The sequence below is a fragment of the Medicago truncatula genome, chromosome 3 (genome assembly GCF_003473485.1).
Source record: "Medicago truncatula cultivar Jemalong A17 chromosome 3, MtrunA17r5.0-ANR, whole genome shotgun sequence".
NCBI lineage: Eukaryota > Viridiplantae > Streptophyta > Magnoliopsida > Fabales > Fabaceae > Medicago > Medicago truncatula.
Window position 1 is genome coordinate 33,530,636 of NC_053044.1, and position 144,179 is coordinate 33,674,814.

General features: G+C 33.7%; 8 protein-coding genes and 2 pseudogenes across 11 annotated transcripts in view; all 10 read right to left on the reverse strand.

Annotated features, from left to right (window-relative positions):
* Positions 1 to 16,822: 16,822 nt before the first annotated feature.
* On the reverse strand, positions 16,823 to 17,776 carry LOC11408186 (albumin-1). The gene is made up of 2 exons (XM_003600702.4): positions 17,616 to 17,776; positions 16,823 to 17,444 (listed from the first exon to the last, which is right to left on the reverse strand). Exons 1-2 carry the CDS (start codon positions 17,665 to 17,667, stop codon positions 17,074 to 17,076), a joined length of 423 nt encoding a protein of 140 aa, XP_003600750.2. The 5' UTR covers positions 17,668 to 17,776; the 3' UTR covers positions 16,823 to 17,073.
* Positions 17,777 to 23,132: 5,356 nt separating this feature from the next.
* LOC25489250 (albumin-1) lies at positions 23,133 to 114,609 on the reverse strand. Of its 2 annotated transcripts, none has more exons than XM_039831394.1 (2): positions 114,450 to 114,609; positions 23,133 to 23,870 (listed from the first exon to the last, which is right to left on the reverse strand). In XM_039831394.1, the coding sequence occupies exons 1-2, from the start codon at positions 114,499 to 114,501 to the stop codon at positions 23,533 to 23,535; spliced, it is 390 nt and encodes a 129-aa protein (XP_039687328.1). In that variant the 5' UTR covers positions 114,502 to 114,609; the 3' UTR covers positions 23,133 to 23,532. The 2 variants fall into 2 exon arrangements, with proteins under 2 accessions (XP_039687328.1, XP_013460612.1); XM_013605158.3 differs by lacking the exon at positions 114,450 to 114,609 and adding an exon at positions 24,087 to 24,335.
* Positions 45,952 to 51,176, reverse strand: LOC25489251 (albumin-1). 3 transcript variants are annotated; one of them, XM_039831391.1, is made up of 2 exons: positions 51,070 to 51,176; positions 45,952 to 47,541 (listed from the first exon to the last, which is right to left on the reverse strand). In XM_039831391.1, the coding sequence occupies exons 1-2, from the start codon at positions 51,119 to 51,121 to the stop codon at positions 46,256 to 46,258; spliced, it is 1,338 nt and encodes a 445-aa protein (XP_039687325.1). In that variant the 5' UTR covers positions 51,122 to 51,176; the 3' UTR covers positions 45,952 to 46,255. The 3 variants fall into 3 exon arrangements, with proteins under 3 accessions (XP_039687325.1, XP_039687326.1, XP_013460613.1); XM_039831392.1 differs by lacking the exon at positions 51,070 to 51,176 and adding an exon at positions 49,606 to 50,603; XM_013605159.3 differs by lacking the exon at positions 45,952 to 47,541 and adding an exon at positions 48,888 to 50,901.
* Positions 54,045 to 54,816, reverse strand: LOC112419828 (albumin-1-like; annotated as a pseudogene).
* LOC25489256 (albumin-1-like) lies at positions 59,499 to 62,147 on the reverse strand (annotated as a pseudogene).
* LOC25489257 (albumin-1) lies at positions 65,867 to 66,944 on the reverse strand. Its single transcript, XM_013605165.3, has 2 exons — positions 66,812 to 66,944; positions 65,867 to 66,454 (listed from the first exon to the last, which is right to left on the reverse strand). The coding sequence occupies exons 1-2, from the start codon at positions 66,861 to 66,863 to the stop codon at positions 66,114 to 66,116; spliced, it is 393 nt and encodes a 130-aa protein (XP_013460619.1). The 5' UTR covers positions 66,864 to 66,944; the 3' UTR covers positions 65,867 to 66,113.
* Positions 102,643 to 104,497, reverse strand: LOC25489261 (albumin-1). The gene is made up of 2 exons (XM_013605170.3): positions 104,380 to 104,497; positions 102,643 to 103,287 (listed from the first exon to the last, which is right to left on the reverse strand). Exons 1-2 carry the CDS (start codon positions 104,429 to 104,431, stop codon positions 102,929 to 102,931), a joined length of 411 nt encoding a protein of 136 aa, XP_013460624.1. The 5' UTR covers positions 104,432 to 104,497; the 3' UTR covers positions 102,643 to 102,928.
* Positions 106,058 to 107,950, reverse strand: LOC25489262 (albumin-1). Its single transcript, XM_013605171.3, has 2 exons — positions 107,801 to 107,950; positions 106,058 to 106,587 (listed from the first exon to the last, which is right to left on the reverse strand). Exons 1-2 carry the CDS (start codon positions 107,850 to 107,852, stop codon positions 106,217 to 106,219), a joined length of 423 nt encoding a protein of 140 aa, XP_013460625.1. The 5' UTR covers positions 107,853 to 107,950; the 3' UTR covers positions 106,058 to 106,216.
* Positions 114,610 to 132,798: 18,189 nt separating the features above from the next.
* LOC25489267 (albumin-1) lies at positions 132,799 to 133,989 on the reverse strand. Its single transcript, XM_013605178.3, has 2 exons — positions 133,832 to 133,989; positions 132,799 to 133,399 (listed from the first exon to the last, which is right to left on the reverse strand). Exons 1-2 carry the CDS (start codon positions 133,905 to 133,907, stop codon positions 133,041 to 133,043), a joined length of 435 nt encoding a protein of 144 aa, XP_013460632.1. The 5' UTR covers positions 133,908 to 133,989; the 3' UTR covers positions 132,799 to 133,040.
* An 8,177-nt stretch (positions 133,990 to 142,166) lies between these two features.
* LOC25489268 (protein C2-DOMAIN ABA-RELATED 4) overlaps positions 142,167 to 144,179 on the reverse strand; it is a 2,468-nt gene continuing 455 nt past the window's right edge. Inside the window, exons 2-3 of the mRNA XM_013605179.3 lie at positions 143,314 to 143,409; positions 142,167 to 142,751 (exon numbers count right to left, since the gene is read on the reverse strand). Of these exons, the coding sequence (XP_013460633.1) occupies positions 142,461 to 142,751; positions 143,314 to 143,409 (387 nt within the window). The 3' untranslated portion in view covers positions 142,167 to 142,460. The remainder of the gene's footprint in view (positions 142,752 to 143,313; positions 143,410 to 144,179) is intronic.

The following is a 144,179-nucleotide window of genomic DNA, read 5'->3' on the forward strand; positions in this document are numbered from 1 at the left end:
AAATATGTCGCAAAAAGAATGATCAATTCGTAAATTTTGGATATTTATGCTAAAATAATAATAATTAAAGAATATATTATATTAAAATATTTATAATGCCAAGAATATTCAAAATCGTAAAATTTAGATCAATTATATTTGGCATTAGAATAAAAAAATTTAGCATTCTATAAATTCAGAATAGTAACATTTTAATTGATCAGATAGTTAGTGTTACTAATATAAGATTGAATTTTCAAAATAGTTTAGGCTCAAATATTGAGAATATATGATTTGAAAGAGATTATTCTCAATTTAGTTTATATATAATCTTTTCAAGATTTGACAAAATTTTAAAACCCATAAATCATGAATATATATATATATATAGGGGTTTGCTAGAATACACCCACTAGTTTTTATTAAGGTGTGTTTTAGCAAAGATATAATTAAAAAGTTGTTAAATATACCTTAAGGTAAATGTTGCTAAAACACACCTTCTAAAAAATAAGTTGGTGTATGTTAGCAACTCCTATAGGCATTTGTTAGCAACATTCACCTTAAGGTATATTTAACAACTTTTTAATTATATCTTTGCTAAAACACACCTTAATAAAAACTAGTGGGTGTATTCTAGCAAACCCATATATATATATATATATATATATATATATATATATATATAATGTTGCTAAAACACACCTTCTAAAAAATAAGTTGGTGTATGTTAGCAACTCCTATAGGCATTTGTTAGCAACATTCACCTTAAGGTGTATTTAACAACTTTTTTATTATATATTTGCTAAAACACACCTTAATAAAAACTAATGGATGTATCCTAACAAACCCCATATATATATATATATATATATATATATATATATAGTATAATAGTCAAGTTATTCTTGACATGACATATAATTTTGAGGGTATCAATAAATCTCAAAATATAAGTTTGAGTCTAAGAATTTTCACAATAACACTTTACCTAAGTGTTACTACAGTAAAATTATTTTCATATAGAATATTTTAGACTGGGAAAATGATGTTTAGTACGGAAAACAGCGTACGAAATTTGAAGAATGACGTAGCAAAGCTTTTGAATTAGTCTGCTCTTAACTAAAATCCAAATTGTAAAAAAAAAAAAACTAAAATCCAAATATAAATATACAGTACACCATATCCTCCTACCCCCTTTCTACACTGGTATTTCACCAATCACCGCCTCACCAGTAACTATCCATGGTGCCACGGTCATAAGAAATTTGGATCCAGAACCTCCTCTTTAACCTGTGTCTGCAGATGTTTTGTTTTGATGGAGGTACTTTCAAATAGACTTCGACTTGCAGAAAATTCAATTCATGACCTTCACAATCACAACCACCTCCATTGTTGGAGGAAGAGTAACTATTAGGAGCAAATTTATCTAATTATTTGGAACAAAGTTCTGAATTTAATTTAGGCATCAAGCTTCTCTCGAATTTTAATTAGATACCTCCTATCAATATTTTCACGTTAATTAACAAATGAAAATAAGAAGTATTTCATACATCAAACACAATGCATTTAGAGTCCATCGTCTTATCTCATTGAGTAATTAAAAGAATGTTTGAGATGGAAATGGTGGAAGGTCTGTGAAGATGATAATGGTTTAGTTGTGATTTTTACTGTACACGGGTTGTATTATTCTTTGATATATTGATTTGACTAAAATATGGTTTTGGTCCTTGTAAATATGCCTCGTTTTGGTTTTAATCCTTGTAAAAAAAAATTGTTGTTTTTGGTCCCTGCAAAATATTTTGTTTTTGGAAATAGTCCCTGCTGGGATTATTTTCAAAAACAAAATATTTTGCAGGGACCTTTTTCAAAATCAAAAGATTTTGCAGGGACTATTTCTCTGATAAATTGGTTCAGTCATCATGTGCCACGTGTGCAAATCATCACAAAAGTGGAGACAAGGACCAAAATCAAAATGAGGCATATTTACAGGGACCAAAAACAACAAATTTTTTTTACAGGGACTAAAACCAAAACGAGACATATTTGCAAGGAGCAAAACCATATTTTAGCCTATTGATTTTTAATAAAAAACCAGCATGTGGGAGAGGGAGATAAGTTTTTGCACGTGCATTCGTTGAAATCCGGCACATAAAACTTCCATACCAAATAGCATCACTCTTTAGACTGAAATTTAGAGATTATATAATTTAAAGGGTTAATAGGGTTTTACCCCCCTGCCATTTGGGCGACATTTGGTTTACCCCCCTGCAAAAAAAAAAATTGTAGATTCCCACTTGTAATATGAAGATTCCTTGGTTTACCCCCCCAAAGCCAATAGTCAGCGTCTGACTGGATAAAAATGGTGACGTGGCGTGCTGAGTAGGTATTTTTTTTTTTATTATTTTTTTAAATTTACACCTAGATTATTAAAATTTAATTTCCCCCAAAAGTGAAAAAATCCAAAAGTCCAAACATTTTGTTTATTGGTATACCCCCCTCTCATTTCCCCCAAAACTTAAAACCTAATTTCTCCATCGCAGCTGCACTCTTCTTCTTCTTCTTCCCCTCTTCCTCCTTCCTCCATCGTAATTTCTCCATCTTTTCTTCCTTCCTCCATCGTTCTTCTTCCTCGTCTCATATTTTCATATCCAGGTTCTTCTTCGTCTTCTGCATCTTCTACTCTCATATGTAATTGGAGAAATTAGGGTTTATAATGGGTGGAAGCAGAACTTCGTCAATTAGTAACAATGTTGGAAATCGACCCCCAATATGCGGTTGTGAGAAGGTTATGAAGATGTGGATTTCAAACACAGATGAAAATCCCAAGAGAAAGTTTTGGAGATGCCGATTTTCTGGAGTAAGTGAATTTTTTATTTTTATGTAAATTTTTTGTTTCAAATTTTTCTTACGTATGTAGTTTTGAAATAGTTGCTAATTTGTAAGCCGAAAATTATTGCAGGCTGAGTATAGTTGTGAGCTGTTCATTTGGGATGACGAACTCGATGAACTTCCTAAAAAATGTGGAAATTACTGTGAACCAGGTTGTTCTTCTATTTTAAAGTATGAAGCTGGTTGCAGCAATTGTGCAATGACAATGGAGTTTTTGACACAATTTGGCAAAGACTTTGGGAAAGAGTTTGGCAAAGAACATGGAACTCACTTAAGTGCAAAGAAGCATGAGAAACTCAAAATGAAGCTTGATGCTGAGAAGAAGAAAAATTTTGGCGTCATTGTTGCGCTAGCTGTGTCTTGGATTGTGTTCTCAGTTGTTTTCAAGTTAATGTAATTGTTCTCTAAGTCATTGTAATGTTCTGATTATGTAGTAAGACTTATGTTAACATTTCTGCTTTTGTTTATCTCAGTAATTCCTCAGCAACTAATGTAACTCCTTTAGATATTAATGAAAAATGTTTGAAGTAATTTTTCATCATTCTAAACATGCCATAACATAAGCAATAAAGCACTTAAAGTGCATAAGTCATTACATCAATCAAAAGCACTTAAAGTGCATAAGTCATTACATTAACCAAAAGTACTTAAAGTGCATAAAGTGCATAATTCATCAACCAAAAGCACTTAAAGTGCATAAGTCATTACATTAACCAAAAGCACTTAAAGTGCATAAAGTGCATAATCAGATTCATCAATCAAAAGCACTTAAAGTGCATAAGTCATTACATGAACCAAAAGCACTTAAAGTGCATAAAGTGCATAATCAGATTCATCAATCAAAAGCACTTAAAGTGCATAAGTCATTACATCAACCAAAAGCACTTTATAAGTCATTACATTAACCAAAAGCACTTAAAGTGCATAAAGTGCATAATCAGATTCATCAATCAAAAGCACTTAAAGTGCATAAGTCATTACATCAAAAAACTTAAACAAAAACATGAACAAGCAGGAACCTAACAGTGGCCTAGAATGAATATGTGCTTCTTCAATTAGGCTTGGAGGATCTCATAACCAATTTTGGTAAGCCTCTTAGCACAGACAAACATGTCCCACTCTTAATCAGACCATGATCCTCCTGAGTCAAAGTGCCCTCTTCAGACTCATCAAGGACCATAGGTTGACCCATACTGGAGCCAACACCTTTGATTGCCTTGGTCTTCAATTTCATCAACCTGGAACTCTTCCTACCAGCTTTTACAGATTTCTTCAACCCCAATGTTTTCTTTTTCTGGTCATTCCTACTCTTCACAACATTCACAACATTCAATTCTTTTTCTGCTGCTTCAAACATTTGATCAGTGATGGCTGCCAATACACTGTCATCCCGGTCATCAAACACATCTGGCCCAAGGCCAGTTTCAAGTTGTGATTCAGGAAGGGCTTTCATAAAATTCTGTAACAATTTTTTCTGGTAAAGCATTTGCAGCTTCAGAGGTGACTACTTTTTGTATCTTGAAAGGAGCTTCAGAGTTTTTCACTTTTACAATTTTTGTGGTGTGCCTTGGTGGACCTTGAGTAGATGCAGTGTGCATTGGTTGTGTACCAGCTTCAACTTCAGGCTGCATTGGTTCAGTACCAGCTGCAACTTCAGTGTGCATTGGGTCGGTCTGAATTGGTTCAGTCTGCATTGGTTCAGTAGCAGTTGTAGCTGCAATTGACTTCTAGGTGTTTTCCTCTACAACATTAACAAACATAAAAAGGCATAAGTTAGGATTTTGTACATAATCAGAGAGTATAATTAATCACATTTTGTACATAATCATCATACCTTCCTTTTTGCAGCCTCTGGATTCTGAACATCACTCTTGCATCTCCTTTGATTGTGTCCAAATTGATCACATTTTGTGCATCTATATGCCACCCCTTGCCTCCTCATTCTAGATCCATTTTCATCAAACTCTCTAATCCTAAGCTTTCTAGGCCTTCCTGGTCCATTCTTGTAGTTTGGAGGTAGAAGTTCAGGAGCTTCTACCTCAGGCCACATATCCATACCATTAATAGGACTAATTGCAAAACTATAACACAAGGCATACTTACTCCTAGAGTAGTAATCATCAACAAACATTTCAGGCCTTTGCTTCCTTTTTCCAAGTGCAGAAACAACATGTCTGCAAGGTATTCCCACTATCTCCCAAAAGTTACAGCTGCAGCTCCTTTTTGCAATGTCAACAATAAATTGCTGACGGTTATATGTATGCATAACCTGAAATTGTTCACCTATTCCAGACCAAGTTGATTTCCAATGAGCAGCTAATGTTATCTCTTTATCTAATCTTTTCCTAGGCATAGGCATCACATTATGTTGCCACTTTTGAAGTTTAGTGGCAGATGTTGTCATCCTTCTCATTAGATAATGTCTAATCCACTCAGCCATACTAATAATAGGTTGATCTCTAGCAGATAATATTGTGACATTAAAGGATTCAGATATGTTATTCATCAATACATCACACTTAGAATAAAAGGTAAAAGCATGCTTACACCATTTTTTTGGTTCTACAGCCATTAACCATTCCCAAGCTCCCAAATCTATCTTCTTCAGTTCATTCATCTTTTCCAACCATCCTTGATTGTAAGTGGCCTTTGTAGCTCCCATCATCAAATCTCTTATTTGACTGCCTCCTCCAAACTTCTTCTTGAAATTAGCATACAAATGTCTAAGGCACAATCTATGATCAATACTATCAAACATCTCATCAAAAACTGACAGCAAGCCCTGCATAATAGTAAATCAATATAGATCTCATCAGATCTGAAACATTGAATAGATCTAAACATACCTTTTGTTGATCTGATATGAACACATATCTCTTATCTTCACCTATATCTTCCATCAGCAACTGCGTGAACCATTTCCAAGTTTCCTTGCACTCAGTTTCAACTACCCCAAAAGCTAGTGGAAAATACTGGTCATTTGGGTCTCTTCCTACAGCAATCAACAGTTGACCCCCGTATCTTGTTTTCAAGTGGCAGCCATCCACTCCAACAAAGGGTCTGCAAGCAGATATGAACCCTTTCTTACACCCATCAAAACAGAAATAAAAAGACCCAAACCTTAGTTGAATAGTTACAGAAGGACCAGCAACATTTATCTTGACATTATTGTCCCTACACACTCTCTTTAACTCAGCTGCATACCTCCTTATCATTGCATACTGCTTATCTGCATCACCCTCAATTATGCTCTTTGCAATCTTCCTTGCTCTCCATGCTCTGTCCATGGTAATACCCACACCATAATTAACAGCCATTTCATTAAAGACCTCTTGTACACTCATCTTTTTGGTAACTTGCATTTTTGGCACAGCTTTCTTAGCAACCCATCTTGAATTGGCACTTTTATTTTCCAACACTGGTGCACAAGTGTGGGGCCCCTCTAATGTCTTTATCTGAAAAGTCCTTCTGTCACCCACCTTTGAACATAAAACCTTATATCCACATTGGTCCCTACACTCCACCCTTACCCTGTAACTTTCATTTTTTAGCACTTTAATTTGGTAACCATTTAATACGTTCCACTCAATAATTGCTTCTTTAAACTCTACCAGAGTATTAAATTCCATACCTATCTTGAACTTAAAATCCTTATTTAATTGTGGCATCCTAAACTGGTCATATTTAATTGTGTCATCATTTGAGTCATCAGGGTCTGAGCTACCCAACTCTTCACTAAGGTAATCTCCATCTATTTCTTCATCTACAACATACTTCCCTTTCCCATTCTTCAAAAGAGACACTGGTGCAATCACATTCATCCTGCCACTATTGTTTTTCTTAGGAGATTTTTTCTTAGGTGTTTTGGAACCACACTTCTTGATCCTTAATGTTTTGTTGTTAACTGTGACTCTGTTGTTACCATTAGCAGGTGCTTCAACTTCAACATCTTCAAACCCATCTTCAAGTGCAGTGGTACTTTCATCCTCACTATCATCAAACCCAACAAATTTACCACTATCATCATCAGTGCTAACCATAACATCTTCCTCATCATACCCTACATCCAAATCAAAAAAACTAGGTACATCTACTTTGACACTTATATCCAACACATTGTGCTCAACAAAGATATGTGCATCTACTTTATTAGCAACTGAATACCCAGAAACCTCCTCAGCAATATGGTCCTCATTGATTTGAAAAAAATCTTCAAAAATCACTTCAATTTGACTCCACACCCTAAACTTATTCTTCTCATATCCCGAAGAAGCCACAGTATTCTGAATATCACACACACCCCAGTTGTTACTTTCAAGACCAGACACAACAGTTTGTACACCACCTCTATAAAAAATACGTTTATCCATAACAAACTCCCCACCATGATGGAAAACAGCATCAAACAAAACCATTTTCTGTGGTAAAAAAAAAAACAATTTTTTAATCAAAATCAGATTGACACGTGTCTGCAGCCCATTGGTTTAAACCAGGTTAATATCAACAACTCAGACAAAACAAAAAGCTTCAATAAATAATCCCTAAAAATGGAACTTTTGCACATGGAAAACAGACAATAATGGAATCTAGGATCAGACTTTTGGGACCACAACATACAATTTTCCCTTTCTTTACCATCTACAAATACTAACAACAAAGAGACACGCATGCATAAAGAGAAAGAGAGAATCAGTAAACTTACCACAAGCTTCGTCTCCAACCTTCCCGTTCACTTCGCTTACTCTTTCTCCGTTCGTGTCCAGACTCGCAGAAACGTAAATCGAAACCCTCTTTCTTCAAAATCGCAGCTTCCTAGATTCGCAGTATTCTTGCTTCAAAATCGCTAAAACGCAGAAACCTTGCTTCGAATCGCAGAAATCTTGCTTCGATTGTGAACCCTAAACCCAGTTGTTACTCTTCGATTCTGAATCCGTCCCTTTGTTCTTCGTCCGTTTCTCTTCTTCGTCTGTTTCTTCTTCTCAATTGGAGAAATTAGGTTTTAAGTTTTGGGGGAAATGAGAGGGGGGTATACCAATAAACAAAATGTTTGGACTTTTGGATTTTTTCACTTTTGGGGGAAATTAAATTTTAATAATCTAGGTGTAAATTAAAAAAAAAATAAAAAAAAAAAACCTACTCAGCACGCCACGTCACCATTTTTATCCAGTCAGACGCTGACTATTGGCTTTGGGGGGGTAAACCAAGGAATTCATATTACAAGTGGGAATCTACAAAATTTTTTTTTGCAGGGGGGTAAACCAAATGTCGCCCAAATGGCAGGGGGTAAAGCCCTATTAACCCTTATTTAAAAGTGTATATGATACTCATATCAATTTGCATCAAATATTTAGAGATTTCAAAAGTAGTTTAAATCCCAAATTTTAAGGGTGTGAAATAAATCAAATCTTCCGAATATTTTGGGTACAAGATAAATTATATTTATATTCCAAATCCAAAATAATATACTCCCTCCGTCTCTATATACAAGACCCTTTTGCCAAAATCACGGGAATTAAGATAGTGGATATTTGTATTAAAGTTGTTTGTAATCACTATTGTTTTTACAATTTTATCCTTTAAGAAAGAAGGTTAGTTTATGTTTTCAACATGTTATTTATTGTTGATTGAAGAAAAAGATGTATAATAAATAGGGGCATGTATGTAAATAAATAATTAATGTAGTTGAAAATAACAAAATGGTCTTATAAAAAGGGACAAAAAAAATTCTCAAAAGAGTCTTATAATTAGGAACGGAGGGAGTAATATATATTAGTTAATTAGGGATGTAAAATTCCTCATTGACACATCAATCTTAAATTTGAGAGGGTGGAATTTCTCATAAATGTCAATCAAGAGTAAGGAATATTCATATAATTTTCACACAACAAAATGTGAGAATATAATTTAATTATCCCTAAATAATAACATATAAAATACTTCCTCAGGTCCTTTTTATAAGAAAAAAAATAAAAAATCATCAAAACCAAGACAATCATTAGTGGTTGTAATTTTTTGAATGTTTTTATAAATATACCCTCATAAAGATTTGTGAAGTATTAAATATAACCACTAATATTAAAAAGACAAACATTAATTAAGGGTTAGAAAAGTCTTTTAAACAATAAATATACCTTAAAGTTGTCACTTTTTCTAATATATTGGACCAAAAAAATTTTTGAAAATTTTCTTATAATGTCAAATAAATGTGCCAAAATTATAAGAATAGTAAACAACATTTATTTGGCATTTAAAGCAAATAAAGTTTGGAACTTTAGAAAATGGCACGCGCTAACACACATCTGGGTTTTCCAAGTTTAATTTTTATTTTTTAGTGCGCGCGTGTTACCACGCGCCGGGCTTTCTTCTGCGCCCGTTTGGGCTGAATTCGGGTCGAAACGACCCGCAAATTGACTCGTCCTATGCTTGCTCAATATTCAACGAAATTCATCAATCTTTAAAAGCACATATACATCTTTTTTTTTCATTTTTTTATTAAAAAAAATAAATAATTTTATTTTTTAAAATATCTTTTTATTAAAAATGAAACAAATCCAGAAATATGATGAAGATGTTCATCATCTTCATTGAATCAAAAAAATTGCTACACAAATATATCTTCAAATATGATGAATTAATATTATATTCACCTCAAATCTTCTTTTAAACACAAAAATCAAATCCCTATAGAGAAAGAGATTTAGTTCCATCACAAAAAAAAAATTAGTTATATAAATTGTCACGCTGTATATTATTATTATTATTATTATTATTATTATTATTATTATTATTATTATTATTATTATTTTCTAACTCAATATTCAAGCCCGACATAAAAATAACCCTAAAATTGATAGCAGCTTTGCACATCAATTTTGTTGTTTCCAGAACAGTCTTAACTTTCGTAAAGCCCAACCCTTCCGGCAGTGACTAAGCCTCCGCCTTGCAACATTTGTGAAATTAAGGTTTTGATTTTTGTGTTTAAAATAAGATTTGAGGTGAATATAACATTAATTCACGATATTTGAAGATATATTTTAGTAGAATTTTTTTTTATTTAAAGAAGATAATGAAGATTCAAAGGAAGAAGATGAAGATGATGAACATCTTCATCATATTTTTGGATTTTTTTTTCAGTTTTAATAAAAATATATTTTTAAAAATAAAATTATGTATTTTTTAATAAAAAAAATGTGAAAAAAGATGTATATGTGCTTTTAAAAGAGATAAAGGACCTAAACGGAAAAAAATAAAGACAAAGGACCAAAGAGTTACAAATAAATAAGATAAAGGACACATAATGTAATATTGCCTTAATTATATTTAGGTGTTCAATCTTAATTAATTTACACTACATGACTGACTTAGAACAATTAAAATTTCACATCAAATTTCTTTCATCTGAATGTCCTTAAATTTATCAGTTATATTCATAAAATTTATTCCTCCCATTTTGATTGTTCAATTTTGTCGTTCCCAACTGCCGCATTTGTCAATTTTCGTGAGAATCGTCATGATTTCAAATATCGTGAGAATTGCCGTTATTTTCAGTACAACGTCAGGTATGATGACTTGATTTTTCTTTTTGATTTGATTTTTCTTGGTTGTGAGGTAGTTAATTATAAAAATTGAGTAAATCATCCGTTGTGCTTTGAGGGCTGCTAGCAGGTGTTGCCGCTGTGATGTTGTGGGAGTTTGCTAGCATTTTTTTGGTTGTTGCTGAAATGGTTATGTGAAGAGGCTTTTGTTCTTTTATTTGGACTTAAAGGTTTTTGCTGATAGTGAGGCAGGTCTATGCGTGTTAACAGATTTTATTAGATTGGCTGCTTAAATTAAAAAAAAGTCACGATACCTGACGCAGTTCTAGAAACAACTACAATTCTCACGATAATTGGAAATTGCGGCAATTTGGAACGAAAAAAATTGAACAATCAAAATGGGAAGAAGAATGAAAAAGAAACAAAAATTGATCAATATGGAAGAATAAAGAAGAAGAAATTTGAAAGAAGATGTTTTTGTTCTCATGTTCAGGGTTCTGGAATGGAAGAAATTTCATGAATGTAAATGATGAATTTAAGGACATCCAGATGAAAGAAATTTGATGTAAAATTTTATTTGTTATAAGTCTTGTAGTGTAAATTAATTAAGATTGAACACCTTAATATAAAAAAAAAATTAAATCATTTGTTGTTTTAAAAAAAAATTAAATAAAAATTAAAAGTATTAAAAGTTACCTTATGATTAAGATTAACTCTCCTTTAAAAAAAAAAAATTAAGATTAACTCTTTATTTTTAGAAAAAATCTACTCATTTATTTGACATTTAATGTTACCTATGTATATTACATTTTGATTGGTTGATATCATGAGAGGGTAAATTACCCTCTAAACAAGAGAGGGTAATGTAGGCCTCACCGAGAAGGTGTGTTTGATCTGCTAAAAAATAGGACAAAACATGACAACGTCAGTTTTACGGTGTTTGATTTGTAAAATTGTTTCTGGGATAGAACATATAGGAGGCAAGAGAAGACAAAAATGTAATTTTGTATCCCTCACTAAACCACAACTAACATAACTTCTTGTCTCACAAGTTATCTAAAATACAAAATTAATTTTTTGTCCATCGAAAATTGTATAAGATAAAAATTATTATTTGCCTCTGTCTCTGAAGCAGAAAACGTAATCAAGATGATTCTTTTGGGGTGGGTGTGAGGGTTCTAACAAAATTGTCTGGATTAATTGGGATTCTGTTTGTTTACCTTTGAGTCGTGGTGGTTTAGGGGTTCAGAAGTTAGGGGATTTTAATCTGTCGTTATTAGGTAAATGGTGTTGGAGGTTGTTGGTGGATAAGAATGGTTTGTGGTACAGAGTTTTAAAGGCTCGGTATGGGGAAGTTGGGGGTCGGATTAAGGAGGGAGGTCGACATTCCTCTAGGTGGTGGAGAATGATTTGTAGGGTGAGGGATGGTAATGGGTTATTGGTAGGAAGTTGGTTTGAAGATAACATTAGACGGGTGGTAGGTAATGGTCGTGACACTTTTTTTTGGTATGATAATTGGTTGGGTGATGTTCCGTTAAAAATTCAGTTTAGTCGTCTTTTTGATTTAGCTGTTAATAAGGAGTGTTCGGTGGAGGATATGGCGAGAGCGGGGTGGGACGCTGGTGGAGGTGGTTGGGAGTGGAGGCGCCGTTTATTTGCTTGGGAGGAGGAAGGCGTGAGGGATTGTGTCAATTTGTTACATAACATTGTTTTGCAGGATAATATTCAGGACCAGTGGAGGTGGTTACTTGATCCTATTCATGGTTATACGGTTAAGGGGACTTATTGTTTCTTAACCAATATGGAGGTTCAGGTGACTGTTGTTGCAGGTCTTGATGTGTGGCATAAATGTGTTCCTTCCAAGGTGTCTGTGTTTGCTTGGTGTCTTCTTCAAGATAGAGTTGCTACTCGCGCAAATTTGGTGCGTCGTCGTGTGTTACAAGCGGTTGATAATTTGTGTGTTGGTGGTTGTGGCTATCCTGAGACGGCGGATCATCTTTTTATTCAGTGTACTTCATTTGGGCAGGTCTGGTATCTTGTGTGTCAGTGGCTTGGTATCCCTTGCGTTTTTCAGGGCTCGGTAAAACAACACTTTCTTCAGTTTAGTCAGATGGCAGGGATGACGCGTCCTTCTCATGATTTTATGAAGGTTATTTGGTTGGCCTGTGTTTGGGCAATCTGGAAGGAGAGAAATAACTGTGTCTTCAATATGTTGGTTACCAATCCTCTTAACATTTTTGAAAGAGTGAAGTTGTTGTCTTTTGTTTGGCTTTCGTCCAACGTGGCTAGTATAACGTTTGGTTTTCATGATTGGTGGCGATATCCACGGTTTTGTTTGGGTATCATGTAATCTCTTGTAACTTTCATCTTTTTTTTTTGGCATCAGCTTTAGGTGCTTTTGTTTGTAACAGACTTTAGGTGTTTCTTCACTTTTGCACACCTTGTGCAGGGTGATTCACCTTTCTTTTGAGCAATATATCCCATTTTGATTTGTTCAAAAAAAAGATGACATCTAGCTCAAAATTCAAAAATGACTTCCTGAAGGTTATAATTTACATTATCGATATATAAAGATTGGCGACGTGGCATCAGCATCTTAATATGTAATGCAATAGTCGGCACACAACTTATTTTCAAGGGAAGTGAGAACTCATATATAAAAGTCTATACCAAAGGAAATGAATCCCTATTTTTCAAGTGATTTCCACAAGATTGTTACACCATCCGTTTCAAAATACATATTGTATTTAATTAATGTACATTATTCATAAAACTTACTTTGACTATATAAAAACAAATATTAGCATAAAGGATGTTGTTGGATTTGTTTCGATCAATATTTTCATAATATCAAATTAATTATGGATAATTAAAGATATTAATGATTAAAGTTGTGTCTTGACTTGATTGCCTATTTTCTAAGTTTGTAGTTTATTAACCAAGTTGCTTGGGCTCAAGTGGCAATGAGCTCCTTTTAAGAACGTACATGGGGAATACCGGGTTCGATTCCTAGGGGGAACAACGCTTGGCCAGTGCGCATGTCTCTACGCACGAGTCTGATTAGTCGTCCACCTTTGATGGGTCGTAAACTAGTGCGAAAGCAAAAAAAAAAGTTTTTAGTTTATTATTATTAGTTTAATTTATAATTTAAAATCCTTTCAAATAAGATATTATTATTATTAGTTATTGACATGTGAAATGAAACAAATCAAAAGAAACTTGTCTACAAGTGGGTTTGGTTTATTGGTCAATGATAGTAATATTGTTGTGTTGACCCGAAATAAAAAAAGAGGAGGCCACTTGAAAGGGAAAAAGAAACGGGACAGAACACGATATAAGGAGAAAGCACAAAACACCAGGCATGACGTTTTGGATAGAAAATGGATCACCGATTTGGTTAACATAGGAGAGCAGAGGAGGAAACGTTCTACCCGAGACATCTCTTTTTTTATATGGTGGTCAGGTTTGAATCCCGAACTTTGCATATTTTTATGCATTGTCCATACACCAACTGAGCTAAGCTCACGAGGAGTCTACCCGAGACATCTGTTGAAATATGCCTTGAATTAATGTTGGGAAAATGTCTCATATCGGATAATATGAAAAAAAATATGCAAAGACTTGACCATATAAATAAAAGCTTTGTGTGTTAGTATTTCTTGTACAATAGTTAGTCGGTTTTGCTATAGCTAGCGTTACCTCTACTATTCAATATATGCAATTATCGATTACATTGAATTCTTTTCAGTGGCTCTACCCGTGGATTAGTCGACAAGTTCACTGGAAGGAATAATTTTAGTTTGTGGTAAATCAAGATCCGGGCGTTGATTAAACAACAGGGTCTATGGAGACCTTTGTTAAAGCCTGCACCAAACCCTCTACCAGCTAATATCGCTGCCGGTATGTGGTGTAAGCAAGAGAGTCTATACATGACGAAGAGCTTCACCAACAAGTTGCTTTTGAAGCAACGTTTGTTCAGTTTGCGTATGCAGGAAGGTATGTCCCTAAGAGAACATCTAGATAAATAGAATTCAATATTATTAGATCTGTGTAATATTGATAATGAGGCTGCTATCTTGATTCTATTAGTTTCTTTACCATTGTCATATGAGAACTTTAGGGAGTCTTTCATTAGTGATAAATATTCATTGTTTGTGGCAGAAGTTAGGTATGCCTTCGTAGTAGAGAACTGCGACATAACTGTAACGACATTGTTTCTGATGGTCAGGTTGTTGGGCTAGTAGCAAACGGATATGGTAAATCAGATAAAAATAAGTTATCTAAGAAACCAACCAGTAGGGGTCTGAAACCGACTGATATTTGCAATTACTGTAAAGAGAAGGGACATTGGAAGTATGATTGTCCCAAGAAGACGCCAATGCAACACTAGAAGGCATCAGGTACTGTCGATGTTGCCGCACATTCCGAAGAGGATATCACCTTAGTTGTTGATGGTCACACACATTATACCGATATGTGGGTTCTAGATTCCGGAGCGTCTTATCATATTTGTCCTAGGAGATAATGGTTTTCATCCTATGAGCAGTTGGATGGTGGAAATATTGATATGGCCCATAGTTCTGTCTGCAAGGTGGTTGGGATGTGATCTATGAAGATTAGGACTCATGATGGTAAATTTTGTACACTGAAAGAAGTTAGACATGTTCCACACATGACGAAGAATCAGATATCTCTGAGTCTTTTGGACAAGAAGAGGTTTAGTTTCAAAGGTGAAGGTGGAGTTATATATGCTTGCAAGGGTTCAAGTGTGATTTTGAAAGTTGTGAAGCGAGGTACTCTATACTTTCTGATTATGTTGTTGTTGCTTCCTCCGAGATTGACTAAGAAGAAATGAAGAAGTTGTGGCATATGAGGCTTGGACATATGAGTGAGTAGGGGATGCAAATTCTAGCTAAAGATGATCTTATTTGTGGGCACAAAATAAATGATCTTGGGTTCTGTGAAAACTGTGTTTTTGGGAAACTACATCGAAATAAGTTTCCAAAAGCGAATCATAGAACAAAGGGCACACTAGATTACATCCTCGCCGATTGTTGGGGGCCTTCGACGTGTGGATTCTTTGGGGGGGTCACAAGTACTTTCTGTCTCTGATATATTAATGATTATTCAAGGATGACCTGGATATTCATAATGAAACATAGGAGTGATGCTTCCAAGAACTTCAAGCAGTTGAACGCATTACTAGAGAATCAATTTGGGAAGAAGGTCAAGAGACTACAAATTGATAATGGTTTGGAATTCTGTTGGTCTGAGTTTAATGAGTTTTGCAAGACTGAAGGGATTTCCAGGCATCATATGGTTAGAAATACACCTCAACAGAATAGTGTAGCAAAACGTATGAATCAAACACTTCTGGAAAGAGCTCGGTGTATGCTCTCGAATGCTGGGTTAACAAGAACGTTTTGGGGGGAAACAGTTAACACAACATGCTATCTGATAAATCGTGGACCTCACACAGCTATAAATCTGAAAACTTGTTATGAATTGTGGCCTAGGAAATCTACTGATTACTCTAATTTGAGGGGTTTGGTTGCACTGTCTACTATCGTGTCAATGAGGGAAAGTTGGAGTCAAGAGCGAAGAAAAGAGTATTTGTAGGCTATGGGGATGGTGTGAAAGAATATAGGATTTGGTCCCCATCTGAGAATAGGGTTATTCTAAGTAGGAATGTTGTCTTTGATGAAATTGTCATGTTTAACCCAATTGTGAAGTTCAATATTCCAGAAAATTGTGGCATTGAGAAGCAGGTGGAGCACAGAGAATCTGAGGCTATTTGTGAAGCAGAGAAGGGCTCTCCTCAGTCACATTCAGAGGCAGAAACATCAGTTGTTCCATTATCACCAAGGGGAACATCACAGTATAGCTCTTAATCTCCCTAATAGAGCTAATTAGTGTATGTTTGCGGATATATAAATAAATACGAATTTGGTGTAATTATTTGTTTGCCGATATGAACTTTCATAGGCATAGAAAGTAACAAAGCTATGCTTTATTTCAACAAACCCCACAATGATAATGTTCATAATCCCCAAAAATTAACAAATTTTTGCTATAAGGTAATGTATGTATGGTTTAAGATGTGTTATGTCGTATACACATCAAATTTCTGGCAATTGAAATGTTTTATCATAATTTAGTTCTTGTATTAGGATTTTTTCTTCTTCTATGAAACTGGTATTAGAAATAGTTATACCGGAAAACATTGTAACGAAATTGTTCTTGTAGTGAGTTGTTTTGTACCAAATTTCTATAATGTGAAGATATATTGTACTCTTCTTTTAAATTATAATGAGATGGTAATAAGATTCAATTGTTCAGATTTTGATTCATCAATTACCTCATTGTCTAATTGTGCATAACACATACTGATGAAAGGCGCAGCCAAAAATACAAAGTCATGAAAGCAAAAATAGAAATCTCCAACTATATATTATATATTTGAAAATTGAAAAACGAGTAATGGCATACATTACTTGCAAATCAACACCATATCTTAAATAGCCACAACCATGCATATACATCATTATTGAAATTTGGATGGATATTAAGAAACCCAATTATTTAGACGGAAACAAAGACTACTATTTAAAGTAGTACATAGATGCATAATATATATCTAGCATCGTAGGCTTTTTTTCACATATCGATATTAAGCAGGAAGAGACATCTTCAAGAAGTCTTTCTTGAATTTCAAGCTAGAGGCTATCTTGTATGCGTCTTGTGCTTCAGAGACAGAGGCAAAACAGTAGCCATATTTGAGATTAGAATTTGGAAAGTGAGCACAATAATTCCCACTACCCTTTTTTGTGCATTCATCATGAGACATACATAACTTAGGATGTTCCTCAACCTTCCTGTGAAAATTTCCACTTACCACATTGTCATTTTCGCAAAAGCCCACACAAACACCGTACGTACAATCAACGGGTACGCATTCACAATCGTTACGACAACCTGGCAAAAAGGTACCGCAACTTTGTTGACATCCTGCTCCTTCTACTTTTTTCATCGGAAACATTACTGTAAATGACAAAGCTAATTAAAGTTTGAACAACATACAAATACCATTATTATAATAGTAATAAAATTAGTTGAGAGTTGATTCTGATAAATTTCTCATGATTTATTAAACATAAATAGAAATGCATGAATGGTATATATATTGGTGAGAAAGATGATTGAAATATATACCGAATGCAGCAAGCAAGAAGACAGCAAAAGAAGCAAGCTTAACATAAGCCATTGATTGATTGATCAAAAGAAAGAACCAGCTGCTACAATATACTATTGTTTGTTAATTATGAACTCAACTTTGTATTGCATTTCTTCATTTCCTGCATGCATCAATTTATAGACAAAATTAATGTTTTTGCCTTATCCATGGATCTTCAAATTGTTTTATTAAATTCAACAGCGAGGGACACGAGGTTAATTTAATAAGCATTCCCACTAAAATACACAAGCTGAGGTTTCTATATGCTTATCTATAACTGAGGGTAAACAAACACAAACTCTGTAATCTCAATAATTGTTTTCAAAGTAATCTCATCGGACACTAGTATTTTTTTTGTGGTGGCCGGAGTTTGAACCGCGAATCTTGCATATATTATGCATTGTCCATACTAACTGAGTCAAGCTCACGAGGATCGGACACTAGAATTCTGCACGTTGGATTGTGCTTAAATTATGCATTCAATAATTATTTTTTATTAGTAATCCCAATAATGAAGAGACTGATACTCAATTGAGATTGAGACATGCCACTATTCAACTCTTAATCACTTGGTAGAATGTATCTTGTTTGTATCTTAGGCCTAGCAAAGGAATCTTTATAAGCACTGAGGTTGGTGTTTAATTATTATTTTTTGAAAGGATGTTTAATTATATATATTCAATTTTTAAATTATTCAGCATTTGGAACTTTATCAACATCCAAAGGAATCTCGTGGAGTTGTTGTACTCGAACGAGGAGGAAATGAAATGACAAACAGAAGAGTTAAACAAAATAAACACGTATTTAGAACGAGTAAAATTAGAATTATTGTATTAATAATAAACATAAAAATTTTACACAATTATATTTAGAGAAGGATACAAGAGCCGGTTTGACAAAAACTATATTATGTTTTCCATCCAATCTATATCACTTTTCTTTTTAGATTTCTCCCGTCGCTCTTTATTTAGTGTCTTGGATAAGGTGTACAAATATCACAATCTAAAATGGAAAAGGGGCTTATGTTGAAAATTTAGGTCTTAATAAAAACAGATTTCATAAAACATGTTCAACAATTATGAATCAATAGCGGAAGCAAACAAAATATTGAACATGATTATAATCAGATCTACGACATGTTTGATTTATCAAGGATATTAAGAATTAGGGTATTAGGAATACCTGGATAAAGCTTTCATTACAGCCCTCTAATCGACAACAATAACCAAAGAGAGGAGATGATCTGAAACACACAATAGAGTTAGCGACGGCTGATTTGATTCTTCCTCAACCGGTACCTTTATGCCTCAAGTTCTCTTCAGATGGGCAGAAGAGAGAGTTTGCCGTGTACGGTATATTGGGGACCATAGCCTCTTTTATATTGGATGGCCATTAGGGTTTCCATTATTCCGTTAATGGGCCATCCGGACATCCACTCGTTAAGTCCATATCAACTAATTAAATATTTAATTAATTATCCAATTAGAAATCTAATAACCTTATTACTTAATTTGATCACTAATCAACTAAGGCTCACAATTGATAAATAGCTAATATAATTATTGTTACGATATTTGCCCACATAATGATATTGGAATATAATAAATAATAAAATATTCCAACAGCTTATGCTATAACGGAAGGGAAACAATCAAACTTTGTTTTGTTGGAAGAAAAATAAGTTTTGCACATAAAAGGTGTCTGTTTATAAGAGAAATGTTATCAAGTATCCTTATGATACTTGATAAAAAGTTTAAAGGAAAAATTTTATTTCGTGAGTTGTGTATTTTACACATCGACTCATTAAAAAGTAATTTTTTCAACATAAAATTTATCGATTATTTCTTTTTTCTGAATTTTTATAACAAAGTACCATAATAACACTTGTTAGCAAGATCCTGTAACTTGTGATTTAATTTCATAAAAAAAAAAAAAACTGAATGAATTTTTTTTTTGAAAAAAAAAAGCTGAATGAATATAAATATAAGAATTACAAACATACATATATTGGCGTGGCATGATTTAATTTCATATATTGGCGTGGCATAATAATATTGTTAATAAAATCGAGAACATCAAAATAAATTGTAGCACTAATTGACAAAGTGGTCTTGCCTGCAAAAACATGAGCAATCATATTAACTTGTTGCCGACTAAACTTTAGCCTATAATTTGTAAATGTGAATAGAAGAGAATCTGACATGCTGCAATGACGTGGCATGAATATCTTAAAATGTAAAGTAGTATATAGTCATTTGAAATTTCACCATCTCCTACCGGTTAATTTAAAATATAATATAAATAATCAAGTGGTTGAGATGTGGCTAATGAGCTTTATTAAATGAGGAAAGATGGAACAATTATTAATCATGTTTTTTTTACCTCTCAACCAAACTAGAGTCATATCCTCTAGTTATGGGATTCTTAACAAATCCTTCCTCAACATTTAATTTATCAGCGGGTAGTTATTATGGATCCTATGGTGACCTATACCGCAGTGGCAGCCATTCGGTTTACAATGACTCTGCTTGGTGGTCTGCTACAATTGAGATAATGATAGGAGAGTGAAATAAGGAACCATTGCAATCTCGGATTTGGCCACCACAAGTTGTACTTCTCAAGTTGGAGAAGAAAGAATCATGTTCATTTAATTTGAAACATCCTATAGGAAGTGAATTTCAGGCTACATAAATGAAGGTAGCATGGATTTAAACCTTATTTTATAATATCATGGTATTCTTCTGAAAGAGTAGACTTTGTTATGTCTGCTCTAAAGAAGACCTGTGTTGATGCTCAAGATGAAGCTCAACTAAAATTTCAGAATTGGCTCAAAGGAATTGATCAGGATCTGAAGAATGTTAAGGTTTTAAGAACCTGTGTGCAGTCTCTTCCATGTTTAAGAGGAAGAAATCCAACTGATTTCATTTCAACAGGAGTGCATCCAAGGGAATTGGATTTAACCTTTCTACAGAAGATACTCCTCAAGTCTGCTTCTACTGAACTGGAACTTTTGCAAAGGAATGCATAACTTGAGAGGGAGAACAAGCTATTGAGAAAGGAAGTGTTAGATCAGAAGCTACTCTTGCTTAAGTATCAGATGTCAACAGATGCTAAGTTAGAAGAAGCAAGGGTCAGAGAAGAAAATCTGCTGAAGATTAATGAAGATTTCAGACAAGAAATGAATAGAAAAGCAGAAAGACAAGAAAAGATGATGCAACAAATGATGGAGATGATCCAAAAACAAGCCCAACCTTAGCTGCACACCTAGTTTAAGCTTGCTTAGATTTATTTCTTTAAGTTGTTTTTGCACTTTTCATGTTTTTTTCTTTTTACTCTGAATATGTATTAATACTTCTGAACTTCTATATTTGCTCTGATAATCTTACATGTCTACTACTTCTGAAGTAATTCATTCACCATGATATTTACACTTGTTCTATATTGCTTCTGAATGAAGTTATTTACATAATTTCTCACTTATTTTCTCATCTCTTTCTTTTTGTCTTTATTTTACACTTTTTGTTGATGACAAAAGGAGGAGTAGATGTATCGTATTTATAGGCTCTAAGTTCCATTAATTTAATTCTAATCAAGTTAAATTAATAGGATCTTCTTCTTAACTCTTAGTCTTTTTGATGTGAGATTATTCTGAGTGTTATTTCGAATTTAATGATGAATTTAATTAACATGGATAGAACTCAGGGGGAGCTTACAAACCTCACCTTAAAAGTACTATTGGACTAAGGGGGAGCTTACAAACCTCATACCCTAATGGTCAACGTGTTAATTAGATTAACAACAATTGAACATTTTAAATACTATTGTTTGTCATCATCAAAAAGGGGGAGATTGTTGGAACAAAATGTGTTTAGCAATAATAATCCTTAAGATTTTGATTATAACAAAGTATTAAAAATTGTCAATTGGATATGCTAATATTTGTTCAAGTGTACAAGACTATAGACAAATATTTGATATCTTAAATTAGTCTTGAAAGAACAAATAAAGAGCAAGTAAATCAACAAAAAGGGTCTGAAGTGCTCCTGAAGACAAAGTGCTCATGAAGTGATGACGTCATCAGAAGCAAGTTCATCAGAAGCTGTGAATCACCAGAAACTTCAGTTCATCAGGAGATGCAATTCAAAGCTTCAAAAGCTGTTTCAAGAATTCAAACTCGCCTAAAATTGCAGAAGACTTGAAAAGTATAGCAACGACTACTTTGAAAGGCATTGGGTGCTTATTCAACAAAAGAGCGTTGACATAGTACGTTTGTACGAAATGTACAACCACTAACTCCACTACTCTGTTTTTGTCTCTGCTACAAGACAAAGATAACAGCTCTGCCTGCAACAATGTTTACTCACATTGGGAACGCATTTGAATTTATTCCTTCATAGGACAATAACCATATCAGGCAAAGGATCATTGGTGATTGATCAAAAGCTTCAAACGACTCTATTTTGAATGTGCTGGCAATTCAACGTCTCTTTCACAAGAACAATATTACGCATCAGCTAAACCAAAATTCTGTTGAAATTGTTCTCTACTTCAAAGTCACTTAGAATTTCTTAACAAAGCTTATATCTTAGGAATTCTAGAGTCTTTAGAGTCTGTTTCTGATTTGTATTGTGAACACCACTGATTGTATATCAAGTGTTCAACTTCAAACAATTTTCTTTGTAATTTTGTTTGAAGTAAGAAGTCTCTTGCAGTTGTGCTTGAGCAATAGAAGTCTCTTAATTGTGTTCAGGAGCATAGAAAGTCTTTTGCAGTTGTGCTTGAGCAATTTGAAGTCTCTTACTAAGTTTAGTGTGAGCATTTGTAATCAGATATTACATAGTGAACTCTCCTTGGAAGTGCAAGGGGGACATGACTGACTTCCGGTTTGTGGAAGGAACCTGTGTAAATTGCTCGTGTCTTTCTTCTCTCTCTCTGTTTTATCCGCTGCATTTAGTTCTGAACATCTCTTCAGAAGTAGAACTCTATCTGCTTCTGAACTGCATTTTTCAGTTAGGAGAAAAAGAAAAAAAAACTAACACAATTCAACCCCCCTTTTTGTGTTTTTTTCTCACCTTCAAGAATCATGTTTTGGAAAATTTTACCATCTTTCTAAACAATGTAACTCTCTTCTGCTAAGCAGTTTTGTCTACTAGGTTGCACCCTCGTAACTATAACCTCGTTTGGGAGACCTGTCAACCGCATCTTTACTGCTTCAAAAAATGGGCCGATGTCAAACTCAGCATCCCCCATTTTGTCGTCCTAGCTGAACGTGTCCTTATCATACACATACTACATTGCAAGGTCATGTTTAGAATATTTTGTCTCAAATTATTTCTCATTTTTTAATATTGAGATAGTATTAATTATCGGTTTTCAACAAGATTCGTATTTATTTATTTCTCAGCAAACATACACTAATTAGTCCTCCCACCAAATTCATATTACAATAAGGACAATTTAATAAAAAAAAAAAAAAGATTTACAAAAGAAATGAATGAGAGTAAATTATTTTCTTAAGATTGTGTATTTTACCTTAATTAACAGCAGATGTGAGACAGAGGGAGTAATAAATTAAACTAATCCTAACTTTCATGATCTTCCATAGGCATACAGAGTAACAAAGCTATGCTTTATTCCAACAAACCCCACAATTGATAATGTTCATAATCCCCAAAAACATATATTAATTAAACAACAGGCCTAACAAAAGCATAAGACATGCTGATGAAAAGCAAACCATGCATATACACATCATTATTGAAATTTGTATGGATATTAAGAAACCCAATTATTTAGTCGGAAACAAAGACTACTAATTTAAAGTACGTAGATGCATACTATCTACCATGGTAGGCTTTTTTTGACATATCGATATTAAGCAGCAACGGACATCTTCTATAAGTCATTCTTGAATTCAGAGGTAGAGGCTATCTTGAATGCGTTTTCTGCTTCAGAGATAGAGGCAAAACACCAGCCATATTTGATATCAGAATTAGCAAAACGAGCACAAAAATTCCCACTACCCTTCTTTGTGCATTCAGTATGAGTTTCGCAGTAGTTAGGATGTTCTTCAACCTTCTTTTTAATAGAAGAATATGAGACGCACACGCCAGCCCAAGTAACAGGATCGATGGGATCGCAAACACAGCCACTGGGACAAGAATCATTAATATAAAAAATGCAACCCCTAGATTCACATGATTCTCCTTCTATTTTCTTCATCGGGAACATTACTGTAAATGACAAAGCTAATTAAAGTTTGAACAACATACACATACCACCATTATTATGAGAATCAAATTAGTTACCAATTTTAGAAAGAAAAATATTGGGAATATAATAATTCAGTAGACTACCACTATAGTTGAGAGTTTAATTTCTCATGATTTCGAAAATATAAATAGAAATGCATGGTATATATTGGTCAGAAAGATGATTGAAATACGCACAGAATGCAGCAAGCAAGAAGACAGCAAAAGGAGCGAGCTTAACATTAGCCATTGTTTCAACAGAAAGAACCAGCTACAATATATATTTTTTGATTATGAGCTCAGCTTTGTATTGCATTAGTTCATTTCTTGCATGCATCAATTTATAGACAAAATAATGTTTTTGCCTTATCCATGGATCCTGAAATTGTCCTATTAAATTCAAAAGTGAGGGACACGAAGTTAATTTAATACACAAGCTGAGGTAATTGTTAAAGGCTTCTGTATGGTATCCCTCTTAAAAGAATAAACTTCTATATGCTTATCTATAACAGAGGGTAAACAAACACACACTATGTACAAGGATCGACTACTACTATAATAACTGAGAGATTTAAATTAATAAAAAATAAGCTGAAAAATAAATAAATAAACATTATCGACATATAAAGATTGGCGACGTGGCATCAACATCTTAATTTGTAATGCAATAGTCGGCACACAAGTTATTTTCAAAGGGAAATAAGAACTCATAAAAGTCTTTACCGAAGGAAATGAAAATCCCTATTTTCCAAGCGATTTCCAAAAGGTTGATACTGGTATAATAAAGTATTAAACTCAAGTTATTGGGCATTTATATTCATAAGTTAGAGTCCATTAGATTTTGTTATATATTCTCTTATAATCTTTTGTAATGTTAAGCTATTGATGTTCTCTGAAATCCTAGTCGTCTTTGTTGTTCATATTCTCTTGTTCTCTATTTTGTATTTGTATATTTTTTTTTGACAAGTGTTTGTATTGTTAACAGATACTCCCCCCATTTCAAAATACATGTAGTATTTTGACAACGTTCATTATTCACATAACATACTTTAACCATATTTTTTAACTAATATATAAAAGCAAATGTTAGCATATAAGATGATGTTCGATTTGTCTCGGTCAATATTTTAAAAATATCAAATTAATGGTCAAAGTTATGTTTTGACATATGTGAATTGATCGATTACGACATATATTTTGGAACTGAGGAAGTAGTACTTTGGCGTGCAAGGCATCTACTCTCATCGGCGTTTCACCATTCTACCAAATGACCCTGCCATGTAAATTATGTTTCCATGTCTCCAGCGCGCAGTTAAATAATCTTTCTCAAAGATTAAAATCGATGTTTTATCACCTTTAACATAAGCACTAGTGCAAATTAGGGATACAAGACCTGTTTTTTTAGAGATTTAAGACCACTTTTAAACAAAAGCAGGTCTGAAATCTCTAAAAAAATAGGATTGTATCCCTAATTTGCACTAATGAAGGTTGAAGTAGTTGACTCAACGAAATGTTGCAGACGTTGTTTAGGGCTTGTGCCAAAGTTTTTTTAGTTGTGCACGATGTTTTGAAATAGGTTTAGAGACTATTGTTTGTGGTTGAAACATATAAATTCGAGACATGACCATTTAATGATGTCAATAATTTATTTTATTTTTGAATAGGCAAAAAGAAGCTTTTATAAAATCAAAATGCACCAAATAACACAAGATATGCTAACCTAATGCTAAAAACATGGAAAGAACAAAGTCTGTGAATAACAAATGCCCTTGAGAACACCTCAAACAGTAACAAAGAAATTAGGAAACTAAAAAAAGAAAAACTTCTACTTGATGGATGTACTCGCAAAGAGTACATTAGTAGTGATCCTCCCCTCTATCATGATGGGAGATGCTTAGGTTAAGGTTAAAGGCAATTTAGAGGGGTGATTTAGATGGGAAAAATATAGATATACATCCTTTTTTCATACCAATCTTATACACACCCTATGTGGGAGGGTATTTTGGTAATGTGTAACAAAGGATATGTAGTTATTTTGGACCCACATTGCCACATGCTGCATTTATGTGTGGGGGTTTAAGGGGTGTATGCGACCTATGTGTGTCTATGTATAAGCACTCATTTAGACAAGAGCTCGACAGGATTTCCCCTGGTCTTACATATCCATAAGGATCTTAGGGAATTAGAGCTATGTAGTTCTGTATTAATTGGGACGTAGGTTTATAGGTCTAGCAAACAAGGTCATCCTATGAAATTGGAGGCCCAACTCTCATAGTAAATATATGTCCCTAGAAGAAAAAAAAACACAATTTTTTTAGAAGGTGTAAAATGTTTATTGTGTTTGTTTTTTTTTAGAGAATAATTATAATGTTTATTATTAGAGCTTTGCTATTTTATACGATAAATATGGGCCAAAAATGTCCACGTGAGCAGACATCAGTTGGCATGGACAATGCATTGTAATATGCAGGACGAGCTTCAAACCCCCGGAGACCCACTTATTAACCTTATAAGGTGAATTCTAGCCACTAGGCTACTTGACTAGTTCACCCTTTTTTTCTTCTAAAGATTCACAAATTCACCTTAGAAAATTGTTCAAAAGGGAGAGTAGATTGAAGCTTGGGGTAAGGTAAGAAGAAAGTTTATATTCACCATTTAGTGATTAAGAGTGATATATAGTGGTTATGGGTTATGTTTAATTATGTGACTTTCATGATATTTGTGTTATGTTAAGTTGATTTTCGTTCTAATTGATTATGCTAATTATGGGTATGATGAACTTTGTGAATTTAAGTTGTTTTTGTGCTTAAACTCATACTTGATGAATAAGTTGTACTTGAGATTTTGACTTAAATGTGTGAAAATCATGATGTTGTTGTTGAACGTTGTTGGATTCATGATAAATGTTCTTGATAAATGGTTGGCTATATGTGGGTGCTGTTTGTATGGAAATTAAGTGATAAGTTGATGGATTAAAAGTGATTTTTGAGTTTTGAAAAATTGAGTGAAGAATCATGAATTTAGAGATGTAATTTGTGCTTTGATGTGTTTTAAATGTTCCTTTTAATTGTATTAACCTTGGGTGATGTTTATACAACGATTTTGGGACAAATGCGATCAAAAATTGGTTTTTGGGGAAGTTTTGGGAGGGTTTCCCGAGAGAAAGCCCATTTTCTGGGTTCCTAGGAGCAGGGAGCTCGCTGGGCGAACAGATGTCTCGCCGTGGCGAGATATGCAGAACAACACATGCAGTTTTGTGCATTATGTTTCCGGACATCCCTAAGTGTTCATTATGTGATATTTTGATGTTGTTTTGATGAATTAGGGTATGCAACCATTCTTGCTTGAGAATGAATGAGTTATGTGATTTTGAGACGAACTTTGACCATAACATGAACATGAACTTGAAATAGAATGGAGTAAGTTTTTTCTCAAATGAAATGTTGATGTTATGATTGAACTACTGTGATAATTAATATAGAAGAAACATGTAGGGTTGACAACGATATTTATGATTGTGTAATTTGGTTTTTGTTGAAATATGTGAAAATAGACGAACTTTGGAAAAATAGTTGGACTTTGGCGAAATGATAAATTATGGCATGATAACTTGCAAATGACTTTATGTTCTTGATAATATGATTAATAATGATTGAATTAGTGATTGATATGCATATGTTGAATTGATTAACTAAGTGAAAATGCTTAATCTTCTTTAAATGCAAATTATGTTAAATGAATGATTGTTGTTTCTTGATGTGATAAATGCTTGATGATGATTTTGGTAAAGAAGATTTATTTATGATAATAAATTCATTATGGTGTATGTATATATGTATAAATGATGATTAAATACATGTATATAAAGTGGTGATGTTGATTATATGAAGATGATTGTTTTGATGATGAATATACATATATAAAGTGTTGATGGAAGATGTTGATGATGACCAGTGACGATGAAAATATATATATATATATATATATATATATATATGTATAAAGTGTTGATGAGTGTTGATGATTTGTGTTATAGTGTGTGAATATATGCGGTGTTGAGTCATATATGTTCATGCAAACATGGTAAAGTCCAGTGATGAAAAGTGTTGATGAGTGCTGATGGGATCAATCGGTAAAATAACTCCAACATCCAAAATGATATCACGTGCATTTAGAGTCGTGTCTAGAACATTGAATGCATATGAGTCTATGTGAATGTTTGTGGAGATTTGTACATGATTATATTTGTCCTTTGGTGATACTTGTAAACTTGTGATGATGGTGATGAAATGAAAATGATGGGAACATATCTTGGTGATTTCATTTAATGATGATTATTTTGGTGAGGATGGTAAAATATGAATTATATGTACTTGACTTAGTGATTCCTTTAACGATGATGACTTTCTTATCTTTACTCTTGAAATGATGAATTGTAATTGTTTGAGATAATTAGGTAAGAATATATGTGAATATTGTATGTTTGTGATGAACATGTATAATTGAAGATGTAAAATGTGATGATATGTTATTTGAAGAAAAAAGATGCGATGGTGTAATTATGTGGTAATATGTCCTCAACAACATATATATTCCTCTCCCAACCATGTCATATGTTTAGATCTTAGTTAAATTATTTTCAAAGTAATCTCATCGGACACGTCGATTTGTGTTTAATTATGCATTCAATAATTATTTTATATTAGTAATCACAATAATGAAGAGAATGATGATCATCAATTTAGATTGAAACATGCCATTATTTAACTCTTAATCACTTGGTAGAATGCATCTTGTTTGTATGATTTGCAGCCGTCTCAAATTATTAAGTGATAGCTACCTTAGAGGCCTATAGAAATTTGTTCAATAAATAAGTGATTAATTTCTTGATCAGTCATATATAGCATATAAATATGCAATTGATGTGCTTAGGTTGCACGTAAAGGTAAAACACTGTCAGCAGGATTTGGATCTTTATCAACAACCAAAGAAATCTTGTGGAGTTTTATTTGAATGAGCATGATATGAACCGACAAACAGAAGATTTGAAAAATTAGATTTATTCTATAATTTATAGGTTAATTAAGTTTTTAATCCCTATAAATATTCACAATTTTGTTTTTAGTCCCTACAAAATTAAAATCACACTTTTTAGTATCTGTTACATTTTCCTTAAGCATTTTAGGGACCAAAAATATTGATGGAAATTTTTGACAGGGACTAAAAATGCTGATGGAAAAATTTTATAGCGATCAAAAAAATGTGATTTTATTTTATAGAGACTAAAACAAAATTCTGAATATTTACGAGACCATTTACTTAATTAACCCTAAATTATATACATAGGGTTTTTTACACAATTATCTTTAAAGTGGAATACAGGAGCTGATTTTCCATCCAATCTACACCTCTCTTTTTTTATTTTATTTCTCCTCTCTCTCCTTATTTTGTGTCTTAGACATAAAAGTTGATTATGCAATAAATAAAACTGAATAAATATAAATACAAATACAAATATTCCAGTCTTATAACTGGACACACCAAAATAAATAGTGGTACTTGCTGACAAAATGATTTTGCTTGCAAGAATATGTACAACCAAATTTGTTTGTCACAGACTAAACTCCGTCTTAAAGTTTGTAAAATTTGAAGTGATTCTGACATGCTGTAAAAACGTGGTATGGATATCTTAAAATCTAATGTAGTATCTAATCATTTGAAAATTCACCATCTCCTACTAGTTAATTTAAAATATAGTATAAATAATCATTAATAAAAATAAGTTGAACATTAATTCTTTTTGATTAATTGCAATCATTTTTATGTTCTTTTTGAAAGGAAGAGTAGTGGCCGTTGTTGGTTACGAAAACAACACAAAGGTTCTAAAGTGTGGAGTCTATTTTGCATGTCATGTGGTTTTTGTGTGTATGGAATAATTTGGAAACAGAAGAACAACAAAATTTTCCACCATAAGGAGGAATCAATTCAACAACTTTTGAACCAAATAAAATCTACTCTCTTTTAGGTGGCTAAAGGCAAAACATGTAAATATTATTTTTGTTTATCATAACCGGTGGTTAAGCCCTCTCTCTTATTTGGGTATTGTTTAATGGCTCTCTTTATGTGCTTCGACGTTGTATAATTGTGCAATTTCCTTGATTACTTGAAAAAATATATATTAGTTAAACAACAAGCCTATCAAAAGCATAAGACATGCTGATGAAAGGTAAACCATGCACATACATCATTACTCAATTTTGGATGAAAATTAAGAAGCCTAGTTATTTAAAGTAGTTTATAGATGCATAATATATATTGTGCTCGTGATTTTCGGATATCAAACCATTAATTGATTTGAATTGTCAATCTTTGAACTCTCGATTTTTATTCGTGGGAAGGAAAAAATGAGTAAAAACCCTTATCGAGACTTTGGATTCGGGGGTTGGTTACGCGAAGGGAAGGTGCTAGCACCCTAAGCGTCTACGGTATTCCGTAGGAACCTCTTACCTAATTTATCTTGTGCTAAATTCATTGCTTATTTGAAAATTATTACCTAAAAAATCTAAGTGAAAGAATGGAGGGAGAAGAAGTATGTTTTTGGTTATTTTTATTTGATTTGGAAGGATAAAAATCCCATGCCTACATACCCTTAAAGAAAAGGGATCAAAACCAATGTAGTTCACCTAAAAAGTTTCTTTTTGGTGGGTTAGGTTGATTTTAAGATATTTTTGAAAATGGGTTTTTAGAAGGGAAAGAGGCCTCAAGGCATGAGATAAAATAAGGTGAGGTTGGTCAAATTTTAATTACAAGAAATCAAATCTATTATGAATGTTAATTCAATTAAGCATTTGATTAAGAAAATAAAAGGAAAACACTTGGGTTACAAACCAAGGTTTATTAAAAAATATTTTTGGAGTTTTGCATATTTGATTTTTTTGTGGTTTTTGAATATTGGACTAAAATTAAACTAACGGAGCATAAAAATAAAACGTAGGTACTTCATGGTGATGTTGGATCACCATAAAGACCTTTAACCTAAATTATAAAGCATAAAGAGAGGCATACACACGCACGCACACATGCACCTACGACTATTACATAAAAGCCTATGATACATTCTAAAGTTTGCGGAAAATAAATGACAAGAAAAATAAATTATTTACATTAAGCCTAGTTTACATTCTAACATAAATGACATAGATAAATAAAACATGCATGAGAGACTATAAAATAATGATTACGATGCTAAAAAAAAAACAAAACAAAATAAAAGGCATGAAAGAAATAATAAAAAAAAAATGAGGTTCAATCACAAGGTGGGGGGGGGGGGGGGGGGGGGGGGGGGGTGCAGCAGTGTAACACCCCGTTTTCCCAACGTGAAAATTTCATTTATTTAATCAGAGTAATTCACCTAAACGGAATGTCACATTCTTTTCTTAAAATCATAAACTGAATAAATAACTATTTATCCTTTTAAAATTCGATAACAAAATCTTTAATACTTTGCAGCGGACATTATTCAGTGATCAAAACAGTCTTTGGCACAAGGCCTCATCATTAATATCTCATACAAATCCGATCAATATCTTATTCATGAAAATTCTTTAAGCAATACGTATGGAAAAGAAAGACAACATTAAAATTCCCATCCCTTTATGTATCAGAGCACCTAAGACACTTGAGCCACCACTCCTACTAATCATTAATACCTGCAAGTTACTCATACGAAGAGCAACATTTTCAAGCAGAAGGGGTGAGATTTCACAAAACAATAATATCAAGCATATAATTCAATAATTATATTTAACAACACAAATAACTTCATCTATTAGCAATAATACTTCTTAATGTATAATTCTTAATAATCCAACCAACCTCTAATTATCATTTACTTTATATTCATTACATTATAAATATCATCATATAACACATATTAACCAAAACATAACAAACATAGATCATCACATCATAGTCATAGTTCATATATAGCATAACAACATCTTAATCCTAATTCATATACAACATAACAACATCATTAATTCATAATAATAATTATTCGTCAAACATCTCATTATTAATTCATGAATAAAAGACAACTTATCAACTTTAACATAACCATCATCAAGTACACTTAACAACTCATAGATAACATCATGTAATCATCATCACTAATAACTTAAACTACAATATAATATAATCATCTCTTATTAATAGTAGTAATTATCTACATCATAACATAAACATCTTCTTATAATAATATAACAACAACGTAACATGATATTCACTTAATAATAATAATTATTATATATACATCATCTCTTCATAATATAATAATATAACAACAACATATTCATGATATTCACTTAATAATAATAATAATTATATATATACATCATCTCTTCATAATATAATAATATAACAACAACATATTCATCTTCTTGTATTAATATAACAACAACGTATTCATCATCTTATGAAAATATAATCAACACATACTAACACCAAAATCAACATCATAAATCTTCAACATAAACATCTTAAACAATATCATCTTAAACATCATAGCATCTTTGATAAACAATTACCAAGTAATCACAACATTCGATCATCATCAATAACATAACATAATATTCACTTAATAATAATTAATCATATATAGAACAACATAATCATCACTTATTAGTAACAATTATATGCAACATCATAACAACTTAACAATATCATAATCAACATGTTAAACAACATAACAATATCATAATCAATATCTTAAACAACATAGCAACGTAACAATATCATAATCAACATGTTAAACAACATAACAATATCATAATCAATATAGCAACGTAACAATATCATAATCAACATGTTAAACAACATAGCAATATAACAATATCATAATCAATCTGTTAAACAACATAGCAATATAACAATATCATAATCAATATCTTAAACGACATAGCAACGTAACAATACCATAATCAATATCTTAAACGACATAGCAACGTATGAATATCATAATCAACATGTTAAACAACATAGCAATATTTTAGTCAACATCATATAATTCACATCGTATAATCTTCGTAGGTACTTCTTTAACAACACATGGGTAGAACACCACTCGACAAACTCATGGATGATAATTCATCGACAACGACCTTGACTCGACAAATGCGACAATGCAACTTAGACACTTTATATGCATGTGGTACCAATCGTCATCATAAGTATTAATATACTTTTATCGTGCGGAGGACAAAACTCCTAAAACGTGCGGAGGACAAAGCTCCTAATCGTGGTGAGGACAAAGCTCAATGAAATGCTATGCATGGACTCTTAACAACAAGACACCGTAATCATCGTAATCAACATATCATCATGCATCCAATAATTTGGAGCTAAACGTCATCATTTCATCATATATATAGACATCATGTACTTATTTAAATAACAACAGTAGCACAGTCAAGTCACACAATAACAGAGAGATATCAATATATCAATTTCAATTCACAACATAACAATATTAATGTGAAGCATCAACAACTTAAACATCAAACATCTTCCACATAAGGCATATAAATATTTCACATAATCAACAACAGCAGCATAGGCGACACATAAACATCTCAGGATATAACAATATCAAATGATAATCAACAACAACTCATGCAACTTAGTTAAATAACAATAGCAGCATAATCAGATCATATCAACAGCTTAATATCAATTCATTTTCAACAACTTCCTAATCATTCAATAATAATTCAAGTAATGCAATCAATCAATAAATCACATTATAAACACTTAGCATTTCAATATAGCTTCACAAATAACAGTTAACATCTTAGATAGGTCTCATTAGTACCTAAAGTTCCATTCCTAATCCATTCAAACGACTCAGGTCTCAAATTCCTCAAAAGCACTCAATTCTGGATGTGCTCGCGAGGCGAGAGTTCTTACTCGCCATGGCGAGTACCACTCATCTCCCAAACTAGTGTTGTTCTGGGTTCAATCTGATCCTACATTCAATCCTAATCAATACTAGGTATGTTCAGGCACTCTAAGGCATCCAAGGTCCAACTAAAAAGGTCGAAACACGAAATCTAACATACACTCTGCCTTAGCTCGCTATGGCGAGTAAGGTGGCTCGCAGTGGCGAGCTGCATCACACAACTCGCGAGGCGAAGGGGATTGCTCGCCATGGCGAGTTGAACTAAACAACTCGCGAGGCGAAGGGAAGGGCTCGCGTGGCGAGCGATGAAGTTCATCCCTCGCGAGGCGAGGATCATCCCTCGCCAAGGCGAGCGATGAACAGAAGCTCGGGCAGACTAGGGTTTTTCTCAAAAATCCATCATTCAACATGTTTCAAAGCTTGGTTTTGATTCCAGAATTCATCCTAAACATATTCTAAGGTTAAAGGACAGTTCTTTCATCAATCTAAACAAGTTTTACCGTTTGATCATCAATCTTTAGGGTTTTGACCTAATTCCAAAACTTTTCTAAATCAATCCTAACTTTGTCAATTAATCATCAAAATTACAGCAATCAACGTTATTGAATTATGAGTCTTACCCTTACCTTAATACACAAAATCGCAGCCCTCCTCTTGGTGTTTCCTCTTCTCTTGACTTTTTCTCCCTTTTTCCAAAACTGGTCGTACGTACGTTATGTTTTTCTAAACTAGGTCTCTCCTATTTATATAAATCTTTAACCTACTTATTTTTCTCTTAAATCCAAATATTAATATTCTATTCTAATATATACATATATATAAAATATTTCTAGAACAATAATAAATAACAAATATATTTCTATAACATATATATATTTTCATAACAAATCATTTATATTTCCATAACGAATCATATATATTTCTGAACCAAATAACATATATTATATTTCTAAATCAAATAACATATATATATATATATTTCTAAATCAAATAACATATATATATATTTCTAAATCAAATAACATATATATTATATTAATAAATATATAACATATATCATAACAAAATATCACTCATTAAAATAAATCATATAAATCATACAAATCATATAAATGTATTCTAAACTCATTAAAAATATTCAAATAATTAGAGAGGGCGTTACAACCAGTATTATGGGGTGTGCAGTATATAAAGAGGAATTGAAACTGGGCCTTTGGAAAACAGATGGAGCGTTGGGCTTAAAGGGAACCGGTTTTAGGTCCGGTCCGGTTCAAGCGCTGAACCGGTTCGGCCTAATAGTATATATAGGCTGTGGACTGGTTTTTTCATTTTAAACATGGATTTCTCTCTCTACTCCCTAAAACCTAAACAAAGCTCTCTTCTCTTTTCTTTCTTCTCCGGTAGAGAGATGGGCGGCCGGAGGTGGCTCCGACGCGGCGGTTGGCCGTCATCGACGGCGGCGCCGCCGCTCCCAAAACAGTTTTGTTTAATTTTTTTGTTGTTCCTACTCGGTTTTTTTACCTCTGTCCGTTTTTAACACTAAAAAAAATCAAATACCTACCCAACAGTCCTAGATCTAAAAGACACGAAATTATACCTTTCCTTTCTCTTCGATCTGCGACGAGGTGGTTATGATTCTGGTCCGTTTGTCCCTGATAGGTTCGACGCGATGGTTACTCGGAAACAGTCCTATGGTGTTCGGTTTGAGCTCGTCGACGGTGTTGCTGGGTCCGATTTGTCTCGTATTTTTTTGTCTGATCGGTTGTGTTGTGTGTGGTTAAGGGTTTCGAGGAAGGGTTTTGGTTGATTGAGTTTCGTATTGAAATTGGTGGTTTATGGTGTTGGCTTGTGTGGGAAATTGTTTATGCAGGTTTCTGATTTTTTCGTCTACAGGTTTGCGGCCAGGGTTTTTTATCTGTTTGCGGCTAGGGTTTTTTTGTGTTTTTTGGTTGTGGAAATTGTCCGTGAACAGTTCTGATTTCCTCTCTTTCTTTTAAAGGCTAATACAAATTCTTAAAAGGAAATAGATTAAAGGACCATGAATCGGCTTGATGGGTGATTAAGTGACTGTTAAAGGCTGAAACGCGTTTTAGCTTGATTTGGAAAGAATAATCTGACTTTTGGCACTGATGGAGTGGCGTGTTTGAGAGAATGGACCTCGGAAAAAAAAATAAAAATCTAACCTATTGACACTTTATTATTCTTTGACATTTATTATCATAAAAAGAAAAAAAAGAAAGAGAAAAATAAGACCTAAAAATGGAAGTAATGATAATAAAAGATAAAGGTAAAATTAAAACAAATAAAACTAAAAGACTAATAAATAAAAAAGTGAGGAGAGGGCCCGCAATCGGAACAAAAATGAGGTATTTTAAAATACCTCTCTGCCGAATTTTCACTGAAAAAATCAAAGATCGATCAGAGTCAAGTGACGCGCGTCATTGGGACCTTAGGTCAAAATTTAGGGTATGACAGATGCCCCTATTTAAGTTTCTCCGTCACAGGGATTTACAAATGTCAACTTTGGAATCCATGGGTCGAAGAGACTTAAATATTAAGTACCCTAATTTTGACCAAATGAAATACCAAGAATACCATGCTCATAACTGTAATAATATGAATGCTTACGATGCACTTACGAATGCAAGGATAGTGAACACATACTGACTGGGGGACATACAGATAAACATTATTGGGGAGGAAAAACATTTACCATTATACGGAAAGAAATATTGTCTATTACCTTTACTGGGGTAAAGACCAAAATACGAAAAGAAAATACCGTCAATTACCTTTACTAAGGTAAAGACCGACATATGAACATAAATACTGTCAGTTACCTTTACTGAGATAACGACCAACGTGTGAAAGGAAATACTGTCAGTTACCTTTATTGAGATAACGACCAACATATGAAAGGAAATATCGTCAGTTACCTCAACACGGCTAACGATCAACATACGGAAAGGAAACACCGTCAGTTACCTCAACTCGGATAACGACAAAAATACGAAAAGGAAATACCGTCAGTTACCTCAACTCGGATAACGACCAACTTACGGAAAGGAAATACTGTCAGTTACCTCAACACGGGTAACGACCAACTTACGGAAAGGAAATACTGTCAGTTACCTCGACTCGGATAACGACCAACTTACGGAAAGGAAATACTGTCAGTTACCTCAACACGGGTAACGACCAACATGCAAAAATGAAATACTGTCAGTTACCTCAACTCGGATAACGACCAACTTACGGAAAGGAAATACCGTCAGTTACCTCAACACGGGTAACGATCAACATGATAAAAGTCAACTGCTACCAGTACGAGGATAGCTTACATAAGGTATTAGGGAGCTGAAATATATACTGAGACAAAGACCGCTTGATGGGACCTGCCCCTTGAAATAATTAGTGACAAACTTGAAACAAATGTATTGGGGGTGACGCTTTTACAAGATGTACTGAAATGAGACACTAGGTAAAAATGCAACAATGCATGAATGATATTGGTATGCATGCTATATATGCATGAATGAAATGAACATGTATGAGGCACATATGACAATATAACGGTAAGATCATTGAGGGATGATTGGGCAGGTCCAGAACTGAGATGGCCCGGTATCATAGTACAAACAACTCGGTAATCTTCATCGGGGATACCTTTTACTGGAGATGAACCAACCACTGTCGGGGTAGAGCCCTTTAAACCAAACACTGGCGGGATAAAGCCCAAAATCAAACCACTGGCGGGCGAACAACCCAATAATCAACCCAATGATGGTGATACGACCCAACAATCGAACCACTAGCCGAAGTCGCCATTCCAGAAACTGAACGGATGTACTCTTGCAAGCTCATGCTTCGAATAGTCATTGCTTTTTCTTTGGTATATTAATTTTTGTGAAATCCCTAACTTTTGCCTGGACCGCCCTTTTGGGTTTTCAATCCACCGGGATGCTCTTTTTTGCCTAAGCCGCCCTTTTGGGTTTTCAACTTAGCGAGTTTTTTTTTTTTTTTTTTTTTAGCAATGCCTATGTCTATGCTCTTGAATCGAATGTTGACACATGCTTCTACGATACATAAATTAAAGATAAAATATTTGTCAATTTTGCTCTTTTCAAAAGAAAACATAAAGATTTTAAAAGAATTTTAAAAGTTTTTACTTTAAGTATTAATAGTAAAAATGGAAGAAAACTTGCACAAAAAATAAATAGGAACTTCAAATAAAAGGCACAGGCTCAAATTGATTTAAAAGAAATGGTAACCAGCCAAAGGCATGGCACCACAGATCACAATGTTTGGAAAATGGTAATTAATATGGGGAAGGTACATTGAACATAATAACCATCATACTTCCTAACAACTTTGAATTCCACTGTTTAGATTGCTTCAATATCGAAGATCTTTTGACGGCTAAGGTGCCCCAAGTGAGTGATGCTTCATCTGATGCAGTTACTTGTCATAATCCTTAATTTTTGCATAGATCGCCCTTGCGGGTTTTCAATCTATCAGGATAATCAATCAATTTTTTTTTTGTCTCTAATTTTTGCCTGGACCGCCCTTTCGGGTTTTCGGTCCACCGAGACGCTCATTTTTGGTTTAGACCGCCCTTTCGGGTTTTCGACCTACCGAGCTGTTCTTTTATACATATTTAGACAAAATATTTCTTGACTGCATCAGAATTCACAGGACGAGGTAACTCCTCTCCATCCATGGTTGTAAGAATTAAAGCACCACCAGAGAAAGCTCTCTTCACTACATAGGGACCTTCATAATTAGGTGTCCACTTGCCCCTGGGGTCTAGTTGAAAAGACTTGATACTCTTGATCACTACATCTCCTTCTTTAAATTCACGGGGACGAACCTTCTTATCAAACGCATGTTTCATCCTTGTCTGATATAGTTGTCCGTGACACAAAGCAGCCATGCGCTTTTCCTCAATCAAATTCAACTGATCGTACCTATTCTGACACCATTCAGCCTCTGACAACTCAGCTTCCATCAAGACTCTCAAAGACGGGATTTCAACTTCTACGGGGAGTATTGCTTCCATACCATACACCAAAGAAAAAGGGGTTGCCCCTGTTGAAGTACGCACTGAAGTACGGTAACCATACAAAGCATAGGGTAACATCTCATGCCAGTCCTTATAGGTGACCACCATTTTCTGCACAATCTTCTTAATATTCTTGTTTGCAGCTTCGACCGCACCATTCATCTGGGGTCTATAAGGAGAAGAGTTATGATGCTCGATCTTGAAATCATCACATAATTCCTTCATCATTTTGTTGTTCAGATTCGTACCATTATCCGTGATAATCTTGTTAGGGACACCATAGCGACATATGATATTGTTCTTGATAAACCAGACCACCACTTGCTTGGTCACATTGGCATAAGAAGCCGCTTCAACCCACTTGGTGAAGTAGTCAATGGCCACTAGTATGAAACGATGTCCATTGGAAGCTTTTGGTTCGATCCGACCAATCATATCAATACCCCACATAGAGAACGGCCACGGTGACGAGATAACATTGAGCATAGAACATGAATCTTATCCGCATAAATCTGGCACTGGTGACACTTCTTGGCATAGTGATGGCAGTCATCATGCATCGTTATCCAGTAGTAGCCTGCTCTTAATGCTTTCTTAGCCATTGAATATCCACTAGAATGGGTCCCGAATGAGCCTTCATGTATCTCATGCATTAATAAGTCTGCTTCTCGTCGGTCCACACATCTGAGCAAAACTGAATCAAAGTTCCTTTTGTACAAAACATCTCCACTCAGAAAGAAGTTACCAGACAATCTTCTTAAAGTTCTCTTATCTTTACGGGATGCCCCAAGAGGATACTCTTGAGTTTGAAGAAACACTTTAATATCATGAAACCACGGCTTATCATCGAAAATCGCTTCGGCTGCAAACACATAAGTAGGCCTATCAAGAAATTTGACACTGATCAGCGGCACGTCGTTGCCCTGATTCACTTTGATCATTGAAGATAAAGTAGCTAGGGCATCTGCCATTTGATTCTCATCCCGAGGAATGTGGTGCAGCTCCACCTTGTTGAAGAAAGTCAACAGACGTCTTGCATAGTCTCTGTAAGGTACCAAACCATCATGGTGAGTTTCCCATTTTCCTTTGATCTGGTTAATCACAAGAGCTGAATCTCCATATATGTCAATATTTTTAATCCTCAAGTCAATGGCTTCTTCAATACCCATGATGCAAGCTTCATATTCTGCAATGTTGTTCGTGCAATCAAACTGGAGTCTTGCAGTGAAAGGAATGTGAGTACCCTTTGGAGTAAGGATAACCGCCCCTATTCCATTACCATAGACATTAACGGCCCCATCAAATATCAAACCCCACTTAGAGTCTGGATCAGGACCTTCACCAAACAATGGTTCGTCACAATCTTTCATCTTTAAATACATGATCTCTTCATCTGGAAAATCAAACTTGATAGGCTGATAATCTTCAATTGGTTGATGAGCTAAATAGTCAGCAAGAATACTACCTTTGATGGCTTTCTGAGTGCGGTAGACAACATCATACTCGGACAATAACATCTGCCAACGAGCAATTCTTCCTGTTAAAGCCGGCTTCTAAAAAATGTACTTGATTGGATCCATTTTGGATATCAACCAAGTAGTGTGATTAACCATATAGTGACGAAGACGCTTAGCAGCCCATGCCAAAGCGCAACAGGTTTTCTCCAGCATAGAATATCGGGACTCACAATCAGTAAACTTCTTACTCAAGTAATAAATGGCATGCTCTTTCTTTCCAGTCTCGTCTTGTTGACCCAACACACAGCCCATAGAATCTTCTAACACGGTCAAATACATGATCAAAGGCCTCCTTTCGACTGGAGGGACAAGAATCGGAGGTTCTAACAAATACCCTTTTATGCTGTCAAAAACTTTCTGGCAATCTTCCGTCCAAACGATCCCTTGATCTTTACGGAGTAACTTGAATATCGGCCCACAGGTGGCAGTCATATGAGAGATGAATCTAGAGATGTAGTTCAATCTTCCTAGAAAACCTCTAACTTGTTTCTCTGTCCTTGGAGCAGGCATTTCCCTGATAGCTTTGACTTTGTCGGGATCTATTTCAATACCCTTCTGGTTGACAATAAAACCCAAGAGCTTGCCGGATCTAACACCGAAGGTACACTTGTTAGGATTCAAACGGAGTTTGTACTTTCTCAACCGTTGAAACATCTTCAACAAATACTCAACATGTTCTTCTTCAGTGCCTGATTTGACGATCATGTCATCCACATACACTTCAATCTCTTTATGTATCATATCATGGAATATTTTAGTCATGCCTCTCTGGTAAGTGGCACCAGCATTTATCAACCCAAACGGCATTACTAAGTAGCAGAAAGCACCCCAAGGCGTGATGAACGACGTCTTTTCTCTATCTTCTGGAGCCATCTTGATCTGGTTATACCCGGAGAATCCATCCATGAAGGAGAATACCTTGCATCTAGCAGTACTATCAACCAATACATCAATGTGAGGTAAAGGGAAATCATCTTTCGGACTAGCTTTGTTCAAATCCCGATAGTCAACACACATTCTGACCTTACTATCTTTCTTTGGAACGGGCACTATGTTGGCCAACCATTGAGGATATTCGGAGGTGATCAAGAAACCTGCGTCAATTTGCTTTCGCACTTCCTCTTTGATCTTGAGAGCCATATCTGGATGAGATCTTCTTAACTTCTGCTTGACTGGAGGACACTCAGGCTTCAAAGGCAAACGGTGTTCCACAACATCATGGTCTAACCCCGGCATGTCTTTGTAGGACCATGCAAATATATCATCATACTCTCTGAGAAGCTCAATTATATTTTTCTTGACAGACGCCTCCAACGACGCTCCAATCTTAATTTCTTTTTTATCATCCTCAGAGCCCAGGTTGATTAACTCTATTTCTTCCTTGTGAGGCTGAATGGCTTTTCTTTCTTGCTCTAACATCCATCGGAGCTCATCGGGAATCTCTTCATCCTCTTCTACCCAAGCCTCATAAATTGGAAACTCAAAGTTGGGAGGCAGCATAGGGTCACCATGTTCAACGGGCTCATGTATGTTCAGTCTGCATATGATTCATGATTGATTTTTTAGTAAGATAGTGAATGCAGACCTTTGAAATTGATTTTTTTTTTTAAAAGAAAAAGAGAACAAGTTTTTTTGTTTTTTTGTATTACCATTTTTTCCAGAAAAAGCACTAAAATATAATAACGGCCGTGACAGAAACGACAATTTTCATTAATACTGAAAACACACTCAAAGTAAAAACAAACCCTGCAAGATTTCACTTTCGTCTGGGGTAGGACGAAAGGAGTTTTCTTAAAAAAACAAAAAGACAAACACATTACTTAGAAAGAGGTATCGCAGAAGGGATGTCAACAGCAATCCAATTGCAGCAGTTTCCACCAGGAGTCACAAAGTCAGGTGCCACCTCTTCTGATTGATCTTCCAAGATTGCATTAGTCTTAGGTGGCGCATTAATGAATCCGGCACTGTGAAAGGTACCCCTAGTTGGGTCGAACATCATTTGCTTATTGCCGGAGAAACCCAGACCTTCTTTGTGCTTGTTCTCGGGCAGCTGTACTAACTTCCCCCAGCCTTCAGCTTTTCCTTCTTGAATTACTCTCTGAGCATCCTTTAGAGAGGCCATGCAAGTTTCACCTCTTGTAGTACCACTTTCAACCGAAAACCCCTGGAATGATGTTCCATCCGAACTTTCACCACCAATGATGGAAAAAGACGACAAATGGCTAACCAAAAGAGCTGATTCCCCACTCACTGTAACAAGCTTTCCACGACTCACAAACTTTAGCTTTTTATGAAGGGTGGATGTTACTGCCCCGGCTTCATGAATCCATGGTCTACCAAGTAAACAGCTGTAGGAAGCTTGAATATCCATTATCTGGAATGTAACTTTAAACTCTTGGGGCCCAACAGTGATAGGTAAATCTAATTCTCCCCATACCTTCTTCCTGGATCCATCAAATGCCCTTACTGATACGCAACTAGGCCTAATAAATCCATCTGAATATGTCAATTTATCAAAGGTTGTCTTCGCCATCACATTGAGGGAACAACCGGTGTCTATCAAGACATTGGAAAAAGAATCTGTTTTGCACATAACAGAGATATGCAAAGGCCATATTATGATTTTTTCCCTCCGCTGGGAGGTCTTCATCACTAAAACTCAGATTGTTGCATGCTGTCACATTTCCAACAATGCTCCCAAATTGACCCAAAGTCACATCATGGTCTACGTAGGCTTGATTCAACACTTTCATCAAGGCATCCCTATGAGCATCAGAGCTTGTCAATAGTGACATGATAGAAATCTTTGATGGAGTCTGCAATAACTGATCCACTATCTTATAATCACTTTTCTTGATCAACTTCAAAATCTCATCATTATCAGTTCCACTAGGTTGAACCACACTCTTACCCTTGCTAGGATCCGGTACTGGCATGGACTCTATCACCGGAGCTTTCTTCTTTGCTTGCACAACAGCCGTAAGAATACGTCCACTTCTCAGAATTTGACTATTCTCCGCAATGTTACTCACGGAAGTTGAGGGACTCAAGGATATCTCTTTACCATTCTCTATGCTTGTAGGTTCATAGTTATACGGCATGGCGTTTTGAGAGAAAAACGGACTGGGTCTTGGTACACAAATCACAAGAGGAGTAACGACTGGCTTGGAATTGTCCTTGAACACCGGAGTAACACCGTCAATTGGCTTCGCACTATCCTTGAACACAGGAATTACAACACAAATGCTCTTGTTCTCCCTTGTGACAACCAGCTCTTCTCGATCCATTAGCCCTTGCACATCATTTTGAACCTGCACACAGCCGCGGGGGTCCACAGAACATACCTCACAACTATTATGATTGTGGCTAAACATAGCTGCCTTACACATTTTCACATGTAATGGAACCAACGGAGTTTTGATATCTTGAGAGCGAGTGACAAGACCCCCTTCTTGATAATCTTCAACCATGTTAACAGTAGGCCCATGGGGTGGCAGAGGATTGTTTGGAGCAACAGGGTTAGGGTCAGTAAAGGATAAATCTTTGTTATGAATCAACTTTTGAACTGCTTCTTTAAGGGGGGTAACAGTGTTCAATGTCATGTCCCGGTGCCCCTTGATGGAAGGCACAATTTCTATCAGCACGGAACCATGGGGGTAAAGGGTTCTGCACACGAGGAGGTGGTAGGGTCTGAACAAGACCTCTAGCAAGCAACGAAGGTAACAAGGCTTCATATGTCATGGGAATAGGGGGAAATTAGTTTCTTTGAGGGCGAGGCTGTTGTTGTTGAGCTCGAGGGCGAGGCTGTTGTGGCTGTGGTGGTGGGGTATAGTATAGTTGCTGATAAAACGGTTGTGGCTGATAAGGTTGTGGTTGATATAGTGGTGGATAATATGGATGGGGTGTTTGAGGCCTTTGTAGTTGATAGTTTGGATTTTGTGGAGCTGGGGTAGGTGGTGGAATGTTAGCAACATAGGGGTAGCTGGAGTATACAGGCTGGGATCCGCCATGGGCCACCATGCCAACCTCTTGAGCGTTCTTCTTTGAGTACCCATTTCCGAACTTCCTATTACCATTAGATGAACCACCTGAAGAAGCACCATCCTTACTCACACGTCCCTTACGGACCCAATCTTCAATGCGCACACCCATATCTACCATATCGGTAAACTTTTGTGAAGCACAACCAAGCATCTTCTCTGAGTAGAAAGGGCTCAGAGTCTCATAGAATAGATCGGACACTTCCCTTTCATCCAGAGGCGGACGGATTTGAGCAGATTTCTGAACGAAGCGCTGAGCATATTCCTTGAAAGATTCCTTATCACCCTGAGTCATAGATTGAAGTTCTTTCCGGTTAGGTGCCAAATAAGAGTTATATTTGTACTGTTGGATGAAAGCATTGGCCAACTCCTCAAATGTAGTGATGCCCTTCAAATTCATGTACCACGTATGTGCGGGACCAGTCAAACTGTCCTGGAAACAGTGAATAAGCAGAGGCTCATTATTCTTGTGAGCTATCATCTTCCTGACATATGTGACTAAGTGCATCTCAGGGCAAGTATCCCCTGTGTACTTTTCAAAGATCGGCATTTTAAACTTATGAGGTATCACCACGTCTGGAACCAAGTAGAGGTCATTCACATTCTGACTGAACATTTCTTTACCGCGGATAGTCTTTAACTCTTTATGCACCGCCTCAAACTTTTCTTCCAAGTTTCCCACCCTATCATCACCAGCCACACTATTGGAGTAATAAACTTGATCTTCTTCTTGATGAGCAGCATGAACGAGGGGTCCAGCACAGGTCATAGTGGCCTGAGGAAAAGGCTGGCCGGACTGATAAAACGGTGTTTGTTGTTGACCAAAAGGGAACTGCATTTCCGGTGCATTATGACGAACACCTTCATTATTTGCGAGTGGCATGCCCCACGGATAGCCTGGCGGCATATGATACTGAGGAGGGACAGAAAAACCAAGAGAGCCAGCAGGACGAAACCCTGAATTATACATGTTTGTCATATCACCAGAGGAAAACTGATTCACCAAAGGCTGTGTAGAACCAAATAGTTGCAGTAGAAATTGGTTGGGTCACCGGAGAACCAGCAGGCTGAGAGACTTCAACATCTGCCCGAACAGTCTGAACAACTTTTGCTTGAGAGGCTTGTGCCTGTGCGGCCATCATGTCCATCATCATTGCAGTTATCTTCTCCATACCTTCCTTGAGGCTACTAACCTCTTCCCTAAGGTCATTGTTCTCTTGTTCAGTAGCTGCCATTTTCTTCTTGATTTATGCTCGAGTACGGTGAACACGGGTAGGTTTGTACTGAATACGCCGGGCCACCTTTGCTTTTCTCCTGAGGTAGAAATGAGGAAAGTATGAGACTTGGCTTTGACACTTTTTATGAATGTAATATGATGCATGATATGCTATATGCCAGAATATGCAATTTTTATATATTTTTATCGAAGGACCTATAGAAGCAATTTTGTAAACATATCAACCTAAACAATTCATTAAAAAAACAAAGTTGATTACAAGATAATTCCCTTCCTAACAACAAAGCCAAGGGATAGACTTTAAAGTAAAACAAAGATAATTCCCTTTTAACAAACTGAGTCAAGGGATAGACTCCAAAATACATAAAGGAAAACTAGAAAATGACCTGAAAGACAAACTGAGAGACTCTCAAGCTCCTGAAGCGGCCTAATCCTCAAAGTCAGAATGTGGACCATCAAAGAGATCCATACGCCTCTTCTTTCGCCCGGGAATTCGATCAAGGGCGGCATCGTTCTCCTTGATTCTTTCATTCAGCTTGGCGATTATCACATCTTTCTATCGGCTATCATAGGCTTCTTGCTCCAGCAGGCCCATTACAGTCTCATAATCCTGATCCTTCTTCTGATACTCCCTTTTCCACCTATGTATCTCACGTTCCGCTTCGGTTAAACGCTCTTGGTACTCTTTCTCGGTGTCAAAGGTCATAGGTAGGGGTGGTGCTGGAGTGATTGCAGATAATAACCTTGATATCTTGTAAGGCATCCCGATTTGGACAGCTCTATCTATTACCCACTGAGTGTACGATTGATGAATGGCACCTGTCTTTTTTCCTAACTGGTCTTTATCTCTTCTACGAATGGTGTGCCAAGCTCGCACGACGTGCTCCCTCATGCCTGTACTGTCATCTGCGTTGAGGTAATACACATTCTCTAGATAGATGCTGAGAGGCTTCCTTTCCATGGGATATCCGAACTGGTGTCTGGCAAGTGTAGGATTGTAGCTAATTCCTCCCTCCATACCAAGAAGTGGTACATTGGCGAATTTCCCACAACTGTCAATAATAGTTCCTTTGTCATAAACCCGGTCGTACCACACTACTTCGGCTGGAGTAAGGGACATGAGTCTTTTTGACCAAAGAAGGTTTTCTGGATTGGTGGTGAAGCGAGGAGTTCGGGGTAAGTGAGAGGTGATCCACCGATATAACAATTGTGCACAACAAAGGATAGTTCCACGACCAGCTTGGGTACGTCTATGGATGGAGAGATAGGTATCACCTAATAAGGTAGGGACAGGGTTCCTTGACAAGAAAATTTGGATGGCCTTGATGTCCACAAAGTTGTCGAGGCTAGGGAAGAGTACGAGGCCATAAACAAGCAAGGCAAGGATAGAGTTAAAAGCATAGGCAACCCCCATTTTGTCAAAGAATGTGGTCCTTTCGTAAAGGAAATCAGTGGAGAAACCCAAAAATTTCCCCCTGGTGATGAGATGTGTTTTCACTTCGTCCGTTTCAAGATGGAGGGCTGCGGCAATGGTTGAGTGTTTGGGAGTTTCCTCGAGGCCACTGAAAGGTACTTTGTCCAACACTGGTAGATTAATCCAACAAGAGTACTCCTCCAAGGTGGGAAGGATCTGGTAATCTTGAAAAGTAAAGCAATGGTAGCCCGGGTCATAGAACTGGACAAAAGCATTGAGAAGCCCTTCGTCGATATCCGTCTTAACAACACCCAGCAAATTTCCATGTTGCTCGAAAAAGTCATCCGTACAAAGCACTTTCTTCCCTAGCTTCCTCAAACTCAAAAGATCCGGCTTCCTGAAACTATACTGCCTAAGGCTCCTCATATCTACAATGTTTACAAAAAAGCTTTTATAAGTCCTTCAATTTTTTGATGAATGGAAAAGATATTTATGGATGAATGCATGTATGCATGATAATGCTAGGATGTATGGTGAAATTAAGTAACAACGCCATTTGGTAAGGACTAAGGTTTCAAATTGCACTTGTAAAAAGGGTTCTACCAAGTTCCCAAAGTCTTTAACCACCTCCGAATATTTATCGGGTGACGGGAGTACTCCCATTCCAATTATATTCGTCGGATAGTCTCGTTTGAGTGTAGTATCGCGTATCAACTAATTCAAGAGTACTCTCGATTAGCCACCGCACTACGTCCTAAAAGGCCAAGATGGGTTAAAGGTGACTAAAGGTCCTCAACTTCAATGGTCACTTGAAAATAGCATGCCAAACATGAGTACTCACGTTGACAACATATACTTCCAAGATCCCTCCGTTGAGCGGGGTTATCACATGTGCCAATACCGAAGAGTACTCTTGGTATGGAACTATGATTATACCACCGTCCTATCTTAAGTTTCCCTCAAGCTCGGGTGTAGAGCTTATCTCACCACTCACGTAGTATGTAAGAAGATATTTACAAAGCATAAACAAAAAATAAAGCACAAAATAAAGAAAGTAAGGTGGGTTTAACCCGCGTAGGATTTAATATCCCCAGCGAAGTCGCCATTTCTGTGCTCGTGGTTTTCGGATATCAAACCATTAATTGATTTGAATCATCAATCTTTGAACTCTCGATTTTTATTCGTGGGAAGGGAAAAAATGAGTAAAAACCCTTATCGAGACTTTGGATTCAGGGGTTGGTTATGCGAAGGGAAGGTGCTAGCACCCTAAGCGTCTACGGTATTCCGTAGGAACCTCTTACCTAATTTATCTTGTGCTAAATTCATTGCTTATTTGAAAATTATTACCTAAAAAATCTAAGTGAAAGAATGGAGGGAGAAGAAGTATGTTTTTGGTTATTTTTATTTGATTTGGAAGGATAAAAATCCCATGCCTACATACCCTTAAAGAAAAGGGATCAAAACCAATGTAGTTCACCTAAAAAGTTTCTTTTTGGTGGGTTAGGTTGATTTTAAGATATTTTTGAAAATGGGTTTTTAGAAGGGAAAGAGGCCTCAAGGCATGAGATAAAATAAGGTGAGGTTGGTCAAATTTTAATTACAAGAAATCAAATCTATTATGAATGTTAATTCAATTAAGCATTTGATTAAGAAAATAAAAGGAAAACACTTGGGTTACAAACCAAGGTTTATTAAAAAATATTTTTGGAGTTTTGCATATTTGATTTTTTTGTGGTTTTTGAATATTGGACTAAAATTAAACTAACGGAGCATAAAAATAAAACGTAGGTACTTCATGGTGACGTTGGATCACCATAAAGACCTTTAACCTAAATTATAAAGCATAAAGAGAGGCATACACACGCACGCACACATGCACCTACGACTATTACATAAAAGCCTATGATACATTCTAAAGTCTGCGGAAAATAAATGACAAGAAAAATAAATTATTTACATTAAGCCTAGTTGATTACGATGCTAAAACAAAAAAAATAAAAGGCATGAAAGAAATAATAAAAAAAAAAATGAGGTTTAAACACAAGGGGGGGGGGGTGCAGCAGTATTATGGGGTGTGCAGTATATAAAGAGGAATTGAAACTGGGCCTTTGGAAAACAGATGGAGCGTTGGGCTTAAAGGGAACCGGTTTTAGGTCCGGTCCGGTTCAAGCGCTGAACCGGTTCGGCCTAACAGTATATATAGGCTGTGGACTGGTTTTTTCATTTTAAACATGGATTTCTCTCTCTACTCCCTAAAACCTAAACAAAGCTCTCTTCTCTTTTCTTTCTTCTCCGGTAGAGAGATGGGTGGCCGGAGGTGGCTCCGACGCGGCGGTTGGCCGTCATCGACGGCGGCGCCGCCGCTCCCAAAACAGTTTTGTTTAATTTTTTTGTTGTTCCTACTCGGTTTTTTTACCTCTGTCCGTTTTTAACACTAAAAAAAATCAAATATCTACCCAACAGTCCTAGATCTAAAAGACACGAAATTATACCTTTCCTTTCTCTTCGATCTGCGACGAGGTGGTTATGATTCTGGTCCGTTTGTCCCTGATAGGTTCGACGCGATGGTGACTCGGAAACAGTCCTATGGTGTTCGGTTTGAGCTCGTCGACGGTGTTGCTGGGTCCGATTTGTCTCGTATTTTTTTGTCCGATCGGTTGTGTTGTGTGTGGTTAAGGGTTTCGAGGAAGGGTTTTGGTTGATTGAGTTTCGTATTGAAATTGGTGGTTTATGGTGTTGGCTTGTGTGGGAAATTGTTGATGCAGGTTTCTGATTTTTTCGTCTACAGGTTTGCGGCCAGGGTTTTTTATCTGTTTGCGGCTAGGGTTTTTTTGTGTTTTTTGGTTGTGGAAATTGTCCGTGAACAGTTCTGATTTCCTCTCTTTCTTTTAAAGGCTAATACAAATTCTTAAAAGGAAATAGATTAAAGGACCATGAATCGGCTTGATGGGTGATTAAGTGACTGTTAAAGGCTGAAACGCGTTTGAGCTTGATTTGGAAAGAATAATCTGACTTTTGGCACTGATGGAGTGGCGTGTTTGAGAGAATGGACCTCGGAAAAAAAAATAAAAATCTAACCTATTGACACTTTATTATTCTTTGACATTTATTATCACAAAAAGAAAAAAAGAAAAAAAAAGAAAGAGAAAAATAAGACCTAAAAATGGAAGTAATGATAATCAAAGATAAAGGTAAAATTAAAACAAATAAAACTAAAAGACTAATAAATAAAAAAAGTGAGGAGAGGGCCCGCAATCGGAACAAAAATGAGGTATTTTAAAATACCTCTCTGCCGAATTTTCACTGAAAAAATCAAAGATCGATCAGAGTCAAGTGACGCGCATCAGTGGGACCTTAGGTCAAAATTTAGGGTATGACATATATCTAGCATCGTAGGCTTTTTTTGACATATCGGTATTAAGCAGGAACAGACATCTTCAAGAAGTCATTCTTGAATTTATTACTAGAGGCCATCTTGTATGCGTCTTATGCTTCAGAGACAGAGGCAAAACAGAAGCCATGTTTGAGATTAGAATTTGGAAAGTGAGCACAATAATTCCCACTACCCTTTTTCGTGCATTCATCATGAGACATACATAACTTAGGATGTTCGTCAACCTTCCTGTGAAAATTTCCACTTACCACATTGTCTTTTTCGCAAAAACCCACACAAACACCGAACGTACAATCAACGAGTACGCATTCACAACCGTTACGACAACCTGGCAAAAAGGTACCGCAACTTTGTTGACATCCTGCTCCTTCTACTTTGTTCATCGGAAACATTACTGTAAATGACAAAGCTAATTAAATTTGAACAACATACAAATACCATTATTATAATAGTAATAAAATTAGTTGAGAGTCGATTATGATTAATTTCTCACGATTTATTAAACATAAATAGAAATGCATGCATGTTATATATGGGTGAGGAAGATGATTGAAATACATACAGAATGCGGCAAGCAAGAAGACAGCAAAAGGAGCTAGCTTAACATAAGCCATTGATTGATCAAAAGAAAGAATACTATTGTTTGCTAATTATGAGATCAACTTTTTATTGCATTTTTTTATTTCTTGCATGCATCAATTTATAGACAAAATTAATGTTTTTCCCTTATCCATGGATCCTCAAATTGTCTTATTAAATTCAACAGCGAGGGACACGAGGTTAATTTAATAAGCATTCCCACTAAAATACACAAGCTGAGGTTTCTATATGCTTATCTATAACTGAGGGTAAACAAACACAAACTCTGTAATCTCAATAATTGTTTTCAAAGTAATCTCATCGGATACTAGTATTCTGCACGTTGGTTTGTGCTTAATTATGCATTCAATAATTATTTTATATTAGTAATCCCAATAGTGAAGAGACTGATACTCAATTGAGATTGAGACATGCCATTATTCAACTATCACTTGGTAGAATTTATCTTGTTTGTATCTTAGAACGAGCAAAGGAATCTTTATAAGCACTGAGGTTGGTGTTTAATTATTATTTTTTGAAAGAATGTTTAATTATATATATTCAATTTTTAAATTATTCAGCATTTGGAACTTTATCAACAACCAAAGGAACTCGTGGAGTTGTTGTACTCGAACGAGGAAGAAATGAAATGACAAACAGAAGAGTTAGACAAACAGAAGAGTAAAATTAGATTTATTGTATTAATTATAAACATATGATTTTTACACAATTATATTTAGAGAAGGATACAAGAGCTGGTTTGACAAAAACTATATTTTGTTTCAATCCCTTTTCTTTTTAGATTTCTCCCCTCTCTCTTTATTTAGTGTCTTGGAAAGTGGGAGGTAGGACTCATGCAGCCGAGGTAAAAATAAGGTGGATTAGGTGTACAAATATCACAATCCAAAATATAAAAGGGCCTTATGCTATAACGGAAGGGAAACAATCAAACATTGTTTTGTGGGAAGAAAAATAAGTTTTGCACATAAAAGGTGCCTGTTTATATGAGAAATGTTATCAAGTATCCTTATGATACTTGATAAAAAGTTTAAAGGGAAAATTTTATTTCGTGAGTTGTGTATTTTACACATTGAATCATTAAAAAGTAATTTTTTTAACATAAAATTTATCAATTTTTTTTTTTTGAATTTTTATAACAAAGTACCATAATAACACTTGTTAGCTTTTTTTTTTTTTTTTTTTATCAATGAAATGCTAAGGCCACTTTGTCGGTTAGTGCTACAATTTATTTTGATGTTCTCGATTGTATTAACAATATTATTATCAATGAAATGCTCTAAGCATTTTTTCATAAAAATTATAAACATAAATATATTGGCATGGCATGATTTTTTTTTATTTTTTATGAAAAAATGCTTATAGCATTTCATTGATAATAATATTGTTAATACAATCGAGAACATCAAAATAAATTGTAGCACTAACTGACAAAGTGGCCTTGCCTGCAAAAATATGAGCAACCATATTAACATGTTGCCGATTAAACTTTGGCCTAAAATTAGTAAATGTGAATAGAAGAGAATCTGATATGCTGCAATGACTTGGCATGAATATCTTAAAATGTAAAGTAGTATATAGTCATTTGAAATTTCACCATCTCCTACTGGTTAATTTAAAATATAATATAAATAATCAAGTGGTTGAGATGCGGCTAATGAGCTTTATCAAATGAGGAAAGAATTCGAGTTTCATTTCTGATGGAACAATTATTGATCATGTTTTTTTTTTTTTTACCTCTCAACCAAACTAGAGTCATATCCTCTAGTTATGGGATTCTTAACAAATCCTTCCTCTACATTTAATGTATCAGCGGGTGGTTATGATGGATCCTATGGTGACCTATACCACAGTGGCAGCCGTTCGGTTTACAATGACTCTGCTTGGTGGTCTGCTACAATTGAGATAATGATAGGAGGGTGAAAAAAGTAACCATTGCAATCTCGGATATGGCCACAACAAGTTGTACTTCTCGAGTAGGAGAAGAAAGAATCATGTTCATTTACTTTGAAACATCCAATAGGAAGTGAATTTCATGCCAGATAAATAAAGGTAGCATGGATTTAAACCTTATTTTATAATATCATGGTATTCTTCTGAAAAACTGGGTGGTTTTGGAAAGTATCTTTCCAAATTTGATAGAGGTTTCTTAACACTTGGACCAATCCATTGTACACGCAGCACAAATGCATGCAGGAATTTCTTTCTCTCTTCTCTGACCCGCTTCTACTTTCTTCCCTATCATTCCATCACCGCCACCTCCCCCCTCTCCATGGTCTGTGTCTTCTCACTCATGTCCCCTTACAAATTGATTTTAATAATTTCAATTCATTTCAACAATGCAAGGATAGTATTGAATTTTATTTTATAGACACTTTAAAAAACCTGAAATTGATTTCAATTTCTACTTTAAAACTCATAAAAAGAACAAATTAGAGTTTGTAATATTCGATGTGAAGGTCTAGATTTAGAGAAATCACTACCATATCCAAGGTTATGATTCTGGAACCTTAGCAAGAACAAGGATACTTATAACCACCACTACCAAAGCAACTCCAACTGTCAACACAATGTCACAGGTTGCGGTGGCGAGAAGAAGTGGGACATACTCGATGGATATGATGAGATGAAGCAGATGAAATTGGGGAATTGAGAGGAGGTGGAGGAAAAGGGATCAAGTGTGTGATAGTTTAGTGTGAAAAAACATATATTAATTAAACAACAGGCCTAACAAAAGCATAACACATGCTACGAAAGACAACCAAAAATACAAAGTCATGAAAGCAAAAATACAAAATCTTCAACTGTATATATGAAAATTAGAAAACGAGTAATGGCATACATTACTTTCAAAATAACATCATATCTTACATGGTCAAACCATGCACATACATCATTATTGAAATTTGGATGGATGTTAAGAAACCCAATTATTTAGCAGGAAACAAAGACTACTATTTAAAGTAAGTACATAGATGCATGATATCTAGCATGGTAGGCTTTTTTTCACATCGAACGATATTAAGCGGGAAGAGACATCTTCAAGAAGTCATTCTTGAATTTATAGCTAGAGGCCATCTTGAATGCGTCTTGTGCTTTAGAGACAGAGGCAAAACAGAAGCCATATTTGATATCAGAATTAGGAAAATGAGCACAATAATTTCCACTACCCTTTTTGGTGCATTCATGCATTTCTATTTAGGATGTTCCTCAACCTTCCTCTGAAAATTCCCACTTGCCACATTGCGATTTTCGCAGGTACCATAACAAACAAAACTCACACACACTCAAAGGCTACGCATTTACAACTGCTATCACAGTCTTTCATAAAGGTACCGCAAAGACGTCCATCACAATTTGCTTCTACTTTCTTCATCGGTAATATCACTGTAATTGACAAAGCTAATTAAAGTCTGAACAACATACAAACACCATTATTATAATAATAAAATTAGTTGAGAATCGATTATGATTAATTTCTCATGATTTTATTAATCATAAATAGAAATGCATGAATGGTATATATTGGTGAGAAAGATGATTGAAATATATACCGAATGCAGCAAGCAAGAAGACAGCAAAAGAAGCAAGCTTAACATAAGCCATTGATTGATTGATCAAAAGAAAGAACCAGCTGCTACAATATACTATTGTTTGTTAATTATGAACTCAACTTTGTATTGCATTTCTTCATATCTTGCATGCATCAATTTATAGACAAAATTAATGTTTTTGCCTTATCCATGGATCCTCAAATTGTCTTATTAAATTCAGAAGCGAGGGACACGAGGTTAATTTAATAACCATTCCCACTGCATTACACAAGCAGAGGTAATTGTTAACGGCTTCTGTATGGTATCCCTCTTAAAAGAATAAACTTGAACATCAACATCTTAATAATATGTAATGCACATAAGTTATTTTAGAGGGAAATGAGAACTCATATATAAAAGTCTTTACCAAAATTAAAAGTTGTTGCATTGGTTGTCCAATTTTAGATGTACAAATAACATAGCTCTTTTACTTTTAATCACTTGGGATCAAAATGAAACTCATAAATTATTTAGAGGAAATATAGAATATAGCCTAAATTTAATGTATATAGGATTTTTTACTCGATTATTTTCAGAGAATAATACAAGAGTTAAGTTTACAACTTCTATATTGTGTTTTCTACCCAATCTACACCTCTTTTCTTTTCTTTTTTATCTCTCCTCTCTCTCCTTATTTTGTGTCTTAGAGAGTGGGAGTGGAGGACTCACCCGAGATATAAATAAGATGGATAGGGTGTATAAATATCACAATCCAAAGACATAAAAGATGCTTATGCTATAACTGAAGGTAAACAAATAAACTCTGTTTTGTTGAAGGAAACAAAAAAAAGCTTTGCACATTAGACATGCCTATACATAACGGAAATGCTATCGAGTGTCTTTAGCAGGGGCAAACTTGAACAAGGCATGGTGTGGCAAGTGCCACACCAGTGCAGGTCCAATTTTTAGTTTAATTTTTAATTTTTTTGATCAATTCATTGTATATTTTTACTCATATATTAATACAAACATTTAATTTCTTTTTTATGTTTATACATGTGTTTATATTTTTATTCACACATTTTTTTTGCACAAACCAAAATGAGATATATTAATAACAATGGTGAAGCACCCCGCACAAGGCGTGCTAAAGTGAATCACCGATCAAAGTATACAAGGACAAGGTGTCAATAAAAGAGAGGCACCACCAAAACAATCAAAATAAATTACAGGAGAAACTCATACAAAGGAGCGGATGTTTCCACCAATCATGATAACAAAAATTAAAGGACGCTTGTCTTACTTTCAACCACATAAATGAATTTAGCTTGACTTTCTCAATGAGAACAGAAGGATGTGAAGACGTATTTTTGAAGATACAGTTATTTTGTTCCTTCCATATATTAATATGGGGACATTTTTTTTGTTTATACACGTGTCTATATTTTTACTCATATAAGAGAACCTATTTTTTTTTATAATTTATACATGTGTTTATATTTTAATGTATATATTAATACGGGGACTGATTTTTTTTTAATTTATACACATGTATATATTTTTTTCATATATCAAATACAATTTTTTTTTTTTATAATTTCTACTGGGGTTGGTCTGTTGGTATTGGCTTGAGATTTGAGATTGTGTTTCTCCTTAATGTTTCAGGTTCGATTCCCAATAGCGCAACGCATTCACCCGTCAGTACTAGAGCCTTTGACATCTCTTGTAACCTATACATAAAGAGATTTTCTTAGAATAGTTAGTAATGATATAATTTTAGTTCATTTTCAACAAATGGAAAATTTTCTGTGTAACTTCGGTTGCTACTACTATTTTTAATATAACTTCTTATTAAATTTAATATTATTTAATTATTTGAGAGAAAAAAATTTGTCTCATCGGTTTTCAAAATCCAAATCCGCCCTTGGTCCTTAGCATACTTTATAAGAAATTTAAAGTGGAAACTTTATCTTAGGGGTTGTGTACTTAATAATGAAACATTAAAAAGTAATTTTCAACTTAAAATTTAACAATTGTTTCCTTTTTTGAATCCTTAACAAGTATCCTAAAGATACATGATTTCAAGACCTTATGATGATATTCTGCAGTGGCAGCGGTTCAGTTTACAACGACTCTGCTTGGAGGTCTGCTTCAATTGAGATAATGATAGGAGATTGAAATAAGGGACAATTGCAATCTCGGATATGGCCACCACAAGTTGTACTTCTCGAGTTGGAGAAGAAAGAATCATGTTCATTTTCTTTGAAAGATTCAATAGGAAGTGAATTCAATGCTACATAAATAAAGATAGTTTGGATTTTAACCTTATTTAATAAAATCATGATGTTCTTCTGAAAAATGGGTGATTTTGGAAACTGTATTTCTAAATTTGATAGAAGTTCCTTACCACTAGAACCAATCCATCAAACATGCAGTAAGCATGCGTGTAGGCTTCTTAATCTCAATCTTTGATTTATTTTTTCCATACGTCAGATATATATGTATTAAAAACGAGTAGATGTAACAAAGTTGAAGTCTGAATAACTACCCGCGCAAGACACGGGTTCCAACATTAGTTAGAAATAGTTATAGCAGAAAACATTGTAACGAATTCGTTCTTGTAGTGAGTTGTTTTGTACTAAATTAAAATGTAAAGATAGCTTGTACTCTTCTTTTGAATTATAATGAAATGATAATGAGATTAATTGTTCAAATTTTGATTAATCAATTACCTCATTGTCTAATTGTGCAGTTTCCTTGATTACTAGAAAAAACATATATTAATTAAACAACAGGCCTAACACAAGCATAAGAAATGCTGATGAAAGGAAAGTCATGCACATAAATTAGGATGATCATCAACCATCTTCTTATGATAAAGCTAATTAAGGTTTGAACAACATACGCATACCATTATTAGAAGAAAACAAAACTAGTATACACAATACTTATTTTATGTTAGTACTCCCAATAATGAGGAGAGTGATCATAAATTGAGATTGAGACATGCCATTATTTAACTCTTTAATCACTTGGTAGAATGCAATTTGTTCAATAAATAAGTGATTAATTTCTTGATCAGAGTTATATATAGCATATAAATATGTAATTGATGTGCTTAGGTTGCACGTAAAGGTAAAACACAGTGTCAGCAGGATTTGGAACTTTATCAACAACCAAAGGGATCTCGTGTTGTATTTGAACGAGGAAGAAATGAACCGACAAACAGAAGATTTTAAAAATGAAACGCGTATTTATTTGTAACGAGAAAAATTAAATTTATTGTATTAATTATAAACGTAGGATCTTTTACACAATTATTTTTAGAGAGGAATACAAGAGTTGATTTCCCATCCAATCTACACCTCTCTTCTTTTTTTTATTTCTCCTCTCTCCCTCTCTCTCCTTATTTTGTTTCTTAGATCGGTAGAAACCAATAGATTTGAACAATAACCAACTGTAACTAATAGGGTGCTTTATTGGTATGAATGAAAATAGTAAAATAGTAGGATAAAGATTCTCTAACTATTCTCAGAGCAAAGCTTACACACAACTCAGAGAAAAATTCTACTCTGACCCTAAACAGATTTACAGAAAACTCAATCTGTCATACCCTCTGAAAGACTATTACTCCTACTTAAATACTACTAAAGAGATAAACCTACTTCTAAGGGATAAACTCTGAATGCGATCTCTCTAAAAGATATTAGTTAGAGAGTATCATTATTAAATAATACTAGTAAAATATTTCTACTTAGACACCTTGTGGTTTACTAAAGCTCCTCACTAGCAACTTCAGCCACTAGTCTTCTTATCTTTTCTTTTATAAACTCTCCATATCTTTAGTCTTTCTATAGCACCCTTCTTGTTATTAGCGTTTCCACAGACATAAAAGGTGATTATGCAATTAAAAAAACTGAATAAATATAAATACAAGTATTCCAAACTTATAATTGGAAACACCAAAATAAATTGAGGACTTGCTGATAAAATGGATTTGCCTGCAAGAACATGCATGCATATGCCTTGAGAAAAGGAAAAAAAAATGGCAGGATTATTAGCATGGGCAGAAGATGTAGGAGGCAACGGAGGATCAGAATCAGCTACAGAAGATTCATCAATCCCAATTTTATTTGCCGATTCTCAAAAAACCTACGTTCGCGATTTCGATTCCAAAACAAATTGCCTCCAACGTTCGATTCAAGATCTACGGCTTAGATTGCCTCCTCATGATATTCCTCACTGTCTTCCTCATCTTCATGCTCTTTTTCTTGCTTCTAATAACACTCTTACTCTTCAGTTGAACGCTCATTCCTCAACGTGGCATTAGGCCCAGCTTAGAGAAGAGACGTTGAAGGAAGAAAATGCTGCTTTTGAGATTGCTATATCCAATTGCGAGAATAAAATCAAGGAAAAAAATGCAGGAGGCTGAATTATATTACTACCGAGCAAGTTAGAAGGAGTTTTATTTTGCATGTCATGTGGTTTTTGTGTAAATGGATAATTTGGAAACAGAAGAACAACAAAATTTTCAACCATAAGGAAGAATCAATTCAACAGCATTTGGACCAAATAAAACTACTCTCTTTTAGGTGGCTAAGCCCTCTCTCTTGTTTGGATATTGTTTAATTGCTCTCTTTTTGTTCTACTCTTTACATGCTTCGACGTGTAATCTATTGTATTACTTGATGTTTAATCTTCCAACCTTTCAATTTTCTTCCAACTTCACATCAATGTTTCAACAATTAGAAATAAATATTCTAATGAATTTGTTCTTGGAGTGAGTTGTTTTGTACTCTTTTGTTGAATTATAATGAAATGGTAATGAAATTCAATTGTTTAAATTTTGAGTCTTCATCAATTACCCTGTTGTCTAATTGTGCAATTTCCTTGATTACTTGAAAAAACATATATTAATTAAACAACAGGCCTAACAAAGGCATAAGAAATGCTGGTGAAAGGCAAACCATGCACATACATCCCCTTAAGAAGCCTAATTATTTATAATACATAGATGCATAAATTATATCTAGCATGGTAGGCTTTTTTTGACATATTGATATTAAGCAGGAACATACATCTTCAAGAAGTAATTTTTTAATTTAGAACTTGAGGCCATCTTGAATGCTTCTTTTGCTTCAGAGTTAGCGGCAACACAGAAGCCATATTTGCGATTAGAATTAGGAAAACGAGCACAAAAATTCCCACTACCTTTCTTTGTGCATTCAGTGTGAGTTTGGCATAAGTTAGGATGTTCTTCAACCTTCTTTATAAAAGGAGTAAATGTCACACAATTGCCGTCACCACTAAAAGATGCCTCGCTATAGCAAAAACAATCTTCAGAGTCACAAACATCGTGCACCTCGTTGCAAGGCATTCCACATCCTGTTCCTTCTATTTTCTTCATCTAAAACATTACTGTAAATGAGAATGCTAATTAAAGTTTGAACATCATGCACATACCATTATTGTAAGGAGAAATTCTTATGTGGTCACTAGACCAATAAAATGGATTTAGTCACGTCCAACCAATGAATGACACCTCACAACAATGAGAGAGAGAGAAAAAAAGACAAAAAAAAAAAAACAAGAAGAAAAAAGAAAACGTGAAGAAAGACCCATCAATCAAATTTTGTGGGTAATTTAGTGTTTTTTAGCCGAGGACAGAGACATATCTACTACTATATATATATATATATTCTCCCATTAATTAAATATGAAAAATGCTAACAAATATTCTAGTATCCTTAAGACACTTGATAGAAAGACCAATCAAATATTACATCTTCTCATCAAGCTAATTAATACATGCTACCTTTTCCAATGCATTTTCCTTATGTCAAAAAATTCTTTCACTCCCTGCAATTGCAAACACACACGAGTGCATTGGCCGTTCAATTTATTTATTTATTTATTTTTAAAATTATTCTCTCACCAAAACAAATCAGACATGGAAATCAGTCGGCGGGATTTAAATTTTTTCTTGACTATTTTGTATTAAATAATCCTATAGAAGTGTTACTCCTTTCTTCTCATATGGGACACAGTTGACTCTATTATGTACGATAACGTATAATTTTGATCTTAAATATTTTTAATAATTTGTTAAAAAAGTTATGATAATTTTATATTTTAAAATATTCATCGAGACAAATCTAATGCTACAATTTATCTTTAGATATTAGTAGAAAAATATGATCAAAGTATGTTACGTGAATAGTGCACATACTCAAATTAGGTCATTTAAAATGGAACCGATGGAATATTATTTATTTATAACCAGTTTGAAAAAATAGGCCAAAAAATCATGAATTCAGTTTAAAAAAAGAAAATCTACTAACATATAACAATATAGTAAAATCATACTCCAACAAAATTCCATAATTGTCCTTTTTTTTTGACAAAATAATTGTCCTTTTTTAAACTCATGGTCTTCTTAGTTTTATATATTTAATGGTCAGTTTGAAAAATATAAAACCAATTTGTTTTCTCTTTCTTCACTTTATTATCCAATTCTCTTAAATATAGGAAAAAAGAAATGTTTGGCATAAATATTTGAAAAAAGTTTATTTTACTGTTTTATGTCATAAGTATAGAAAAATAGTTTATTCTGATCTCTTTTAATCTCTTCATCTCACTAATTTGTATATAAAAAAACATTACATTAATGTTCATATTTTTAAAATGATCAATAAATTTCAAAATTTAACTTTAACTTTCTCGTAACGTTATATATAAAACTAGATTTTTGAGATATAAGCACGTAAAATCTACAATGATTGTGGTGCAAATATTTAACAATATTTTGTACATAAAAAAAACATATTTAATAGAAACAATATAAAATTTGATTTTTGAGATATAAGCACTTAAAATCTACAACAATTGCGGTATAAAGATTTAATGATATCATTATCACATATCTATAAATAATTTTTTTCTTCTACATATATAAATATATAAAATACTCAACGAGTGTGGTTTAAATATTTAACGGTGTTTTAAATATAAAATAAAAAGTTATTTAATATAAACACGACATTAATGTTGATATTTTCAAAATAGTCATGAGTTTCCAAAATTTTATCATATCATATCGAATTTCATACATATATATAAAAAAAAATTGCTCAGGCAAATATATAAACATAAAATCTACAACGGGGACGGTGTAAACATTGAACGGTATTTTTCATATGAAATAAAATGTTATTTGAAAGAAACACTACGTTAATTTGATATTTTTGAAAATAGTCATAGGTTTTTAAAATTTTATCATATCCAATTTCTCATATATGTAATTACAAATTTTCTCATAGATTAAGGCTAATTTCTCATGATTTATAAAACATAAATAAAAATGCATGCATGGTAGATGATTGAAATACATACAGAATGCGGTAAGCAAAAAGACAGCGAACGGGGATAGCTTAACATTAGCCATTGGTTGATCAAAAGATAGAACCAGCTACAATATAATGTTTGTTAATTATGAGCTCAACTTTGTATTGTATTTGTTCATTTCTTGCATGCATCAATTTATAGACAAAATTAATGTTTTTGCCTTATCAGTGGATCCTCAAATTGTCTTATTATATTCAGAAGCGAGGGACACGAGGTTTTTTAAATAATTAACCATGAATCTGGATATTTCACGGTTAATTAGACATGTTTTTAGTACTCCCCTTCATCCTTATAGTTATAAGCTCCTTTTCATTTTTTAGATACATTGAATAATTAATGTTTTTAGTCTTTATTATAGATCAAATGGTCTTATATATATAAAAAAAAAAAAAAAAAATGACAATAGCTCCTATACAAATTATTAGATTCATTTATTTATTTTTTTCTTAAATATTTCACTAATTAATACCAGGGAAATTTTAACGGTGGCACTCTTTAAACACTTTTAATAGTAAGATTTTATGAAAAGTTGTGTAATCAATGCAATGGAATTTGTAACATGATTTTTTTTAAAAAAGTATTTTCTAAATATATGATCTTTAAAGAGTGTCACAGGTCACTCGTCAACAAGACCTTTAATACTATTAACTTGCATTGGACTAAGAAAAATCAAATTAAACACACGTTGCAAACAAAAGATAATTTAGTAAAATTCACATCACAAAATAAACTACAACATCAATTTTTTTTAATATGTGTGAAATTAATCAAAAGAAACTTATAATAAAGGATGGAGTATATGTTTCAACTTTGAAGCCATGTCATATGTCACTAAAATAAAGTATGAGAGGTCGTCTACTAAAGTGGTTGTCTACTAAATTATTAAAGGTTTTGTTAACGAGTCCGCTTTGGGCACTCTTTAAGCATTCTAAAATAAGCAGTTATTCTTTAAAAAAAAGTCAAATATTTCAATTCCTAAAGAAATGATTACATGGATTTTTAAAAATACTTACTATTTATAGGTCTTAAAGAGTGTCCCGAAGACACTCGTTAACATTTCCTTAAAAATTACCCACTGTCCAAAATGTGAGTTATTATATGTTTCCACTTTGAAGCCACGTCATATGTTGCATGTATCTGCTTGCCTCTTTCCTCTCTCCTAAAAATAACTAATTGCATATGAGGAAATCGGACATAAAATTTTGAGGAGAATCGCTCTCTTAAATCCCAAACCAATAATATTGGGCCAATCCAAGTGGGTCTCTTCTTGCTGGATAGCATTGCCTTCTAGTGGAACACATTCTTGTTGATTAGCAAATTATTTGGTCATTTGTATAATACTTTGATACAAAACTCTCAGCCTGTTGCTTGAAATTTAGAGTAAATATTTGATAATAGATTAGTAATTATCATTGTCATTCAATCTTCTTACAATCAACACCAATAACTTCATATACAATTGCTTTGTGAGAATCTGCATCTTGATGAATCTTAGCCTTTTTTTTTGGGTTACATCTTAGTAGTGCCTTCTAGTAGAACGCTTGTATTTATAGTAGCAAATAACCCACAAAATTTAGCGACGGAAATAATAAAATTTATTTTTTTTCCTATCTAAAATTGGAATGTGTATGTTGTTCAAACTTTAATTAACTTTGTCAATTACAGTAATGTTCTCGATTAAGAAAATAGAAGTAGACTGTTGTCAATCTTGTGAGGATGGTTGTTGGTGCTCTGTCTTCACCCCTTGGGGTTTTAGGCACCTGCGAGTCACTTTCTTTCAAATGTAAAAAAGTTGAACTCTGAACAACTCTCCACGCAAGACACAGGTTCCTACATTAGTTAGAAATAATTATGATCAGTGAAGAAGGTAATAAAGTGGGGATTACGTTAGTGGGTTCATACGTTAAAAGTATTTTTGTAATCCAAAATGGTAACATATGCATGTAATTAAAAGTGTCTAGAACATTTCATGCATTTGAAATCAGTGAAATATGTTATATTTGACTATGTAACTTGGTGAATATGTGCATTAGTGAAATTTGGTGAATGTTGTGATTATGTGAAATTGTGAACGTGTATATGTTTCTTGATATACTGAGATGGTGGTATGATAATATTCATGTGAGTTAGTATCGTAGGAATGTTGAATATGTATATGTGTATTTATTTGAAATCTTTGAATGCTTTATTTGATTATACTTTATTATGTGGAATATTATCTAACCTTAGTGGTCGTTTCGTTGACTGCCTGCCTATTTTTATGAATGGGTAGACGGCGTGCATGACTGATTATCTTATTGCTTGTGTTGCTTGAGGACTAGCGACGAAGCTACCTCATTTACCTTTTGCTCGAAGTCTTGTTGGGCTCTGATTAGGGTGTCGAACATTTTTGTTTATTGTCTTTTATCCGTTGCTGGATTTGATTTGATGAGATCATAGCTATGTATTTAAAACCTGAGATATGGTGTGGAGATTTTATTATTCATGTTTTTTAGGAATATTGCACGTTGAAGAGATTTTATGTATGAGGATTTTCCGATGTGATTTTTAATAAAAATCAATTTATGCATGTTTTAAGAAAAATGAAGATGTAGCATCTAAACTCTCTTGATATATGAATTATCTGCATATTTTATTCCTTTCGGGGTTTAGAGTGTTACAAAGTTTGTATCACAGCCATGTTGGTCTAGTCCGAACCAAAATCGGGTGATTTTTTTCCGGTTTGTATGCGAATGGTTTGAGATACCTTCGATACTTGTTGTGCTTTTTTGATCTGTTGGTTGTGGTTTGCGTAGTTTTGAGATGGCGGGTTCTAGTAGGAACGATACAGCGATTGAAGAGGCTTTGGCGGCTATGGTTCATGCTCTGACTCAGGCTAATAAGCAGGTGGCACATGGTCACCAACAGCAGGGTGGTGCGGACGAGTTGAGGTTGGACCGCTTTATGTGCAACCATCCTCCTACTTTCAAGGGGATGTACGATCCAGAGGGAGTGCAGACTTGGCTTCAAGGTATTGAGAGGATTTTCCGTGCTATGGTTACTACGGAGGATCAGAAGGTGAGGCAAGCCACTCACATGCTTGTGGAGGAGGCTGAGTATTGGTGGGCGAATGCTAGTAGGGGTCTGGGAGCTGGTGTTGTTGTGGTGTCTTGGGACATGTTCAAAGGAGAGTTTTTGAAGAAGTATTTCCCAACTGATGTGAGAAACAAGAAGGAAGTGGAATTCTTGGAGCTTATAAGCAAGGGAGCATGTCGGTTGCAGACTATGTAGCAAAGTTTGAAGAGTTGTCTCGGTTTTGTCCGTACATCAATATTGTGGATGCGGAGGCATCTAAGTGTATAAAAGTTTGAGAGCAGCTTGCGTCCGAAGATCTACCAGAATGTGGGGTTCCATGAGATTAGAGATTTTGCTACTTTGGTGAACAAATGTATGATGTTTGATAAGGCGAGCAAGGCTAGGAGGAACTTCTATAAGATGGTGAATGAGAATAAAGGAAAAGGAAGTGATCGTGGAAAACCATATGGAAAGGATAAAGGAAGAAGGATTTTAGTGGTGGCTCCAAGCCAAGTGGGGGAGGCGAAGTGTGGAGGCATGGGGCATTATGTGAATGAGTGCAAGAAGGATGCAGTTCTTTACTAGTGTGGAAAAACTTAACATAAATCTTTTGAATGCAAGAGTAAGGAGATTGTTTGCTATAATTGTGGAGAGACGGGTCACATTAATACTAAATGCACGAAGTCTAAGAAGGCTAAGAAGGCGGGTGGAAAACTTTTTGCTTTGAATGTTGAGGTCCAGGAACCGAACAACTTGATTAGAGGTATATGATTTATCAATAATACTCCTTTGATTGTTATATGAAAATTAGAAAACGAATAATGACATACATTACTTGCAAATCAACACCATATCTTAAATAGCCACAACCAAGCACATGCATCATTATTGAAATTTGGATGGATATTAAGAAACCCAATTATTTAGTTGGAAACAAAGACTACTTATTTAAAGTAAGTAGTACGTACATAAATGCATAATATCTAGCATGGCAGGCTTTTTTTTTGACATATTGATATTAAGCCGAAACAGACATCTTCAAGAAGTCTCTTTTCAATAAGACATCTTCTGCTTCAGAGATAGAGGCAAAACAGAAGCCATATTTGATATCAGAATTAGGAAGATGAGCACAGTAATTTCCACTACCCTTTCTTATGCATTCAGCATGAGACCAACATAAGTTAGGTAGTTCCTCAACCTTCTTTTCAATAGAAGTAAGTTGGGCGCAAAAGCCAGGAAGAGTCAAATAAGCATCCGTGATAAAGCAACGACAACCATCACCAGCGTTACAAAAATTAAATTGCGTGTCGCAAGCCTCCCCACACTTTGCCCCTTCTATTTTCTTCATCGAGAACATTACTGTAAATGACAAAGCTAATTATAGTTTGAACAACATACACATACCATTATTTTATTATAAGAATAAAATTAGTTACTAATTTTAGATAGAAAAAAAAAAAAAAAAAAACTGAAATTTATTATTTCCGTTGCTAAATTTTGTGCGTAATTTACTTATATTTTTAATTAGCCGAGGAGGCAAGCGGATGCCACATATGATATGACAATGGTTAGTTAATAATTTAGAAAGAACCAGCTACAATAATATAATACACATACCATTAATAATTTAGTAAACTCATATTTAGGACAATGGGTAATTAATAATTTAGTAGACTATAATTTAACATTGGTGAGAAAGATGATTGAAATACATACAGAAAGCAGCAAGCAAGAAGACAGCAAAAGGAGCAATCTTAACATAAGCCATTGTTACAATATACTATTGTTTGTTAATTATGAGCTCAACTTTGTATTGCATTTCCTCATATCTTGCATGCATCAATTTATAGACAAAATTAATGTTTTTGCCTTATCCATGGATCCTCAAATTGTCTTATTAAATTCAGAAGCGAGGGACACGAGGTTAATTTAATAACCATTCCCACTACATTACACAAGCTGAGGTAATTGTTAACGGCTTCTGTATGGTATCCCTCTTAAAAGAATAAACTTCTACATGCTTATCTATAACTGAGGTTAAACAAACACAAACTTTGTACAAGGATCGACTACTACTATAATAACTCTGTGATTTAGCTTAATAAAAAATAAGCTGAAAAATAAATAAATAAACATCATAGACATATAAAGATTGGGGACGTGGCATCAACATCTTAATATGTAATGCAATAGTTGGCACGCAAGTTATTTTCAAGGGAAATGTGAACTCATAAAAGCCTTTACTAAAGGAAATGAATCCCCATTTTCCAAGTGATTTCCACAAGGTAGATATTCATCCGTTTTAAAATACATGTCGCATTTTGACAATATGCACTATTCGCGTAACTTATTGTGACCATATTATTAGCATATAAGATGATGTTTGATTTGTCTCGATCAATATTTTCAAAATATCAAATTATTTATAAATAAGCCCGTCTTTCTGCTCTTTTTATTGCACTAACGTTTAAAAATTATTAACCGTGTTTCTTTTTTATGAAAATTTTGATTTGGATTAAAATTAAAAATATAAATGTTTGTTGCTTTCAAGTTATAACAAACCAAACTAATCATAATTATTTATTTCAATGACACTGTCGCGTCATTTTTTGGAGGTCAAGGCTATTTGATTAGCTTTTGACTCACTAATTTATTTCACGACTGAACATTTAATTTTTTAAGAAAAAGGGAAAAAAGTTCAAAACACCCCATATTGAGAGATTTAGGGTTCGGGGGTTGGTTATATTTAGGGAAGGTATTAGCACCCTAAATATTTGTAGTACTCTACGAGAACCTCTTGATTTTATTTAATTAATGTGGTATAAACTTGCTTGCTTTTCAAAAAAGAAGTTAATGTGATGATTAAAAGAAGAAAGAAAGTGAGACCTAATTTATCTACATTTTTTATGATTTGGAAGGACATGGTCCTCTGCCTACGTACCCGTGAGGGATCAAAACCTCGTAGTTCGGGGTAGAAATTGACGTTTGATTTGTTTTGTGTTTTTTTTATAAGTTTTGAAAAAGTTTTAAAGAGAAAAGCCAAGTGGTAAATAAGATTTGGTTTGTATTTTTTAATTTAAAAGAAAATGAACTCAAGGTATGATTAAATTGATTGAAAGTTTGATTAAGAAAAATAAAATAAAAAAAGGATCACTTGATTTTGGAATCAAGGTTTATTTATGAAAATATTTTTTGTGATTTTTGATTATTTGCATGTTTTTTGTTTTTTTTTGGAATATTAAATGAAAATTAAACTAACGGAGCAATAAAATAAAAGCGCGTGGATTTTTGTAGTGACATTGGATCACCACAAAATCCCTAATCTAATTTTTTTTGCATTTTTGGATATATAAGTCGGTAAAGAAATAAAAGGACACACACACCCACACACTTTTCTCATTTATATTTACATTGGACCTAAATACATTCTAATTGCTGGAAAATAAATAACAATAATTAAAATGCTAAAAAGAAATAAAATGCAAGAAAATAAAAGAAATGGACAACCGAAGGGACAAAAATTACCGAAGGGACAAAATTCCGAAGGGACTTATCCGAAGGGACTTATTCCGAAGGGACAAAAAAAAGAGGGAGAAGAAAAGAATAGCTCGTCAACACAAGCTAAAAAGGGAGAAGAGAGAAAAGTTCTTTGACAACTCAAGAGAACTTTTGGTGTGTGAAATTGTGTGGAATGAGGGCTCTATTTATAGGTGAGGAGGTTGATGAAAAATGAAAAATTGGTTTAATGGAAATGATGGACAATTATGGTGAATTTTGAAAAAGGAATGTTAAAGTTGACACTTGACTTGAAATTTTTTAGACCTTGTACATTTTATTTTGGACCTATTGACACTTTGTTTTTTTTTGGACACTAATTAATTAAAAAGAAATAAAATAAAATAAAATAAATCTAATACGAAATAAAATAAAAACAAATTGAACTAAATTATTTAAAGAAAAATAAAATTAAAGATGGAATATAAAAATTATTAAATATAAAAAAAAGTAACTAATCTTAAAATTAAAATTAATAAAAGATGGAAAGAAAATAAAAAGAGAAAAGAGGGTCCGACTCGGAATCAAAAAATGAGGTATTTTAAAATACCTCTCTGCCGAATTTTTACTGGAAAATCAGAGATCGATCAGAGTCAAGTGACATGTATCAGTGGGGCCTTAAATCAAAAATTGGGGTATGACAGATGCCCCTATTTAAGTTTCTTCGTCTGGAGATTTGAAGATGAAATCTTTGATTTGACGAGTCGAAGAGACTTAAATACAAAGTACACCATTTTTGACCTAAGATGCTATCGATGCATGTGATGCAATTTATGAATGCAGGATGATTTGACTCGATTGAGAAGCAACAACGGTATACCCTAATTCGTTGAAGAAAAGGGATCTGACTCCGCTAGGGGAATGTAGTTTCACTGGGGAAAATGATTGTCTACTATCGTATTGATAGCTTAACAGAGACGATTGATATTTTTACCTAACTATCGACGAGATAGCTTAACAAAGGTAAGAATGAGAGAAAAACCATCGTCTAACTACCGTTGAAATGATAGCTTAACAAAGACAAATGATACTTTTACCTAACTATTCATGAGATAGCTTAACAAAGGTAAGAATGAGAGAAAAACCATCGTCTAACTACCGTTGAAATGATAGCTTAACAAAGACAAATGATACTTTTACCTAACTATCGATGAGATAGCTTAACAAAGGTAAGAATGAGAGAAAAACCATCGTCTAACTACCGTTGAAATGATAGCTTAATAAAGACAAATGATACTTTCACCTAACTATCGATGCGATAGCTTAACAAAGGTAAGAATGAAAGAAAAACCATCGTCTAACTACCGTTGAAATGATAGCTTAACAAAGACAATTGATACTTTTACCTAACTATCGATGAGATAGCTTAACAAAGGTAAGAATGAGAGAAAAACCATCGTCTAACTACCGTTGAAATGATAGCTTAACAAAGACAAATGATACTTTCACCTAACTATCGATGAGATAGCTTAACAAAGGTAAGAATGAGAGAAAAACCATCGTCTAACTACCGTTGAAATGATAGCTTAATAAAGACAAATGATACTTTTACCTAACTATCGATGAGATAGCTTAACAAAGGTAAGAATGAGAGAAAAACCATCGTCTAACTACCGTTGAAATGATAGCTTAACAAAGACAAATGATACTTTTACCTAACTATCAATGAGATAGCTTAACAAAGGTAAGAATGAAAGAAAAATCATCGTCCAACTACCGTTGAAATGATAGCTTAATAAAGACAAATGATACTTTTACCTAACTATCGATGAGATAGCTTAACAAAGGTAAGAATGAAAGAAAAAACATCGTCTAACTACCGTTGAAATGATAGCTTAACAAAGACAAATGATACTTTTACCTAACTATCGATGAGATAGCTTAACAAAGGTAAGAATGAAAGGACAACTTGGTCAGTCACACTGGGGATGACACTATTGAGAGTTGAAATAGACTGGTGACACCACTTGCAAAGCTACCGCTGGGGATGACACTTTGAAATTGAAGTTTGATTAGTGTCATGACTAGCACGGCTTCATGCTGGGGATGACACTTTGACAATAAGAAGGTAAATGGAAGAGGCTTATTTGTAGAAACTTGCGGCTTGACACAATGGTAAGTTAAGACTGAACCAATGAGACACGCCTGAATCGAGATTCTGGACGATTGATGCAATTATGTGTGAATTGATGTTGTGCATATGATGTGTACGTATAAATGTATGAATATGTGAAAATATTGATGAATGCATGATTGTATGAATGTATGGATGTGTGAATATGCAAATGTGCAATTGCTTGACTGTATAGACTTTATATGACATGTGACTCGATGAGACGAGACAAGACAGGTAAGATGGGAGGCGGACTGACATCGCAGTACAAACACTCGGCAAACTTCCTTGGTGATGATACTATTGTGAACAAATCAATCCATTGACAGTGTAAGATCCGGCACAGGGTAGCAACTGATGCCTCTTAGGGGTAAAGCCCATTGCTGATAAAAGGTATGGAAGAAGTCGCCACCTGTGAACCGGCATAGAGTGTCCTTCCATTGGTATGCTTCAGCAGTCATGCTTTTTGTTTTATATAATTTTTTTAAATCCCTGACTTTTGCCTAGACCGCCCTTTCGGGTTTTCAGTCCACCGGGAATATATTCTTTTTTTCTGCCCCTAATTTTTGCCTGGACCGCCCTTTCGGGTTTTCAGTCCACCAGGACGCTCATTTTTGCCTAAGCCGCCTTTTCAGGTTTTCAACTTAGCGAGCTTTGATTTTTTTGTATCTTTTTTTATTTTATTTTAGATTATGACTGCATCTTGCTCAAAGCGGAGGTCCTCTCCATAATGCTTAGCCATGTTTCTCTTTCGGCATGTAACTGCTCTCGAGGCGGATGCTGATGTACGCTTCACCTACTCATGAGTTCAAAGATAGTGTGTTTGTTGTTCACACTTTTTAAAAGATGTAAAACAAGTTTTTGTATTTTTTTGAAAATTTTTGCTTTAAGTATTGCCATCAAAAACAGGAGAAATTATGCAAATAGAATAAATGAGAGTTTCAAATAAATGGGCACAGACTCAAATTTGATGAATTGAGTGGTGACCTGCCAAGGGCATGGCTCCACGGATCTTTGAAAAATTTGGAAAATGGTAAATGTATGGGATGGTACATTGAAAAAATTAACCACTATTCTCCCTAACAACTTTGAATGCCCCTGTTCCAAGTCTTTGATCTGCAGATACTTCGAATCGGAGGTATTTTGATAGCTGGATGCCCCAAGTGGACTGTGCCTGAGCGGATGCAGTTACTTTGTCTTTTGATCCTTAACTTTTGCATAGATCGCCCTTTCGGGTTTTCGATATATCAGGATAATCATCTTTGTTCATGTCTCTAATTTTTGCCTGGACCGCCCTTTTGGGTTTTCAGTCCACCGAGACGCTCATTTTTGCCTAAGCCGCCTGTTCAGGTTTGCGACTTATCGAGCTTTTATATTTGACAGAGTATTTCTTGACTACACCGGCATTCATAGGAAGTGCAAGTTTCTCACCATCCATAGTTGTAAAAGTCATTGCACATGAACCTTCATAGTTAGGCGTGCACTTGCTCCTGGAGTACGATTGGAAAGGTAGTACCTTTTTTGGCACAAAGTCTCTTTCTTGAATTTTGCGGGGACGAACCTTCTTGTTGGAAGTTTATTTCAACCTCTTTTGACATGGTTGTACAAGTTCGTCATGCATTTTAAGTTCAATCAAGCTTGGACTTCAGCAGAACTCATATCGACGTGACTTTGACCTCCACGGGAAGTATGTCGTTCATGACGTATGTTAAGGAAATAGGGGGTTGCCCCTGTTGAAGTGTGTACTATTGGACAATACTCATGAAGTGCAAGTGGTAGCATCTCGTGCCAGTCTTTGTAAATGAAGGCCATCTTCTAGGCAATCTTCTTTGATATTTTGTTTGCAGCTTTGACGACTAAGATGCCCCAGTATGTGAGATTCTTGTTGGGAGTCTATTCCTTCTCTTCTTCGGCTTCGGATACAAGGAACTCAAAGTTGGAAGAGATTTCATGGTTAATGTATTCAACGGGTTTATTAATGCATGATTTATTTATTGATTTTGACAAGTAAGTACGAGTTATGGTTATGCAGATATTTGAAAATGATTATTATTATTTTTTTGGTTTTTTGTATTACCATTTTTCAGAAAAAGCACAAAATAAAATAAAGTCGGGATCAAAACGACCTTTTTATTAATGATGACAATTCTTAAAGCAAAAAACCCTACACAAGATCACTTTCATCTCGGGCGGGACGAAAGGATGTTTTTTTTTTAAAAGCGAAAAGCAACAAACAAACATTAATTGAACAAAAAGTAGCGGAAGGAACGTCAATAGTGTTGTTACCTCTTCACGAATGCTCGTGAATTTCTTGTTCAAACTGATATGTTCTCTTTTTTGTTTGCACGAGTGTTGTAGGTGCGAGTTGACTTTGGACGAGGACAGTTGGGACACCTTTGAGATGGATTGACTTTTAGTAGAAAAGACACAATGTAAGACTCAGACTTGAAATTATGTATGCAAAATGATGCATCCTATGCTTATGCAAAAATAGACACATTTTTTTTGAAGGACTTGTCAAAGTAATTGTAAACTTGATAAGGAACATTGTTTTATCTGAAAATTGTGAAGATGTTGCAATTGGTTCCCTTTTCAAAAGTAAGAACGAAACCAAGGATAAAAGTTCTTAAGAAAAGCTAAAGCTTAGTTAAGATTTTTGAAGTTTGGATTTCTTGGTGTTCTTTCTTACAAGGACCATATCTTTGATGTTTACAAGAACTTATCTAAGTCCTTCAATATTAGTGAGAAAAAAGTTTTTATCAATGAATGAATGCATGTATGCATGATTATGCTAAAGAACATGGAATGCATGGTGAGGTTAAGTCCACAATGTTGGAGTTTAAGGGTAACAACGCCATTTGGTAGGGACTATGGTTTCACATGTACCTGTATCACGGGTTCTACCAAGTTCCCAGAGTCATCAACCACTGGCGAACACTGTCGGGTCACGAAAATACTTCCGTTCCAATGATGTTCGTAAGAAAGTCTCGTCTGAGTGTAGTATCGCGTATCAACCAAACCAAGATTACTCAAGGCTAGCCACCGCACTACGCCCTAAAAGGCCAAGATGAGTTAAGGGTTACTAAAGGTCCTCAACTTTTAACGGTTACTTGAAAATAAAATACCGAACACGAATACTCATGTCAACATAGTATACTTCCAAGATCCCTCAGTTGAGTGGGGTTATCACATGTGCCAAAACCAAAATTCACTCTTGGCGAGACACTATGATTATACCACCTTCCTATCTTAATGTTCCCTCAAGTCTGGGTAATGGACTTATCTCACCACTCACGTTTAGAAAGGAGAAAGAAGAAGGAAGAACATATATACACGTATTTCCATCCTTTATTTTTTTTGTTTTAAGCAAGTTATAGCACAAAAAATTAAATAAAGTCAAGTTAGGCTCAACCCTCTTAGGGGGATCCCCAGTGAAGTCGCCATTTCTGTCACGTCATTTTTTGGAGGTCAAGGCTATTTGATTAGCTTTAGACTCACTAATTTATTTCACGACTGAACATTTAATTTTTTAAGAAAAAGGGAAAAAATTTCAAAACACCCCATATTGAGAGATTTAGGGTTCGGGGGTTGGTTATATTTAGGGAAGGTATTAGCACCCTAAATATTTGTAGTACTCTACGAGAACCTCTTGATTTTATTTAATTAATGTGGTATAAACTTGCTTGCTTTTCAAAAAAGAAGTTAATGTGATGATTAAAAGAAGAAAGAAAGTGAGACCTAATTTATCTACATTTTTTATGATTTGGAAGGACATGGTCCTCTGCCTACGTACCCGTGAGGGATCAAAACCTCGTAGTTCCGGGTAGAAATTGATGTTTGATTTGTTTTGTGTTTTTTTTATAAGTTTTGAAAAAGTTTTAAAGAGAAAAGCCAAGTGGTAAATAAGATTTGGTTTGTATTTTTTAATTTAAAAGAAAATGAACTCAAGGTATGATTAAATTGATTGAAAGTTTGATTAAGAAAAATAAAATAAAAAAAGGATCACTTGATTTTGGAATCAAGGTTTATTTATGAAAATATTTTTTGTGATTTTTGATTATTTGCATGTTTTTTGTTTTTTTGGAATATTAAATGAAAATTAAACTAACGGAGCAATAAAATAAAAGCGCGTGGATTTTTGTAGTGACATTGGATCACCACAAAATCCCTAATCTAATTTTTTTGCATTTTTGGATATATAAGGCGGTAAAGAAATAAAAGGACACACACACCCACACACTTTTCTCATTTATATTTACATTGGACCTAAATACATTCTAATTGCTGGAAAATAAATAACAATAATTAAAATGCTAAAAAGAAATAAAATGCAAGAAAATAAAAGAAATGGACAACCGAAGGGACAAAAATTACCGAAGGGACAAAATTCCGAAGGGACTTTTCCGAAGGGACTTATCCGAAGGGACTTATTCCGAAGGGACAAAAAAAAGAGGGAGAAGAAAAGAATAGCTCGTCAACACAAGCTAAAAAGGGAGAAGAGAGAAAAGTTCTTTGACAACTCAAGAGAACTTTTGGTGTGTGAAATTGTGTGGAATGAGGGCTCTATTTATAGGTGAGGAGGTTGATGAAAAATGGAAAATTGGTTTAATGGAAATGATGGACAATTATGGTGAATTTTGAAAAAGGAATGTTAAAGTTGACACTTGACTTGAAATTTTTTAGACCTTGTACATTTTATTTTGGACCTATTGACACTTTGTTTTTTTTTTTTGACACTAATTAATTAAAAAGAAATAAAATAAAATAAAATAAATTTAATACGAAATAAAATAAAAACAAATTGAACTAAATTATTTAAAGAAAAATAAAATTAAAGATGGAAAATAAAAATTATTAAATATAAAAAAAAAGTAACTAATCTTAAAATTAAAATTAATAAAAGATGGAAAGAAAATAAAAAGAGAAAAGAGGGTCCGACTCGGAATAAAAAAATGAGGTATTTTAAAATACCTCTCTGCCGAATTTTTACTGGAAAATCAGAGATCGATCAGAGTCAAGTGACATGTATCAGTGGGGCCTTAAGTCAAAAATTGGGATATGACAGACACCAACAATATAACAAAAAGAATATAATCTAAATTCTTTTTTTAATGACACCAACAACGATCTTTATTATAGAAAAAGTTGTTTAAGGGTATAATTGAGATAATGAAAAAGTAAGTATAAATATGCTCATATAGTTTGTTACACTTTTTAAATGATAAATGGGAAAAAATCAGACATATATATATATATATATATATATATATATATATATATATATATATTCATATCGTATTTGTTACTTTTTTTTAATATTTAAAATGTCTCACAAAGCGAATTTCTCCATGAATAACTATTATGCTTTGATTATGTATGCTCGTTGATTAACTTATATGAAATGGAGTTATTGGAAAATATGTTGAATCGAAGATTTGTCTTTTTAAAGTTGGCAAATTATAAAGTTCATTGTATCCTCATTGATTAACTCATTTGAGATTCTAACTTGGGTGTTTGACCTTATTTTGTGCATCATGTCCAAAAGTGATTGTACTATTATATCGGTCTCATAATAATAACTTATTTATTTTAAGTTATATCTTGTCTTATGACATATTTTAATGTGTTCGAGTTTTTTCTCATCAATGAATTTCTCTATGAATAATTGTTCTCATTCCATCGAGATCTTAAACGGGTCAAATCGTAAGATTTGGAGTTATCTCTATGAGAACATGTAACAACCCGTTTTTCGCTAAGTTTATTCTATTTATTTAATACATATGTGTTTATATGTATTTAATTGCTTGTATGTGTGTTTAATTTGAGATTAGTGGAATTTTAGCTAAAAAGGGTATTTAGGTCATTTTTAAAACTAAGGGCGTTTTGGAATTTTGAGCGTGGATAATTTGGTAATTTTAGAATGATCAAATGTATTTTTAGTGGTTTAATGAGAATAGTTATTTTACCAAGTTTAGTGATGCCTTGGGGTAAATATTTTGAGATGGTAATAATTAGATGTTTTAATGAGATAAGTGAGTAGTAACTTGTTAGAACTAAATGGTAGGAATTTTGAGGCCTATTATGAATTGTATTAACCTAGCCCGTTATTGGAGTATAAGTAGATAACTCATGAGAGGAAAATAGGGTTCGCTCATTTCAGACATTCACAATAGAAAGGCTAGAAAGATTTGAGAGAGAATAGAAGAATATAAGAGGAGAGGAAGACCCATTTGGAGAAAAGTGAAGAGGAAGCTAGGATCCTATGGAAAGAGTGAATATTCTTGAAGATTAGCTTTGCTTTTGAGGAAACAAAGTAAGGCGGTTAGGTTTGCTCTACTTAATAAGCTATAATCTACCTTTTCACTTATGGGTCGTATTTGTTTTGAATGAATTATGATTTTGATGATTTTGGTTGTTAATTTTCGTGCTCATGATTAAATGATGATTTTAGGTATGTAAAATTTGTGGTAAACTTGTTTTTTTTTTAAAAAAAACTTGTTGTTGATACTTAATTTTCATTGTTGATATGTGTTGAAGTGATTACTTTGAGAATTTGGCTTAAAATGATTAAAATAATGATGTTGTTGTTGTTTGATGATGAATTTATGAATTATATGTTATGAATGTTTTTGGGTATATGTTGGTGATGATAAATGTGTTGTTGTGGTTAAGTTGTTGGGTTTTTGGTGACTTTTGTAAAATGGATCAAAGGTGGAGAAGTTTGATTTTGATGAATTTGAGTGGATTAATGGAATTGTTATGATGAACTGAATTGAGAGAATTTCTGCAATAGTTCGATTTTTGCTAGAATTATTTTAATTAATGATTATGTGTGTTTATATGTGTTTGTATGTGATTATCTGTTTTTGTGTGTATTTTATTCAGGATTAGTGGGATTTTGCTTAAGAAGGGTATTTTGGTCATTTTAGGCACAGGGGCGTTTTGGTCTTTTGGTGTGCAAGGGTAAAATATTCTTTTGGTTAAGAAAATTATTTTTAGTGTTTTAAGTGGGAATAATTATTTTTAGGCTTAATTACACTTTTGGTCCTCGTGTTTTGACCTACTCACGAAATTGGTCCTGCCCTTTTAAAACAAAATAGAACGGTCCTTCAATTATCATTTTTGTTGCATTTTTCGTCCTACCCCCATTTTATTATCTAAAAACGCAGAGAAATGACAGTTTTAGACCTACCCCCTATGCTCAACCATGAAATAAACAAGGAATAAAGCATGTGGGTACAAAGAATCCACTTTATTCAACACACTAACAAAAAAAAAACCCTAATTTCTAAGATATGTTTCAAATTAGGGTTTTTTTGGTTAGTGTGCTGAATAGAATAGATTCCTTGTGCCCACATGTTTTATTCCTTGTTGATTTCATGGTTGTACATAGGGGTAGGTGATCTAAAACCGCCTAAAACTGTCATATCTCTGCGTTTCTGAAGTTTGAAAATAGGAGGTAGGACGAAAAATGCAACAAAAATGATAATTGAAGGACCATTTTGTTCTGTTTTAAAAGGGCAAGACCAGTTTCGTGAGTATGTCAAAACACGAGGACCAAAAGTGTAATTAAGCCTTATTTTTACTAAGTTACTAGTGAGATGGGGTAATTAATTAGAGGCGGTGAATATTCATTATTTTTGTCGGTTAAGTGTGTAGTAACTCTGTGAAATAGTTAGTAAGAATATTGAGCTCATTAAGACAACTAAAGGTTGAGCCCATTAGTGTGGCGACTATATAAACACTAGTCTTATGAGAAATTATGTCATAACCTTCATTTCACTCATTTTCACAAACATTTCAAGATAGAGTTAGAGAGAGGAAGGAGATCTTGGAAAGTAAAGAAGATAAAGCTTGGGGTTGGTGGCTATGAGCAAAATTGAAGTTAGGGATTTTATTATTAAGGAGTTGAGGTAAGGGGGATAGTCTCTTTTTCACAATTTAAGCTATAATCACTTTTTATACTTGTGGTTGTTGTTCAAACTTCATGGTTGTTGTTGTTGTTGTTGTTGACTTGTTTTAATGATTTTTGACTATTTGAGTGAAATTCATGGTTTGGTATATGATTGTTGTTGAAACATGTTTGAATTCACTCCATTAATGATTGTTGATGTTTCTATGTTGATGGATTTTTAATTGGTGTGGTTGTTTTGAAGTTTGAATGAGAAATGAGAAAAATTGTGGTTTTTGGTGAAAATGAACTAGATGATGATTTGAGATGAATTGGTGTTTTAATCCGATGTTTGTTGTGGTTTTGAATGCCTTTTTATGTTTGTAATCAAGTGTTTAAGCTTTGGGGTCGAATTTGGGGTTGAAGGGATCAAAATTGAGAATTTAGGATGGAAAATGTTGTAAAACCCGTAAGAGTTCAACTAGAACATGGAAAACTCGCTCTGAGCGGGTGATAGTTGTAACGCCCTAGTGGTTATATTTAATTATTTTGAATTATGTGGAGTATATATATATTTATATATGATGTTTGGTGATTTATGTGGAGTATATATATGTGTGTGTGATTTTGGATGATTTATGTGATGAATTATTTTATCATATAGTTATTTAATAATAATTAGAATAAGTATGAAATATTAGTTATTTTGGAGTTTGAGGAGTTATTTAATAATTATTAAAATTAGGGGGAGTTAAGTGTAAATAGAAGGGAGTTAATTTTAAGAGGGAAGTTATACAAAGAGGTTAGAATCAGTTTTTACGTAGAACCAGTTTTGGGAGGAAGCAAGAGAGAACCAAGGAAGAACCAAGAGTTGATTATTGTTGTGCATTTCTTTCTGCAATTCTAAGGTAAGGGTGAGGTTTACTTCAAGAATGTAGTTATTGAATTCTGATTTTGTGTTTAACAGAGTTATGGGAGAATTGGGGAAATTGGGTTTTTATGATGAAATGATGAATTTGAAGTTGTAAGTGTGAATTTGGTGTTAGAAATAGGTCCTAAGTGCATACAGAAAGTTAATTTGTATCTGTAAACTGATTTGGGGAGTGATTGGAAGAGAAATGGGATTTTTGGGTAAAACCAGTTTTCTGCCCGTACAGAAGTTCATCGCTCGCCTCACGAGTAGCTGTGCTTGCCATGGCGAGTGAGCAACTTCATAGCTCGCCTCGCGAGCAGACCAACTCGCCATGGCGAGTAGCCCAGATTAAAAATGTGATTTTTGAAAAGTTGTTATAAGATGTTTTGGGGATGGTTTAAGGTACCTAGATGATATTAATGATGAATGGTGGAAGTTTTAGGTTAAATAGATGAATAGGGAACCTAGAAATGGGATTTGAGTGAGAAAATGGAATTTTTTCCCGAGAGCACCTGATTTTCACTCGCCACGCCTCGAGTTCGCCTTGAACTCGCCGTGGCGAGCTAGTGTTTTTGTGAACTCGCCATGGCGAGCAGATGTGCTCGTGAGGCGAGCTGCACAGTTCCTGAGTGTTGTTTGCTAGCTTGAATAGTAGTGGTTGATGTTGTTGTTTTTGAGCATGGTTATATATATAATTATGCATTATTTTGGTTGATTGAATTACTGGATTGATGATTACTGATGATGGTTGAAATGTATGCTAATTATTGAATCATACATATTGTTAAAGTGGAGTCATATGGAGTTGCATTGCATGGTCAGTTGTATGTAGATATACACAAGTAGGTCCATTGCATATGCATAAAACAGCGGTGAGGGCTTCGGTCCTGGAGTACTAGTTGCTCAACAGCGGTGAGGGCTTCGGTCCTGATGAATGCTTTAACCATTCAAAAGCGGTGAGGGCTTCGGTCATGTTTGGTACCACATGCATATTGCATTCATTGAGAAGTCTAAGATGGTGTCTTAGCAGTGTTGTCATGTCATTTGCATGAGTCTTGGTTGTTGATTGCAGTTATTAGCTGAGGGTTGATGTTGATGTTGAATATGCATTTATATATTCATTGTGATGGTGGTGTGTTGTTGTTGCTTGTGACTTATACATATATATGTTTACAAGATGACGTGTTTGTTGATTAGGGTGTTAGATTCAATTGAGGATTTTAATATCTATATTTATTGTTGTGAATCTCACGCCTTCTGCTTGAAAATATTGCCCTTCCTATGGGTAACTTGCAGGTGATCCAGAGTAGTTGGTGGTGGCTCAATGTCGTGTCTAGGGCTCTGATACGTGGGATGGGAACTAATATTTATATTTATTGTTGTTTCTTTTCCATGTATCAAATTTTGGAATTGTGATGTGGAGCCTTTATTGTCTTTTGAACAATGTTGTTGAATTATGCTAAGGCCTTTAATGCCATAGACTGTTGTTGAAAAATACTACCCGAGCCCGGCCCTACACGGGCTGCGGGCTAAACGGGTTGGCCCGTATTAAAAATTATATATTTTTTATTTTAAAAAAGTACTATAAAACACTGCTATAATTTTTTTATAAATAATATTTTTAATATGTTTAAATAATGTCTAGCACAAAAGTAAATTGTAAACATTTTCGTACAAACGTCGTAAACTAAAACGACGAGGAAAATGATTTTAAATAAATTGGATATGTTATGGTTATAGATATTTATATATTCGATCTTTAAAACTATAAATAACGAAATGAATAAATATAATTTTATATTACATTTATATTTGTGTTAATTCATTGAATTTTCACTTTTGTTTTTTACTTTAATAATCAACTAAGTAAATAATTATTTGAATAATATATATAATTTATAGAATTTTTTTTGTTATGCGGGCTAACGGGCTACCCGCGGCCCATTTGGGCTAGCCCTAACGGGTACCGGGCTTTTAAGGGCCGGGCTAAAAAGCCCTATTAAAATTCGGGTTCAATATTTTAGGCCCAAGCCCTATATTTATTCGGGCTAAACGGGCCGGCCCGTTTTGACAGCTCTACCTGCAGACATGTCTCGTTTTGGTTTTAGTCTCTGTAAAAAAAATTGTTGTTTTTAGTCCATGCTAAATATTTTAAAAAACATAGGGACTATTTTCAAAAACAAAATATTTTGGAGGGACCTTTTTAAAAATCAAAAGATTTTGCAGCGACTACTTTTCTAATAATGGGTTCACTCATCATGTGCCGCGTGTGCTAATCATCACAAAAGTAGGTTCAGAGACCAAAATTAAAACGAGACATATTTGCAAGGACCAAAAACAAAACAAAAAAATTACAGGGACTAAAACCAAAACGAGGTATATTTGCAGGGACCAAAACCATATTTTAGCCTATATTTTAACATAAGAAAAGAGGAGAGTGTAATTCAAGCATTTTTGAGGAGAGAGGAATGTAATTTATTCTAAAAATTAATATCAGCATAATTTGAAATGTTCCTAAATAACATTAGATGAGAGTGGTCTCGCTGGAACAACTTACGTGTAAAATGCAAAAGGCGTTTATGTTAATTTATTTTATATTCAGAATAACATTTGAATCAAATTTCTATCAAAATTAAAAAAACAAATGCTTAAAATTTGGGAAATCCAAACTTGCAGCTACAGTGATTATAATGATCAATGAACACGCTAGAAAATGTCATTGTTTTTGCGTTGGTAGTGGTCGTGGGGACTGGGGAATATTCTCAAGAGATCCATGAAGCTATTGTTGAAAGGCAAAACAGAGTTCAGCCTCTAGATACAAAACAGCAGAAAAAATAATTTTTATACTAACAATTTAGAGTTCTTAGAAATAGCCTATTTCAAATTCCTTTCCTCTAAGGATATCCACCTCATCAAAAGCCTACTTGGTATATGTTCCCAAAATTCCTCCTAACTTTTAATACAAGCTTAATAATTTTAATTATTATTAAAAACCGTTTTTTATTTAACATTAAATTGTACATAAAGTGAATAGTTGGTTACAATCAGATAATGATTAATATAATTACTGTTTCGATTAAAATTTATATTCTATAATAAAAATTTGAACGTTACAAATCAAATAATTATTAATATAATTAGTATTCAATTAATATTTATATGTAACATTAAAACTTTGGTTGGTTACAAAATTATAATAAATAAATTGAATAAATTATATTTTGAATTTTGGGACGTTACACTAAGGCATTAACCTACTAATTAAAAAATTAATTGTATTAATTAGTTTTTAAGTTTATATAATTAATTTTTGTTTGTTACAAAACTATATTACATAATTATTTATAAGATATTATTAAATATTAAATTAAATTTCAAGTGTTATGAAGTTAATTTTTTGTACGTTACATGAAATATAATTTAATCGTTTAATGCACGTTTTATAATATTAAAGACGTTGATAATATTAATTTTAAAACGGTCAAATTGATAATTAATTTATATTAACCGTTATGGTACTATTTTTCTATATAAATAGTTGAGCTTTTGGGTATGAGTATACAACAATCACAAAATATAGCTCTTCGTTTTCTGTTCTCTAGTGCTCTGATATCTATATTCTAAACTATTTCTGTAATTTTTCTATTGCAAAGGAAAATGTCTACGAAACACGAACTATTTCGTGGACATTGGTTGTGAGGGTTGTTCGTGCTTGGTTCTAATGGATCGAAAGGTACCTTTTTCATATCGTTTTTTTTTTTTGTTTTTTTTAGTATTTTTTTGTTTAAAGTATAGTGTTCTCATCTTTTTTATCTAGGGTGATCGAATTGGTGCGTCTATACGAAGAACATTGATCTACAAGTTCAAGGAGCAACTCCAAGAGAGAATGGTTTTCACGATTTCCTCATTTGATGTTGCTAGCAACAGTGGTTTGCCTCGACCATCACGCAACGAATACAAACTGAATTTCACAATCAACACAAAAGTCAAACAATCCAAAATTGTTTTGGTCCCAACAAACGTGTATTCGTTTACACCTGCACCTGATGTTTTCAACGAATCTTACAACAACAACTACTTGGTTGGTAATTGACTATAATTTTCTTCATGTAGATTTTTTTAAATATTATTTTTGCTTACAAAAATAACACAATAATTTATATATTGAATTAATAAAATATTTGGTTTAATATGATTCAATTGTACATTATATTCTTTTAACAATAGATAGTAATTTGATCGATATTTTAATGTGTGTTATATATGCAGATGTAATTGGAGTCATGACTGGAGTTGGAGTTGAAAGAGATGGTGTAAAAACTAAAATGAATGTCATTGAATTGGATTCAAATGGGTAGGTTTGATTTTTTGTTTTGTTTTTGTAATTGTAATTTTTCAAGACCTGTATTATAGTATTTTTATTAATATTTGTATAATCTTTGAAAATTTTAAATAGGTACCGTTTTAAATGTACTCTTTTTGGAGAGTATGTTGAAGAGCTGAACTCTTTCCTATCGTCCGGTGAATCTCAAAATGGTGTTGTAGCCATTATGTTGGCAAAATTTAAATTGACTAGCAATTCTGATTGTTTGTTTATACGAATATATATACTTGATTCATATACTTTTGAATCTTAATGATAGGAAAAACAACATTGCAAAATGCATTTTCTTCCACTAGAGGGAATGGTTTTCACGATTTCCTCATTTGACGTTGCTAGCAACAGTGGTTCGTATCGACCATCACGCAACGAATACAAACTGAATTTCACAATCAACACAAAAGTCAAACAATCTAAAATTGTTTTGGTCCCAACAAACGTGTATTCGTTTACACCTGCACCTGATGTTTTCAACGAATCTTACAACAACAACTACTTGGTTGGTAATTGACTATAATTTTCTTCATGTAGATTTTTTTAAATATTATTTTTGCTTACAAAAATAACACAATAATTTATGTATTGAATTAATAAAATGGTTGGTTTAATATGATTCAATTGTACGTTATATTCTTTTAATAATAGATAGTAATTTGATCGATATTTTAATGTGTGTTATATATGCAGATGTAATTGGAGTCATGACTGGAGTTGGAGTTGAAAGAGATGGTGTAAAAACTAAAATGAATGTCATTGAATTGGATTCAAATGGGTAGGTTTGATTTTTTTTTTTTTTTTTGTAATTGTAATTTTTCAAGACCTGTATTATAGTATTTTTTATTAATATTTGTATAATCTTTGAAAATTTTAAATTGGTACCGTTTTAAATGTACTCTTTTTGGAGAGTATGTTGAAGAGCTGAAATCTTTCCTATCGTCCGGTGAATCTCAAAATGGTGTTGTAGCCATTATGTTGGCAAAATTTAAATTGTTTCAAGGTAATAATTTATGACTAGCAATTCTGATTGTTTGTTTATACGAATATATATACTTGATTCATATACTTTTCTATTTTAATGATAGAAAAACCAACATTGCAAAATGCATTTTCTTCCACTAGAATCAAATTCAATCATGAAATTGGTGAAACAAAGGAACTAAGGAAACTGTATATATTTTTTGTTTTAATATAACATTTTTTTTCTGAAGTTATAATATTATTGATTGATACTTCTTATTATAGCTTTCTTAGTGCAAATATAAATTCTCCTGCATCGGGATTGATCCAGTTACCAAATTCATCTCGCATACCTGTTGTCATACCCCAATTTTGGACCGTTTAAGATCGTTTGTCCGTATTTTAAAATGGTTCACGTTCCCTTTTATTCGTTTTTTTTTACCATTTAAAATTCGTGTTTTTTGTCTTTAGTCATTCAAAAAGTTTTTTATTTTACATTTAAATCAACGTTTGCATTTCACAACAATTAAAACCGTCTCACTTTCTTTTTTATGACGCATTTTTTGTTATATAGTCTTTTTAATCGTAACGGTCATGTCAAAAAAAAACAGAGAAGGTCTAACCATATTTTAAAAGTCGCGTCTTTTTTTTTATTTTTTATCATTTCAGACAAAATTTCGGCAGGGAGGTTACTTTGAAGTACCTCATTTGGTTCCGAAGGGACGTTATTTTTATTTTTATTTAATCTTCATTTTTATTTTTATTTTTTATTTTATTATTTTACTTTCAAAAAAAAAAAAGAGAAGACAGTCACGTAAGTGACTTTGGTCTTTCTTCTCCTTTTTCTTTTTTTTATTTGTTTACTTTTATTTTTATTTATTTTTGCTTTTTTGTTTATTTTTATTTTTTGTCAAGTCTTTTTTCTCCAAGTCTCAGCTGCAGGGGTATTTTGGTCTTTGATCTGTACCAGAGCCAACCCAATTTTGTCACTATAAATACACTGTCCAATCATTGGCAAGAGAGTCAGAGAGAATCACTGTAGCAGCCGCAGCAATCACCATCAGAAACCCTAATCTTTCATCTCTCTCAACTTTTTCAGATCAAAAATAAAAATACACAATAATCATCATGAATGTTCATAGCTGTTCATCATGAACATGAACCTCAATCATTTCCAGAAACACACAATAACAACATAAACACCTCAAATCAATACAAGTCCGAACCCAACAACACAAATCCGGATCTGTATCACTACAAATCCGAATCGCATAACAACAACAGCTCAGAATACCACAACAAACACGGCAACAACTCAGATCGGACCAAAATCAAGAAGAGAGAGGCAAACTGGACCGGATTCATGGATTTCAAAGGAAACAGAGCTAGGTCGAAGTTGATTTGAAGTTTTCCGTCGCATTTCTAGTGTTAATCTCCGAATATAACAAAGGTAATGCGTTTTTCTTCCTCTTTCCTTCCGATCTGCTTGGTTCGTGTTTGTTTGAAAACATTTGTGAAAAGTTTTTTTGATGAAACTTTTTTCTAGATCTAGTGTTTATGTGATTTGTTTTCAAAACTTTGAGTGCGGATTCGTTTAGAGAAGAGAAAGAGGAGCAGTTTGGAGTATTTGTTTTTGAAAAAGAAGTAAAAAAAAACTCCGGCGCGGCGGCGGCATGGACAACCACCGCACCAGAGGAACTCCGGCCGCCTCCTTCTTCTTCTCCGTTGAACTTTTTTTAGAGAGAAGGGAGAGCTTCTCTCTCTAAGTTTAACTTAGAGAGAGAAGGTTTGTTTGTTTTATGTGTGTTTTTTTTTGTGAAACCATTTATATAGCCTCATCATGTTATTTTAATTCCATGTGTGTTGTTCCATCGTATTATCGTGTATGATTATAGCTAGGCCGTCAGATCGTAGATCTAACGGCCGATGATGCATCTCGTATGTGGTTGAGTGTTTGTTTCTTTTGTGTGGAATACTGCGTGCTTGCTGTTGAACCGTCAGATCGTTGATCTGACGGTCACTGTGCTTCCAGTATATCCTTCCTTTTTTCTGTTTATTTCTAAAACCGTTGGATCTTAGATCCTATGGCTGTGATGAGATCTTGGGATTCAGATCTGGACCTCTGGATTCATCCAACGGTCCAGATTAGATCCTGCTGAGCCAATAATTTTTTTATTTCTTATTTTTAATTGTCTTTATTTTTAAATACTCTTTTTACACTTTTTTTGACATTTTAATGCTTTTAAAAATTCCAAAAATATTGTTCTTATCATCTTAATTTTCTCTAATTTTTAAAATCCATCCTATTTGTTTTCTTTTAAAATTTTTTATTTATTTCTTATATGATGATCTTAATTATTGTTTGTCTTAATTCCTTGCTTTTTATTACTTACGTCTCATTCACCATGATATTTCTTATGTTACTAACGATTTAATTTTTATCTTGAATCATAGCATGCACGTTTAATTTTCTCATCATTTTGTTTTGTCATTGATTTAGTGTGTATAAATAGGGAATTGATGTAATTTTATTTCTTGCATTTTTATTTTGGCATAAAGGCCTTAGGGTTGTATTTAGGAATTGATGTAATAATCTAGGTAACACAAGCACCGACACTTGCACCGACACTACCACAATTTATTTACCGCTTTCCGCTCGTTTTTACGACGTTACGTTAGTTTTCAACGTTAGTTTAAAAAAAAAAAAAAAATCTTTTTTTTCTCAAAAAAATCAAATATGCAAATCTTCAAAATCATTTTCTTAATAACATTTTTCCTTTATTTTCTTAATCAAACTCTAAATCAATTTTAATTCAACTTCAATCATTTTCAAAAATTTAAAATCAATCAACATCACTCATTTCTTTTATCTCATGCCTTGAGGCCTCTTTCTCTTCTTAAAACCATTTTCAAAAAAAAAAAAAAAAAATCTTAAAATCAACCTAACCCACCAAAGAATTTTTAGTGGAACTACGTCGGTTTTGATCCTTTTCCCAAAAAAAGGGTACGTAGGCAGAGGACTTGTCCTTCCAAATCAAATAAAAATAACCAAAAACATACTTCTTCTCCCTCCATTCTTTCACTTAGATTTTTTAGGTAATAATTTTTTCAAGTAAGCCAAACGAATTTAGCACAAGATAATCTAGGTAAGCGGTTCCTTCAGAGTACCGAAGTCGTTTAGGGTGCTTAACACCTTCCCTATTCGAAACCAACCCCCGAATCCAAAGTCTCGATAAGGGTTTTTACTCATTTTTTCCCTTCCCACGAATAAAAATTGAGAGTTCAAAGATTGACGATTCAAATCAATCAATGGTTTGATATCCGAAAATCGGGGAGCACACCTGTAAATGAGGAGTTTCTCTTACTTATTACTAGGACCACTATTGAGGAGTTGAAGAATGTTAATAAGGTTTTTTTTTTATTACAGATCTATTTTGGTAAAGTTTGTACACCTTTTGGTATAATGTTATTTTGTATGGTGATGCAGGGCACCTCTTTTATTGTCTTAGGAATTTCAATTTTCAATTGAACAAATCGTTTTTGTTGCATGTATTGACACTTCAATAAAAAAAGAATCAGTTTCCATATTTTCAATTTACAATTTACTTATGTCTTAAACTTTACACAAATTCTAAAGTAAATACAAAAATTAAGTTTCCCTAAGTGTGAATAATTAGCGATAACCTATTATTTTAAAAATATTGTTTTTGTGTTTTAAACTTATTTTTTGTTCACAAATATAAAACCAAACATGATTTGTTAATGCTTTTTTTTATATTCAAAATTTAACATAAAAATTCATTTTTTTAATGAAATACAAAATATACATATATTTATGATGTAAATTTTATTCAAAAATCTGCTTATTTTGATAAATTAAAAAAAAATAATGTCAATGAATATTATTTATGAAACCAAGAAAAATAATAGATGTAACTAAAATTTTGAATTTAGGTGTTTTTATTTATAATTGCGATCATAGAGATCATTGTGATTAAGTAAAAAATTAATATTTTTATTAAGAGTGAAAAATTAAAACATAGGTAATCATATCCATTTGATATATTGAATGCCTGACAAACCAAAGCTAATACAAACTCTTACTAATTAGTTAATTTTTTAGAAATATATTAATTATTTATAGTGTTTTTATCGTTTGAGTTTAATTGTACTTTTGTTTATTATTTTATCACTCTCATAAAAATAGTCATCTATAAAATTTAACTTTTTTCTCTCAATAATGATTATTTATTGTTCAATTTTAAATACGAAGATAAAATACCACATAACACCAAAATTATGGTTGAAAAGAACAAAAACAATGATATTTAATAAATCTGTTAAAATTTAAATCATATTAAAAAATAAATAAATAAAATGTATTCCGTGCTTAGGACGGGACGTTACACTAATAAAAGACATTTCAACTTATTAACTACTTGTAAATTATGTGAAAAAGCATAAGTTGTTTATACGGCTACAAATCTCATACCCTTTGAACTAGAGTTCCACTTCCTCACATTCAACATTTCTTAGTCATTTAGGAACATTTGATTACATAGGAGTGTGGAAGTAAAGCAAAAAACAATTATTTAGGACATCGATCCGACACGTGTCGTACGGGTATCATAGGAGTGTCAGATACCGATCCGTGTCGGATACCGCGACACACTTAGTTTTAGAGGTGTCCGTGCTTCATAGCTCTTTTTTATATCTTTTTATTTTTCGTTATCGTTTATATGTATTTTAAAAGAGTCGAACACAATTCAAACCTTCTAATTCTGGTGTTTTTTTTAACCTTCAAAATTGGCATCAGAGCAAAGTCTCTGAAATTTTACTTAACTGTGTCAGAGAATAAATCCTAAGGCTTTGTTTGGGAGTTTGGAGGGGAGGGGAGGGGAGGGCTTTGGGGGGTTGGAAATATATAGAAAAATGGACAAAAAATTCATATTTTTTGAAAGAGCAGTTTTTTAGAGAATGATAAACTAATACTTATGATTAATATACTTTTAATTTTAAGAATATTATTACAACATAGATTGAATTTGAAAAATTCATATAAACTCTCCATAAAAAATATATATGGTCCTCCTCTCAAAAAATACTTCTATATGTGAAGGGACACATAAAAGATGCTAATCTACAACTGAGGGTAAACAAACACAAATTAGATTTAGTGAAAAAAATATAAATATTGACATATAAACATTGGCGATATGGCGTCAATATCTTAAGGAAAATGCTAGACTTAGCGAAACACTGTTTGTGAATGATTCCGCGAGTGAGTTGACAAAATTTCATCCTTTAGATTTTGCAAATACTTGAGCACCGCTTTATAAAAAAAAAAAAAAAAAAAAAAAAAAAAAAAAAAAAAATCAAAGCAAAGACCGCCCATGATTTCTTGAAAGGAACGAATTTGATTGGCTGAACCATGTTTCATTAGCGCTTCTTGAATTTTTTTCTCAGGACATATTTTTTTCGGTCACATTTATAAGTAAAAATCAATTTTTTAGGTTCATTGAATAACTAATATAAGTCACCAGTTATAATTATAGGTCAGATACATTAATTATTCAATATACCTAAAAAATTATTTTTTGCTTATAAATGTGATCGAATGGAGTATAGCATTACTGATATCTTAATATGTAATGTAGTAGTTGGTGCGCAAGGAATTTTCAAGAACAATGAGAACTTATAAAAGCCTTTACCAAATGCAATGAGTCCCCGTTGAGGTTGATAATAGTTTGGCGTGCAAGGCATTTATCTTCAACGGCATTGCACATTTCGACCAAATTATCCTGTCATGTGAATTGTGTTTGCATGTCTCCGGTGCAGTTAAATAATCTTTTTTAAAGATTACAATCGCGATTATTCACCTTTAACATAAGGTTTAAGTTTTTTTTTTTCTTTCGAAGAAGCTATAAATTAGCCTACTTAAATTGATACCATGAGAATTAAACCTGACATTTTGGCGAGGAGTCTTATTATGTGTGACACCTTTAACGGCATTGCACATTCTAACTATGTCATTTGAGAGTCTTACAATTTTTGACCCTCTAATATACACGAAGTCCAGATGAGCGACGTACATGTTGAATTTTTTCATGATTTTTTCCATGCATGATTAGGACGTTAAAATATGGCTTTGCACAAAAAAAAAAAAAAAAGAATTTTTCAACAACGGTCGAATAAATTATGAATTTTGAAGGCGACACAAACTCAAAAAAGAATACAATGGAAATCTTGACCTAGAAATTGAATTTGAGTTTATTGTTTGCGGAGACATCTATAAAAATACATAAAAAAGATCTGCAAAGTTTCATATCATTTCGAAGAAGTTTCGATCTATTTTATTTTTCAACGTAAAATTGCAATTGTTCGGAGTAAGTGTATATTCATGGGTTAAATTTGTTCCCGATGACTGCTATATCTTGCGAGAATAATTCTCGCGAATATTTCACGACCGAACAGTTTCATATACTTCTCTCCATGGAACCCACTAAACCGACCTTTCCTTTGAGTGGCCTATGTAACGCCTCAATTTTATTTAATTATTATTGGTCGATTTAAAGTCTTTTATATATATATATATATATATATATATATATATGATTTTATATTATTATGTGGTGTGTTATATTTTATTAAATAAGTTATGTTGCTATTTAATAGAATAAGTGAGAATTTAGAATAATTGGAGTTTTGGGGGTTATATTTTAATTAAAGGAATTAAGTAGGAGTTAAGTGTTATAATTGGGAAAGTTAAGAATAGGGGAGAAGTTGGGAAACTGTCAGTCAGAAACATTTTCACGTGGAAGCAGTTTTTGGGAGAAAAATCAAGAGGGAGCCAAGCGTATCCAAGAGAAGATCGTGTAGAGTTTTGTTCATCAATCTAAGGTAAGGGTGAGGCTAACTCTCAATGATTATAGTTTGTATAATTCTGATTTTGATTTAGCAAGGGGTTGTGGTTGAATTTGGGAATTTGGGATTAAGTTTTGATTATTGAATTTTTGAATGAAAAAGTGTAGAAACCGTAGAATTGAATGGTGAAAAGAGTGGTTAATCAGGTAGGTTAGTGATGGGTTAACGTTTTAATGATAGTGTAATCATATGGTGATGATTATGGATGATTTTGGAGAGTTTAGGGTTAAGAAATGGAGCCAATGAGGCTCCCATGGTAGAAAATCGCAGAAAATCTGTAATTTCAATATGTCTGATGCTGTCGAAATCGTGAGGAGATCCTAGTGATCGTGAGGCGATTTTGACAGAAAATCTGTAAATTTCAGTATGCCTGATGCATACCCTGTTTCATGTTCTTGCATCTTTTTCACACGTTTCTGTTTTGAATTGGCCTTTGGTGTGAACATGAAAGTTGTAGATAATTTTGTTAGCTTTCCAATGACTTTGGTTTGACTTGAAAATGATTTTTAGTTTTTGAGATATGATGAAAATACTCCAAGGAGATCTTAATGAAAGTTTATTAAAATTTTGTTGATGTTCAGTGAGTCTGATAAAAGATGGTTGAGGTTGTTAATGGTATGGTAAATTTGCCAATGCATTTTATGGATTATGTATGATGTTTAAGTAGTGTTGATTATCATTTGGTATTGTCATATTTTGGGATGTTTGTGTGCTACCAGTGTTGTTGTTGGATCTTAATTAAGATGTGAATGTTGGTTTAAATTGTAAGCGTGCTGGGTTGTACGTTGCCGAATGAGTCATAAGTAAGTTATGCAAATTGTCGATGTTGTTATCATCGTTTGTGTTGTTGTTGAAGTAGTAGTTGTATCCGTTGTTGGTGATTGATCATGTTAGATGTTTTATAAGAGGTGGTGTACTCTTACGTGTCGTCTTTATAAGAGGTGGTGTACTCTTACTTGTCGTTTTTATAAGAGGCGGTGTACTCTTACGTGTCGTTTTTATAAGAGGTGGTGTACTCTTACTTGTCGTTTTCATCATAGGTGGTGTACTCTTACTTTATCGTTCTTCTTAGAGGTGGTGTACTCTTACTTTGTTGTTGTCTATAAGAGGTGGTGTACTCTTACGTTGTTTATGTTGATGAGTATGATGAGGTTATGATGTTACCTATGAGTTGTTAAATGTACTCGAGGAGGGTTATGTTAAGTTGTCTTCTATTCATGAGCATTAAGGGGATGTTAAGAAGAATTATTATTGAGTGCATACGGTGTTGTCATGTCATTTGCATGAGTCGGTGTTGTTGGTTGTAAATGCCATATTGATGATGATGATGTTGTTTGATGGAGTATATATTTATACACATATAATGATGATTTGATTGATGAAGACTTGATTTGATGATGATGTGTTTTATGAAGTATATATTTATATATATATGGTGATGATTTGATTATATTTAGGGTGTTAGATTCAATTGATGAATTTTAATATCTATATTTTATTGTTGTGAATTTCACCCCTTCTGTTTGAAAATGTTGCCCTTCATATGGGTAACTTGCAGGTGATCCTGAGTAGTAGGTGGTGGCTCAATGTCTAGGACTCTGATACGTACGGGATGGGGATTATGTGTTTACTTCCATTCTTATGTATCAAATTTTGAATTATGCTGATGTAGCCTTGTTGTTGTTGAACAAATTTGATGTTGATGATTTATTATTTTGAGGCCTTGGTGCCAGGATTTAATGTTGATGATGGATTTTAATGTTGAAAATTTTCCGCTGCAAATTAATGTTGGCTTATGAATGAGTTTCATTAAATAGTATTATTTTCTATTTAAGAAATTTGAAAAGGTAGTGTAGCATGCCTGTTTGGTGAATTACTCTGATGAATCTTTTATATTTAATTGTTTTGGGATAACGGGGTGTTACAATTGGTATCAGAGCCTGGTTGGTCCGTCTGGCCAAGTAGTAGAGTCGTGTTGAGCCACATAGGGTAGAGTGTCAACTTTAAAGTTGTCTTTTGTTGTTCTGATTGTTGTTGTAGGTGTTGTTATATGTTGATGAATATGATATTTACGATGTGATGATCTATGTTGGTTATGATTTAATTATTATGTGCTATTTGATGATGTATATTTTCGAGGACGAAAATTCTTTAAGTTGGGGAGAGTTGTAACGCCTCAATTTTATTTAATTATTATTGGTCGATTTAAAGTCTTTTTTCTATATATATATATATATATATATATGATTTTATATTATTATGTGGTGTGTTATATTTTATTAAATAAGTTATGTTGCTATTTAATAGAATAAGTGAGAATTTAGAATAATTGGAGTTTTGGGGGTTATATTTTAATTAAAGGAATTAAGTAGGAGTTGAGTGTTATAATTGGGGAAGTTAAGAATAGAGGAGAAGTTGGGAAACTGTCAGTCAGAAACATTTTCACGTGGAAGCAGTTTTTGGGAGAAAAACCAAGAGGGAGCCAAGAGAAGATCGTGTAGAGCTTTTTTCATCAATCTAAGGTAAGGATGAGGCTAACTCTCAATGATTATAGTTTGTATAATTCTGATTTTGATTTAGCAAGGGGTTGTGGTTGAATTTGGGAATTTGGGATTAAGTTTTGATTATTGAATTTTTGAATGAAAAAGTGTAGAAACCGTAGAATTGAATGGTGAAAAGAGTGGTTAATCAGGTAGGTTAGTGATGGGTTAACGTTTTAATGATAGGGTAATCATATGGTGATGATTATGGATGATTTTGGAGAGTTTAGGGTTAAGAAATGGAGCCAATGAGGCTCCCATGGTAGAAAATCGCAGAAAATCTGTATTTTCAATATGTCTGATGCTGTCGAAATCGTGAGGCGATCCCAGTGATCGTGAGGCGATTTTGACAGAAAATCTGTAAATTTCAATATGCCTGATGCATACCCTGTTTCATGTTCTTGCGTCTTTTTCACACGTTTCTGTTTTGAATTGGCCTTTGATGTGAACATGAAAGTCGTAGATAATTTTGTTAGCTTTCCAATGACTTTGGTTTGACTTGAAAATGATTTTTAGTTTTTGAGATATGATGAAAATACTCCAAGGAGACCTTAATGAAAATTTATTAAAATGTTGTTGATGTTCAGTGAGTCTGATAAAAGATGGTTGAGGTTGTTAATGTTATGGTAAATTTGCCAATGCATTATCCGTGTCGTTTTTATTAGAGGTGGTGTACTCTTACTTGTCGTTTTCATCATAGGTGGTGTACTCTTACTTTATCGTTCTTCTTAGAGGTGGTGTACTCTTACTTTGTTGTTGTCTATAAGAGGTGGTGTACTCTTACGTTGTTTATGTTGATGAGTATGATGAGGTTATGATGTTACCTATGAGTTGTTAAATGTACTCGAGGAGGGTTATGTTAAGTTGTCTTCTATTCATGAGCATTAAGGGGATGTTAAGAAGAATTATTATTGAGTGCATACGGTGTTGTCATGTCATTTGCATGAGTCGGTGTTGTTGGTTGTAAATACCATATTGATGATGATGATGTTGTTTGATGGAGTATATATTTATACACATATAATGATGATTTGATTGATGAAGACTTGATTTGATGATGATGTGTTTTATGAAGTATATATTTATATATATATGGTGATGATTTGATTATATTTAGGGTGTTAGATTCAATTGATGAATTTTAATATCTATATTTTATTGTTGTGAATTTCACCCCTTCTGTTTGAAAATGTTGCCCTTCATATGGGTAACTTGCAGGTGATCCTGAGTAGTAGGTGGTGGCTCAATGTCTAGGACTCTGATACGTACGGGATGGGGATTATGTGTTTACTTCCATTCTTATGTATCAAATTTTGAATTATGCTGATGTAGCCTTGTTGTTGTTGAACAAATTTGATGTTGATGATTTATTATGTTGAGGCCTTGGTGCCAGGATTTAATGTTGATGATGGATTTTAATGTTGAAAATTTTCCGCTGCAAATTAATGTTGGCTTATGAATGAGTTTCATTAAATAGTATTATTTTCTATTTAAGAAATTTGAAAAGGTAGTGTAGCATGCCTGTTTGGTGAATTACTCTGATGAATCTTTTATATTTAATTGTTTTGGGATAACGGGGTGTTACAATTGGTATCAGAGCCTGGTTGGTCCGTCTGGCCAAGTAGTAGAGTCGTGTTGAGCCACATAGGGTAGAGTGTCAACTTTAAAGTTGTCTTTTGTTGTTCTGATTGTTGTTGTAGGTGTTGTTATATGTTGATGAATATGATATTTATGATGTGATGATCTATGTTGGTTATGATTTAATTATTATGTGCTATTTGATGATGTATATTTTCGAGGACGAAAATTCTTTAAGTTGGGGAGAGTTGTAACGCCTCAATTTTATTTAATTATTATTGGTCGATTTAAAGTCTTTTTTCTATATATATATATATATATATATATATGATTTTATATTATTATGTGGTGTGTTATATTTTATTAAATAAGTTATGTTGCTATTTAATAGAATAAGTGAGAATTTAGAATAATTGGAGTTTTGGGGGTTATATTTTAATTAAAGGAATTAAGTAGGAGTTGAGTGTTATAATTGGGGAAGTTAAGAATAGAGGAGAAGTTGGGAAACTGTCGGTCAGAAACATTTTCACATGGAAGCAGTTTTTGGGAGAAAAACCAAGAGGGAGCCAAGAGAAGATCGTGTAGAGCTTTTTTCATCAATCTAAGGTAAGGATGAGGCTAACTCTCAATGATTATAGTTTGTATAATTCTGATTTTGATTTAGCAAGGGGTTGTGGTTGAATTTGGGAATTTGGGATTAAGTTTTGATTATTGAATTTTTGAATGAAAAAGTGTAGAAACCGTAGAATTGAATGGTGAAAAGAGTGGTTAATCAGGTAGGTTAGTGATGGGTTAACGTTTTAATGATAGGGTAATCATATGGTGATGATTATGGATGATTTTGGAGAGTTTAGGGTTAAGAAATGGAGCCAATGAGGCTCCCATGGTAGAAAATCGCAGAAAATCTGTATTTTCAATATGTCTGATGCTGTCGAAATCGTGAGGCGATCCCAGTGATCGTGAGGCGATTTTGACAGAAAATCTGTAAATTTCAGTATGCCTGATGCATACCCTGTTTCATGTTCTTGCGTCTTTTTCACACGTTTCTGTTTTGAATTGGCCTTTGATGTGAACATGAAAGTTGTAGATAATTTTGTTAGCTTTCCAATGACTTTGGTTTGACTTGAAAATGATTTTTAGTTTTTGAGATATGATGAAAATACTCCAAGGAGACCTTAATGAAAATTTATTAAAATGTTGTTGATGTTCAGTGAGTCTGATAAAAGATGGTTGAGGTTGTTAATGTTATGGTAAATTTGCCAATGCATTATCCGTGTCGTTTTTATAAGAGGTGGTGTACTCTTACTTGTCGTTTTCATCATAGGTGGTGTACTCTTACTTTATCGTTCTTCTTAGAGGTGGTGTACTCTTACGTTGTTTATGTTGATGAGTATGATGAGGTTATGATGTTACCTATGAGTTGTTAAATGTACTCGAGGAGGGTTATGTTAAGTTGTCTTCTATTCATGAGCATTAAGGGGATGTTAAGAAGAATTATTATTGAGTGCATACGGTGTTGTCATGTCATTTGCATGAGTCGGTGTTGTTGGTTGTAAATGTCATATTGATGATGATGATGTTGTTTGATGGAGTATATATTTATACACATATAATGATGATTTGATTGATGAAGACTTGATTTGATGATGATGTGTTTTATGAAGTATATATTTATATATATATGGTGATGATTTGATTATATTTACGGTGTTAGATTCAATTGATGAATTTTAATATCTATATTTTATTGTTGTGAATTTCACCCCTTCTACTTGAAAATGTTGCCCTTCATATGGGTAACTTGCAGGTGATCCTGAGTAGTAGGTGGTGGCTCAATGTCTAGGACTCTGATACGTACGGGATGGGGATTATGTGTTTACTTCCATTCTTATGTATCAAATTTTGAATTATGCTGATGTAGCCTTGTTGTTGTTGAACAAATTTGATGTTGATGATTTATTATGTTGAGGCCTTGGTGCCAGGATTTAATGTTGATGATGGATTTTAATGTTGAAAATTTTCCGCTGCAAATTAATGTTGGCTTATGAATGAGTTTCATTAAATAGTATTATTTTCTATTTAAGAAATTTGAAAAGGTAGTGTAGCATGCCTGTTTGATGAATTACTCTGATGAATCTTTTATATTTAATTGTTTTGGGATAACGGGGTGTTACCACCTACACCAAACTTCTCTCCATGAGTTCATTCATGTACACCACCTAGTACCCTATCATCATTATTATAACACAATACTGCAATCTGTAAAACATTTCATGACTCGCATATGCATCGGAGTTGAAGCCATCTCTTACTCAAAAAATAAAAAAGACATTCTTCTTCTGAAAATAAAAAAGATATTATTTTCAAACTCACTTGCTCTTATCTGATAACAATTCAGTTTAATTCTCCATTGAGTTTGAGTGGAAAAGAGGCATAACCAATTTTATGTACTTTGTCAGATGATAATAATGCCTTGTTATTTGTATCAAGTATCAAGTACATACTTTCTTTGAGAGATGATAATAAAGCCTTGTTATTTGTAGGCAATACTTGAGTTCAATATTTTGAAATGCCCTTTGGCCGTTGCCTTGTTCTTTTTACTTGTTTACATAACTTACAATTAACAAATAGTTCAATATGTACACACGTGGTAGTTTTGATGCGGATGGTGAGAAGCGGATTTTGATGTGTATGGTTATGTGGTGGTGGTGTGATTTTCCTCACTTTAATTTTTTCTTTCAAATGGATTATGGTGAGGTTCTGGATTTGGTGTTGAGGAGGAGGATTTTCTGGGTGTTTTTGAATTTTTTGGCGATTTTTTGCTTGTTTCCACATTGAGCTTGTGGTGACCTTAGATTTGGGTCTATCTCTGTCGCCTCTTACTCGTGTCGTTTTTGGGTTGTTCTTTTGTTGGTTTGTGACTTGATTTGGGTGGTTTGATTTGGGTTATTTTAGTGTTGGTTATGTTTGTGACATTGTTCCATCCATCAATTGACTGTCTTATGGATTTGTTATATAGATTTTGGTGAGCCGATTGCTTTTTCGAGATCAGAAGTTAGTGTCTAGTTTCAAGTTTTTGGGTTGGTTAAGGTGTCTGCTATAGTGGTTTAGGAATTGAGGGGTGCTCTATTGATTTGTTTCGGGAGTCTGGTGAGCCGATCGCTTTTGATTCGAGATCGGGAGTCAGTTCTCTTGACTCAAGTTTTTTAGGCTTGTTTTGGTCTCTTCTCCAACAAACTTGGGGTTGATTGGTGGTGGCATGTGAAGGAGTGCTGGAATAACTAATTTTCAACGTTTTAATTGGACTCGGTTGTGGTGATGATAAGGTGAGGTGTTGCAGTTAGGGGTTTTGCCGGTTACGATGGTTTTTTGGAGGGGTTTGGTGTGAGTAACGGACGACGGGTATTTGGATTTTGTTTCTATGGTGATTCACGATGGAGTTTGGAGGCTTTAGCTCATGTTTTTTGTTACACTATCATCCCTTAAGAGAAGTTAGAATTACATTCCCCTATTCTCTTATGTTTAAATATACACTCCCATCCCTTAAAAAGTAAAATTTATACTCCCCTCCTCTATGAGATGTTTGAATTACAACTCCCTCCCTTATTTATTAAATATGCACTACACTTTAATCTATTTTAACATAAATAAATATATTTATAATACGTAATAATTTTGAATCACCATTTAAAAAATATATAATTTCGTTTCTTTATAATATAAATGTCAATTATAATTAAATTTAAATAGTTTTTTATTAATTTTATAATTTATAGTATAAAATTCGCTTTTAAATAACCATACTTAATCTACTTTAGTAATTTTTCTCATATTTTAATTTTATTTTTGGGTTGTTTCATATTTCATAATAGGGTTTAAAACTATATGTTAATGAAATTGTAAATAAAAAATAGCGAAAATATCTATTCAAAATTTGGTTGTATTAAAATGGACCGACAATATTATTTTTCATTGAAGTGTATTTGATTTTTTTTTCTAGATTATTAGAAATAAAAAAAAAAATTATCAAGGGACTAAAGCGTAGATTTTAACATAAGAGGGGAGTGGAATGTAATTCAAGCTTCTCTCAAGGGAGAGAAGTGAAATATTTTCTAATATGTTTTGAATAAGAGGGAAGGGAAGTGTATATTTTAGGCTAAAATATGGTTTTGGTCCCTGCAAACATGTCTCGTTTTGGTTTTAGTTCCTGTAAAAAAATTGTTGTTTTTGGTCCCTGCTAAATATTTTGTTTTTGAAAATAGTCTCTGGAGGGACTATTTTAAAAAACACAGGGACTGTTTTCAAAAACAAAATATTTTGCAGGTGTAACATTAGATGCGAGTGGTCTCGCTAGAACAACTTATGTGTAAAATGCAAAATGCGTTTGTGTTAATTTATTTTATATTCAGAATAACATTTGAATCAAATTTGTATCAAAATTAAAAACCAAATGCTTAAAATTTGGGAAATCCAAACTTGCACCTACAGTGATTATAATGATCAATGAACACACTAGAAAATGTCATTGTTTTTGCGTTGGTAGTGGTCGTGGGGACTATTCTCAAGAGATCCATGAAGCTATTGTTGAAAGGCAAAACAGATTTCAGCCTCTAGATACAAATAAAAACAAATAACAGTTCAAAATTTATAAAAAATACAACTAGCATTGTTGAAAGGCAATAGATCCTTTTTTTCATTTGCACATTATCTTGCTCATGTTCCTTGTACATTACATAAGCCAAACACGATTCAAAGTTTGAACTATGAAAGGGAAACAACTAGCATTTGCCATTTCTTTTCACTCAACTATTAGTCATTGCTATATAATCAATGACAAACCAGCAGAAAAAATAATAAAAGACATTTCAACATATTAACTACTTGTATATTATGTGAAAAAGCATAAGTTGTTTATACGGTTACAAATCTCATACCCTTTGAACTAGAGTTCCACTTCCTCACATTCAACATTTCTTAGTCTAAGAACCATGTTTTGGAAAATTTTACCATCTTTTCAAATAGAATAATTATACATAAACACCCTTTTTCCTTGTACCACCCATACACACTCCTTATGTGGGGCAATTATACAATTATTTATTTATTTTATTAATTAAAAAGAAAACCAACACAACACTCTCTCTTCCTCTGCAAATCTGGCGCTCTCCATCCCAACACAGCAACCCACTCTCTCTCCTCTTCTCTCCACCGCCCACACCCTCCGTCGCCACACCACTGTCGTCGCCGTCGTCATCACCACTTCCCCTTTTCTTTCTCCTCAAACCTCTCTGACTCTATTTGCAACTGTTTTCCTCACACAGCTCATCACTCTGTAATTCTCTCTCTCACAAAGCTCTCTATCTCACCTTTGTCATGTGTTGTGGTCATAACCATCGGGGTCGACGCTGCCTGCGTTCATTGTCGTCGTTGTCGCATGTGTTTCAGTGGTGTGTTTGAGATACCCGACGACGATGGTGATGGTCAGATCCGAGGATGAGACGGCTAGAGACGGCAGTTGTGAGATCAAACGGTGAGAACAGACGCTGATATGGAGAACGTAGGTGGTGGGCGGCGGTGTTGACTATGGTCGGTGAAAGGGAGTGAACAGAAAGAGTTAAATGGATGGAAGGAAGAAATGACGTTCAGATAGAAGAGAGAAAGTGAAGGTGGATTGACAAAATTACCCTTAATAAAATTAATTAAAAATGCCACATATGGGGTGTACAAAGGGGATTTGTCAGCTAAATGTGTATGTGTATCAGTTCTCTTCCAAATAATATGTGACTCTCTTCTGCTAAGCCTTGTAACTATAGCCTCATTTGGGATGCCTTCCAACTGTATCTTTATTGCTTCAAAAAATGGACCGATCAATCTCAAACTCAGCAACCCCCATTTTGTCATCCATGCTGAATATTTTTCAGATACTGCAGGGTCATGTTTAGAATATTTCGTCTCAAATTATTTCCCATTTCTGAATATTCAGATAGTATTAATTATAAGTTTTCAACAATATTCGTATTTATTTATAGGCTAAAATATGGTTTTAGTCCCTGCAAATATGTCTCGTTTTGGTTTTAGTTCCAGTAAAAAAAAAATTGTTTTTGGTCCCTGCAAAATTTTTTGTTTTTGAAAATAGTCTCTGGCCCCACTTTTGTGATGATTTGCATACGTGACACATTATAGCTGAACCAATTTTGTAGTTTTTGGTCCCTGCAAATTTTTTTGTTTTTAAAAAAGGTCCCTGCAAATTTATTTTTTTTGAAAGTAGTCCCTCCAGGGACTATTTTTTTCACAAGGACCAAAAACAATTTTTTTTTCACATGGACTAAAACCAAAATGAGGCATATTTGCAGTGACTAAAACCATATTTGAGCCTTATTTATATCTCAGCAAATATACACTAATTAGTCCTTCCACCAAATTCATATTACAATAAGGACAACTTAGTCTTTAATTAACTGCAGATTTGATCTTCCATAGGCATAGAGAGTAACAAAGCTATGCTTTAATTATTACAACAAACCCCACAATTGATATCTTGTACTCTTCTTTTGAATTATAATGAAATGGTAATGAGATTCAATTGTTCAAATTTTGATTCATCAATTTACCTCATCGTATAATTGTACAATTTTCTTGATTACTTGAAAATGTTAAATAGGTTTGGATCTCATCCCAAAAACTAGCTCAAATGATGAAGATACTCAAGCATATTTATACACTCAACAGCCCAAGAACCTGAGCAATGTAGGACACATATCAGACTAAAAATAACTTCAAAACCAACTTCAACGGAAACAACATATATTAATTAAACAACATGCCTAAGCCTAACAAAAGCATAAGATATGCTGATGAAAGACAAACCATGAACATACATCATTATTGAAATTTGGATGGAGATTAAGAAACCCAATTATTTTAGTCGGAAACAAAGACCGCTACTTATTTAAAGTAGTACATAAATGCATAATATCGATATTAAGCAGGAAGAGACATCTTCAAGAAGTCTTTTTCGAATTTCAAGCTAGAGGCCATCTTGAATGCGTTTACTGCTTCAGAGACAGAGGGGAAACACAAGCCATATTGAAGATTAGGAAAACGAGCACAATAATTGCCACTACCCTTTTTTGTGCATTCAGCATGAGACCAACATAACTTAGGTGGTTCCTCAACCTTCTTCTTAAGCTCTGCATATGAACGAGGATCATAACATTCATACATAGGAACAACTGGATGCCAAGTTAACGCGCAGACACAATCGCCATTACATCCATAATCCGGATTGCAAGGAACACGGAAACAAAATGCTGCTTCAACTTTCTTCATTGGGAATATCACTGTAAATGATAAAGCTAATTAACGTTTGAACAACATACACTTAGTCCTATAGAGGTGTCCGTGCTTCATAGCTCTTTTTTATATCTTTTTATTTTTCGTTATCGTTTATATATATTTTAAAAGAGTCGAACACAATTCAAACCTTCTAATTCTGGTGTTTTTTTCACCTTCAAAATTGGCATTAGACCAAAGTCTCTGAAGTTTTACTTAACTGTGTCAGAGAATAAATCATAAGGCTTTGTTTGGGAGTTTGGAGGGAAAGAGAATGGAGGGCTTTGGGGGGTTGGAAAAATATAGAAAAATGGACAAAAAATTTACATTTTTTGAAAGAGCAGTTTTTTAGAGAATGATAAACTAATACTTATGATTAATATACTTTTAATTTTAAGAATATTATAACAAGATAGATTGAATTTGAAAAATTCATATAAACCCTCTGTAACCCCCCAAAACCCTCCCCCAATACAATTTTTGAGTTTCCCCAGATGAGGGAAATTTTTTATTATGAGTAAAAAATTAACCTCCAAAGCCCTCTCCTCCCAATGTCTTCTATTTCTTCCACTTGCTCCTTCCTTTTTTCGAAACCCTCCCCTCCCCTCCCCTCCAAATTCCCAAACAAAGCCTAAGGAAAATATGACTTCCTCTACTACCTCCGTTTCCATAAATGATTCCAAAATGATTCATATATGTCTAGACTACATATGACCAGTAGTGATGTAGAATAGTTGGCTTGATGGAAAAACAAACTATACAGTATCTGCATATACATGCCACACATTACTACAAAACTAGTGACGTAAATTAGTGACAGAAAAAATAAATCCCTAACCAATTTTGTCCTTGCAAAATTAAGTAATTTAATTAGAGAGGAATTTTATGTTTTTCATCTCTTAATTTTCCTAGATAATTTTTGCTTTTTAGAGACCTATGACGTGGCTTCAAAGTTGAAAGATATACTTAATAAATTAATATTTAGGACAGTGGATAATTAATAATTGGGAGTAGATTCCGATTAATTTTTCTCATGATTTCAAAAAAATAAGTAGAAATGCATGGTATATATAGGTGAGAAAGATCATTGAAATACATACAGAATGCGGCAAGCATAAAGACAGCAAAAGGAGCAAGCTTAACATAAGTCATTGTTCTATCAAAAGAAAGAACCAGCTACAAAATACTATTGTTTGTTAATTATGAGCTCAACTTTGTATTGCACTAGTTCATTTCTTGCATTCAACAATTTATAGACAAAATAAAAGTTAATTGCTTATAAAAAAAATAAATAAATAATTCAGAAGCGAGGGACACGACGTTAATTGCTTATGAAATAAATAAATAAAAAATAATTGGTCCCCTCTCATCAAAGAAAATCTTCTATCTGCTTATCTATAATTTAGGGTAGAAAAAACACAAGCTTCTATGTGGTTGATAGTAGTTTTGCGTATAAGGCATCTATCCTCAATGGTGCTGCACCATCCGGTAAATGAGCACAATAATTACCACTACCCTTTTATGTGCATTCAGCATGAGACCAACATAAGTTAGGTTGTTCCTCAACCTTCTTCTTAAGCTCTGCAGATGAACGAGGAGGACCACATATATATTGAGGAACAACTGGATGCCAAACGTACTCGCAGACACAATTGCCAGTACATCTAAATGCATAATCGCAAGGAACACTGAAACATATAGCTGCTTCAACTTTCTTCATTGGAAATATCACTATAAATGATAAAGCTAATTAAGGTTTGAACAACATACACATACCATTATTAACATTATTATAAAAATAAAATTAGTGACCAATTTTAAATTTAAAAAAAAAAACTGAAATTTATTACTTCCATCGCTAAATTTAGTAGAAAATGATTTCATATTTTCCCTCACTTAAATTTTGTGGATAATTTAATTATTCTCAGCCGAGGACAGAAGCAAAAGCATATACAATCCTTTTTGTAGACAACTTGTTGTTGTATATATCTTTAGATTGAGATTAGGAAGTCTTATCGGTTGAGGCACGGAAATCTTGGACAAGGTTGTCTTAGTGTCGTTGTAATCAGAATTTAATTACAGTGTTCAAATCTCTTGGAAGTGCAGGGTGAACCACGATAAACACTATGTGTTGTCTCTTTCTCGTATCTTTGTGTTGTCTCTTTTTCGTATCTTTTTATTTTTCACTATCGTTTATATGTGTTTTAAAAGATATTTCAAAAAGAGTCAAACACAATTCAAACCTCCTAATTCTGGTATTTTTCTCACCTTCAATTGGCATCAGAGCAAGGTCTCTGAAGTTTTACTACTTAACCGTGTAAGAAAAATCCTAAGAAAAACAATATTCGTATTTATTTATATCTCAACAAACATACACTAATTTGTCCTTCCATCAAATTCATATTACATTAAGGACAACTTAGTCAAAAAAACTGCTTTACTTTAATTAACTGCGGATTTGATCTTCCATAGGCATAGAACGTAACAAAGCTATGCTTTAATTATTACAACAAACCCCACAATTGTTATCTTGTACTCTTCTTTTGAATTATAATGAAATGGTAATGAGATTCAATTGTTCAAATTTTGATTCATCAATTTACCTCATTGTATTATTGTACAATTTTCTTGATTACTTGAAAATGTTAAATAGGCTTGGATCTCATCCCAAAAGTTAGCTCAAATGATGAGGGTACTCAAGCATATTTATACATCCAACAGCCTAAGAACTTGAGCGATATAGGACAAATAACAAACTACAAATAATTCAAAACCAACTTCAACAAAAACAACATATATTAATTAAACAACAGGCCTAACAAAAGCATAAGATATGCTGATGAAAGGAAAACCATGAACATACATCATTATTGAAATTTGGATGGATATTAAGAAACCCAATTATTTAAAGTTGTACATAAATGCATAATATCGATATTAAGCAGGAAGAGACATCTTCAAGAAGTCTTTTTCGAATTTCAAGCTAGAGGCCATCTTGAATGTGTTTACTGCTTCAGAGATAGAGGGAAAACACAAGCCATATTTGAGATTGGAATTAGGAAAACGAGCACAATAATTCCCACTACCCTTTTCTGTGCATTCAGTATGAGACCAACATAACTTAGGTTGTTCCTCTACCTTCTTCTTAAGCTCTGCAGATGAATGAGGAGTGACACATTTAAAGTTAAGCCGCGGAGGAAGTGATGCAATAAAGGGTTCGCAGTCACAATCGCCACTACAATAAAGTCGAGGGTAAGGGCAATAAGCGCCACATTTATCTGCTTCTACTTTCTTCATTGGGAATATCACTGTAAATGATAAAGCTAATTAAGGATTGAACAATATACACATACCATTATTAACATTATTATAAAAATAAAATTAGTTACCAATTTTAGATTAAAAAAACTGAAATTTATGTGTTTTAATAGCTTTCAAAAAGAGTCAAACACAATTCAAACCTCTCAATTTTGGTGTATTTCTGACCTTTAGTTGGCATCAGAGCAAAGTCTCTGAAATTTTACTTAACCGTGTAAGAGAAATGATCCTAAGAAAAATATAACCTCCGTTACCTCCATTCCAAAAAGTGATTCCAAGAATGATTCATATATGTCTAGACTACCTATGATCAGTAGTGATGTAGACAGAGACGGATCTAGACATTCGGTATATGTGTGACTAAAATTTTAAAAAAAATAATGCAAACAATATGAAAAATAAGAAATAACATTGTTTGATACAATACAATTTCAATGAAAATGGTCTCCTATCCATTTGTTGAAAATGCGAAAATAACGGCGCCGCTAATTTTTAAAAGAACATTTCTTTCTATATAAGTTACAGTATAAGATAGTCATTTAACCACAAATCACTTATTTTGTTGCATAGTTGATTGTTCACAATTTTTGTAGCTGAAAAAACACGTTCAACACTTGCAATTGCTACCCACAATAGCAACTAACTTAAAAGCTTATAAACCATAACAAATATGTTGCACTTATTTGTTTCGTGGGAGAGAGAAATGTTTTGATATAGTTGTATGTTTTATTTATTAAAAAAAAAAAAAATAATTGGGGAGTGGATGTGTGCCTTTAGCCACACATGGCCACACAATGCATCCGCCTCTGGATGTAGAAGAGTTGGCTTGATGGAAAAAACAAACTATACAGTATCTGCATATACATGCCACACATTACTAGAAGAAAAAAAACAAAACTAGCGACATAAATTAGTGACAAAAAGAATGAAATCCCTCACCAATTTTATTCTCGCATAATTTAGTAACCTAATTAAAGAGGAATTTTATGTTTTTCATCTCTTAATTACACTAGCTAATTTTTGCATTTTAGTGACCTATGACGTGGCTTCAAAGTTGAAACATATACTTAATAAATTAATATTTAGGACAGTGGATAATTGATAATTGGGAGTAGATTCCGATTAATTTTTCTCATGATTTCGAAAAAATAAGTAGAAATGCATGGTATATATATAGGTGAGAAAGATGGTTGAAATACATACAGAATGCGGCAAGCAAGAAGACAGCCAAAGGAGCTAGCTTAACATAAGTCATTGTTCTATCAAAAGAAAGAACCAGCTACAAAATACTATTGTTTGTATTGCACTAGTTCATTTCTTGCATTCAACAATTTATAGACAAAATAAAAGTTAATTGCTTATAAAAAAAATAAATAAAAAATTCAGAAGCGAGGGACACGACGTTAATTGCTTATGAAATAAATAAATAAAAAATAATTGGTCCCCTCTCATCAAAGAAAATCTTCTATCTGCTTATCTATAATTTAGGGTAGAAAAAACACAAGCTTCTATGTGGTTGATAGTAGTTTTGCGTATAAGGCATCTATCCTCAATGGTGCTGCACCATCCGGTCAAATGACCGTGCCATGTAAATTGTATCTGCATGTCTCAAGTGCAGTTAAATAATCTATCTTCAGAGATTACAATCGTGATTCTATCATATTTAACACAAAGTTGAAGTAGTTAACTCAAGAGAATGTTGTAGACATTGTGTGTCAAGGATTTTGATCGCAAAGTGGATCTATTATTCAACAAATACATTTTCCTTTAGATTAACAATAGTCTTCCATGGCCAATTCCATACAGCGGATGATCTTCCATGAAAATTTCGATTATGGATCTTGCCTTAATTTCTGCTAAGAATCTCATATCGGATAGGTGATGGCCTGATAATGTGTTTATAAGTGGGGGCAATCCTCACCTCATAAGCCGGTTCTGTACCAGTCTTGATAGGAACAAAATGCGCTGACTTCGTCAACCGATCAACAATCACCCAAATCGAATCGAAACCCTTACTAGTCTTAGGCAACGCTCCAACAAAATCCATAGAAATGCTATCCCACTTCCACTCTGGCACAAACAACGGTTGCATCAAACCCGACGGTCTCTGATGTTCAATCTTCGATTTCTGACAAACCAAACAAGCATAAACAAACTCAGCAATCTCCTTCTTCATTCCTGGCCACCAAAACAACCTTTTCAAATCCTGATACATCTTAGTTGCTCCTGAATGGATACTCAAACTACTTATATGACCTTCGTCCAAAATTTGCCTCTTAAGCTCAAGAACATCTGGTACACAAACTCGATCACGAAACATCAAGACATTATTCTCATCCAATCTAAAGTCTGCACCTTTACCTTGATTAACCAACGTCACTCGGTCTACGAGTTCCAAATCTTCCTTCTGACCATTCTTGATCTCTTCCAAAATATTGTTTGTCAACTTCAACATACCCAACCTTACACCATCAGATGTCAACTCACTAACTAAACTCAAATCTCGAAACTGCTCAATCAATTCCAACTCTTTAACCATCAAAGCAGACATATGCAAAGTCTTTCTACTCAAAGCATCCGCAACAACATTAGCCTTTCCGGGATGATAACTCAACTGAAAATCAAAATCCTTAAGATATTCCAACCATCTTCTCTGCCTCATATTCAACTCTTTCTGATCAAACAAATACTTCAAACTCTTGTGGTCACTGAACACCTCAAACTTAGAACCATACAGATAATGTCTCCAAATCTTCAATGTATACACAACAGCCGTCAATTCCAAATCATGAGTCGGATAATTCTTCTCATGCACTTTCAACTGCCTCGAAGCATAAGCTACAACCTGACGATTCTGCATAAGCACACCACCAAGACCCATCTTAGAAGCATCACAATACACAACAAACGATTCCTTCGGATTTGGCAAAATCAACACCGGAGCTGAAGTCAACCTCTTCTTCAACTCTTGGAAACTCTTCTCACACTTGGCATCCCAAACATAAGCTTGTCCTTTCCGAGTCAACTGCGTCAATGGCAACGCCAACTTAGAGAATCCCTCAATGAACCTTCGATACTAACCGGCCAAACCAAGAAAGCTTCTAATCTCAAAAACAGACTTAGGAGACTCCCACTACAACACTGCATCAACCTTGGAAGGATCCACAGAAATACCACCCTTAGAAATCACATGACCAAGGAAACTCACTTCCTTCAACCAAAACTCACACTTAGACAACTTAGCACATAACTGATTCTCCTTCAAAGAAGCAAACATCATGAACACGCAAGCTTCACCATCTAAAGATCTCTTCACTTGCTCTGCGGTCAAGAACTTCCTATCTAACTCTTCTACCGGCTTCGAAAAAGTCACACTCTTAGTCAAACAATTAATGCTAACCCCAAAAGCTAACAACCAATCCATACCAAAAATAACATCCATATGCTTCAACGGAAGACAAACAAGATCCAACTCAAAATCAACATCACCAAAATTAACAGAACACTTAACACAAACCACAACCAACTGAGCCTCCGCAACCAAGATATGTTCCCTTGCCAGACTAACACAAACCACTAACCGATAAGAAAACAACACAACAGAGCAAGTGCCGAAGGTACTAAACTACCATTCGCCCACAACAGGGAAAAACAACAAAGATTAATCTAAACACGACTGACCATGGCTCTGATACCAACTTGTAACACTCTTATTTCTATTAAAGCAATTAAACATACGAATAATACATTTATTCAAGAAATAGAGGCTACGCCACATTCAAAATTCAAAAACCAATAAACATGTATATAAACCTCAACAGTCGCAGCGGAATATAAACCAGAGTAATCCAAATATACACGTTATGAATAATAAATTACATCAACATAGATGCATCTCAAAAATCCCAACAAACGGGTAATCTCCAAACATAACAAAAATCCAAAATAAAAGATAATCTAGACCGACACAACTAAGCCTAGATCAGAGCCGACTAAACATCTAAACACCGATATCGGAGAAAGCTCTCGATATCCACCAAGCACAAAACTCAACAAGCATCTAAACCTGCACAACATCTACCCATCCATACAGATAGGCAGGCGGTCCATAACAGATCCACTGGGAGTAAGTATTACATTATCATAATCCAAATAACAGTTAACATGAATATTTCAATTTAAACATCATGCACTTGATCAATAATAATATTCTCATATCAATACTTACATCAAATCCCAATATCTCACATTAATAATCATCAATCACATGTGTCATGAACAAATATCAATTCACAATTATTCATACACAATCACCAATCATATACATCATGAACAATCATTAATCACACACATTTCATGAACAATCGTTAATCACAATTCATGAACAATCACCAATCATATTCCATGAACAATCACCAATCATATTCCATGAACATTCATTAATCACATTTCATGGACAATCATCAATCACATGTGTCAAACATCAATTCACAATTATTCACACATACTCACCAATCACCAATCACATTTTCAAATATGACTCATGTCATGATATGCACTTATTGACACATAAATGCATGTGGTACCAAATCTCCAAAAGGTCGTCACCTCCAAATCCAGATCTCAAAAGATCTCTGCCAGGCCGAAGCCCTATAACGAATAAAACATCGTATCCAGATCTCAAAAGATCTCTGCTAGACCGAAGTCCAAAACTAGATCTCAAAAGATATCTGTCAGGCCGAAGCCCTATAACGAATAAAACATCGTATCTCAACACGACTATGATGCATGGACATGTACAAGGACTCGATAATGCGACAACAATCACAATTTTCTCCACAATATATAGGACAACACCCAATTATATTGTTCATCTCCACAACATTTGCATTATCAAGAAAACATGCCCATACACAAATAAATCATAGTATTCACCATCACACATCAACATGATTATCAATAATCAACAATGTCATTCAACATCAACTATATCATATAGTTTCACCATTCCAAACAATTCTCATATCCCAAGTAAGAGAACATACAACATCTTATGACAAATATCATATCCAACATATAACCATTCAACATCAACTAACACATATAGTTTCACCATTCAAGCATTCCTTACATTCTAAGTAAGATAGCATGCATATCTCATGATAAACATCATATCCAAAATACAATCATTCATTCATACAACTCCACGTAGTCATACAAGAACGGTCACCATAACTCACAAGACAATTGGCTCAAAACATTTCCGACAAAAATCCAAATCATGTGGCAAACGGCCAACATTGATAATTTTCAAAGCTATGCAACTTATTCAAATTTGAAATCATACAATTCAATCTTAATCAATCATGTAGTCAAGGACTTAAGCCACTTGCAAACTATTAGAAATTAGTTCAAAGGATAACTTAAGTTCGTATGAGAAATTCCAAGACAAAACAACATTTAGCTCAAAACCTGTTTTCACCGATTCAACTCCGCCCAAAATATTTCTTAAACCATCAACACATTCACATTCCCAAATACATAAATGCATACTCAATTATTCACTCTAAGTACTTCATTAAACCCAATATCAAGTTTGGAAAAGTTCCATGGCTCAAAGAAAAAGTTATGATAAGTTTTCACAAAAATCCACATGACCCATGTGTAGTAATTTAATCATATCTCAAGTTCTAAAAATCATTTGGACGTCAAACCAAAGCCATTAGAAAGCTAACATAATTATCTACAACTTTCATGTTTACACGAAAAACCAATTCAACACGGAAACAAGTGAAAAATGTGAATGTTTTCCAGATTTGCTTGACAGAAAATCGGTGGCCGATTTTGACCAATCGGGGGCCGATTTTCGTCGAACCAAAACTAGAAAATAAGCTCAGAAATCGGTGGCCGATTTTGGGCTTCACAATAGTTCAAAAATCAGCTTAACAATGCGTTTTTCACTCAAAAATCACTCTTAAATCACTAGATTCAAATACAAGACTCCCAAATTAAATTAAACATTACCCATAATCATAACACTTGTAAATAACACTTATACCACTTCAAATCATCAAGTTCACATCCAAAATCATAATCAACCCATTTTCACCAAATCACCAATAACAATCCATTTCTCAACAACAAATCATGAATCATGCAAACCCAAGCCATATATCATCATCAACAATATGACTAAACAACAACAACAACCATTGATCATGAAACATATCACAATTCATCAACAACCATGCATAATTCACCAATTGAGCATAATTTACAAACTACCCATTTTCATACATCATGAACTTGCAATTTCATCATCAACAATTCATTTAACATCAAATTAACATATTCAAACATATCTCTACAACATAAGCACGAATTTCAAATATTGGGTTCATGATAATCACTTATTCTCATAATCAATTATGCATAGAACAAGAGAAAAAGAATTAACTAAATGATTATGATAAAAACTAACCCCCTTACCTTAGATGAAGATTAATCCCAACTTAGACTTCTCTTTAGCTCCTAAGCTCACCCCAATCTTGATTCTTCAAGCTCTCCCTCTTCTCTCTAACCCTTGTTCTTCCTTTCTCCCACTTTCTCTCTTTACCTCTCTCTAACTTTGTGAAATGAAAAGAATGAATGATATTTCTCTAGGACAACCCTAGTGTTATCTCCTCTAATGGGCTCAACTCAAAATTCTAATGGGCCTAACCCATCCTAACACAATTCAAAAGTTTCTATACACTCCACGGTAATTACTAACAACGGTAAAATCTCAATTTACTTAATGAAATAACTATTCTCATTAATCACTAAAAGTAATTCCCACCAAAATTATAATTTTACCCGTTCACACAAAATGACCAAAATATCCTTAAGTCTAAAAATGACTAAAATACCCTTCTAACACGGAAACCCATGAAAATGCACCCAATGACAATTAAATACACTCAAGCACAAATAATCACATAATAAAAGTAATTAAAATAAATCTAGCTAAAAATCGGGCTGTTACACTTTTCAACTCCAACGAAGACCCCACCTCCCTCTTTCTGACCGAACCACCATTCCTCCTTAACACAGCGCTCTCACCACCATCATTGTGTGCGAAGCGATCAAACTGTGCCTCGCGTGCCACCACACGACAATCCCCAATCCAAACAGCGTTCAAAGCTTGTAAAAGTTTCACAGAATTTTTAACGTTCACGTACCGTACGAAGCCGAATTCCTGACCCATAGCGTTTCTATACCTTGCAATATAGACATCTGATAAAATGCCACAAACTTCAAACGCTTGCCGTAACCTGAACAGTGGGATATTGTCCGGAAAATTTGAGACATAAAATGAAGCTTTCCTCCCCTCAGAAACAATGTCAGAACCATGCCATTCAGCAGTTGCAACACGACCTCCCACTTTGTTGGAAGAATTGCCGCTAACCCTAATCCCTTCAAAGCGCCTATCTTGATAGCCATCTTTAGAAACCTTGCCTAAAACCTGTTGTCGATCCTGCCTATAACCTGAAATCGTTCCTCGATGCCCGTCTGGAACCCTTGATCCGTTCTATCTTGTATATTCCGATTCCGTCGCTTTCCGCTTCCTAGACCGCACCACAGCCCAATTTCCCCTTTCCCCCCCGTTTTCTGCCACCCAGGCTGGACCCCGACCCCCCCAGAGTGCCTCACCGCCGGAGAAAAGCTCCGGCGCGGTTGTCGGAAGGTTGCCCTAACAACACCGCCACTCCTGCTCTCTCTAACTCTCATCGCGTTATTATAGTTGACCTCGGTAGTTCTACCACATGCATGCATGTTATATATTGGTTCGAAAGATGATTGAAATACATACAGAATGCGGCAAGCAAGAAGACAGCAAAAGGAGCAAGCTTAACATAAGCCATTGATTGATTGATCAAAAGAAAGAATTAACCAGCTACAATATACTATTGTTTGTTAATTATGAGCATAGCAATTTATAGATAAAATAATGTTTTTGTCTGATCCATGTATCCTGAAATATTGCCTTATTAAATTCAGAAGTGAGGAACACGAGGTTAATTGCTTATAAAAAATAAATAAAATTATTCAAAAAATAAAAAATAAAAAACAATTGGTCCCCCTCTCGAAAAAATAAAGAAAAATCTTCAAAATGGTCCCCTCAATAAAACTTATATATGGTCCGCTCAAAAAAATCTTCTATAATGCTAATATAACTAAGGTTAATCAAACACAAACTCTGTACAAGGATAGACTGCTACTGCAATAACCCGTGATTTAAATTCATAAAAAATAAAATCACAAGTTATTGCAATAACTCGTGATTTAACTTAATAAAAACGCTAAACTGTACTTTTCGTCCCCTATATTTCAAAATGTTGCAGTTTTGGCCCCTTATTAAAAAAAATAACAATTTTGGCCCCTTTCATCAAAAAATTGCTGCGAAGACGCCATGTGTCCCAAAAAAGGGGCCATAATCGCAACTTTTTGTAAAGATAAGGGGTCAAAAAACATATTTCCCTTATGTTAGGAGGTCAAAAGAGCATATTTCCCTAAACATAGGGGATCACTTTTGCCATTTTTTAATAGGGGATCAAAATCGCAACATTTTAAAACTTAGAGGGCGAAAAATAAAGTTTAGCCTAATAAAAAATAAGCTTTTGTCAAAAAAAAAAAAAACTTCGTAAAAAATAAGCTGAAAAATAAATAAATAAACATTATCGACATTGAAAGATTGGCGACGTGGCATCGACATCTTAATATGTAATGCAATAGTCGGCACACAAATCATTTTCAAAGGAAATGAGAACTCATATAAAAGTCTTTACCAAAGGAAATAAATCCCCATGTGATTTTCAAACAAATGTTAGCATAAAGGATGTTGTTCAATTTTTCTCGATCAATATTTTCAAAATATCACATTAATTATAGATAATAAAATATAGGCTTATAATTATATAAATGGTCCTTTAACTTATTTGTTGTTTTTGATTTAGTCTCTTAATTTTAAATTTTTCCTTTTCAGACCCTTAAATTTATCTCAGTTGGTCAATTCAGTCCTAGTCTGGAGACTATCGTTTGAGTTTGCAAAATTAATTCGAGACATAGCCATTTAATGATGACGATAATTATTTTATTTTTTTTGACAAAAATAAACGATACTCATTCATTCAAATTGATAGAGTACATCGATACAATACAAATCCAAATTCGCTAAAAACAAAAAGGAAGAATATGTGAACAAACTCACAACATCCATGTTAATAGCATAAAACGACAAAGTATATATGCCTACAAATATGACTATATTCATGTCTCCGAAATACCCATGTCCCCGGATCTGCAACCTTGACGACGCCAAAATCATTGTTATTGATCGGATCTGAACTTGCTCAAAGCTAATTTTTCAACCAGAATCAAATAAACACCGCACTAAGACGGGAAATAAAAAACACACCGCACAAAGACGGGAAATCAAAACAAACAAAGTCGTTCAGAGAAGACGAAATCATAAAAACAAAACGAAAGAAATCATAAAATATGTGAAATCACTTATTCAATTAGGATAAAAGGAAAACAATTCGGAGGGGTGATTTTTGGGTCAAAATTGACCCTAAATCACCCCTCTGAAAAGAAGAAATGAGTGATGGTTAGAGTTTGAGAAGAGAGAGAAAGAAATTGGAATTTTTTACCCTTTATTTTATTTTTGAATAGGCAAAAAGAAGCCTTTATAAAATCAAAATGCATCAAATAGCACAAGATATGCTAAGTTAATTCTTAAAAACATGGCAAGAACAAAGCATGCGGATAACAAATGCCCTTGAGTACAACAGTAGTGATCCTCCCTTCTATGGGAGAGGCTTAGGTTAAAGGCGATTTAGAGGGGTTGATTTAGGTGTGATCTCGACAGGGGTTTTCTTGGTCATACGTATCCCTAAGGATCTTGGGGAATTAGAGCTACGTAGTTCTATATTTATTGGGACTTAGGTTTATAGTTCTAGCCGACAGGGTCATCTCTATAACATTGGAGGCCCTACTCTCATAGTAAAGATATGCCCCTAGAAAGAAAGAAAGAAAAAACACAATTTTTTTATAAGGGAAAAAATGTTTATAATGTTTTATTTTTAGAGAATAATTATAATGTTTATGATTAGAGGTTTACTATTTTATACGATAAATATCGACCAAAATTTTCCTCATGAGCATAGTTCAGTTGGCAGATATAGTGCATTATAATATGTTGGGCAAGGTTCGAACCCCGGACACCCAACTTATTCACCTTATAAGGTGAATTCTAACCACTAGGCTACTTGACTAATTCACCTTATAAGGTGAATTGTAGTCACTAGGCTACTTGATCAAAAAGTCAAAAATTACAAGAAATGTTATAAAAAAATAAGAAGACAAAAATATATTGTATTTTTATTTGTAAACACTAGATCTTTGGCTCATGCGTCTTCTTCTTCAGAGATAGAGGCAAAACACCAGCCATATTTGATATCAGAATTAGGAAAGCGAGCACAATAATTCCCACTACCCTTTTTTGTGCATTCATCATGAGACCAACATAAGTTAGGTTGTTCCTCAACCTTCTTTTTAATCGTAGAAAGTGGCTCGCAGTTGCCTAAACCCCAAGATGTGCAAATAAAGCAATAACAACCATAGTCACAACCAGTTTCAACGGTGGGGCTGCAAAACGACAAACTGTTTCCTTCTATTTTCTTCATCTCGAACAAACTAGAACGCCGACCCGTGCTGACGCATGGGTCATATTGAAAGTAAATACTAAGAAAAATCTAAAAACTTTTATAAGATGGCAATGAAATAAGTCGTATAATAAGTTTTTACGACATTAATCATACCATGGGAAGGATTTTAATTCCGATGAATCATACAAACAACACAATTTATGATACGTTAACGAAACACTTCTCGATAAAACACATTTGATGTTACATCAGAATATTTGTCATCCTCGTTAGTTATCAATATTGATAGAAATTTGGCAAGTGTACCAATAACTATCGAAGTAATAAATTAAGTTCGTATCCACGAGGACTGTGTTAATCTCAACTTAGCAATAAAGTTAATATCTAGGATGTGTAAATTTTATAACTGTCTGAGGCAGTAGGTTTGTGTGCATAAAAAGTAATAAATGTAGTTGAAAGATGATTTGAAAAGGATAATTAAACCGATGAATCTCATATTGCTTTATATGAGAAGTTTACCTCCCTTTATTCCTAATTACTATTCAATCTTTACGACAAATTAACTAAGTAGATTTGATCAATCTCTTGACTCAAAACCCTTTCCTAAGTTATAACCTTTTAATCTCTTAAACCGATTGAATAACCGCGGAAGCGATAAAAGAACGTTAATTCATGAGTCATGATCCTCAATTTCCTATATATCTCTAGGTTCCTATGTTGAATCAAACAGGATTACTATTTCAGGATTAAAAGCTAGGGTTAATAGTCATTCAATTCATAATATCAATTCATGTAATTGCACGAAGCTAGGGTTAATAGTCATACAAAGCAATTATCTGAAAAGCAATGAACACAACACAAGTAATTCTGAATAAAGACTGAATAACATTAATAATAAAGAGAGTATCAACTACTGATTCATATATTACAATAGGGGGTCATCATAGCTTAATCAATAAGGAAATTAGCTAGACATGATCAAACGAATAAACAACATAATAAAGAAAATAAACCGATAGAGTTCCATCGTTGTCGGGCCTTGTTCTTCATGTTTTTCCATTTCATGTGCTCCTATTTCTTTCGTGCGGCTCCTTTTCCTTTTCCAAAACGTGAATTGCACAGAACGTGAAAATTCCCCTTTTGTGATGTGCTGCTTCCTTTTTATATTGCCTTCACCAAGTTCTTTTGTTAATTTTCTCTCGGGTCAACAGCCCACTTCTTTTACTATCCATGTATTAATACACCAAACTTACTATTAAGTTTCTACTCATACCTCTTTTTCTTCAATAGGCTAGATAAGTTGCACAATAATTTCTTCTCATTCCTTGGCCTTGTAAATATGTCACTAATTGACCAATAATGATAATAAAATACTATTTGACTCAATAAATCAAAAACGACAATTTATTCAAAATGACTCTAAATTAAATACTAAACTAATAAAAAAATGAATTAAAACTTAACTAAAAAGACTCTAAAAATGTGATATGACGGACTATCATCACAACCCCAAACTTGAATCATTCCTTGTCCTCAAGGAATTCACTTGCGACATTGACAATCGACAGTAAAATAACAATTACCTAACCAAGTAGTAGTATCCAAAAGTTCATCTTCCTCTAGCCAATGATGAGCTAGTTTGACTTTCATGCATCCACCATTCACAACTACACACAACAATATGATAAGGGTTCACACTCAATCAACGTGCAGGTCTACATATTACCATACGCTTGAAAAGTTTCTAAACGTCAATCAAAATCAATATCATTACACACTTTGAGGTCTTTCAGGGTTATAACGAGGTTTAGGTTAAGGTGAGATAATATTTGGATAAGTAGGCTACACAAAATTTGAGTTAGGCATTCCTACGGAAATTAAAGAATGGATTCAATTCCTCATTCACCCCTTGAAATAACAATTTGTAAAGGTACTAGAGAATATTTGTAACTTTTTAGGACAATCGGGTTTAAAATTACTCAGATTTTTCATTGTTTGTCCCTTGCTTTTTATTCTTTTTTTTTTTGATACACCATTTTGAGTTTGAGTGTATATTTTTCATGATTTGTTCTTTGTTCTCTAGTACCTCCATTTGTTCTACCTCCACCCCAAACTTAGTTGGTTGCAAATTCCAATAGCAACCCCAAACTTATTGTTTAGCAACACCCTACATAGCCTAACTCAAATATAATATTTTTTTGGGTCAAATCCTAAAAGTCCCTAGGCTCAATATGTAGCTTGTCACCGAACAAAAAGATCTAAACCTACCGGCTCAAATTGGCTTTCAAAAAGGATAAATTCAATCAAAATCAGGGTAGGCTTGAAAAGGCTCACAGAACCAAGCACTTTTGCCTTCACCAAGTTCTTTTGTTAATTTTCTCTCGGGTCAACAGCCCACTTCTCTTAAATCAAGTTCAACCATTATTTCCGGCGGTCCCATTGCCACTATACAATATATTCAACTGCAAGTGCGCCTTCGTTCAAGCATCTGGTCATACAAAATCACAACAAGAGATGGGTCTTAATTGATTCAAAACAATTGGTTTAAGTGTAAGTATGATAAAATCCTTACAAGAAACAACCATGGTAAAGGAGATTAAAGAAGATGAGTCGCATGATCTTAGTTATTAGGGATTGAGTTTTTTATATAAAAAAAAAAGGCATAAATTGAAGTTGGAAACGAGTTGGTGTGTGAGTCTAGAAGCAGAAACCGTTGTTGAAGAGATAGACCTTGAAGACAATCAATTTCCAATTTTTATTTTTATATTTTATAAATAATAATGATGTGTAATGCTTTTAGTGGTTGGAACTAAATATGATCTTTTAGGTGAGAGACCATGCAAGAGTTTCTCATTATTATAATGTAAAGATATATTATACTCTTCTTCTAAATCTTTATCTTTATTATATATATTTGCGCTATTTTTTTTTAAAAAGTACACGTGGCAAGCTTATATTCTCCATCTCATTTAATGTTTTCTTATCATCCAATCAAAATGGATTATGACACATTTATTTTATATCAACCAATAAAAAGAGGATCATGACTCATTTGTTTTTCATGAGCCAATCAAAATGGATCATGATATGATTTTTTTTTCTATATATAGACAATTTATTTTTCATTATTTTCATCTATCTCTTCCTCCCACAAAAACTCATTGATTTCAACCCCATCCTCATTTCTTTTATTTTTTTTTTTATTTTTTTTTTAATGTTTTGTTGTTTGTTTAACATTTCTTATTCTTAGGTTATTTTTTATTGTGATTTCTTAAGTTGTTGTTTTCTTATTCATATTCTCTTTTAAATTTTCTTTTCGTGATTATATGTTCTTTGTTTTTTACTAGATCTTTAGTTTGAATATGGAAGTCAATTAAGAGAAAAGAAGAAATGCATCACGTATCAATTAGAATATATATGAAGGATTTATATTACCAAGTTTAAATCTAACCAATTTCATCCCCCCTTTTCTTTTATTTTAATCTCTCAATTTCAACTTTTTCTATCTATTTATTATTCTTTGGTTAACATTTTTTATGTTGTTGTTTTACTTTTAATATTTTGATCTTTTATATTTTCTTTTGTCAATTATATTCTATTTTTCTTTTCTTTTTTTAACTTTATAATCAGTCGATAAAAAATTGGTTGAATGGATGACTTTGAAGTGGAAATGATAAAAAAATACATGATATATTTTCTATTATATTTTATAAATCATTCATGTCGTGAATCATTCTTCTTCTACTCATATATATGTTTAATGTTTTTTCAAAGTTGTTTAATTTGTGGGTATGAAATGGTGAACATACTTTCTAAAGTTTCAAATTCAATCCCGTCATTTAAATAATTCTTATTCTACTATACATTTAACAAAAATGATCATTTTATTTAAAAGGAAAAAAAGATCAATTTAATTATTTGAAATCATACATAAAATTAAAATAGAAAGTGATGAAAAATAACAAAATTAATATTCAAATTCAAACAACCGTTTTCAATGTAAAAAAAACACCATTTTTCTATCAATATTTCAATTTATCTATCAATTATTATACACAATTAAGAGTTTTCCTACAATTATATTAATGACTAATGACTTTTCTAATCATTAAAATTTCATTTATTTTAGAAAGCGCACTTCAGTTATCAAATTATTATAGTAATTAATTTGCAATTATACTGTCATTATGATTTGTCATTTTTTTTACATAATCCTCTAATTAATTTCCATTGCTCTTAATACATTTTTTTTTTATTTCTAATATTATTATGTAAATTTGTTAGTTCACGCATTGTTAGGTTTTGGTTTGTCCGTGATGTTAAAAAGTGACAAACCATCATGTTGATTAGGCATGGTGTTGATGGATATATACAAATATTTTTAAGAAGATGAATATATGAAGTCCATGAGTAACTTTTTGTAGAAACTCTATATTTTAACCTTTAACTTGAATATCAATTAATGACTATAGATTACTTCATTCGTCCTTAAATGTCGTATGATATAATTAATGTAAGATTTTTTCGCTATATATAGACAATTAGTTTTTCATCATATTCATTTTCCTCTTCATCCCAACTAAACAAATAATAATAATTGTATTGTTATTAAAAAAAATTAAAACAAGAAAATGTGTTTCCTTTCTAGAATTTTTTTTTTCTGACCCTTTTCTCCAAAATAAATTCAGATATGACCCCCTTTGAAAAAAAAATTCCAAAATGACCCACTTTTGATTTTTTTTTTTTGTCCCCGCCATTTGAAACGGCGGGACTGGCCGCCAATCTGACACGTGTCACATCGTGACTGGGCAGCTTTTTTTTGTCATTTCCGCCATTTCAAATGGCGGGACCGATTTTTTTTTTTTTTCGTTTTTAGCTTTTTTGGGCAACATTGTACATTATAAATACATATTAATTTATTTGTGAAAAAATTTCAATTTTGCTCCCATGAGGAATCGAACCAGGCGCATATGGATCATTGCCATTCTGTGTTACCACTAAGCCAATGTACATTTGATGTTAATTTTCGCATCCAATAATATATATACCATGTTTTAAATTCATTTTTGTTTTTTTAATATAAGTCTTATAAAAAAAAATATATAGGGTCCCCATGAGCTTAGCTCATTTGGTAAGGGATAATGCACAATATGTGCAAGGGCCGGGGTTCGAACCCGGGCACGGACACCTCACTTATTCATTTTAAGGTGAATTTCTCTAGCAACTAGGCTATTTGACAAAAAAAAATATAGGAGATTTTATAATTTTAATTGGATTCTAGATTTTACTTTGAAAAATTACTCCAATATGTACAAATTCTAGATTTTATTTTGAATATATATATATATCTTGAAATAATATATATATATCATTTCATCGGATAATTTATCGGTGAAAAATATATATTTCGTCGGATAATAATATATATATATATATATATATATTCGTCGGAGATCCTAAATTATCCAATAAAAAAAAAAACAAAAATGAAAAACTGGATGGTTTGTGGTGTGTGAAACTGGTTTTAAAAAGGGTATATATATTATTAGATGCGAAAATTAACATCAAATGTACATTGGCTTAGTGGCAACACAGAATGGCAATGTCTCATATGCGCCTGGTTCGACTCCCCCTGGGAGCAAAATTGAAATGTTTTCACAAATTAATTAATATGTATTTTATAATGTACAAGTTGCCCAAAAAAGCAAAAAACGAAAAAATAAAATAAAAAAATCGGTCCCGCCAGGGGCAAGTAAGGAACCTAAAGAACAAGAGGTTATTGTGGGGGAGTCGGAGAGTGCTTCAGGTAAGGTGGTGCGCTCTATTCAGGTCGAGAACCTTCTTGAGGCTGACAACACAGGGATTGGTTTTCAGGGGGATCCCTTGGCGCGTCGTTTTGATATTCATTCAGCGAGTGTGAATGTGGACACTCAGGTTGAAACGTGTGTTGATGGAGGAATTAAGCAGACCCCGTTGGAGAATTGTTCGTCTCCTTTGCAACCAAAAGGTCCTACGAAGAGGGGTCGTGCGAGTTCGTGTCCACCACGGCCAGCTAGGTCTGTAGCGTCTGGCCCTTGGAGCTTGGAGTGGATGTCTGATCAACATCATAGCGAGGCGGGAGTGGTATACTCGGCTCGTAAAGAGGGTAGAACGTTGGATCGTTCGAGAAAGCATGTGGGTAAATCTGTTAATCCTAATCGTAAGCGTAAGAAAGTTAACGGGGTCCTTCATCATTCTGTTCACAGCCTGAAAAAAGTGGCAAGGCTTTCTAGCAGTGACAGGGCGGCAGTCTTACAGATTTTAAAGAAAAATACTCGCAAACTTAAAGGGTCAGATCGTTTGAAAAAGGCGGTTCGTATGCTATCTAAAGACTTATCTGAGAAGGATTCTTCATCTGATTCGGTAAATAAAGAATGGAATCATTGGGTGGTTTTGCATGGGAATGAGAAGGTGGTGGAGGATGATATAAAAAATATAGGTGCTGCAATTGGTGTTCAGTTGTCTGATAAAAATATGTTTGGTGTGCTTGCAAGGAAGGGGAAAGGGAAGAAAAAGAGGTTTTTGGAGGGTGAGGACGGAGGTAGTGGGTTGGTGGAGAGTGTTTGATTGCGGTGGGTGTAGGTGGAGTGTGGGGTGAGGGTGTGGTCGATGAAGCTGGTGTCTTGGAATATTAGAGGTTTGGGTGGGTTGGAGAAGAAAAGGGAGGTTCGGTCTTTGCTGAAGGAAAAGAACCCGTTTATTGTGTGCTTGCAAGAAACTAAGTTACAAGTGTGTGATGATGGTGTCTGTTCGGCGATGTGGGATGTGAAATCGATGGCTTACTCTTATCGCCCTTCCCTAGGGGCGTCAGGTGGGTTGTTGACTGCGTGGGATTTAGCGGAGGTGGAAGTGTGGTCTACTGTTTCCGTGGAGCATGTTTTGGTTATTCATGGTCGTTTTTTGCACTCTAATGAAGAGTTTTATTTGTTTAATGTGTACGCCCCGTGTGATAATCGGGCTAGGCGGGTGGTTTGGGAATCTTTATCCTTGCGTCTGGGTTCTCTGCGCGGTGCTCTTCTGTGTGTCTGTGGTGACTTTAATGCGGTGCGTAGTAGGGACGAAAGAAGATCTGTGTCCGATCATGGTGGTTTTTCAGACGGAGAACTTTTTAATCAATTCATTGTGAATAATTTTTTGTGTGATCTGCCGTTGTGTGGTAAAAAATTTACGTGGTTCAAAGGAGATGGTAGGTCGATGAGTCGTCTTGATAGATTTCTTCTTTCTAAGGAGTGGTGTTTGAAGTGGCCGAACTGCCTTCAGGTCGCTCAGTTGAGAGGGCTTTCTGATCATTGTGCTTTAGTTTTATCAGTTGACGAAGAAAATTGGGGACCAAAACCTACTAGATTTTTGAAATGTTGGTCAGATATTAGCGGTTATGAGGATTTTGTCACTTCCAAGTGGAAGTCCTTTCAGATTGACGGATGGGGACGTTATGTGCTAAAAGAAAAACTAAAATTGATGAAAGTAGCTCTGAGGGAGTGGCATGCGGCTCACTCGCAAAATTTGTCTAGGAGGATTGGTTCTCTGAAACAGCGTTTGGCAGTATTAGATGGTAAAGGGGAAGTTGAGGCGTTGTCGGATGCTGATTGTGATGAGATGCATGGTGTTACAGCTGAAATTCATTCTTTATCCCGGATGCATACTAGTATTTCTTGGCAGCAGTCTCGAAACCAGTGGCTTGCTGAAGGGGATGCGAATTCTAAGTTTTTCCATTCTGTTTTGTCTGTCCGTCGGCGTCGCAATACGCTGAGCTCTGTGGTGGTGGAAGGGGTGGAGGTTGAGGGAGTGCAACCTGTTAGAAATGCGGTCTTCACTCATTTTGCAAGTCATTTTCAGTCGCTCAATTTTGAACGACCAAGCGTGGAGAATCTCAGGTTTCGGTCCTTGTCTGTGGCAGAAGGGGGAGGGCTCATTACTCCTTTCTCGGTTGAGGAAGTAAAGGCGGCTGTCTGGGATTGTGATAGCTTTAAAAGTCCGGGTCCAGACGGTGTTACTTTTGGTTTTATAAAGGGGTTTTGGAGGATTCTAAAAGATGACATTATGCGGTTTGTTTCTGAGTTTCACCGTAATGGTAAATTAACTAAAGGTATCAATTCTACGTTTATTGCTTTAATTCCAAAAGTTGATAGTCCGCGGCGTCTTAATGATTTTAGGCCTATCTCTTTGGTGGGGTGTTTGTACAAAATTTTGGCAAAATTATTGGCTAATCGTTTGAAGGTGGTGATTGGTAGTGTTGTTTCTGAAACTCAGTCTGCTTTTGTGCATAATAGACAGATTCTTGATGGTATTTTGATAGCTAATGAAGTGGTGGATGAGGCTCGACGTTGCAAGAAGGATCTTTTGTTGTTTAAGGTCGATTTTGAAAAAGCATATGATTCTATTGATTGGGGTTATTTGGATGCCGTTATGGAGAGGATGTCTTTTCCTTCGTTATGGAGAAAGTGGATTAGGGAATGTGTCAGCACGGCCACGGCTTCTGTTCTAGTGAATGGCAGTCCTACTGAAGAGTTTCAGTTGTTTAGAGGTTTGCGTCAGGGAGATCCTCTTTCCCCTTTCCTATTCTTGTTAGCGGCTGAGGGCCTTAACATTTTGATGAAGACAATGGTTGATGCTAATTTGTTTCAAGGTTATAGGGTGGGAGCGGCTAGTTCCGTGGTTTTGTCTCACCTCCAATTTGCAGATGATACTTTGTTACTTGGTGTCAAAAGTTGGGCGAATGTTCGAACTCTTCGTGCCACCCTTCTTATTTTCGAATCTATGTCTGGGTTGAAAGTGAATTTTAATAAGAGTTTGTTGGTGGGAATTAATATTTCTGATTCTTGGCTTTGTGAGGCAGCTTCAGTGTTGAGCTGTAAAGTGGGTAAGGTTCCTTTTATGTACTTGGGCTTGCCTATTGGGGGAAATCCGCGTCGTCTTAGTTTTTGGGATCCTATTGTGAATCGAATTAAAGCTAGACTTATGGGTTGGAATAGCCGGTTTCTTTCCTTTGGAGGACGTTTGGTTCTGTTAAAATCTGTCTTGACTTCTCTACCTGTCTATGCCCTTTCTTTCTTCAAAGCTCCATCAGGTATAATTTCTTCCCTTGAATCTTTATTTAATCTTTTTTTTTTTTTGGGGGGGGGGGGGGGGGGGGGGGGGGGGGGGGGGGGGGGGGGGGTGTGAGGATCATAGAAGAATAACTTGGATAGACTGGAAAACTGTTTGTTCCACAAAGGAGAATGGAGGTTTGGGGGTGAGGCAGTTGAAGGAATTTAATAGTGCTTTGTTAGGTAAATGGTGTTGGCGGATGTTGGTTGACAGAGGTGGTTTGTGGTATAGTGTCTTAGTTGCCAGGTATGGCGAATTAGGTGGCAGGTTGGAGGTTGGGGGCCGAAGTATATCGTGTTGGTGGAGGGAGGTGAGTCGTATTAGGGATAGTGCTGGTGAGGGTGACTGTGGGTGGTTTGGTGGTCACGTGGCTAGGAGGGTTGGTGATGGTTCTGATACGTTGTTTTGGTTGGATAGGTGGTTAGGGGATGTTCCGTTCTGTGTCCGTTTTCGTAGATTGTTTGAGTTAACAGAGAATAAGCTCATGTCTGTGGCAGACTTGTTCTCTGTTGATCTGGAGCAGCAGGGTGTTTTTTGGAGGTGGAGGCGTAGATTGTGGCAGTGGGAGGAGGAGATGTTAGCGGAGTGTAGGACTTTACTTCTTGATGTTCTTTTGTTTGCCGAATGTTTCAGATACTTGGGTTTGGCTTCCTGCTCCTTTAGATGGATACATTGTTCGTGGTGCTTATCAGGTGCTAACCTCGCAGGACTATTCTAGTATGGCTCATGCTGCGGATTTGGTGTGGCACAAACAGGTTCCCTTGAATGTTTCAGTTTTTGCGTGGAGACTCCTCCGTGATCGATTACCAACGAAGACTAACTTGATTGCTCGAAGGGTGTTGCCGACTGATATCTCCTTATGTGTCGCTGGTTGCGGTCAGCCTGAATCGGCTACACATCTTTTTTTGTTTTGTAACACTTTTGGTTCGCTTTGGCATTTGGTGCGTGATTGGATTGGTTGTGCGGGGGTGGATGCAGATAATATTTCCGATCATTTTCTTCAGTTTACTTATTTGACGGGTGGTGCTGTTTCTAGACGTTCTTTTATGCAACTTATATGGCTTCTTTGTGCATGGGTTGTGTGGAATGAACGCAATAATCGTCTGTTTAATAATGTAATAACTCTCATTCCCCGTTTGTTAGACAAAGTTAAGATGTTGTCCTTAGGTTGGTTGAAAGCTAGAAAAGCTACTTTTGTTTATGGTACCCGGCAGTGGTGGTCATGCCCTCTTGTTTGTTTGGGTATTGGCTAATGTAGTCTTGTTGGGTTGGTTTTGTATTTGTTGTAACTCTTGGTTCGTGTAGTAGTTTCTAAGGCACACCTTGTGCTTTAGGGACTGCTTTGTTATATAATCTCATTTTGGCTTTTTCAAAAAAAAAAAAGTATTAACAAAATTAAAATCTAAGGAATGATAGATAAATTCAATATATTATACTAATGAAAAGTAAATAAAGATTAATTTTTGTAAAAAAAAAAAAATAAAGACTTAAATTATATGTATGCGGTTTAGTTTGATATTAAAAAATTAATTCAAAATGTGATCCGATACGAGTGGTTTACGCAAAGAGAGATGTTAAACTTTACGAATGTGTTCCACACGAAATTTCAATAAAAATGACCAATCATGGGTACAATGATAAATAAACTTTAAATGATGGACAAAAATGCAGTCTTGATTTAATAGTAGTGCAATTTTTCGGTTTCGTGTACACTATATTCATGATATATATCATGTCCGTTATGCAAAATAAAGTTCAAACATGTGCATTAGGTTTGATTTTAAAAAAGGTTTTTCGGTTTAAAGTTAAAAATTTTATAGTAGTCGTTGAAAAGCCTCAAATTTTTATTCAAAATAAAAGTTTCACTTTTGACATATTCTAAAACAAAAATGATTATTCAAAAACATGGGAAAATCATATGATTATCGAAATAGGTATAAATATTTTGAAAGAGAATTGAATGATGGCCATAAGTAAATTTGAGCAATGATCCAATGAATTTTACTAATTTTATATAAAGTTTGTCTCAATTTTTATTTTTTTTAGGTACAAAAAAACTATTTAATACATATATGCCTAATTCTATACCGAAAAATGTACACAGGGTAACTATTTAATGATCATTTGATCATAATGATTCTCGAGATTTGACATTTAATGCCGTTATTAAAATACAAAAATCACAATGAATTTTTTCGGTAAAAAATTGTATGGTGAGGGAATATCGGTTCTGTACAAGGTGGGGAATATCTTAGATATGGAAGAGCACTCACAAATATATTTATATCCACTTATCTTCAGGGATACTAACAAGGCTCAAAATCTATAACCTATAAATCCAAAGTTTGTCCTTTTACTGCTAGACTAAACTCTTCGAGTTTGAAAATAGAAAGAAAAAAAAATTATAAAATGGGTTTTTATTTTAAATTAATCATGGCAAATATTTTTTTTTTTAAATCTTACTAGCCTACCTAAATTGGCATCAGGTACAAGAAATTACATATTCCTTATACCCGGATCATCTTTCATCTTGATCTTTTTACTAAAAAAAAGTATTTGATTTAATTGTTCTTGCTAATAATTGTCTACTAAAAGAAGTTATTGATTTAATTGCTCTTGCTAATCATTGTCATCGCGAAGAAAAAAATGACATATTCCTTATACCCGAATCATCTCTTATCTTGATTTTTTTACTGAAAGAAGCTATTGATTTAATTGTTCTTGCTAATTGCAATTGTTTGATCAAACACATTTTCTAGAAGTTGATGTTAATTTTATGGATTTGATGAATGAGTTAAAAAAATCCTGGATAATTAATGAGTGATGAAAATATGTTTTAGATAAAAGAGTGATGATTTTGTGCAATATATGGAAGACCTTAGAGATAAAAGAGCTCTCACAAATATACTTATATTTACATATCTTCAAGGATACCAGCAGAGCTCGAAGCTCAGAATATTTAAATCAAAGTTTATTCTTTTACTACTAGACTAAATCCTTAGAGTTGAAAAATTGCAATGAACAAAAAATATATTTTTATTTCAAATTAATCATGACAAATGAAATATTCCTTATACCTGAAACATCTTTCATCTTGATTTTCTACTTGAAGAAATTAATAGTTTAATTATGTTTGGTGATTGACATCACCTGTAAAACTTATTTTGCAAGAGTTGTTGGTAACTTTATGGATTTTTTTAAACAATTGAAAAAATGACACTACATATTGACCCAAAACCTTAAGTCATCAGTCATCTCATTTATATTTTGTTCAACATATACTTTTACATTCAAGTTAGAACTTTAACTCACACTTGACATATTAACATATCTCCCTTAAGTGTGATACTCTCTGCAACTATAATATAGAGACATAGCCAAATAAATCCAGAAGAATGCACAACATGCTAAAAACTATGGGATTGTGGTGGTTTCATACAAGGAGTTTTTTTTCCCTTTCTTTCATGAGAAAGTAAGGATTAAGCGAATGACATCAAAAAATGAAGAAAACAATTCGTCGTAATGACAAGACTTCCACATGAGCCTAAATTAAGTTGGATAATCATATTATACTAAGAGAAACTGCACAAGTGAGATTAACATCACACCTTCATCCAAATTCTAAAGGCATTAGATACAAGAGCAACCTCACTATATGTTTTCCACTTTCTAATATTGCATGCAATCTGGAACTTTAACTAATATAACACATATTAACATCTCTTCCTTTACGTGTTAGACTCTTCGCATCGGTGATTTTGTAACATAGCCAAATAAAATCAGATGAAGTCATTTGATGGTAAAAAAAAAGGTCGATTGATGGTGATTTAATGCATGGGGGTTTACGTTCTTTTATTTCATGAGAAGTTAGAAAATAAATTAGAAAAGGAAAGAAGATAAAAAAATAATTTGAACATGAGAGAAATAATAAGAGAAAAATATGTACTCTGTGTTTTATCGGTGATAGTATATAATAGTTTGAGTTACCGGTAATTATATGGTTTTGTCGAAGAAGTTGAATATTTTTGGGTTAGTATTACCAAAGAGTATGACTTCATTAAAAAAACATCACATCATTTTAAAATGTCTAATAAACATGTATTTTGTAAACTCATCATAACTCATCTGGATTTTCCATTGTCACATCCCCCAAAGATTAGAAGTGAAGGAATTTAAAATAATGGAGGTTGAATACAAAAATACAATGAAAGCTAATGACATCCGACAACAAAGTTTTACAGAAAAAAGGTTAATTAAATAAATATTCCATATAAATAAGATTTTTTGTTTTGTTTTTAGTCCATAGAAATAAGTCACATTTTTAATCGTTGTAACATTTTAAACATCTTTAAGTTTAAACATGACATATCACCATCTTTAAGTTTATAAAATCTAAAAGAGGGACCAAAACTATGTGATTTTGAAATGGAGGGACAAATTATACGAGTGAGTGAAAATATGATGACGAAAACTGTAATTAAGCCAAAGTTAAACAAATAACTTCCAAAAACTAAAAAAACAGTACATCATAATGTTGTGAGTTTTGGAGGATCCTATATTGAGTTTGATCATCACGTTAGATTAAAAGAAACCACACAAGTGAGTTTGAAACCACATCTCCATCTTAAACCTTAAGTCATTAATATATGAGTCATATCACTTATATATTGTTCAACATTTACTATTGCATCCAATGTGGAACTTTAAATAACACTTGACACATTGACCTCTTTATCTCAAGTATGAGACTCTCTACATCTGTAATCTACCACCAAGAAAAACAATCGTTTCCCCCACAAAGTTGAATCGGCCTATGGTATTGTCGTTGGACCGTACGGGAGAGCCAACAATGGTGTTGATTGACTCATTGAACACAAAGCGACCACACAAATGTGCATGATACCATATCTTCACCCAATATATTAAATTTGACGAAAGTCTAACCCGTACTTGGCACGGGTTTCCAAGCTAGTTATAATAAAAATGGTAATGAGATTCAATAGTTCAAATTTTGATTCATCAATTACCTCGATGCCTAATTGTGCAATTTCCTTGATTACTATAAAAACATATATTAGTTAAACAACAGGCCTAACAAAAGCATAACACATGCTGATGAAAGGCAACCAAAATACAAAGTCATGAAAAGAAAAAATACAAATCACCAACTCTATATTATACATGTGAAAATTAGAAAACGATTAATGACATACTTCCTCTATTTCATAATACTTGTCGCTTTTGAGGAATTTATACATATCAAGAAATCAAATAAATTTTGTTGTTTTTGATGAAATTTTGTGTTTTTGATGAATTTATACATATCTAGCATGTTAGGTTTTTTTTTTTGTTTTGACATATCGATATTAAGCAGAACATACATCTTCAAGAAGTCATTTTTGAATTTAGAGCTAGAGCCAAACAGAAGACATATTTGAGATTAGAATTAGGAAAACGAGGACAATAATTCCCACTACACTTCTTTGTGCATTCGGTATGAGTTTTGCATAAGTTAAAGATCTTCTTCGACCTTCTTTTATAGGGTTAAATAAGTAAATGGTCCCCCTAAATATATCAACATTTGATTTTAGTCCCCTTAAAATATTCTTTAGGTTTTTGGTTTTACAAAATTTTTCATCCATGAAATTAGTCTCTAATTTTTAGTCACTCATGTTTAATCTTCATATTTCTTAATGAAATTTTTCAAAAATTGATAGAATATAGAGTTCATATTTTTAACAATACATGAATTAAATATATTTTTTTTTATGTTTTTGCTACTAAAAAATCCTTATTAAATTCATGTTTTGTTAAAAAAAAAAAAAATTATTTTTCGAAAATATTGTCATAATTTTCAACCATTTCTGAAAAGTTTCATTAAAAAATATGAAGGTTAGACATGATTTGACTAAAAAGTATGGACTAATTTCTTAGATGGAAAATTTTGAAAGGATCAAAAGCCTAAGTAATATTTTGGAATGATTGAAGTCAAATGTTGGTATATTTAGGAGGACCGCTTACTTATTTACCCTTCTTTTTAATAGAAGAATATGAGACGAAGACGAACACTATCAGAAATTCTTGATTTTCCTGCGGAATTACCTGCGGCTTTTGGTATAAATTCTGCAGGAAATAGTTTTCCTACAGATTTTGCTAAGGATTTTGTTTAGATAATACCTTAGTGGGTAATGGTTTCCTTATAATTTTAGGATACACGGGAAAAGTACATTTGCAGGAAGAGTGAAAAAACCGCAAGAAACATTCGGAAACGAAGACATAACACAAGCCTAACATATATTAATTAAACAACAGGCCTAACGTAAGCATAACACATACCGATGAAAGGCAACCGAAAATACAAAGTCATGAAAGCAAAAATACAAATCCCCAACTATATATTATATATATGAAAACGAGTAATGACATACATTACTTGCAAATCAACATCATATCTTAAATAGCCACAACCATGCATATACATCATTATTGAAATTTGGATGGATATTAAGAAATCCAATTATTTAGTTGGAAACAAAGACTACTATTTAAAGTAGTACATAGATGCATAATATACATCTAGCATGGTAGGCTTTTCTTGCATATTGATATTAAGCAGGAACAGACATCTTCAAGAAGTTGCTTTTGAATATAGTGCTAGCTGCCATCTTGAATGTAGCTTCTGCTACAGAGATAGAGGCAAAACAGAAGCCATATTTGATATTAGAATTAGGAAGATGAGCACAATAATTCCCACTACCCTTTCTTATGCATTCAGCATGAGACCAACATAAGTTAGGTTGTTCCTCAACCTTCTTTTCAATATGAAGAAGTGTGGCGCACCAGCCAGGCTGATTCAAAACACCCGTGACAAAGCATTGACAACCATCATGATTATTACAAAAATTAACTTGTGTGTCGCAATCCTCCCCACACTTTGCTCCTTCTATTTTCTTCATCGAGAACATTACTGTAAATGACAAAGCTAGTTAAAGTTTGAACAACATACACATACCATTATTAAATTATTATAAGAATAAAATTAATGTAATACTCAATGTTGAACACGTACTAATTTCATAGATATAAAATTTTAGAGGGATCAAAAGCCTAAAGAAAATTTTAGGGGGACTAAAATCAAATATTGGTATATTTAGGGAAACTATTTTCTTATTTAACCTTTAGTTATTTTTAATTAGCGGACGACAGAGGCAAGCGGATACATGCCAAATGTGATATGTTAATAGTAATTTAGAAAGAACCAGTTACAATATTAATATAATACACATACCATTAATAATTTAGTAGACTATTACCACTATAGTTGAGAGTTTAATTTCTCATGATTTCGAAAATATAAATATAATGTAACATTGGTGAGAAAGATGATTGAAATACATACAGAATGCAGCAAGCAAGAAGATAGCAAAAGGAGCTAGCTTAACATTAGCCATTGATTGATCAAAAGAAAGAACCATCTAAAATATACTATTGTTTGTTAATTCTGAGCTCAACTTTGTATTGCATTTCTTCATTTCTTGCATGAATCAATTTATAGACAAAGTTAATGTTTTTGCCTTATCCATGGATCCTCAAATTACCTTTTTTTTTTTTTTTTTACGAGCGAGGGACACGAGGTTAATTTAATAACTATTTCCACTAAAATTCACAAGCTTCTATATGGTCCCCCTCTCAAACTATATGCTTATCTATAACTGAGGGTAAATGTAACAGACCTTAAAATGAAGTAGAATCCTTAAACTGTTTAATTGAATTGATGAAGTAAAATAAGTTTCAAAGCTACTTAAATGATTACAATAAAGAAGGAAGAAGAATTAGAGAGAAGAGAGTTCAGATAAAAAAGAAGATTTTGACATCACAATTTCCATGCTTATTTCCTTGGCTTTTCTCTTATTTATAAGGATCCATATTCCTTATTCCCATATTGTCTTTTTCAGCTATTTGACTCATTACAGTAAACAAACACAAACTTTGTACAAGGACCGACTACTACTATAATAACTCTGATTTTAATTACTTCATAAAAAATAAGCTGAAAAATAAATAAATAAACATTATAGACATATAAAGATTTGGGGACGTGGCATCAACATCTTAATATGTAATGCAATAGTTGGCACGCAAGTTATTTTCAAGGGAAATGAGAACTCATAAAAGCCTTTACTAAAGGAAATGAATCCCCATTTTCCAAGTGATTTTCATAAGGTAGATACTTCATCCGTTTCAAAATGCATGTCGCATTATGATAATGGGCATTATTCACGTAATTCACTTTGACCATATTTTTAGCATATAAGATGATGTTTGATTTGTCTCGATCAGTATTTTCAAAATATCAAATTATTTATAGATAATTAAATATATTAATGGTCAAAGTTGTGTCTTGACCTGTGTGAAGTAGTTGATTTTGACATGTATTTTAGAATGGAGGGAGTACTAGTTTGTCGTGCAAGGTATCTACCCTCATCGGCGTTGCATACATGTATCATCATTGATTAACTCATCTGAGGTTTTGACTTGGGTTTTCCCTTAGTTTGTGCATTATATGTTATTTGGTGTAGAAATATAATTGTTATTTGATGAGTGATATCTATATGAATGTATATATTAACTCATCAAAATATATATTTATTTATCCTTGTTGGATGATTTAATATCTATATGAATGTATATGTTGATGAATATGATGTTATATGATGTTGTTCATGGTTGATGAATTATTATATGAATGTATATGTTGATGAATGTATATGTGAAATATTTATATACTGTGAAAGATGTTGATATGAAGTTGTAATGGATATATGGGATGATTATTGTTGATGTTGACTTGCTCCATATTATTTAATGGTGCTGCCTTGCTGTCGTGATTAGGATGCTAATGTTGGTCTAAGTTGTTTAAGTTGTAAGATGTTGATCCAAATTATTGGAGTCATATGAGATGTCTAAGTTGTTTAAGTTGTAAGAAATTGAGTCCATGCCTACTCATTTAAGTTGAGGGCTTGATGCCCTGTAATGTATATTTATCCATATTATGTTGAGGGCTTGATACCCTATAAGTTGAGGGTTTGATGCCCTGTGAGCCTATTTACGCTCAATACGTTGGGGGCTTGATGCCCTGGTTGGTACCACATGCATGATTAAGAGGTCGTAGTTGCATTTTGTCTAGATGGTTCAAGATGTGTAAGTTGTCTAAGTTGCATTGTCGAGTTGAAGTCGTGCCGTTGTTGTTAAGTTGTTATTTACCCATGTGTCGTTAATGAAGTGTTTATGATGTTGATTATGATGTTGTTATGTTGTTTATGATGCTGTGTATAATGTGATGAAAATGAAGTTAATGATGATTAGAAGTTGATTGAGTTATTAAAGAAGTATTATAAGAAGAGTAATGTTATTAATTGATGAATTATATGCTTATTATTATTGAATGTGAAATCTCACTCCTTCTGCATGGAAATGTTGCTCTTCGTATGAGTAACTTGCAGGTGATCGAGAATAGGTTGATGTAGTTGCTGTCGTGAGTGGTTTCCTTCTCACGTGTGTCTTTAGGTGCTCTGATACGTAACGGGATGGGACTTTGTTGCATGCTTTTTCTATTCCTTACGTATTGATTATGAATTTACATGACTATGTTTTAGATTGGATATTTTATGAGATGTTTTGATGAGACCTTCGTGCCAAAGATTATTTAGATGTTGAATTAAATCCGTTGCGAAGTATTAAATAAGTTGTTGAACTTTTGAAGAATAAATTGTTATTTATTTTCGTTTATGATTTTAAGAAGTGTAGCATTCCGTTTATGAGGAAAACTCTGATTATTTAAATGAAATTTTTATGTTAGGAAAACGGGGTGTTACACCGTGCGCCCTTGTGGCACAGCCGTGCGTGTTTTCACGACATTAGGTGGCACGACTGTGCCAACCTCCTTGTTTCTGAAAACTCTGACTTTTCGTATTTTAAGGTGCTTTTAAGTATACAAATGGTTCCCAAACACCTAAACCTAATTAGATGAAGTGTAATTAGACTTTTAAAAGTGGTTTAACATAGGTTTATATTAGGAATGAATTGTCTTTGAAAAATAAAAGGAGACAATCTTTGTAAGTTTTGGGGATTTGACGAACTTTTCAAAATGGTGATGTTATGCTTGACCTAATATAATGTTAGGAAGTAACTAGGAGTGTTTTGTTGGTGTATGGGTATAATGTCTTATCTTGGTTGAATAATTGGAAATAGACGATTTTGTTAAATGATATGAACTTTGGTCAAAATAGATGAAATTTAGTAAATGACATACCATGGTGTGATAACTTACAAATGGCTTTGAATAAATGATAACATGATGAAATAAGAATGAATTAATGATTGATTGGTGTAAAATATGTTGGTTATCATGTTGTGGTGAATTGTTCGTCTTTTATGCGAATTATGATTTATGAAACGATGATGTTTCTTTTTGGAGATGTTTCTTCTTGGTGATGATTATTTGATGATGATTATGATGATGACTTGGTAATGTATGAAAGTAAATGCTGGATAATGCAATTGGTGGGTTATTAGTAAAGATATTATATAATGGTGGGAATTGTATAATATAGATTTGATGAGTTATGCATTGTCGAGTATTTTCTTGTATGTCCATGCATTCATCATCATGTTGAGTCATGGTGAAAAACGAATCAATTATGATTATGTTAGTTTTTGGTGAAGAACATAATAAGGTGGGGATTACGTTAGTGGGTTCTTACGGTAAAATTATCTCCGAAATCCAAAATGGTACCACATGCATGTAGTGATTCCTAGAACATTGCATGCACTTGAAATCGGTGAAATTTGTCATATTTGACTAAGTGACTTGGTGAATATGTACATCGGTGAAATTTGGTGAATATTGCGATTATGTGAAATTGTGGATGTGTATGTGTTGCTTGATATACTAAGATGGTGGTATGATAACATTCATGTGAGTTACTAATGTTGAATATGTATAAGTCATTCATGTGAGTTACTAATGTTGAATATGTATAAGTGTATTTATTTGAATATGTGGTTGACCGCCTGCCTATTTGTATGAATGGGTAGACGGTGTGCAGGAATGATTATCTTATTGCTTGTGAGTTGCTTGAGGACTAGCATGGAGCTACCTTGCTTACCTTTTGCTCGAAGTCTAGTTAGGCTCTGATTAGGGTGTGGAGCATTTATATTTATTGTCTTTTATCTGTTGTTGGATTTGATTTGATGAGACCATGGCTATGTATTTAAAACCTAAGATATGGTGTGGAGATTTTATTACTCATGTTTTTTAGGATTATAGCATGTTGATGAGATTTTATGTATGATGATTTTCTGCTACGTGTTTTTATGAAAAATCAATTTATGCATGTTTTAAGAAAAATGAAGATGTAACATCTAAACTATTTTGATATATGAATTATCTGCATATTTTATTGCTTTCGGGGTTTAGAGTGTTACAAAACATGCCTAAAATGAAATAACCTTTTGCTAAGTAGGAGATGACTCACAAGTTAAATTATCTGACCATATTGGTCCTATGTGTCTAATGAAAAATTAAAACGACATGAAAGTATGACAATTTTGTAATATGATCTAGGGGTAATTGTGAAGTCGGTGGGAGATGTGAACATAATGTAAGATTAATAAGATTTAAGAGTAATTGTGAAGTTAGTGGTAGATGTCAACATAATTTAATATTCTAGTTTTGAACTTGTTTTGAAAAATATCTTTCTTTTGGATGAATCTTATTTGTACCTTTATTTAGGATGAATCTTATTTGTATTTCTTTGTTGGATGAACTTGATTTTAGTTTTACTCTTGGAGGTAGGAAACTAAGTCTGAGGTTGAACTTACATAACTTTGTTTCATCCTTTGTTGATCTATATAAACAGACTTTATTTGATGGTTCATGGCTCCCAGGATCTTTTGTTGATGGTTTATATAAATTGAGATTAGTGGCTCCTAACTCCTATAATTTACAGTAATAAATTATTTATTACATTCATTGGCTCCCTAGCTTTAATGTTAATTGTTTTTTTTAACCAAATAGCTTAGACTCATTGTTTTCAAGAGTCACATTGAATACATGATTATTGTGAATTCTTTTGATGCGTTTGGGAGTTTGAATTTCATTTGATCGTTTTTATGATGTTGAATTTCGATTTCACTTATTTTCTTTGATATATTGATGTGAAATTTCATTCAATATAATTATTGATGATGAGATGAATTCTTGTATATATTAAATATCAAATGTGAAAAATTAAAGCTCATTGTTGATAGGATCACTTTGTCAGTGATCGACACTATTTTAGAACTGAGGCATTATATATGAAAAATTTAAAGCTCGGTATTGATGGAATCATTATTCGGTGATCGACACTATTTTGAAGTTGAGGCATTACATGTGAAAAATTAGAGCTCAATGTTGATTGATCTCTATGCCGGTTGTCAACACTATTCTAAAGCTGATATATTATGTGTGAAAATTAAAGCTCAGTGTTGATAGGATTACTATGTCGGTGATCAACACTATTTTGGAGCTGAGATATTATATACACATGAAATATAGAGCTCAATGTTAATATGATCTTTATGTTGGTGATCAACACTATTTTGGAGTTGAGGCAGTGTGGTTTTCCGTGAACCACATAATTTCTCTGGCTTTGAAGCATTGGAGAGAAATTGAGGACTGACATAGAAAATGATAGTATGATTGGTGATCACGTTGACATATCATTTTCTTGCTACACTCTACACAAATGACTAGTCGACGGAATTGATGGTATTTGTAACCCATGGAAGGTGTTGTATCAATAAGGATATAACTACCGCCATAATTCGATATCATTTAATTTTTGTTGGATGGAGCCTTAATTAAGTGTCGCATCTTGAGATCATTTAGTGGCCACATTAGAAAGCTTGTTATCGGTCCCCGTGAAAGGCAAAGGAAGACTTTGTCTTAGATCTCGGTAATCATGACTATGGCTTCATCAATTAAAAAGTAAATGTGTTCAAATTTCATATAATAGGTGATTTAAATTTTACAAGAAAATCCTAAACCCTCAAATTTTGTTCACTTACGGCTTCAAGCGAACTTAACTCCTTACTCCACAACAACCACCACAGCTGCCCCTCCTGATACCATCTTATAAATCGTGGTTGGGCATAACATAATCCTACAAAACTGACTTGTGAGGTGAGGATTACCCCCACTTATAAACACATTGTCAGGTCATCTCTTATCTGATGTGGGACTCTTTAACAATTTTTTTTGTACTAAGTAATTTCTCCGCTAATATATCTAATCTCAATTATCTCGCGCCAAATGGAGTTTGGTTCGGTCTTAAGCTTCCACCTCCACTTACACAACATGGCCAAATAGAAGAGTTCTATATTTTTAACACCAGTCTTCCTTTCTTCTTGGGATGACACACCTTCTCCCAACTCATCCAATTGATTTTCTTGCTGTCCGCCCCTCATCCCAACTCTTATTTGATTGCATTGTTCTTACTAAAGTTCATGTCTGTATTTCAATTACCTGGTACGTGCACAACGTGACATGAATAATGAAAATGTGCAATGGATATACTTTTCCAGGTTTTTTAGGATATACACTTTTCCTTCCCTAGTTAAATATATAAACATAAAACAAAATGTTTATGATTAAGACATTAGTCTATTTCTGTTTGGATTAGCGATGAGTTCAGTGGCACTGTGATTTTGTAAAGCTTCAAAATATAGTTTTTGCCAAAAGCATAGTGGCTCGTCGTAATTCTTTCAATCTCACCATCAAACCAAACATTCATGTCGGAGCTTGAATAGCTTATGTGTAAAATGAAAAATGAGTTTAAATTATTTTATTTTATATTTAAAATAACCTTTAATCAAATTGCTATCAAAATTCAACAAAACAGTTGCTTCAAATTATAGGGAAATCAAAACGTGCATTGCAGAGTCAGATACTTAGATGGCAACTTTCAGAAATTATAATGAACACACACAAACACTTGTCAAATGTCATCGTTAGCAGACATTTCCATAATATATGAAGCTATATTGTTGAAAAGGCAAAACACTTTTCTGCCTTTTAGGTATGAATACAAATGAAAAAAACACATGAGAAGAATCTATGCAAATATGCAATAATATTATCAGTCACAACAATTAAGTTGCTCACTAAATAAGTAAATAGTACAAATTTTAAGTCTAAATTATGCAATGGAAACAGCTAATAACATTTCCCATTCTTTCGTTTTTATTTGATTAGTGCATTTCACATTCTTTTCACTCACTACTAATAGCTAACATGCACATTATATTTCCAAAGGACATTTCAACATATTGAACTATTGGTAATTTATGTAAAAAAGTAAAAAGACAAAGTAGAAAGAGAAATTAAAGCATAAGATGCTGGTGAGTTATGTGGCTGCAACCCTCGTATCTATAACATGCCAAGAAGTATTTTGTAACCTACAAACCCTTTCAAGTTTGAACCATGAATATCAATCTAATGCAGCTGGAGTTTTCCACTTCTGCATTTAACATTTCTTAATCGAAGAATCCAATGCAGCTTTTGGAAAACTTTGCCATCTTTCGAAACAATCGATGCGACTCTCTTCTGCTAAAAAAAAAAATCGATGCGACTCTCTTCTGCTAAGCAGTTTTGTCTGCTAGGTTGGACCCTTGTAACCATAGTATCGTTTGGGAGACCTTCCAACCGCATCTTTACTAACAAATTAACCGATGTCAAACTCAGCATCCCCCATTTCATCGTCCATGTTAAATGTGTTCTTGTCTTACACATACTACATTGCAGGGTTATGTTTAGACTATATTTTGTCTCAAATTATGTCACCTTAGAACATTCTGATAGGATTAAATGTTATTTTTTTCCAATAATATTGTACTATTTATTTGTATCTCAGCTACTGTATACTATTAATTAGTCTTTTCACCGAAGTTGTGTTACAATAAGGATAATTTAGTCAAAAAAAATTGATTTACCATGGAAATGAGAATAAACCATTTCATGAGACAGAGGTGTAATGAACAGAACTAATCCTAAGTTTCATGCTCTTCCACAGACATATAAAGTAACAGAACTATGCTTAGATGTTCATAACGGTCATAATCCCCAAAATTTAACATCTTAGTGTGTTCTGTCTTATACAGGTCAAATTTCTGTTGAAAGTCTCATCTAGGTACAAGTGAAAACAATTAACAATTTAGTATTTATAAAACACACATGAGCATCACAAAAACCTTGTCGGCTCAAGGATTAGTCTCGTAACATGTCCAAAGGGCCTAAGCCGTTGGAATAACTTGGGGTGCCTACTGGAGTCAAAGATCCTAATTAAGGTGAGTTAGAAAGAAAAACACACACACATGAGCAGCTGTGCAGTATGCGCATTAAAGAACAACAGTTACAACAGGAAAGAGTGCAAATCTGCAATAATCTTATCAGTTACCACAGTCATAAGTTGTACTTACTAATAACTTATATCAATTTTAAGGTTGTGTTTCAGCAGAAACAACCAAATATCAATTTTAAGGTTGTGTTTCAGCAGAAACAACCAAATATGCCTAATTATTACATATAATTCTTAAACCCCTTGTTTCCTCTTAAGAGTTTAATCTTTTATGTACTCACAGGTTGTATCACCAAATAAAATGGTTAATCGATTAAAATTACAGGAAAAACATACGGAAAAATTATTAGACCATCCTGCAATAGATCCTTTTTTTCACTTGCGAATTATCTTTCTCATGTTCCTTGTTTATTACATAAGTCGAACACAATTCAAGTATGCAAGGGAAACAACTAGCATTTCCCATTTCTTTTCATTCACTACTAGTCATTGCTATATACTCAATGACAAACAGCAGAAAAACAAAAAAGACATTTCAACATATAAACTACTTGTAAATTATGTGAAAAACCATAAGCTGTTAATACGGCTACAACTCTCATAACCTGCCATTAAGTATTTGGTAACCTACATAACCTTTGAACCAGGAATGTCAACCCAGTGCAACTGGAGTTCCACTTCCCCACATTCGACATTTCTTAGTCTAAGAACCATGTTTTGGAAAATTTTACCATCTTTCCAAACAATGTGACTCTCTTCTGCTAAGCAATTTTGTCTGCTAGGTTGCACCCTTGTAACTATAGCCTCATTTGGGAGACCTGCCAACCGCATCTTCACTGCTTCAAAAAATGGGCCGATGTCAAACTCAGCGTCCCCCATTTTGTCATCCAAGCTGAATGTGTCCTTATCATACACATACTGCATTGCAAGGTCGTGTTTAGAATATTTTGTCTCAAATTATTTCCTATTTTTTAATATTCAGATAGTATTAATTACAGTTTTTCATCAATATTCTTATTTTTTTATATCTTCTCCATCATACACTAATTAGTCCTTCCACCAAATTCATATTACAATAAGGACAATTTAGTCAAAAAATTGATTTACATAAAAAAAATTAGAGTAAATTATTTTCTTAAGACGTGTATTTTATCTTAACAACGGATAATATGAGACAGAGTGAGTAAGAACTTGAACCAATCCTAAATTCAACAAACCCTATATCTGATAATGTTCATAATCTCCCCAAAATATAACTTATTTTTTATATAAGGTAACTTGGTATGTGTTCTGTCATATACAGATCAAATTTCTGCCAATTGAAAAGTCTTACCATGTTTTCTGTCATATGATAATAGTGATATGCATCGGTAACAACATTGATAATACGGATAGCCAAACCAAAGCAAGAAAATTTCATATCTTTTTAACTCAAATTTTGATTTGAAACACACACGACGTTTAAAGAAAAGTTACTTACGAGATGGATTGGAGTATGAGGGTCTGAAATGGATAAAGTCAAGTCCTCATTCCACTCAGGATTTAGATTCTTCTTCACGACCCTAGTCTTCAGCTTCTGCATCAAACATAAAATGCAGCAATTAGATGGATGTACACAAACAAGAGATGCATAAGGCTGCTACCTATGTAGGACTGATAATTCACATTAAAGGCTTGTCAAATGTCCACACCTACACGATACTGACACATGTAATTACATTTCTATTGTTCTATTTTCTCAAATTACTAATGGTAACAACGTGCCAAGCTGTCAGCTTCGGTGTCAGTGTCTGCGTCTGCGCTGCATAGTGTTGTACCCCTTTACAATCTAACATTAGCTAACACAATAACCCCAATAGGAGAACAACTTATTGTTGATTTTATCGTGCATTCTTACCATATAATATATAGCTATGATTTATTATATTCTTAATTTCCCAAATCATAAATTCCAGACTATCTATCAATAAAATTAACTGAGTTGGAGTGTTGAGTACATAGCCTAATGACAGTATAAAAACAATGATTCAAAAGTCTACTTTGGAATTCTAACAATTTATTTATGAGAACCTCTCTAGCACTAACACTTCTGATCAAAGACGTGTATGTATGACATGTGTTAGTGTGCAACACCGGTACAACACTAACACATGTAATTACACTGAATTATGGTACAACACCGACACATGTAATTACACTGAATTATGTCATTTTTTTCAGATTATTATTGCTGTTGATGTGTCAGTGTCTATGTTGTGTCCGGTGTAAGTGTTTGTGCTTCATAGGTGAAAACATCTCAAACTAAGTTCTAAAACCATCTATGCCTGTTGAGATTAAAATCATGAC

Bases quoted from the DNA above. Each gene is read 5' to 3' on its own strand.
- LOC11408186 (XM_003600702.4), bottom strand. From the start codon at position 17,667: ATGGCTTATGTTAAGCTTGCTTCTTTTGCTGTCTTCTTGCTTGCTGCA. The intron at 17,445-17,615 runs GTATATATTTCA...TGTCATTTACAG, and splicing joins CTTCTTGCTTGCTGCATTCG to TAATGTTTCCGATGAAAAAA.
- LOC25489251 (XM_039831391.1), bottom strand. From the start codon at position 51,121: ATGGCTTATGTTAAGCTAGCTCCTTTTGCTGTCTTCTTGCTTGCCGCA. The intron at 47,542-51,069 runs GTATGTATTTCA...TAAACATTGTAG, and splicing joins CTTCTTGCTTGCCGCATTCT to ATATGAGGAGCCTTAGGCAG.
- LOC25489257 (XM_013605165.3), bottom strand. From the start codon at position 66,863: ATGGCTTATGTTAAGATTGCTCCTTTTGCTGTCTTCTTGCTTGCTGCT. The intron at 66,455-66,811 runs GTATGTATTTCA...TGTCATTTACAG, and splicing joins CTTCTTGCTTGCTGCTTTCT to TAATGTTCTCGATGAAGAAA.
- LOC25489261 (XM_013605170.3), bottom strand. From the start codon at position 104,431: ATGACTTATGTTAAGCTTGCTCCTTTTGCTGTCTTTATGCTTGCCGCA. The intron at 103,288-104,379 runs GTATGTATTTCA...TATCATTTACAG, and splicing joins CTTTATGCTTGCCGCATTCT to TGATATTCCCAATGAAGAAA.
- LOC25489262 (XM_013605171.3), bottom strand. From the start codon at position 107,852: ATGACTTATGTTAAGCTAGCTCCTTTGGCTGTCTTCTTGCTTGCCGCA. The intron at 106,588-107,800 runs GTATGTATTTCA...TATCATTTACAG, and splicing joins CTTCTTGCTTGCCGCATTCT to TGATATTCCCAATGAAGAAA.
- LOC25489250 (XM_039831394.1), bottom strand. From the start codon at position 114,501: ATGGCTTATGTTAAGCTTGCTCCTTTTGCTGTCTTCTTGCTTGCCGCA. The intron at 23,871-114,449 runs GTATGTATTTCA...TGTCATTTACAG, and splicing joins CTTCTTGCTTGCCGCATTCT to TAATGTTCCCGATGAAGAAA.
- LOC25489267 (XM_013605178.3), bottom strand. From the start codon at position 133,907: ATGGTTCTTTCTTTTGATCAATCAATGGCTAATGTTAAGCTAGCTCCT. The intron at 133,400-133,831 runs GTATGTATTTCA...TGTCATTTACAG, and splicing joins CTTCTTGCTTGCTGCATTCT to TAATGTTCTCGATGAAGAAA.